At 49.0% G+C, this 144,179-nt stretch overlaps 2 protein-coding genes across 3 annotated transcripts in view; one reads left to right on the top strand and one right to left on the bottom strand.

The window, feature by feature from the left end:
* USP14 (ubiquitin specific peptidase 14) overlaps window positions 1–2,189 on the top strand; it is a 95,949-nt gene extending 93,760 nt beyond the window's left edge. Inside the window, exons 15-16 of the mRNA XM_075314474.1 lie at window positions 259–366; window positions 1,479–2,189. Of these exons, the coding sequence (XP_075170589.1) occupies window positions 259–366; window positions 1,479–1,630 (260 nt within the window). The 3' untranslated portion in view covers window positions 1,631–2,189. The remainder of the gene's footprint in view (window positions 1–258; window positions 367–1,478) is intronic.
* A 20,786-nt stretch (window positions 2,190–22,975) lies between these two features.
* On the bottom strand, window positions 22,976–106,834 carry THOC1 (THO complex subunit 1). 2 transcript variants are annotated; one of them, XM_075314475.1, is made up of 21 exons: window positions 106,715–106,834; window positions 106,522–106,595; window positions 105,743–105,803; window positions 102,512–102,578; window positions 97,764–97,882; window positions 88,347–88,395; window positions 88,115–88,210; window positions 78,787–78,869; window positions 78,625–78,698; window positions 70,988–71,096; window positions 70,718–70,849; window positions 70,091–70,191; window positions 69,284–69,350; window positions 69,152–69,202; window positions 69,002–69,072; window positions 68,777–68,872; window positions 62,362–62,427; window positions 52,746–52,829; window positions 50,251–50,398; window positions 37,453–37,534; window positions 22,976–23,458 (listed from the first exon to the last, which is right to left on the bottom strand). In XM_075314475.1, the coding sequence occupies exons 1-21, from the start codon at window positions 106,760–106,762 to the stop codon at window positions 23,163–23,165; spliced, it is 1,974 nt and encodes a 657-aa protein (XP_075170590.1). In that variant the 5' UTR covers window positions 106,763–106,834; the 3' UTR covers window positions 22,976–23,162. The 2 variants fall into 2 exon arrangements, with proteins under 2 accessions (XP_075170590.1, XP_075170591.1); XM_075314476.1 differs by having other exon boundaries at window positions 70,988–71,099; window positions 106,715–106,833.
* Window positions 106,835–144,179: the final 37,345 nt, after the last annotated feature.

Genomic DNA, 144,179 nt, shown 5'->3' on the forward strand with positions numbered 1-144,179 from the left:
TGGCTTTCCTCCTTCTTGCTTTTGCACTAAAACTGAGGGACCCGTGCTCCCACGGGGGGGTGTATAGCCAGAAGGGGAGGGGCCTTACACTTTTAAGTGTAGTACTTTGTGCGGCCTCCGGAGGCAGTAGCTATACACCCAATTGTCTGGGTCTCCCAATTGGAGCTAGAAGAAAAGGAATTTACGGTAAGTAAACAAAATTCCCTTCTTTATTTTGCTCTCTTCACACTCCCATTTCTTACTGTCTCTGTTTTCCAGATGTTGGTTCCAACAATTGTGGTTATTATGAGCTGCAGGCAGTTCTTACTCATCAGGGAAGATCAAGTTCTTCAGGACACTACGTCTCGTGGGTCAGGAGGAAACATGGTAAAAAAAAATTCACTTTTGATATTATACCGTATTTTTCGGACTATAAGACGCACCGGCCGGCTGTTTACTATGCGCGCGTCCCCGCCCATCACCCTGCCCACCTGTCAGTGCCTGCTTTAGCGCTGAGAGATGATGGGCGGGAGGATGGGCGTGCATATTAAATGAGCGGATCCACGTGGTCCCGGCAGGCTGCTGCAGCCTGCTTGTGCCCCTGATGACCCGCTCCACCGGAGCACCCGCATTCCCCGCAGCCCTATATTCAGACCATAAGACGCACCCCCCACTTTCCCCCAACATTTGGGGGGAAAAAAGTGCGTCTTATGGTCCGAAAAATACGGTACATGTTTTTTAAATTGAATCGCTGATTCATTTAATAATATTTCTTTATAAGGTTTGCTTTTTCTCTTTTTTAGGCTGGGGCCACACAGGGATTACTGCGATCCCCTCGCATGACACTTGGCTCACGCTGGCAGTACAGCAGAGCCGAGTGTCCCTGCGACTGAGGTCCGATCGTTCGAACGGATCTCGGCTGCTGGGGGCGGGACAGCACTGAGGAGGGGAGGGATTTATCTCCTTCTCTCATCCGTAGCCAGCTATTGCCATTCTCGCCCTGCACTCGCATTACACCAGTGTACTGCGAGTGCAGTGCGATCTTTTTCTCTCCTTATACACTTGAATGGGTGCGAAAGAAGGATCGCATTAGAATCACAGCATGCTGCAATTGTTTTCTCGGTCTGATTAGGGCTGAAAAAATAATCGCTCATGTGTGCTGGCACATTATCGCACTCCACTCGCACCGATTTTCATGCCGTGTGGCTTAGGCCTTACTCCCCAAGTTGTGTAACCAGTTTATAATTAAGCCACTTTCCCCGCATCCTTACCAGGCATTTTTTGGGTTTTATTGCAAATGTGCTTTTAACTGCTCTAAAAAGAGAAATTCCATGTTCATATATTCATATAATTTTTGCCTCTGCATGATGTTATCCAAGGATTTTTCCTTTATATGTTCTACCTATACAGGATTATCCTGGTAGATGCCCTCTGTAATGCCATTGTATACTGTTGCCTGACATTTTTTACCTATGCTCTTATGCTTTCTCCCTTTTTAGATGAGTGGATTAAGTTTGATGATGATAAAGTCAGCATTGTATCTCCAGAAGACATACTGAGGTTGTCAGGCGGAGGAGACTGGCATATAGCATACGTTCTTCTATATGGACCCAGGAGAATTGAAGCTATTGAAGAAGAAGCCGAACAATAATGACACTTGTCATTTTAGTCATTTTTTTTTCCTTAGGTGTGAAATAAATGTTCTACAATTTAGAATTACATGACCCAGAATTTTTTTTTTCATTTTTTTTTTTTTTTTTATCTTAGAGGAAGACGTGAATTGTATAGTTCAATTCACTTTGATGCACAAACTGTGATAATCCTCCTCAGAGAGCTGTAAAAAGCTTCAGCGACCTTTTTCCTATTGTCTTAACGTAATTTTAAAATTGGAATGGTAAAATGACTAAATGTCCAGCCACTGCCTGGTGGTGCTAAAACCTATTTTTTTACGCGTTAATGAAAAGACAATATTTATTGCACACCTACATCATTCATTGTTACTATTGCATGGTTTATACCACAGTACTTGCCATCGCCTTATCTGACAGTTCTGCCAGGAAGGAGGAAGGATATGTGTTGCCTCATTGTAACCTTGCTGCTTCCCATGACTTAAAACCTGGCCACAATCATGTGTCCAGCTTCATCTGACTATCTGGCCCAGGCCAATGTTGGCATCTTGGTGACTTCAGAATAAAATTGTGATCAGTTTCTGTCTCCAGATTTTTAATTCTCCTTCTCAAGTAATGATTCACTACATCGTATAATTATAGACTTAACCCCTTCCCAACATGTGCCCTATGACGCAGCGTGAACTGCATTCCTACAAATTCCCATACATGAACAGCACTGTTGACCATGCTGGCTCACAAGCATAACTGGCAAAATCATCAGCGGGTCAACTATATATCATAGCTGACACCCTGTGGTAACTCCCACCATTGCTGGTAGCGCCATTCGTGGGCATTTAACTCCTCAGATGCCACTGGTAATAGTGACAGCGGCATGTATCTACTTAACAGAGGGAAAGGACTCCCTCTGTACTCCAATAGGCACAATACAATTGTGGCGTCATGATGGTCACAGTGTCGACCCCAGGCCAAGTGATGGTCACGGGGTGACTTGGCTACGGTGGCCTGTAAGATCCTGGCATGAGCAGGATCTGACACAACTCCTACCTGTGTGAGATTAGCAGATCTAATGCCTTTCAATGCAAAAGCAATGCAGAGTATTAGACCAGCAATCAGAGCACGGAAAGTTGATGCCCCATATTGGGAGGAAGTATAAAAATAAAAAGTCTGAAGTATGTAAAAATGTGAAAAAATAGAGGTGAAGCACAAAAGAAATGGAAAGGTTTTTCTAAAAAAACAGAGATAAATATGGTACATTGGTTAAGATTGGATGCGGCAAAACCAAATCTATAAAACTCATTAATTAACCTGTTTGGTGACCACTGTAAAGAAAAAAAAAAACACCAAAAAATATAGCTTTTTTTTTTTTTTTTTTGTCATACACACAAAATAAAAAGTGATAACATGCACACACGTCTTGTCCTGTGAAAAACAAGTCCTTATAGCTTTGACGACAAAAAAAAAAATAAAGTTACGGTTATCAGAATAAGACTATGAACAAACAAATTTTTTAAAAAAAAATAAAATTTTAGTGTGCAAAAGAACCATGACCTAGAACTGTGGTATCACTGTAATGGGTTTTTCACAGTGAGTAGTGTGAATTTTTTTTTTTGTGAATTTCTGTGTTTTGCTCACTCTGCCACCCAAAAGTGAAAATGTTATGTAGTCCAAAATGGTATGAATAAAAACTTCAATTTATCTGGCAGAAAAGCCCCAACACTGCTCATTCAGCAGAAAAATATATAGCGCTGAGTATGGTGATGGAATAACAAATATTTTTTTTTTTTATTATTAATCCGTGTTTCTTTGTCGCTCCATTGGGAGACCCAGACAATTGGGTGTATAGCTTCTGCCTCTGGAGGCCACATAAAGTATTACACTTTAAAAAGTGTAACCCCTCCCCTCTGCCTATACACCCTCCCGTGGATCACGGGCTCCTCAGTTTTATGCTTTGTGTGGAAGGAGGCACACATCCACTCATGCATTCTCAACTTAGTTATGTCGGTTGGAAGAAAAGAGGATCCCCACGGGGTCCCCGGCATGTTCCCTTCTCACCCCACTATGTCGGCGGTGTTGTTAAGGCTGAGGTACCCATTGCGGGTACGGAGGCTGGAGCCAAATGCCGTCTCCTTCACCATCCCTCATGCGGCTCTGGGAGAAGTGGGATCCTGAGCGGTCATCCATTTGCTGGGACCGTGCTCCATCCGCAGCCCCTGGTGGAACCTGCCGGACCGAAGCCTCTTCAACCTCAGGGACCGGGCCCTGCAACTTGAGGTACTCTGTGTCCCCATAGGGGACTGTGCAGGGAGCGCACCTTCTTCCGGGAAACCGCGGTAGTTGTGAAATTGAGGAGGCCGGTGGACTTCCGCGCCGACCGTGCCTGCTTCTCGGGCGCGGCCTCAAATTTAGTCCCCGGCTTCACCGCGGCCTAGTCGCGAAAATCCCGCCCCCGGGCCTGCCTGTCAGGGGTAAGGGCAGGATTACCGACATGACGTCGGATGTGAGGGCTGGAGCATCCTGCATGTCTTCCTCCCCCCTCACTGACCACTGTGGGGACCCCAGATTCCCGCTCTTTGCTGGCGCCGCCCTCGGCCCCACTCCTCCCCTGAGAGCTCCGTCGGCCATTTTCTGGCTTTCTGCCGGTGGATGCTTCAGTGAACAGCTCTGCAGCTCCGGGGGATCCACGGCAGGGAATCTGGAGGACACACTCCGCTCGTTAGCGGTCGGTAAGCCACACCGGTCACCCGGTGCTGGTCCCCCTAGGGTGCCGGAATATATATATATATATATGTATGTATGTATGTATGTATGTGTGTATGTATGTATATATATATGTATGTGTGTGTATATGTGTGTATGTATATATATGTATATATGTATATGTTCGGTCAGGCTGTATACCCTTTTCCCATATACCCTCAGTGGTCACTCTCCTAGGAGACAACAGCATGTCGTCCACAAGGAGCAAAGCTACTAAGGCACAGGTTTTTTTCGCGGCCTGTACCTCTTGTGGGGCTATGTTACCTGCGGGTTCCACCTACCCTCACTGTGAGCAATGCTCGACTCCTGCCTCGCTTGCTCAGCCGGAGCCTCGGGCACTGGTGGGCCCCTTGGCTCATGTAGACCCCCCTGCTCCCCCTGAGCAGGCTGCAGGGACAGAGTCACCGGTGTTGGCCTCTTTTGCTGAGAAACTCTCTGTCACTTTCTCAATCCATTGCACGGTCTATGGACAAATGGTCTTCTAAACTCCTTGAGGCATTGCAGTCCAGACCGGACCTTCCACAGGCCCCGGCCCCTGTTAGCTCGTCTCCTCCAGGCCCCTCTCGGTCCGCGCCGCAGCGCGCTCCCAGGTTGGTCCCTAGGTCTCAGGCGGAGGACTCCTGCCCGGACCGCAGTCCCAGACCGGCTAAGGGTCTCGCTGGGACTCTTCCCCGACTTCCTCACGCTGCTCGGGATCCCAGCTTGAGGACTCTCTGGAAGACGAGGCGGACGTGGGAGCTCAGGGCTCTGACCCTGACTTCCCCCTTAACCTTGATACACCTGAGGGGGACGCCTTAGTAAATGATCTTATCTCGTCCATCAACCAGGTGTTGGATCTCTCTCCCCCGCCTCCTCCTGTAGAGGAGTCGGCGTCTCAGCAGGAGAAACACCAGTTTCGGTTCCCCAAACGTACGCGCAATACGTTTTTTGATCACTCTAACTTCAGGGATGCTGTCCAGAAGCCCAGAGCGGTCCCGGACAAGCGCTTTGCTAAACGTCACACTGACACGCGTTACCCCTTTCCATCTGAAGTCGTTAAGGGTTGGGCTCACTGTCCCAAGGTGGATCCTCCAGTCTCCAGATTGGCTGCTAGGTCCGTGGTGTTTGTTGCAGATGGCTCATCCCTGAAGGATGCCACTGACAGACAGATAGAGCTCTTGATGAAGTCCATCTATGAGGCCACAGGCGCGTCTTTTGCCCCGGCCTTTGCAGCTGTGTGGGCTCTCCAAGCAATCTCGGCTTGTCTGACTGAGATTAATGCTGTCACACGGAATTCTGCTCCGCATGTTTCGTCTTTGACCTCTCAGGCGTCAGCCTTTTCGTCCTACGCCATGAACGCCGTCCTGGACTCCACTAGCCGTACGGCTGTAGTCTCTGCTAACTCTGTGGCAGTCCGCAGGGCCATGTGGCTGCGCGAATGGAAAGCAGAGAGCGCATCGCCAGATGGAGGGACTGCTGTTTGACTAAGGGCAGCTTCACAAGTGCCGGCAGAGTCTCGAATTGCATCCCTAGGTACATGAGCCTCTGGGTCGGAGTCAGAGTGGATTTGGGCAGATTGACAAGCCACCCGAATTGGACTAGAGTGGCGAGTGAGCGAGACACTCCGCTGACAGTCTGCGCTGGCTGAAGCCTTGACTAGAAGGTCGTCCAGGTAAGGAATCACTGCCAACCCCTGGAGGTGCAGAACCGCAACCACTGCTGCCATGACCTTGGTGAATACTCGAGGGGCCGTGGCTAACCCGAAGGGGAGAGCCACGAATTGGAAATGTTCCTCTCCGATTGCAAAACGTAGCCAACGCTGGTGTGAAACTGCAATTGGCACATGCAGATAGGCATCTCTGATGTCGATGGATGCCAGGAAATCTCCTTGGGTCATTGAGGCAATGACTGATCGCAGAGACTCCATGCGAAAATGCCGCACCTGAACATGCTTGTTGAGAAGCTTGAGATCCAGGATGGGCCGGAAGGAACCGTCCTTTTCTTCGGCGCTCTATTGGGAGACCCAGACGATTGGGTGTATAGCACTGCCTCCGGAGGCCACACAAAGCAATTACACTAAAAAGTGTAAGGCCCCTCCCCTTCTGGCTATACACCCCCAGTGGGATCACTGGCTCACCAGTTTTCGGCTTTGTGCGAAGGAGGTCTTACATCCACGCATAGCTCCACTGTTTAGTCAGCAGTAGCTGCTGACTATATCGGATGGAAGAAAAGAGGGCCCATACTAGGGCCCCCAGCATGCTCCCTTCTCACCCCACTGGTGGTTTGTAAGGTTGAGGTACCTATTGCTGGTACGGCGGCTGGAGCCCACATGCTGTTTTCCTTCCCCATCCCCCTGAGGGGCTCTGAGGAAGTGGGATCTTACCGGCCCCAAAGCCCTGAGGCCGGGCTCCATCCACAGACCCATTGAACCTGCTGGATGTGGAGCGGGAGTGCCGTTCAGGGACATGGCCCTGCACCATTCAGGTACTCTGTGTCCCCGTACACACAGGCACAGCACACTCCAGACTTGCTGGGTGTGCTAGTGCGCCGGGGACAGTAAAGGGTTACAGTCACTGCAGCCTAGCTGAGTGACTTTATTTATTGGGAACTACCGCGCCGGACGCTCCGGGAGCGGCGACGCGGCTGGGACTTGTAGTGCGCCGGGGACTTAGCGCCGACCGCGCTTTTACGGCGGCGGCGCTTATAAATCCAGTCCCCGGCTTTTGCGGCCTAGCTCAGCTTCGTTCCCGCCCCCACCCTGTCAATCAGGGTAGGGGAGAGACGCTGTACTATCAGCAGAGCCGAGGGCTGGAGCCTTATTTACATGCTCCAGCCCTCTCACTAGACACTGTGGGACGCCGGTTTCCCGCTCTGACTTGGGGCACGCCCACGGCCCGCCCCTACTCACACGAGCTGGAGAAGGACGCCGGCAGCCATTCCTGCAGCCCGAGCGGACTCTGGGCAACCAGTCACAGGACTAGGGCGACCACACACCCGCTTATAGGCGGGCGGTAAGCGGCACCTGGGGTGCTGACACTAAATACCGCAGTTTGTCTATTTGTATTTAGGTCGCTATTTTGGGCTATATGCCCTCTTAGATGGCGACACATCAGCAGCAGGAAAGCATGGGTGCTAAGACACAGGCTTTCTATGCTGCTTGTATTGCACGTACTGAAGTGTTCATGTGTATTTATGCTTGTATGCTATACACTGCACTGTACGGTCGCTAGTCTTGGCTATATTCGCCATGGAATGGCTAGACTACAGCAGCAGAAAAGCAGGAGTGCTGAGGCACAGGTTTTTTTCTATGCTGCTTGTATTGCAGGGGTTGCAGTGTTCATTTGTACTTATGCTTGTATGCTATACATTGCACTGTATGGTCGCTATTCTGGGCTATATTCCCCTAGATGGCTAGTCTACAGCAGCAGAAAAGCAGGCTTTCTATGCTGCTTGTACTGCATGGGCTGCAGTGTTCATTTGTACTTTATGCTTGTATGATATACATTGCACTGTACGGTCGCCATTCTGGCTCTATAAGTCGGCAGCAGCATATAAGCAACACAGGCTTTCGATGCTGTTTTTGCTGCATGTGATACTGTTCCACGGCACTGCTCCCCATTGGGTGCAATGCTCCCCTGGAGCACTTGGTCAGCCGGGGTCTCTACTTGACGTGGCCAAAAGAACCACCTCTCAACCCTGTCCAAGGACAGGGACGGAGTTGCAATGTGATAGAGACTTGCAGTCCGGACAGGCCATGGGCAATCTGGATCATTGCTCCCTGGCCACCCTCACTTGGAATAAAATCGGTGCTCCGGGGGGGTCCCAGGAGGCTCTCTGTATGATGAGGCAGACGTAGCTCATCAGGACTTTGATCCTGACACCGCTCTCACTCCGGATACACCGGATGGTGACGCCATAAGGAATGATCCTATAGCGTCCATCAATGGAATGTTGGATCTTTTCTCCCTCAGCTCCCCCAGCGGAGGAGTCAACTTCACAGCAGGAGAAGTCCCATTTCAGTAGCTCAAACGTATATTGAGTATTGTTCTGGCCACGCTGACTTCACAGAAGCAGTCCAGGAACACCACGCTTCCCAGATAAGCGTTTTCTCCAAACGTATTAAGGATACACGTTATCACTTTCCCCCTGACGTGGTCAGGCGTTGGACCCAGGGTCCAAAGGTGGATTCTCCAATCTCCAGGCTTGCGGCTAGAGCCATAGTTGCAGTGGAGATGGGACTTCACTTACAGATACCATTGACAGACAGATGGACTCTGGTTGAAATCTGTCTATGAGGCTATCGGCGTGTCGGTTGCTCCGGCATTCACAGCCGTATGGGCACCCTAAGCTTTTCAGCTGTTCTTGCGCAGCTGGTCTTGAGCACAGGTACATCTGTGCCGCAGGGGCGTCCGTAACCTCGCAATGTCTGCATTGCGACTTACCCTATTAATGCTGTCCTGGAAGGACAGTCGAGGTTTCGGTCCTTCCCAGGCTCGGGCAGGTCCCAATTGTCCTCGTCCAAAAGGGCTGAAAAGCCTCAGAGGCTCAGCTGCCGGCCAGGCTCAATCACGCCCAAGGAAGGCAGCCGGAGGAACCGCTACCAAGGCGGTCTCCTCATGACTCTCAGCTCTCTCATCTTTCCGCATCCGCGGTTGATGGCAGACTCGCTCGCCTTTGGCGACATTTAGCCGCCACAGGTCACAGACCGGTGGGTGAGGGACATTGTGCCCACGTGCACAGGACAGAGTTCTGTTCTCGTCCTCCGACTCGATTCTTCAGAACGTCCCCACCTCCCCACCGAGCCGATGCTCTTCTGCAGGCAGAAGGAGTGGTAATCCCGGTTCCTCTTCAGGAACAAGACACGGTTTTCCTCCAATCTGGTTGTGGTGCCAAACGAGGATGGCTCTTTCCGTTCCGTTCTGGACCTAAAACTGCTCAACAAGCACGTGGAGGCCAGGCGGTTCCGGATGAAACCCTCCGCTCCGTCATTGCCTCAATGTCTCAAGGAAATTTCCTAGCATCAATAGACATCAAAGATGCTTATCTCCACGTGCCGATTGCTACAGAGCACCAATGTTTTTCTACATTTCGTGATACGAAACGACTATCTTCAGTTCGTAGCTCTGCCATTCGGGCTGGCGACAGCCCCACGGGTGTTCGCCAAGGTCATGACGGCAGTGGTAGCAGTCTTGCACTCACAGGGACACTCTGTGATCCCTTACTTGGACGATCTACTTGTCAAGGCACCCTCTCAAGAGGCATGCCAACTCAGCCTGAATGTTGCGCTGGAGACTCTCCAGACGTTCGGGTGGATCATCAACTTCTCAAAGTCAAACCTGTCACGACCCAATCACTAACGTATCTTGGCATGGAGTTTCATACCCTCTCAGCGGTAGTGAAGCTTGACAAGCTTGACAAGCTGGACAAGCAGCGGTCACTACAGACTGGGGTGCAGACTCTCCTTCAAGGTCAGTCGCACTTCTTAAGACGCCTCATGCACTTCCTCGGGAAGAGAGTGGCGACAATGGAGGCGGTTCCGTTTGCGCAGTTTCATCTGCGTCCACTTCAATGGGACATTCTCCGCCAATGAGACGGGAAGTCGACATCCCTGGACAGGAAAGTCTCCCTTTCCCAGACGGCCAAGGACTCTCTGCAGTGGTGGCTCCTTTCCACCTCATTATCACAGGGAAGATCCTTCCTACCACCGTCCTGGGCGGTGGTCACGACAGACGCGAGTCTGTCAGGGTGGGGAGCAGTGTTTCTCCACCACAGGGCTCAGGGTACGTGGACTCAGCAGGAGTCCATCCTTCAGATCAATGTTCTGGAAATCAGAGCAGTGTTTCTTGCCCTACTAGCCTTCCAGCAGTGGCTGGAAGGGAAGCAGATCCGAATTCAATCGGACAACTCCACAGCGGTGGCATACATCAATCACCAAGGGGGGACTCGCAGTCGGCAAGCCTTCCAGGAAGTCCGGCGCATTATGATGTGGGTGGAAGCCACGGCCTCCACCATATCCGCAGTTCACATCCCCGGCGTAGAAAACTGGGAAGCAGACTTCCTCAGTCGCCAGGGCATGGACGCAGGGGAATGGTCCCTTCACCCGGACGTGTTTCAGGAAATCTGTCGCCGATGGGGAAGGCCGGACGTCGACCTAATGGCGTCCCGGCACAACAACAAGGTCCCATCCTTCATGGCACGGTCTCGCGATCAAAGAGCTCTAGCAGCAGAATCAGATCCGACTGCAGCCGCGTCATACTCGTCGCCCCAGACTGGCCGAGGAGGGCGTGGTATCCGGATCTGTGGCATCTCACGGTCGGCCAACCGTGGGCACTACCAGACCGACCAGACTTACTGTCCCAAGGGCCGTTTTTCCATCGGAATTCTGCGGCCCTCAACCTGACTGCGTGGCCATTGAGTCCTGGATCCTAGCGTCTTCAGGCTTATCCCAAGGGGTCGTTGCCACCATGAGACAGGCTAGGAAGCCCACGTCTGCTAAGATCTACCACAGAACGTGGAGGATATTCTTATCCTGGTGCTCTGCTCAGGGAGTGTCTCCCTGGCCATTTGCATTACCTACCCTTCTTTCTTTCCTGCAATCTGGGTTAGAAAAAGGTTTGTCGCTCGGCTCCCTTAAAGGACAAGTCTCGGCGCTATCCGTCTTTTTTCAGAAGCGTCTAGCACGACTTTCTAAGGTGCGCACGTTCCTACAGGGGGTTTGCCATATCGTTCCCCCGTACAAGCGGCCGTTAGATCCATGGGATCTGAACAGGGTACTAGTTGCCCTCCAGAAGCCGCCCTTCGAGCCTCTGAGGGAGGTTTCACTTTCTAGACTATCACAGAAAGTGGCTTTTCTGGTAGCGATCACATCTCTTCGGAGAGTGTCTGAGCTAGCAGCGCTGTCTTCCAAGGCTCCCTTCTTGGTCTTCCACCAGGACAAGGTAGTGCTGCGCCCCATTCAGGAGTTTCTCCCAAAGGTGGTATCCTCTTTTCATCTTAATCAGGATATCTCTTTGCCTTCGTTTTGTCCTCATGCAGTTCATCGGTATGAGAAGGATTTACATTTGTTAGATCTGGTGAGAGCACTCAGAATCTACATTTCCCGCACGGCGCCCCTGCGCCGTTCGGATGCACTCTTTGTCCTTGTCGCTGGTAAGCGCAAAGGGTCGCAGGCTTCTAAGGCCACCCTGGCTCGATGGATCAAAGAACCAATTCTTGAAGCCTACCGTTCTGCGGGGCTTCCGGTTCCATCAGGGCTGAAGGCCCATTCTACCAGAGCCGTGGGTGCGTCCTGGGCATTGCGACACCAGGCTACGGCTCAACAGGTGTGCCAGGCAGCTACCTGGTCGAGTCTGCACACTTTCACCAAACATTATCAGGTGCATACCTATGCTTCGGCGGACGCCAGCCTAGGTAGAAGAGTCCTGCAGGCGGCAGTTGCCTCCCCGTAGGGGAGGGCTGTCTTTGCAGCTCTAACATGAGGTATTTCTTTACCCACCCAGGGACAGCTTTTGGACGTCCCAATCGTCTGGGTCTCCCAATAGAGCGCCGAAGAAGAAGGGAATTTTGTTACTTACCGTAAATTCCTTTTCTTCTAGCTCTTATTGGGAGACCCAGCACCCGCCCTGTTGTCCTTCGGGATTTTTGGTTTGTTTGCGGGTACACATGTTGTTCATGTTGAACGGTTTTCAGTTCTCCGATGTTACTCGGAGTGAATTTGTTTAAAACAGTTATTGGCTTTCCTCCTTCTTGCTTTTGCACTAAAACTGGTGAGCCAGTGATCCCACTGGGGGTGTATAGCCAGAAGGGGAGGGGCCTTACACTTTTTAGTGTAATTGCTTTGTGTGGCCTCCGGAGGCAGTGCTATACACCCAATCGTCTGGGTCTCCCAATAAGAGCTAGAAGAAAAGGAATTTACGGTAAGTAACAAAATTCCCTTCTTTGGGGACTAGGAAGAGATTTGAGTAGAAACCTCTGAACAGTTCCCGGGCGGGAACCGGTACAATTACTCTGTTGGCCTGCAAGGATGCCACGGCCTGAGAGAAGGCGGCGGCCTTGGAGCAGGGGGGAGTTGACAGAAAAAATCTGTTTGGCGGGCTGGAAGAGAATTCTATCCTGTAGCCGTGGGAGATGATATCTCTCACCCACTGATCGGAGACGTGTTGAAACCAAGCGTCGCCAAAGTGGGAGAGCCTGCCACCGACTAAGGACGTTGCTGGGGCGGGCAGATAGTCACGAGGAGGCTGCCTTAGTGGCAGCACCTCCTGTGGTCTTCTGTGGACGCGCTTTTGGGCGCCAGTTGGATTTCTTGTCCTTGGCTGAGTTAGTGGACGAGGCCGAGGGCTTAGAGGACGACCAGTTGGAGGAACGAAAGGAGCGAAACCTTGACTGATTCCTACCCTGGGCAGCTTTCCTGGCTTTGGTTTGTGGCATGGAAGTACTCTTCCCGCCAGTAGCTTCCTTAATAATTTCATCCAGCTGTTCTCCGAACAGCCAGGACCCAGCAAAAGGGAGCCCAGCAAGGTACTTCTTTGAAGAAGCATCTGCCTTCCACTCTCGAAGCCACAAGATCCTGCGGATAGCGAGGGAATTGGCCGAAGCCCCCGCAGTGCGGTGAGAAGCCTCCAGCATGGCAGACATGGCATAGGATGAAAAAGCTGAAGCTTGGGAAGTCAAGGCAACCATTTCGGGCATAGATTCCCTGGTGAGGGAATGCATCTCCTCCAGAGAAGCAGAGATGGCTTTGAGAGCCCACACTGCTGAAAAAGGAGGCCCCCGCCGCTTCATACACGGATTTGGCCAGAAGGTCAATCTCGCGGTCAGTGGAATCCTTAAGGGAAGTGCCATCAGCCACCGACACAACGGTCCGGGCTGAGAGCCTAGACACCGGGGGGGGTCTACCTTTGGGGACTGAGCCCACTCCTTGACCACCTCAGGTGGAAAGGGAAAACGGTCATCAGAACCACGCTTTGGGAAGCGTTTGTCAGGACAGGCCCTGGGCTTGGACACAGCGGCCTGAAAACTGGAGTGGTTAAAGAACACACTCTTTGCCCTCTTAGGCGAGGTAAACTGGTGCTTTTCTGCCAGAGAGGGTTGCTCCTCTGATACTGGCGGATTGAGATCCAGTACAGAGTTAATGGAAGCAATCAAGTCACTAAAATCTGAGTCACTTTCGGACAGATCAATGGGGTACATGGAGTTAGCCTCCGAGCCCCCTGTAAAGGCATCCTCCTCATCCTGCGAGTCCGCTCTTGAATCAGAGCCGCGGGAGGAGGAGGGAGAGGGAACCCTACGTCTCTTCTCAGGAGGACGGGGTCTGGGACCTGATGATGAATCCTCTGTGAGCTCCGGTCCTGAGAGAGTCCTAGCAGCAGAGGCACCCTGTGAGGGGGGGCTGATGCATATTCAGCAAAGTCCTGGACAGAAGTCCCATGGACTCAGCAAAAGACTGGGAGATAGACCTAGAAAAGGATTCTACCCAAGCCGGGGGTTCAGCCACAGGAGCAGGAGCAGCCTGAGAGACCACTGGGGGTGAGACTCCAGGCTGTGGCACCGCCAAGGTAGAGCAGGCATCACAATGTGGATAGGTGCTTGGTTCAGGCAGCAGGAGCTTACATGCAGCGCATACAGAGTAAAGCTTTGGAGCCTTGCTCCTCGTGTGAGACATGCTGCTGGAGTGGGGGCTCTGCCAGAATGAACCCCAGAGAGTATATACAGAGGTCCACAACCAGAGCCGGTTGTGGCTTACCAGACCGCTGTGCTGTGCAGAGCGGTGTTGTGTGCCCTCCAGATCCCGAAGCCCAGACCTCCAAACACAGCACCTCAGCAGGGATGCAGAACGCAGACCAGCGCTGAGTGAACTCTGAGAAAATGGCCGCCGGATCGAGGAGAGGGGGCGGGACTTGAATGAAGAGTGGGATCTGGAGGGCCATAGAGACCTACAGGGGAGGAGACACGCACAGCAGTGGGGAGTGTCCCTCCCTTGTGCAGAACGGCCACCGGGAGGAGCCGCGCTGTCCCTCTGCATGAGTGACATGCGAGGGCAGTGAAACGAAACTAGGCCTCCGGCGAAGCCGGGGCCTAAATTTGAGCGGCGAGGCCGACGCGCAGGCACCATCGGCGCGGTTCTCGGGCGATAGCTAGAGAACCCGCCGGAAATGTCAGTAAATACAGCATGCACACTCTCCCCAAACAATAAAGCACAGGGACCCCCAAATATAAACGCCTCAGGTACTTAGCTGCTGAGACGCAGGGCCAGGTCCCTGGGGATGAGTGCTCCGGTCCAGCAGGGTCCTGAAGGGCTGCGGATGGAGACCGGTCTCCTGCCAGGCATGGAGACCGGTCTCCTGCCAGGCATGGAGACCGTGCTGGCTCCCACTTCAAGCCAGAGCCCAGGAGGGATGGTGAAGGAGCACGGCATGTAAGGCTCCAGCCTAGGAAATCAACCTTACAACACCGCCGACACAGTGGGGTGAGAAGGGACATGCCGGGGGTCCAGACGTGGACCCGCAGTTCTTCAAACTCATTCCAAAAGGAAAAAATCATATGAGAATGCATGTGTGGATGTATGCCTCCTGAACACAAAGCGATAAACTGGCTGGGTCTGCTCACCAGGGGGTGTATAAGCTCAGAGGGAGGAGCTACACTTTTAAGTGTAGTACTTTGTGTGTCCTCCGGAGGCAGAAGCTAAACACCCATGGTCTGGGTCTCCCAAAGGAACGATAAAGAAAATCAAGATATTTAGATAGAACATAAAATATATTTATTGGAATACAACTTTAGAACACAAACTGTAATAAATTGTAAATATGTAATACACTATGTAATATACAGTAGATTACATATATATCTTGTGTGTATATATATATATATATATATATATATATATATATATATATATATATAATATACACACAAGATATATATGTAATTACTGTATTTACATAGTGTATTACATATTTACAATTTATTACAGTTTGTGTTCTAAAGTTGTATTCCAATAAATATATTTTATGTTCTATCTAAATATCTTGATTATCATGATCATAAAAATAATTAAATGTAGTACAATGTGAACATTAGACAATACATTTTTCACTTAAATATAAGCATACTAATTATTATTTAGTAAAATATTCAGCACATTCTGGATTGCACTACTGTCCCCAATTTATTATATATTTTAGGAGTCGGAGCATTTTATACCGACTCCGACTCCACCAAAATGAGCTCCGACTCCACAGCTCTGATTGGGTGGGGAATTGTGATTACACAGGACTGATAAGAGCTCCATCAGGAGCAGAAATAGGTAAGCCACCAACTGCGCAAATCAATGAGCTAAAGGCAGCTCAGATAGGCATTCACTCCTCTCCTAACGTGTAACTGCTGTGCAAATTCGGTCAAAGAAAACCAGTCATTGCAGGAGAATGGCAGCAGATAGAAAAAAGCAAGCCAAATGCTAACTTTGGCTACTCCTTTTTGTGAAAACACTTATTTTGGAATCCCATGTTATGGAGGACATTGCATATGTTAAAAATCGAAAATGCCATATAAACAAATTATGTAAACATCATTAAAAAAGTGGCCGCATGGCACGCTCCACCATTCCTAGATACTGGAAAACTTCCACAATTCCTCCTATTTCCGAGTGGTACATGGAGATGGCAAATATTTGTAGGATGGAGGAGCTTGCAGCCGAGGGCGTGGACACCAGAGATAAATTTTACAGGACCTGGAACGATTGGATAATGTTTAGGGATTCACCTGACTTCCATAAATTGTTTTGAAGAAGTAGACCTCAGAGGAACCCCCTCCCCCTCTCCATCTCCTCTCTTTCTCCCCATCTCTTCCCCACTTTCCTCTTCTCTTCTTCTGCTTTCTCCTCCATATCCTTTTCCTTTCTTATTCTTTCAAACTCTTTATGCCTATGGTATTTTCTGCTGATCTTATATTGGAATAATGAGAGATATGTATATATTATTTTATATATATTTTTGTTGTTTTATTCACAATTTTAGTGGCTCCGGTCAGCAAGTTTTTTCCATTGAGCGAAGGAATGAAGGGAATTTTGTTACTTACCGTAAATTCCTTTTCTTCTAGCTCTTATTGGGAGACCCAGACGATTGGGGTATAGCTACTGCCCTCCGGAGGCCACACAAAGCACTACACTAAAAAGTGCAAGGCCCCTCCCCCTCTGGCTATACCCCCCGTGGTATCACGGGTTCTCCAGTTTTAGTGCCAAAGCAAGAAGGAGGAAGCCAATAACTGGTTTAAACAAATTAACTCCGAATAACGTCGGAGAACTGAAAAACCGTTCAACATGAACAACATGTGTACCCGCAAACAACCAAGAAATCCCGAAGGACAACAGGGCGGGTGCTGGGTCTCCCAATAAGAGCTAGAAGAAAAGGAATTTACGGTAAGTAACAAAATTCCCTTCTTCTTCAGCGCTCTATTGGGAGACCCAGACGATTGGGACGTCCAAAAGCTGTCCCTGGGTGGGTAAAGAGATACCTCATGTTAGAGCTGCAAAACAGCCCTCCCCTACGGGGATGTCACTGCCGCCTGCAGGACTCTTCTACCTAAGCTGGCATCCGCCGAAGCATAGGTATGCACCTGATAATGTTTGGTGAAAATGTGCAGACTCGACCAGGTAGCTGCCTGGCACACCTGTTGAGCCGAAGCCTGGTGTCGTAGCGCCCAGGACGCACTCACGGCTCTGGTTGAATGGGCTTTCAGCCCTGAAAGAACCGGAAGCCCTGCAAAACGGTAGGCTTCCAGAATTGGTTCTTTGATCCATCGAGCCAGGGTGGCTTTAGAAGCCTGCAACCTCTTGCGCGTACCAGCGACAAGGGCATCGGAACGGCGTACGGGCGCCGTGCGGGAAATGTAGATTCTGAGTGCTCTCACCAGATCTAGCAAACGTAAATCATTCTCATACCGGTGAACCGGATGAGTGCAAAAGGACGGTAAGGAGATATCCTGATTAAGATGAAACGAGGATACTACCTTAGGGAGAAACTCCGGAATGATGCGCAGCACTACCTTGTCCTGGTGAAACACCAGGAAGGGAGCCTTGGATGACAGAGCTGCCAGCTCAGACACTCGCCGAAGCGATGTGATCGCAACGAGAAACGCCACCTCCTGTGACAGGCGAGAAAAGGAAACTTCCTTCAGAGGCTCGAAAGGCGGCTTCTGGAGAGCAACTAGAACCCTGTTCAGATCCCATGGATCCAACGGCCGCTTGTACGGGAGTACGATATGACAAACCCCCTGCGGGAACGTGCGCACCTTAGAAAGACGTGCTAGACGCTTCTGAAAAAAACACGGATAGTGCTGAGACTTGCCCTTTGAGGGAGTCTAGCGACAAGCCCTTTTCTAACTCCTATTGTAGGAAGGAAAGAAAGATAGGCAATGCAAATGGCCAGGGAGACACTCCCTGAGTAGAGCACCAGATTAAGAAAATCTTCCACGTTCTGTGGTAGATCTTAGCAGACGTGGGCTTCCTAGCCTGTCTCATGGTGGCAACGACCCCTTGGGATAATCCTGAAGACGCTAGGATCCAGGACACACAAGCCACACAGTCAGGTTCAGGGCCGCAGAATTCCGATGGAGAAAACGGCCATTGAGACAGTAAGTCTGGTCGGTCTGGTAGTGACCCCGGTCGGCCGACCGTGAGATGCCACAGATCCGGGTACCACGATCTCCTCGGCCAGTCTGGTGCGACGAGTATGACGCGGCTGCAATCGGATCTGATTTTTGCGCAGTACTCTGGGCAAGAGTGCCAGAGGTGGAAACACATATGTGAGCCGGAACTGCGACCAATCTTGCACTAAGGCGTCTGCCGCCAGAGCTCTGTGATCGCGCGATCGTGCCATAAATGCCGGGACCTTGTTGGTGTGCCGAGACGCCATTAGGTCGACGTCCAGCCCCCCCCCAGCGGCAACAGATTTCCTGAAACACGTCCGGGTGAAGGGACCATTCCCCCGCGTCCATGCCCTGGCGACTGAGGAAGTCTGCTTCCCAGTTTTCTACGCCCGGGATGTGAACTGCGGATATGGTGGATGCTGTGTCCTCCACCCACATGAGGATTCGCCGGACTTCCTGGAAGGCTGCTGACTGCGTGTCCCTCCTTGGTGGTTGATGTATGCCACCGCTGTGGAGATGTCCGACTGGATTCGGATCTGCTCCCTTCTAGCCACTTTTGGAAAGCTAATAGGGTAAGATACCCTGCCCCGATTTCCAGCACATCGAACTGAAGGGTGGACTCCTGCTGAGTCCACGTCCCCTGAGCCATGTGGCGGAGACAAACTGCTCCCCACCCTGACAGACTCGTATCTGTCGTGACCACTGCCCAGGATGGGGACTATGGCAATGAGGTGGGAATAAGCCACTATTGCAGAGAGTCCTCGGCCGTCAGGGAAAGGGAGACTTCCCGTCCAGGGAGGTTGACTGCCCATCCCATTGGCGGAGAATGTCCCATTGCCGTTGGCGCAGATGAAACTGCGCAAAGAGAACTGCCTCGATGGCTGCCACCATCTTCCTTAGGAAGTGCATGAGGCGCCTTAAGGGGTGCGACTGGCCTTGAAGGAGAGACTGCACCTCTGTCCGCAGTGAACGCTGCTGGTTCAGCGGAAGCTTCACTATGGCTGATAGAGTATGAAACTCCATGCCGAGATACGTTAGTGATTGAGTCGGAGACAGATTTGACCTTGCCAAATTGATGATCCACTCGAAAGTCTGGAGAGTCTCCAGCGTAACATTCAGGCTGCGTTGGCATGCCTCGAGGGATTGCTTTGACGAGTAGATCGTCCAAGTACGGAATCACCGGGTGTCCGTGAGAGTGCAAGACTGCTACCACTGCTGCCATGACCTTGGTGCCCACCCGTGGGGCTGTCGCCAGACTGAATGGCAGAGCTACGAACAGAAGATGTTCGTCTCCTATCACAAAACGTAGAAAACGTTGGTGCTCCGTAGCAATTGGCACGTGGAGATAGGCATCTTTGATGTCTGTTGAGGCAAGGAAGTCTCCTCGAGACATTGAGGCAATGACGGATCGGAGGGATCCCATCCGGAACCGCCTGGCGTTCGCATGCTCGTTGAGCAGTTTCAGAACCAGAACAGGACGGAAGGAACCGTCCATTTTTGGAGCCACAAAGAGATTGGAGTACAAACCCTCGCCCTCGTTCCTGAGGGGGGACAGGGATCACCACTCCTTCTGCTCTTAGAGCGTCCACCGCCTGCAGCAGGGCATCTGCTCGGTGGAGAGGTGGGGCCGTTCTGAAGAATGGAGTCGGAGGACGAGAACAGAACACTGTCCTGTGCACGTGAGCACAATGTCCGTCACCCACCGGTCAGTGACCTGTGGCAGCTAAATGTCGCCAAAGGCGGGGGAGTCTGCCATCAACCGCGGATGCGGAGAGAGAGAGAGAGAGCTGAGAGTCCTGAGGAGACCGCCTTGGTAGCGGTTCCTCCGACTGCCTTCCTTGGGCGAGATTGAGCCCGGCCGGAATCTGAGCCCGTCCGAGGTTTTGTAGCCCTTTTGCACGAGGACAATTGGGACCTGCCGGAGCTTGGGAAGGACCGAAACCTCGACTGTACTTTTAGGACAGTATTAACAGGGTAAGTCGCAGTGCAGACATTGCGGGGTTACGGACGCCTCTGCGGTACAGATGTCCCTGCTCAAGGTCAGCTGCGCAAGAACAGCAGAAAAGGTTAGGTTGCCAATACGGCTGTGGATGCCGGAGCAACCGACACGCCGATAGCCTCCTAGACAGATTTCAACCAGAGTCCATCTGTCTGTGAATGGCACCTTGAAGTGAAGCCCCATCTCCAGTGCAACTATGGCTCTATATGCAAGCCTGGAGATTGGAGAATCCACCTTTGGACCCTGGATCCAGCGCTGACCACGTCAGGGGAAAAAAGGGATAACGTGTATCCTAAAAACGTTTGGAGAAGACGCTTATCTGGTAAGCGTGGTGTTCCTGGACTGCTTCTCTGAAGTCAGCGTGGCCAGAAAAATACTCAATATCTGCGTGAGACACTGAAAAGGAACTTCTCCTGTTCGTCTCCTATCTCCACTGGGGGAGCTGAGGGAGAAAGATCCAACCTTCCATTGATGGACGGTATAGGATCATTCCGTATGGCGTTACCACCCGGTGTATCCGGATTGAGAGCGATGTCAGTATCAAAGCCCTGAAGAGCTGCCTTTTGGTCAAGTAGATTGCCCATGGGTGCAAGTCTCTATATTATGACTACTCCGTCCCTGTCCATGGACAGGGTTGACAGGAGGTTTCTTTGGCCACAACTAGTAGAGCCCCGGCAGACGAAGTGCTAGAGACCCCGGCAGACGACGTGCTACAGGGGAGCATGCACACAATGGGACGGTGTCATGAACAGCATCCCATGTAGTAAAAACAGCACTGAAATCTGTGTTGCTTTTTTGCCGCTGCCGACTAGCTATCTAGAAGTATATAGCCAAGATTGGTGACCGTACATTGCAATGTATAGCATACAGGCATAAAGTACAAATGACCACTGCAGCACAAGCAATACAAGCAGCATAGAAGCCTGTGCCCTGGCACCCCTGCTCTTCTGCTGCTGTATACTAGTCATCTAGGGGAATATAGCCCAGAAGAGTGACCCTACAGTGCAATGTATAGCATACAAGCACAAGTACAAATGAACACTGCAGCACATGCAATCCAAGCAGCATAGAAGCCTGTGCCCTGGCACCTCTGCTCTTCTGCTGCTGTAGACTGGTCATCTAGGGGAATATAGCCCAGAAGAGTGACCATACAGTGCAATGTATAGCATACAAGCACAAGTACAAATGCACACTGCAGCCCATGCAATACAAGCAGCATAGAAAAAAACCTGTGCCCAGCACCCTTGGTTTTCTGCTGCTGTAGTCTAGCCATTCCAGAAGAATATAGCTAAGACTAGCGACTGTACAGTGCAATGTATAGCATATCAGCATAAACACAAATGAACACCTCAGTCGTGCAAAACAAGCAGCCTAGAAAGCCTGTGCTTAAGCACACCTGCTTTCCTGCTGCTGATGTGTCGCTCCCCAAGCGGGCATATAGCGACCTATGTAGTTAAAAACAACACATGTATACACTGCAGTTATATCGTGGTCAGCACTATGTGTGCCTCTTACCGCCCGCCTATAAGCGGGTGTATGATCGCCACCGTCCTGCCTTGGAGCCGAAAGTCCGAGCTCTGCAGTAATGGCTGCCGGCTTCTTCCCCAGCTCGTGTGAGTAGGGGCGGGCCGTGGGCGTGCCCCCAAGGCAGAGCGGGAATCCGGCGTCCGACAGAGTGCAGTGAGAGGGCTGGAGCATGTAAAAAGGCTCCAGCCCTCGGCGCTGCTGATTGCTCAGCGCCTGTCCCCTTCCCTGAGTGACAGGGAGGGGGCGGGAACGAAGCGGCACTAGGCCGCAGAAGCCGGGGACTGGAGTTATAAGCGCCGCCGCCGTAAAAGCGCGGTCGGCGCCCAGTCCCCGGCGAACTACAAGTCCCAGCCGCGCCGCCGCTCCCGGAGCGTCCGGCGCGGTAGTTCCCAAAACACAAAGTCACTCAGCAAAGCTGCAGTGACTGTAACCCTTTACTGTCCCCGGCGCACTAGCACACCCAGCAAGTCTGGAGTGTGCTGTGCCTGTGTGTACGGGGACACAGAGTACCTGTAATGGTGCAGGGCCATGTCCCTGAACGGTACTCCAGCTCCGTATCCAGCAGGTTCAAATGGGTCTGTGGATGGAGCCCGGCGTCAGAGCTTTGAGGCCGGCAGGATCCCACTTCCTCAGAGCCCCTCAGGGGGATGTGGAAGGAAAGCAGCATGTGGGCTCCAGCCTCCGTACCAGCAATAGGTACCTCAACCTTACAACACCATCCAGGGGTGAGAAGGGAGCATGCTGGGGACACTATATGTGTCCTCTTTTCTTCCATCCGAAATAGTCAGCAGCTACTGCTGACTAAAATCTGTGGAGCTATGCGTGGATGTCTGACCTCCTTCGCACACAAAGCTAAAACTGGAGAACCCGTGATACCACGGGGGGGTATAGCCAGAGGGGGAGGGGCCTTGCACTTTTTAGTGTAGTGCTTTGTGTGGCCTCCGGAGGGCAGTAGCTATACCCCAATCGTCTGGGTCTCCCAATAGAGCGCTGAAGAAACTAAAGTATTAACTTACTAGGCTTGCTTGATCCCCGCTTCTAAATTTGAAATGTGACATTTCTACTCCTGAGCTTGCTTCTCTTAATACTAGCAGTCTGAACATCGGCATAATCTTTAAATTTTTGAAGTTTTGAATAAGAATACGTTCTTTGCATATATTCTCTGAATTTCAATTTTGGTACTGCAAATCCACGAACTTGTTGTGTTCATCATTACACACGTTTCAAAGGTTTTGAAAATGCCTAAGAATCGATATGCTGCTTGTACGGGACACCGGCAGGCTGCTCTCTGCAGGCTGCTTTCTTTGCATAACTTGTTATATGACTCTATTTTGGTCTTTTTTTTTGTAATTCTGATAACTTCCAATAAAAATAGATTGAACATAAAAAAGTGGCCGCATGTTCTAGTTGTGGACCAGAAAATAGTAAATATCAAAAATAAACTGTACGTAAACAAATATTACAACAGTCCAGGGACGTATCTTTTATTATGGGTCCTCCAGGAATGGCAGTTTCATTAAAAAAAAGAAAAAAAAAAAATCTTCCTAACAAAAATCACAAAATAATGCATTATAAAGCTTTACTCTCAATATCAGTGTGATATGAGACAGTGGTAACCTAAAAGGAATGATGCATCACCAGCAGAGCTAGGTTCCATTCTCGGGGTCATTGCTCAGGTTTTCCGCCAGGTCACACAACTGAGCTTGATTCAAAGCCGCGATCAGATTTTCCACGGTCGCATTGTTTCCCTCCCGATCCTGCCAAGCCACTAGCAGGAGTTTGGCCCTCATCTTTACATCCTCACTGTCAGATTCAATGTCCCGAATGTCTGAATCTTTCATTTCTAAGTGCGGTGCCAACGTCTTCCACTGCTGTCTTAGCTTATTAGCTAGTGACTCGATCAGCTCGCCAGTCACCACCTTCTGCTGCTGGACTTCTGGACCTGGAACAGCATTAAAAGGATTCAGGATCATTTTACTGAAAAAAATGTTAATGAAATCCAAGACACCCTTGGCAATACTGTTAAGTAATTCTCCTGTTTAGTTAATTATACAAATGCAAGCACTGATTTTTTTCTTTTAAGAATTGACACAAGTGCTTGCTTTTTGTATTCATTACATTGTCCCATTCCGCCTGATTTATTTTTTTTCCCATTTTAGAAACCGGACCTACATCTGAGGAGATATTGTGCTTTTTATTTATGGGACGCTAAAAAAGGGAATTTTGTTTACTTACCGTAAATTCCTTTTCTTCTAGCTCCTATTGGGAGACCCAGACAATTGGGTGTATAGCTTCTGCCTCTGGAGGCCACACAAAGTATTACACTTTAAAAAGTGTAACCCCTCCCCTCTGCCTATACACCCTCCCGTGGATCACGGGCTCCTCAGTTTTGGTGCAAAAGCAGGAAGGAGAAAACTTATAAAGTGGTCTAGGGTAAATTCAATCCGAAGGATGTTCGGAGAACTGAAGACCATGAACCAAAAGAACAATTCAACATGAACAACATGTGTACACAAAAGAACAACCAGCCCGAAGGGCACAGGGCGGGTGCTGGGTCTCCCAATAGGAGCTAGAAGAAAAGGAATTTACGGTAAGTAAACAAAGAAGGGAATTTTGTTACTTACCGTAAATTCCTTTTCTTCTAGCTCTTATTGGGAGACCCAGACGATTGGGGTATAGCTACTGCCCTCCGGAGGCCACACAAAGCACTACACTAAAAAGTGCAAGGCCCCTCCCCTTCTGGCTATACCCCCCCGTGGTATCACGGGTTCTCCAGTTTTAGTGCCAAAGCAAGAAGGAGGAAGCCAATATCTGGTTTAAACAAATTAACTCCGAATAACGTCGGAGAACTGAAAAACCGTTCAACATGAACAACATGTGTACCCGCAAACAACAAAACAATCCCGAAGGACAACAGGGCGGGTGCTGGGTCTCCCAATAAGAGCTAGAAGAAAAGGAATTTACGGTAAGTAACAAAATTCCCTTCTTCTTCAGCGCTCTATTGGGAGACCCAGACGATTGGGACGTCCAAAAGCTGTCCCTGGGTGGGTAAAGAGATACCTCATGTTAGAGCTGCAAAACAGCCCTCCCCTACGGGGGTGTCACTGCCGCCTGCAGGACTCTTCTACCTAAGCTGGCATCCGCCGAAGCATAGGTATGCACCTGATAATGCTTGGTGAAAGTGTGCAGACTCGACCAGGTAGCTGCCTGGCACACTTGTTGAGCCGAAGCCTGGTGTCGTAATGCCCAGGACGCACCCACGGCTCTGGTTGAGTGGGCTTTTAACCCTGAAGGAACCGGAAGCCCCGCAGAACGGTAGGCCTCTAGAATTGGTTCTTTGATCCATCGAGCCAGGGTGGCTTTAGAAGCCTGCAACCCCTTGCGCGGACCAGCGACAAGGACAAAAAGTGCATCGGAACGGCGCATGGGCGCCGTGCGGGAAATGTAGATTCTGAGTGCTCTCACCAGATCTAGCAAACGTAAGTCCCTTTCATACCGGTGAACCGGATGAGGACAAAAGGAAGGCAAGGATATATCCTGATTAAGATGAAACGAGGATACGACCTTAGGGAGAAACTCCGGAATGGGGCGCAGCACTACCTTGTCCTGGTGGAACACCAGGAAGGGAGCCTTGGATGACAGAGCTGCCAGCTCCGACACTCGCCGAAGCGATGTGATCGCAACAAGAAACGCCACTTTCTGTGACAGGCGAGAAAAGGAAACTTCCTTCAGAGGCTCGAAAGGCGGCTTCTGGAGAGCAACTAGTACCCTGTTCAGATCCCATGGATCTAACGGCCGCCTGTACGGGGGCACAATATGACAGACCCCCTGCAGGAACGTGCGCACCTTAGGAAGACGTGCTAGACGCTTCTGAAAAAACACGGATAGTGCCGAGACTTGCCCTTTAAGGGAGCTGAGCGACAAGCCCTTTTCCAACCCCGATTGCAGGAAGGAAAGAAAGGTGGGCAATGCAAATGGCCAAGGGGATACTCTCTGTGCAGAGCACCAGGATAAGAAAATCTTCCACGTTCTGTGGTAGATCTTAGCAGACGTTGACTTCCTAGCTTGTCTCATTGTGGCTACGACTCCTTGAGATAATCCTGCGGACGCTAGGATCCAGGACTCAATGGCCACACAGTCAGGTTCAGGGCCGCAGAATTCTGATGGAAAAACGGCCCTTGGGACAGTAAGTCTGGTCGGTCTGGCAGTGACCACGGTCGACCGACCGTGAGATGCCACAGATCCGGATACCACGATCTCCTCGGCCAGTCTGGGGCGACGAGTATGACGCGGCTGCAATCGGATCTGATCTTGCGTAACACTCTGGGCAAGAGTGCCAGAGGTGGGAAGACGTATGGGAGCCGGAACTGCGACCAATCTTGAACTAATGCGTCTGCCGCCAGAGCTCTTTGATCGCGCGACCTCGCCATGAATGCCGGGACCTTGTTGTTGTGCCGGGACGCCATTAGGTCGACGTCCGGCACTCCCCATCGGCGACAGATTTCCTGAAACACGTCCGGGTGAAGGGACCACTCCCCTGCGTCCATGCCCTGGCGACTGAGGAAGTCTGCTTCCCAATTTTCTACGCCTGGGATGTGAACCGCGGATATGGTGGAGGCTGTGTCCTCCACCCACATTAGAATGCGCCGGACTTCTTGGAATGCTTGCCGACTGCGCGTCCCTCCTTGGTGGTTGATGTATGCCACCGCTGTGGAGTTGTCCGACTGGATTCGGATCTGCTTTCCTTCCAGCCACTGTTGGAAGGCCAGTAGGGCAAGATACACTGCCCTGATTTCCAGAACATTGATCTGAAGGGTGGACTCCTGCGGAGTCCACGTCCCCTGGGCCCTGTGGTGGAGAAACACTGCTCCCCACCCTGACAGACTCGCATCTGTCGTGACCACTGCCCAGGATGGGGGCAGGAAGGATCTTCCCTGAGACAATGAGGTGGGAAGGAGCCACCATTGTAGAGAGTCCTTGGCCGTCTGGGAAAGAGAGACTTTCCTGTCCAGGGACGTTGACTTCCCGTTCCATTGACGGAGAATGTCCCATTGAAGTGGGCGCAGATGAAACTGCGCAAAGGGAACTGCTTCCATGGCTGCCACCATCTTCCCGAGGAAGTGCATGAGGCGCCGTAAGGGGTGCGACTGGCCTTGAAGGAGGGATTGCACCCCTGTCTGTAGGGACCGCTGCTTGTTCAGCGGAAGCTTCACTCTCGCTGCTCGAGTATGAAACTCCATGCCAAGATACGTTAGCGACTGTGACGGTGACAGATTCGACTTTGGAAAGTTGATGATCCATCCGAACGTCTGTAGAGTCTCCAGCGTAGCATGTAGACTGAGTTGGCATGCCTCTTGAGAGGGTGCCTTGACAAGTAGATCGTCTAGGTAAGGGATCACCGAGTGTCCCTGAGAGTGCAAGACTGCTACCACTGCTGCCATGACCTTGGTGAACACCCGGGGGGCTGTCGCCAGACCAAATGGCAGAGCTACGAACTGAAGATGGTCGTTTCCTATCACAAAACGTAGAAAACGTTGATGTTCTGTAGCAATTGGCACGTGGAGATAAGCATCTTTGATGTCTATTGAGGCAAGGAAGTCTCCTTGAGACATTGAGGCAACGACAGAGCGGAGGGTTTCCATCCGGAACCGTCTGGCGTGCACATGTTTGTTGAGCAGCTTTAGATCCAGAACAGGACGGAACGAGCCGTCCTTTTTTGGAACCACAAAGAGATTGGAGTAAAACCCTCGTCCTTGTTCCTGAGGCGGTACAGGAACCACTACTCCTTCCGCTCTTAGGGAGTCCACCGCCTGCAGCAGGGCATCTGCTCGGTCTGGATGTGGGGAGGTTCTGAAGAACCGAGCTGGAGGACGAGAACTGAACTCGATTCTGTACCCGCGAGACAAAATGTTTGTCACCCACCGGTCTTTGACCTGTGACATCCAAATGTCGGAAAAGCGGGAAAGCCTGCCCCCAACCGGAGATGCGGAGGGGGGGGGCTGGAAGTCATGAGGTAGCCGCTTTGGAAGCGGTTCCTCCATTTGCTTTCTTGGGGCGTGCGTGAGCCCGCCAGGAATCTGAGACTCTTTGCGTCCTCTGAGTCCCTTTGGACGAGGAGAATTGTGTCTTGCCCGAACCTCGAAAGGACTGAAACCTCTGCTGCCATTTTTTCTGCTGAGGTTTGCTTGATCTGGGCTGGGGTAAGGAAGAGTCTTTACCCTTGGACTGTTTAATGATGTCAGCCAATGGCTCGCCAAACAGTCTATCTCTAGATAAAGGCAAGCTGGTTAAACATTTTTTGGAACCAGCATCTGCTTTCCAGTCCTTTAACCACAAGGCTCTGCGCAAAACTACCGAATTGGCGGACGCCATTGAGGTGCGGCTGGTAGATTCTAGGACTGCATTGATAGCGTAAGACGCAAACGCAGACATCTGCGAGGTAAGGGACGCCACTTGCGGCGCCGCTGGATGTATGATAGCATCCACTTTTGCTAAACCAGCTGAAATAGCTTGGAGTGCCCATACGGCTGCGAATGCTGGAGCAAACGACGCGCCGATAGCTTCATAGACAGATTTTAACCAAAGGTCCATCTGTCTGTCATTGGCATCCTTAAGTGAAGCGCCATCCTCCACTGCAACTATGGATCTAGCTGCAAGTTTGGAAATCGGGGGGTCTACTTTTGGACACTGGGTCCAGCGCTTGACCACATCAGGGGGGAAAGGGAAACGTGTATCCTTAGAACGTTTAGAGAAACGCCTTTCTGGATGAGCGTCGTGTTTCTGGATTGATTCTCTGAAGTCAGAGTGATCCAAGAAAGCACTCAATTTACGCTTGGGATAGAGGAAACGAAACTTCTCCTGCCCTGCAGCTGCCTCCTCTGCAGAAGGAGCTGGGGGAGAAATATCCAACAGTCTATTGATGGCTGAGATAAGATCGTTTACCATGGCGTCCCCATCCGGGGTATCCAGATTGAGAGGGGTTCCAGGATAAGACTCCTGATCACTCTCTTCAGACGCATCACAGGGCGACTGATTGCGCTGAGACCCTGAGCAGTGTGATGACGTTGAGGGTCTTTCCCAGCGAGCTCGCTTAGGGTGGCTGGGGCTATCATCTGAGTCACAATACTCAGCCTGGGAAGCCGGGGACCCCCTTGCAGTCTGGACTAATTCCAACTGAGGGGGATTAGAGGACAGAGACCTCGCCGTGTCCATAGACTGAGCCCCAGTCATGGATTGCAAAGTTTCAAGGATTTTTGCCATAGTCACAGACATTCCATCAGCAAAAACTGCAAAGTCTGTCCCTGACACCGGGGCAGGACTTACAAGCGTCTCAGCCTGGGTCACTACCCCTCCGGACTCCGGCTGGCGAAGCAGCACCGGATCTGAGCATTGCACACAATGGGGGTCTTTGGAACCTGCTGGTAGAGTGGCCCCACATGCAGCACACGCAGTGTACACAGCCCTAGCCTTGGCAGCCTTGCGTTTTGTGGATGACATGTTGCTGCCTCCTCAGAGCGATCTGGGGTATCCAGCCAGGAAGCGACCTCATAGTGCAAAAAATAACTAAATATATATATCTGGTGACACAGTACACCAATACACACTGAGGCACTAGAGGGGCCAGCTGAAATGCCGCTTACCGCCCGCTTAAGAGCGGGTGTGTGGTCGCCAAAAGCCCCCTAGTCCAGGTCTCCCAGAGCCTTGCGTCCTTCCTCCAGCCAGACTGCATGTAATGGCTGCCGGCGTCCTGAGAGAGGAGGGGGGGCGGGCCCTGGGCGTTCCTGACTAAGAGCGGGAAGCCTGCTTCCCTCTGTGCCTAGTGAGAGGGCTGGAGCATGTAAATCAGGCTCCAGCCCTCGTCGCTGCTGCGAAACAGCGTCTCTCTCCTACCCTGATTGACAGGGTGGGGGCGGGAACGAAGCGGAGCTAGGCCGCAAAAGCCGGGGACTGGATTTATAAACGCCGCCGCCGTAAAAGCGCGGTCGGCGTGTCCCCGGCGCACCACAAGTCACAGCAGCGCCGCCCGGTCCAGTGGGGGTCGGCGCTGCGTTCCCACAACACAAAGTCCCCCAGTAAACTGTAGGAACACTAACTCCCACGTTACGGTCCCCGGCGCACTACAACACCCAGCCAGCCCGGAGTGTGTCTGTGCCTGCCGGGGACACAGAGTACCTGTATGATGCAGGGCCTTGTCCCTGATTGTACTCCTGCTCCGCATCCATCAGGTTCAACTGGGTCTGTGGATGGAGCCCGGCGTCAGAGCTTAGAGGCCGGCAGGATCCCACTTCCACAGAGCCCTACAAGGGGATGTGGAAGGAAAACAGCATGTGGGGCTCCAGCCCCTGTACCAGCAATAGGTACCTCAACCTTACAACACCATCCACGGGTGAGAAGGGAGCATGCTGGGGGCCCTATATGGGCCCTCTTTTCTTCCATCCGAAATAGTCAGCAGCTACTGCTGACTAAAATCTGTGGAGCTATGCGTGGATGTCTGACCTCCTTCGCACAAAGCTTGAAAACTGGAGAACCCGTGATACCACGGGGGGGGTATAGCCAGAAGGGGAGGGGCCTTGCACTTTTTAGTGTAGTGCTTTGTGTGGCCTCCGGAGGGCAGTAGCTATACCCCAATCGTCTGGGTCTCCCAATAGAGCGCTGAAGAAAGGAAACGTCCTTTAGAGGCTCGAAGGGCGGCTTTTGCAGAGCAACTAGTACTCTGTTCAGATCCCATGGATCTAACGGCCGCTTGTACGGGGGCACAATATGACAGACCCCCTGTAGGAACGTGCGCACCTTAGGAAGACGTGCTAGACGCTTCTGAAAAAACACAGATAGTGCCGAGACTTGCCCTTTAAGGGAGCTGAGCGACAAGCCCTTTTCCAACCCCGATTGCAGGAAGGAAAGAAAGGTGGGCAATGCAAATGGCCAAGGGGATACTCTCTGTGCAGAGCACCAGGATAAGAAAATCTTCCACGTTCTGTGGTAGATCTTAGCAGACGTTGACTTCCTAGCTTGTCTCATTGTGGCTACGACTCCTTGAGATAATCCTGCGGACGCTAGGATCCAGGACTCAATGGCCACACAGTCAGGTTCAGGGCCGCAGAATTCTGATGGAAAAACGGCCCTTGGGACAGTAAGTCTGGTCGGTCTGGCAGTGACCACGGTCGACCGACCGTGAGATGCCACAGATCCGGATACCACGATCTCCTCGGCCAGTCTGGGGCGACGAGTATGACGCGGCTGCAATCGGATCTGATCTTGCGTAACACTCTGGGCAAGAGTGCCAGAGGTGGGAAGACGTATGGGAGCCGGAACTGCGACCAATCTTGCACTAATGCGTCTGCCGCCAGAGCTCTTTGATCGCGCGACCTCGCCATGAATGCCGGGACCTTGTTGTTGTGCCGGGACGCCATTAGGTCGACGTCCGGCACTCCCCATCGGCGACAGATTTCCTGAAACACGTCCGGGTGAAGGGACCACTCCCCTGCGTCCATGCCCTGGCGACTGAGGAAGTCTGCTTCCCAATTTTCTACGCCTGGGATGTGAACCGCGGATATGGTGGATGCTGTGTCCTCCACCCACATTAGAATGCGCCGGACTTCTTGGAATGCTTGCCGACTGCGCGTCCCTCCTTGGTGGTTGATGTATGCCACCGCTGTGGAGTTGTCCGACTGGATTCGGATCTGCTTTCCTTCCAGCCACTGTTGGAAGGCCAGTAGGGCAAGATACACTGCCCTGATTTCCAGAACATTGATCTGAAGTGTGGACTCTTGTTGAGTCCACGTACCTTGAGCCCTGTGGTGGAGAAAAACTGCTCCCCACCCTGACAGACTCGCATCTGTCGTGACCACTGCCCAGGATGGGGTCAGGAAGGATCTTCCCTGAGACAATGAGGTGGGAAGGAGCCACCATTGTAGAGAGTCCTTGGCCGTCTGGGAAAGAGAGACTTTCCTGTCCAGGGACGTTGACTTCCCGTCCCATTGGCGGAGAATGTCCCATTGAAGTGGGCGCAGATGAAACTGCGCAAAGGGAACTGCTTCCATGGCTGCCACCATCTTCCCGAGGAAGTGCATGAGGCGCCGTAAGGGGTGCGACTGGCCTTGAAGGAGGGATTGCACCCCTGTCTGTAGGGACCGCTGCTTGTTCAGCGGAAGCTTCACTCTCGCTGCTCGAGTATGAAACTCCATGCCAAGATACGTTAGCGACTGTGACGGTGACAGATTCGACTTTGGAAAGTTGATGATCCATCCGAACGTCTGTAGAGTCTCCAGCGTAGCATGTAGACTGAGTTGGCATGCCTCTTGAGAGGGTGCCTTGACAAGTAGATCGTCTAGGTAAGGGATCACCGAGTGTCCCTGAGAGTGCAAGACTGCTACCACCGCCGCCATGACCTTGGTGAAGACCCGGGGGGCTGTCGCCAGACCGAATGGCAGAGCTACGAACTGAAGATGGTCGTTTCCTATCACAAAACGTAGAAAACGTTGATGTTCTGTAGCAATTGGCACGTGGAGATAAGCATCTTTGATGTCTATTGAGGCAAGGAAGTCTCCTTGAGACATTGAGGCAACGACAGAGCGGAGGGTTTCCATCCGGAACCGTCTGGCGTGCACATGTTTGTTGAGCAGCTTTAGATCCAGAACAGGACGGAACGAGCCGTCCTTTTTTGGAACCACAAAGAGATTGGAGTAAAACCCTCGCCCTTGTTCCTGAGGCGGTACAGGAACCACTACTCCTTCCGCTCTTAGGGAGTCCACCGCCTGCAGCAGGGCATCTGCTCGGTCTGGATGTGGGGAGGTTCTGAAGAACCGAGCTGGAGGACGAGAACTGAACTCGATTCTGTACCCGCGAGACAAAATGTTTGTCACCCACCGGTCTTTGACCTGTGACATCCAAATGTCGGAAAAGCGGGAGAGCCTGCCCCCGACCGGAGATGCGGAGGGGGGGGGCTGGAAGTCATGAGGTAGCCGCTTTGGAAGCGGTTCCTCCATTTGCTTTCTTGGGGCGTGCGTGAGCCCGCCAGGAATCTGAGACTCTTTGCGTCCTCTGAGTCCCTTTGGACGAGGAGAATTGTGTCTTGCCCGAACCTCGAAAGGACTGAAACCTCTGCTGCCATTTTTTCTGCTGAGGTTTGCTTGATCTGGGCTGGGGTAAGGAAGAGTCTTTACCCTTGGACTGTTTAATGATGTCAGCCAATGGCTCGCCAAACAGTCTATCTCTAGATAAAGGCAAGCTGGTTAAACATTTTTTGGAACCAGCATCTGCTTTCCAGTCCTTTAACCACAAGGCTCTGCGCAAAACTACCGAATTGGCGGACGCCATTGAGGTGCGGCTGGTAGATTCTAGGACCGCATTGATAGCGTAAGACGCAAACGCAGACATCTGCGAGGTAAGGGACGCCACTTGCGGCACCGCTGGATGTATGATAGCATCCACTTTTGCTAAACCAGCTGAAATAGCTTGGAGTGCCCATACGGCTGCGAATGCTGGAGCAAACGACGCGCCGACAGCTTCATAGACAGATTTTAACCAAAGGTCCATCTGTCTGTCATTGGCATCCTTAAGTGAAGCGCCATCCTCCACTGCAACTATGGATCTAGCTGCAAGTTTGGAAATCGGGCGGTCTACTTTTGGACACTGGGTCCAGCGCTTGACCACATCAGGAACGTGTATCCTTAGAACGTTTAGCGAAACGCCTTTCTGGATGAGCGTCGTGTTTCTGGATTGACTCCCTGAAGTCAGAGTGATCCAAGAAAGCACTCAATTTACGCTTGGGATAGAGGAAACGAAACTTCTCCTGCTCTGCAGCTGCCTCCTCTGCAGAAGGGGCTGGGGGAGAAATATCCAACAGTCTATTGATGGCTGAGATAAGCTCGTTTACCATGGCGTCCCCATCCGGGGTATCCAGATTGAGAGGGGTTCCAGGACAAGACTCCTGATCACTCTCTTCAGACGCATCACAGGGCGACTGATTGCGCTGAGACCCTGAGCAGTGTGATGACGTTGAGGGTCTTTCCCAGCGAGCTCGCTTAGGGTGGCTGGGGCTATCATCTGAGTCATAATACTCAGCCTGGGAAGCCGGGGACCCCCTTGCAGCCTGGATTAATTCCAACTGAGGGGGATTAGAGGACAGAGACCTCGCCGTGTCCATAGACTGAGCCCCAGTCATGGATTGCAAAGTTTCAAGGATTTTTGCCATAGTCACAGACATTCCATCAGCAAAAACTGCAAAGTCTGTCCCTGACACCGGGGCAGGACTTACAAGCGTCTCAGCCTGGGTCACTACCCCTCCGGACTCCGGCTGGCGAAGCAGCACCGGATCTGAGCATTGCACACAATGGGGGTCTTTGGAACCTGCTGGTAGAGCAGCCCCACATGCAGCACACGCAGTGTACACAGCCCTAGCCTTGGCAGCCTTGCGTTTTGTGGATGACATGTTGCTGCCTCCTCAGAGCGATCTGGGGTATCCAGCCAGGAAGCGACCTCACAGTGCAAGAAATAAATAAATATATATATCTGGTGACACAGTACACCAATACACACTGAGGCACTAGAGGGGCCAGCTGAAATGCCGCTTACCGCCCGCTTAAGAGCGGGTGTGTGGTCGCCAAAAGCCCCCAAGTCCAGGTCTCCCAGAGCCTTGCGTCCTTCCTCCAGCCAGACTGCATGTAATGGCTGCCGGCGTCCTGGGAGAGGAGGGGGGGCGGGCCCTGGGCGTTCCTGGCTAAGAGCGGGAAGCCTGCTTCCCTCTGTGCCTAGTGAGAGGGCTGGAGCATGTAAATCAGGCTCCAGCCCTCGTCGCTGCTGCGAAACAGCGTCTCTCCCCTACCCTGATTGACAGGGTGGGGGCGGGAACGAAGCGGAGCTAGGCCGCAAAAGCCGGGGACTGGATTTATAAACGCCGCCGCCGTAAAAGCGCGGTCGGCGTGTCCCCGGCGCACTACAAGTCACAGCAGCGCCGCCGGTCCAGTGGGGGTCGGCGCTGCGTTCCCACAACACAAAAGTCCCCCAGTAAACTGCAGGAACACCAACTCAATCGTTACGGTCCCCGGCGCACTACAACACCCAGCCAGCCCGGAGTGTGTCTGTGCCTGCCGGGGACACAGAGTACCTGTATGATGCAGGGCCATGTCCCTGATTGTACTCCTGCTCCATATCCATCAGGTTCAACTGGGTCTGTGGATGGAGCCCGGCGTCAGAGCTTAGAGGCCGGCAGGATCCCACTTCCACAGAGCCCTACAAGGGGATGTGGAAGGAAAACAGCATGTGGGGCTCCAGCCCCTGTACCAGCAATAGGTACCTCAACCTTACAACACCATCCACGGGTGAGAAGGGAGCATGCTGGGAGCCCTATATGGGCCCTCTTTTCTTCCATCCGAAATAGTCAGCAGCTACTGCTGACTAAAATCTGTGGAGCTATGCGTGGATGTCTGACCTCCTTCTCACAAAGCTTGAAAACTGGAGAACCCGTGATACCACGGGGGGGTATAGCCAGAAGGGGAGGGGCCTTGCACTTTTTAGTGTAGTGCTTTGTGTGGCCTCCGGAGGGCAGTAGCTATACCCCAATCGTCTGGGTCTCCCAATAGAGCGCTGAAGAAATTCCCTTTTTCTTTGTCGCTCCATTGGGAGATGCAGACAATTGGGACGTCCAAGAGCAGTCCCTGGGTGGGTAAAAGAATACCTCGATAAAAAGAGCCGAAAACGGCCCCCTCTTACAGGTGGGCAACCGCCGCCTGAAGGACTCGCTAAGTATGAGAATGCATGAGTGGATGTGTGCCTCCTTCCACACAAAGCATAAAACTGAGGAGCCCGTGATCCACGGGAGGGTGTATAGGCAGAGGGGAGGGGTTACACTTTTTAAAGTGTAATACTTTGTGTGGCCTCCAGAGGCAGAAGCTATACACCCAATTGTCTGGGTCTCCCAATGGAGCGACAAAGAAAGCCAATTTTGTCTTCTCTACCAGCGGGGAGGTTCCCACAGCTGTCTCTGCAGGTGTCTCTTCAGACTGCATAATTATTCAACTCACAAGACCGAGCAGCCCGTCAGAGCGCGGTCTAGAGAGAACAGACTTGTGCCCAGAAGATCACACGGTGCTGAGGGAAGTCTCGGATCACTCACACTTCGCTGGAGCAGGAGAGAAGGCTGGACAGCGGCAAAAGAGAAAAGGAACACAGGAGCTGCATCGCTATGCGAGTAGGTCTAATCCCATTACATGGGCAGGATCTATGTATCTTGTAAGCACACATCCCCTGGCAACTGGCGTGTGCATCTGTGCTACATCTGCATGTGCACCAGTCAAGAACCCAACTCTGCCACATGTACGTGTTGGTGACCGGGTTGTTGACTAGTGCACATACAGATGTAGCAGATTTGAGATGATTACTGATGGACACACACAGTTCAGGGTGGGCAGTAGATTTCACAGCACCTGATAAATATCTATATACTAGCTGTAGTACCCGGCGTTGTCCGGGATAGTGTCTGTGTCTCTGTGTGTCTGCCTCTTTCCCCGTCTGCCTCTGTCTCTTTGATTGTGTCTCTCTCGCTCTGTCTGTCTGTCTCTGTCTCTTTCCCTGTCTGCCTCTTACACTATCTGTGCCTATGTCTGTCTCATACTGTCTCGCTCTATCCGTCTCTCCACCGATATCATATTACATCACACATAAGCTGTCTTGTACTATTAATGTCTTTCGTTCCTATAGCAACCAATCACAGCTGCTAATAACCTTTAGCTCACAGCTCCATAGACTTTAATGTAAGCCACAGTTAGCAAGCCATTGCTGGGCACCACAGTTGTTCAATGGATTTAGACATTTTGTTTAATCTGCACAGGACCTATATACAGTGTGCCCACCCATATCCTGTCCACCGCCATTAACATGAGAACGGCAGCAGCTATAGGCATAGAAGTGGTGTCTAGGTATAGTAAAGTAGCCATGCGCTACGCAATGAAACCACCTATAGCGCCACCTGGTGGAAAACAACGGAGTTAGCAATTTTATCTTGAAAACGGAACGAGATAGAGAATAAAAGTGAATTACAAAATTGTAGGGCATCATCAATTCAATACGAATCGACACCTTGCATACAGAAATTCTATGATTAGAACATGTAAAACTCACAAGGCTGCGGACGTGAAGCGATACCTCATGGAGACCTTCCTACAAGTCATTGGGTATGGTGGCTGCGTGGAGTGGCCTCCACGCTCACCTGATCTGACCCCAATGGACTTCTTTCTGTGAGGTCACATCAAACAGAAGGTGTATGCGACCCCTCCTCCAACAATGCAGGACCTACGACGATGCATCACAGATGCTTGTGCAAACGTATCACCTACCATATTGCACAACGTGCAGCAAGATACAGTATGCTGTCCAGAGTCCAGATGTGCATTGCAGCTGACGGTGGCCACTTTGAGCATCAAAGTTAAATGAGCGCCATAAGCGTGACCAGCATTCAATGTTTTGGGAGAGGAGGGGGGGGGGATTATGGGTTTCATATCATAGCATTTGTGTATGGAAGGTGTCGATTAGTATTGAATTGATTATGCCCTACAATTTTTTAATTCACTATTTTTCTCTATCTCGTTCCGTTTTCAAGATAAAAATGCTATCTCCGTTTTCCACCAGGTGGCACTATAGGTGGTTTCATTGCATAGCGCATGGCTACTTTACTATACCTAGACACCACTTCTATGCCTATAGCTGCCGCCGTTCTCAAGTTAAAGACGGTGGACAGGATATGGGTGGACACACTGTATATAGGTCCTGTGCAGATTAAACAAAATGTCTAAATCCATTGAACAACTGTGGTGCCCAACAATGGCTTGCTAACTGTGGCTTATCGAGCCCAGCACAAACCCTTCATTATCTTATTAGGTTTCTGACTACTTGGATATTCCTATAGTATAATAATATATAGCCAGGTCTATGAATACTTACTTTCATTGTTTTCCTTCAATAAGGATTCATTATCTTCATCATCCTCCTCATCTTCTCCAGTTTTTATTTCCTCTGAAGGGGGCTAAGAACAGTATGGATTATTAGTATTAGAATCTGTCAGCTGTTGACATGTATAAGTGTACAATCAATACCTGTGAGTTAGGAAATTAAAAGACAGGATCTAGTAGGAGAGTTTCAGTCCATTTGTGCTACTTTTTTTAGCTAAAATTTATGACCCCGTCCTGTCGCCATTGTTCAACAGTGGATCAAAGGGTGGGTAGTGCTCAGAAGGAAGGAATGGGGTGGACAACAAAGCCCAAACCCAGAAAAAGCCTTAGGCGTTCTGGCTTGACAACTAACTACAGCGTTTTGACAACTGTAAAACTGCGTTTGACAAAAAAAAAAAAAAAACGCATCTAAAACGCATGCATTTTGGATGCGTTTTAAACTGTGCGTTTTGAGATTGGGAAGTCAATGGGTGGAAAATGCAACCAAAACGCAAAGAAGAAGTGACATGCTGATTTTCTTTGACAAATATTTGTCAAAATCGTTGCCTAACAAAACTCTGCCTAAAAAAAAAAAAAAAAAAAAAAAGCAACGTGCGCATGGAATTTCTGATTTCTCATAGACTTTGCTGGGGAAGCAAAACACATGCATTTTGTCATTGACACCGCGCAGTTTAAAACGCAGCCAAAAAGCAAGTAAAAAGAAGGGAATTTTGTTACTTACCGTAAATTCCTTTTCTTCTAGCTCTTATTGGGAGACCCAGACGATTGACGATTGGGGTATAGCTACTGCCCTCCGGAGGCCACACAAAGCACTACACTAAAAAGTGCAAGGCCCCTCCCCTTCTGGCTATACCCCCCCGTGACATCACGGGTTCTCCAGTTTTAGTGCCAAAGCAAGAAGGGGGAAAGCCAATAACTGGTTTAAACAAATTAACTCCGATTAACATCGGAGAACTGAAAAACCGTTCAACATGAACAACATGTGTACCCGCAAACAACAAAAAAATCCCGAAGGACAACAGGGCGGGTGCTGGGTCTCCCAATAAGAGCTAGAAGAAAAGGAATTTACGGTAAGTAACAAAATTCCCTTCTTCTTCAGCGCTCTATTGGGAGACCCAGACGATTGGGACGTCCAAAAGCTGTCCCTGGGTGGGTAAAGAAATACCTCATGTTAGAGCTGCAAGACAGCCCTCCCCTATGGGGAAGCCACTGCCGCCTGCAGGGCTCTTCTACCTAGGCTGGCGTCCGCCGAAGCATAGGTATGCACCTGATAATGTTTGGTGAAAAAATGTGCAGGCTCGACCAGGTAGCTGCCTGGCACACCTGTTGAGCCGTAGCCTGGTGTCGTAATGCCCAGGACGCACCTACGGCTCTGGTAGAATGGGCCTTCAGCCCTGAAGGAACCGGAAGCCCCGCAGAACGGTAGTCTTCAAGAATTGGTTCTTTGATCCATCGAGCCATGGTGGCTTTAGAAACCTGCAACCCCTTGCGCGTACCAGCGACAAGGACAAAAAATGCATCAGAGCGGCGCATGGGCGCCGTGCGGGAAATGTAGATTCTGAGTGCTCTCCCCAGAACTAACAACTGTAAATCCTTTTCATACCGGAGAACCGGATGAGAACAAAAGGAAGGTAAGGATATATCCTGATTAAGAAGAAACGCGGATACAACCTTAGGGAGAAACTCCTGAATAGGGCGCAGCACCACCTTGTCCTGGTGGAATACTAGGAAGGGAGCCTTGAATGACAGAGCCGCCAGCTCAGACACTCGCCGAAGCGACGTGATCGCAACCAGAAAGGCCACTTTCTGTGACAGGCGCGAAAGGGAAACTTCCCTCAGAGGCTCGAAAGGCGGCTTCTGGAGAGCAACTAGTACCCTGTTCAGATCCCATGGATCTAACGGCCGCTTGTACGGGGGCACAATATGACAAACCCCCTGTAGTAACGTGCGCACCTTAGGAAGACGTGCTAGACGCTTCTGAAAAAGAACACGGATAGTGCCGAGACTTGCCCTTAAAGGGAGCCGAACGACCAACCTCTTTCCCAACCAGATTGCAGGAGGGAAGGCAAAGTAGGCAATGCCGATGGCCAGGGAGACACTCCCTGAGCAGAACACTAAGATAAGAATATCTTCCACGAGTTGTGGTAGATCTTGGCAGACCGCGGCTGGCTAGCCCGTCTCATGGTGGCAATGACATCGTGCTCACGGTCGACCGACGGTGAGGTGCCACAGATCTCGGTACCACGACCTCCCCGGCCAGTTTGGGGCGACGAGGATGGTGTGGCAGCAATCGGTAGCTGGAACTGTGACCAATCCTGAGCCAAGGCGCCTGTCGCCAGAGCTCTTTGATCGTAAGACCGCGTCATGAAAATCGGGACCTTGTTGTTGCCGAGAAGCCATGACGTCGACGTCCGTCTTCATCCTGCGGCTACAGATTTCTTGAAAACAAACGGGTGCAGAGCCCATTCCCCTGCGTCCACGCCCTGGCGACTGAGGAAGTCTGCTTCCTAGTGTTGTACGCCCGGGATATGAACAGCTGATATGGTGTATGCTCTGTCTTCTACCCATAGCAGAATCCGCCGGACCTCTTGGGAGGCTTGTCGACTGCGTAGTCCGCCTTGGTGGTTGGTGTATGCCACCGCTGTGGATAGTCCGACTGAATTCGGATCTATTTGCATTCCAGCCACTGCAGGAAGGCTTGCAGTGCAAGATACACTGCCCAGAGCTCCAGACCACTGAGTTGAAGAGTGGACTCCTCTGAAGACGGTCTTTGACCGTCTGGAAAAGTGACACGTTCCTGTGTAGGGACATCGACTTCCCTCCCATAAGCGAAGAATGTGCTATTGAGGCGGACGCAGATGAAACTGCGTGAAAAAAGCTCGCCTCTGGATGAGGCGCCTCCTTGAAGGAGAGACTGCCCCCTCGTCTGTAGTGAACGCTGTTTGTCCAGCGGAAGCTTCACTATCGCTGAGAGAGTGTGAAAACTCTCCAGGAGATGCCAGCGATTGGGTTCAACCTTGAAAAGTTGAAGACCCACCCGAAACTCTGGGAAGGGTCCAGCGCCATGTTCAGGTTGTGTTGGCATGCTTCTAAAGGAGAGTGCCTTGACCAGTAGATTGCCCAAGTAAAGGATCACAGAGTGACCGTGAGAGCGCGGGACTGCTCCCTCTGCTGCCACGAACTTGGTGAACACCCGTGGGGCTGTCGCCAGCCAAAGGGTATGGCTACGAAACGAAATATTCTCGTCTTTAATAACGAATCGTAGCCAACGCCGGTGCCTCGGAGCAATCGGCACGTGTAGATAAGCATCCTGATGTCTATTGATGTTAGGAAAACTCCTTGAGACAGAGAGGCAATGACGGAGCGGAGTTATGCCATCCGGAACCGCCTGGTTTTCACGTGCTTGTTAAGCAGTATAAATGCCAGAACGGGACGGAAGGAGCCGTCCTATTTTGGCACCACGACCAGGTCGGAGCAAAATGCGTATCTGGTTCCTGAAGAGGAACAGGGATTACCGCTCTTTCCGCCTGCAGAAGAGCCTCGGCTCGGTCGGTGCGGTAGTTTGAAAACAAACTGACTCTCACTCACAGGCCCTTGACCTGCGGTAGGTAAATGCCGCTAAAGCGGGGGAGTCTGCCCCCCCGCGGTTGCGGAGTGAGAGGGCTGAAAATTATGAGGAAAAACACTTTGGTAGCGGGTCCTCCGGCTGCCTTCCCCGGGCGTGATTGAGCCCGCTAGGAATCTATGCCCTTCTGGGCTTTTTGAGTCGTCTTGGATAGTTGAATGATTTCATTCAACCCTTACCAACAGACTATCACTAGATAAAGGCAACCTGGTTAAGCACTTCGTTGGAAGCAGCCTCTGTTCCAATCTCTCAACTACTAGCCTCTGCGTAAAAACACGGAGTTGGCGGGTGCCACTGACGTCCGGCTCGTAGAGTCTCGGACAGCAATAACAGCATGATTCGCCATGCCGACATTGCGAGTTAAAGACGCTGCTGGGACCGAGAGTACCTGTGACAGCGACCCCCTGCGCAATACTAGCTGAAATAGCTTGGAGTGCCTTCACGGCTGCGACTGCCGGAGCAACCGACTTGCCGATAGCTTCATAGACAGATTGCAACCAGAGGCCAATCTGCCTGTCAATGGCATTTTGAAGTGAAGTCCTATCCACCACTACAACTATAGATCTAGCTGCAAGCATGGAGATTGGGGGATCCACATTTGGATACTGGGTCTAGCGCTTGACCACGTCAGGGGGGAGCGACACGTGTCTCATTAATACGGTCGGAGAAACGCTTATCGTGATAAGCGTGTCGTTTCTGGACTGCTTCTCTGGAGTCAGAGTGCTAAACAAGTACTCAATATACGCTTGAGATACTGAAATAGAGATTTCTCTTGCTGTGAAGCTGACCCCTCCACTGGAGGAGTTGAGGGAGAAATACCCAACCTTTCGTTGATGGACGCAATAAGATTATTCACTATAGCGTCACCATCCGGTGTATCCGGATTGAGAGCGGTCTCAGGATCAGAGTCCTGAACAGCTACGTCTGCCTCATCGTACAGAGAGTACTCCAGCTGGGACCTTGACCAGTGATGGAGTCGAGGGCTAATCCCAGCGAGCCCGCTTAGGCCATCTGGGACTGTCGACCGTGTCGGATGCCTGCTCTCTGGGATGCCTGGAATCACTCTGGCGCCTTGAGATGCTCCAAATCAGGGCGGCCAGGGTCATTGCAACCATATTGCCCACGGTCTGCTTGGGGTGCAAAGTCTGTAAGATGTCAGTCATAGTCACAGACAATATATCAGCGGAAAAACTGCAACTTCGTCCCTGTCTCTGGACAGAGATCACAGGTGGTTCTTTTGGCCACATATAGCAGAGACCCCGGTTGAGCAATTGCACGCACTGGGGGTCCTGGAACCGTATGACATGCAGTACAAGCAGCATAGAAAGCCCGTGCATTGGCAACTTGTCTTTTTCTGCTGTTGTTGTCTAGCTATCTAAGAGCCTAGCCGAGGATAGCGACCGTACAGTGAATAGTCATACAAGCATGAAGTACAAATAAACACTTCAGTACATGTAGTACACGCAGCATTGAAAACTTGTGGCTTGGCACATTTGCTCTTCTGCTGCTGTTGTCTATTTATCTAGGAGCATGAGACAAGGATAGCGACATACAGTGAATGTATAGCATACAAGCCTGACAGTAAACACTGCAGCCCCTGCAATCCAAGCAGCATTGAAAGCTTGCGCGTTAGCACCCTAGCCTTTCTGCTGCTGTTGTCTATTTATCCAGGAACATTAGCCAAGGATAGCGACATACAGTGAATGTATAGCATACAAGCATGACAGTAAACACTGCAGCCCATGCAAGTCAAGCAGCATTGAAAACTTGTGCCGTAGCACCATTGCTCTACTGCTGCTTTTGTCTGTTTATCTGGGCGCATTAGCCAAGAATAGCGACATACAGTGAATGTATAGCATAACAATAAACCGTGCAGCACATGCAAGCGAAGCAGCATTGAAAGCTTGTGCCTTAGCACAAATTGCTCTACTGCTGCTGTTGCCCAATCTGACAGTAAACACTGCAGCACATGCAAACGAAGAAGCATTGAAAGCTTGTGCCTCAGCAGCATTGCTTATTTGCTGCTGTTGCCCAGAATAGCGACAGTACAGTACAGTGCATAGCATATCAGCACACAGCCCAAAAGCCCACTTCAGCATTAGTGGTGTCAGTACTGCTTACCGCCCGCACAAGAGCGGGTGTGAGGTCGCCCAAAAACCTGTGACTGGTTCCGTTCTCCCAGAGTGGAAACCATAATGGCTGCCGGCTTCTCTTCCCCGTCCTGTGCAGAGGGGCGGGCCGTGGGCGAGCCCCAGCCAAGAGCGGGAACCCGGCGTCTCACTGTGTTCAGTGAGAGGGGGCTGGAGAATGCAAAGCAGACTCCAGCTCCCTGCGCTGAGCTTCTGTACAGCGTCCCGCCCCTCCTCTGACTGGCAGGGCTGGGGTGGGAACGAAACGAAAGCTAGGCCGCAAAGCCGGGGACTCGAGTAATAAGCGCGGCCGTCCTATGTGCACGGCCGACGCCGAAGTCCCCCGGCGCACCACAAGTCCCAGCCGCGCCACAATGTAAAAAACAATCAGCAGCGGCCGGCGCGGCCGTTTTCAATACATAAATTCACTCAGCAAAGCTGCAGTGAATAATAGCACCAGCGCTCCGCGCTGTTGTCCCCGGCGCACTAACACTCCCAGCAATGCTGGTGTGTGTGTGCGCGCTTGCCCGGGGACACAGAGTACCTTGATGTAGCAGGGCCCTGTCCCTGACGATACTCAGCTCCATATCCAGCAGGTTCTTTTGGGTCTGTGGATGGAGCTCGGTCTCTGTGCCTGGAGACCGGTAAGATCCCACTTCACCCAGAGCCCCTCATGGGGATGGGGAAGGAAAACAGCATGTGGGCTCCGGCCTCTGTACTAGCAATAAGTACCTCAACCTTACAACACCATCCACGGGTGAGAAGGGAGCATGCTGGGGGCCCTATATGGGCCCTCTTTTCTTCCATCCGACATAGTCAGCAGCTACTGCTGACTAAAATCTGTGGAGCTATGCATGGAATGTCTGACCTCCTTCGCACACAAAGCTAAAACTGGAGAACCCGTGATGTCACGGGGGGGTATAGCCAGAAGGGGAGGGGCCTTGCACTTTTTAGTGTAGTGCTTTGTGTGGCCTCCGGAGGGCAGTAGCTATACCCCAATCGTCAATCGTCTGGGTCTCCCAATAGAGCGCTGAAGAAAATAGAATTTTGTTTACTTACCGTAAATTCTTTTTCTTATAGTTCCGACATGGGAGACCCAAACCATGGGTGTATGGCTTCTGCCTCCGGAGGACACACAAAGTACTACACTAAAAGTGTAGCTCCTCCCTCCGGGCTATATACACCCCCTGGATGACAATCTACCCAGTTCAGTGCAAAAGCTGAAGGAGGACATCCACCCATAAGTAGAGATAGAGTAAAACTCGGAATAACCGTAACTCTGACTACTAACAACAGCCGGTGAAACACACGGAACAAAAAAACTGCCAACAGGCAACAGGGAGGGTGCTGGGTCTCCCATGTCGGAACTATAAGAAAAAGAATTTACGGTAAGTAAACAAAATTCTCTTTTTCTTTATCGTTCCTTATGGGAGACCCAAACCATGGGACGTTCCAAAGCAGTCCATGGGTGGAAATAAACCAACTGAGAAGTAGGCAAAACCTAACTTCACAAATGGGCGACAGCCGCCTGAAGAATGCGTCTGCCCAAGCTCGCATCTGCCGAAGCATGAGCATGCACTTGGTAGTGCTTCGAAAAAGTGTGCAGACTGGACCACGTGGCAGCCTGACAAACCTGCTGAGCCGTAGCCTGGTGCCTGAAAGCCCAGGAGGCACCGACAGCTCTGGTCGAATGCGCCTTAATCCCTGGCGGGGGAGGCACCTGAGAACACTGGCAGGCATCGGTGATAGCCGACCTGATACAACGAGCTAGGGTCGGTTTAGAAGCAGCGAGACCCTTGCGCTGACCAGTGGTTAGCACAAAAAGTGAGGTGCACCGCCTAAAAACGGCGGTGCGTGACACATAGATTCGGAGCGCTCGCACCAAATCCAAGGTATGCAACGCCTTTTCAAAGCGATGCACAGGGGCCGGACAAAGAGAAGGCAACGAAATGTCCTGGTTAAGGTGGAAAGGAGACACCACCTTAGGGAGAAAGTCCGGAGACGGACGAAGAACCACCTTGTCTTGGTGAAACACCAAAAAGGGGGATTCCGAAGAGAGCGCAGCCAAATCAGAAACTCTCCTGAGAGACGTTATGGCTACTAGAAAAACAACCTTCTGTGAAAGTCGAAACAAGGGAACCTCCCTGAGAGGCTCAAAGGGGGGTTTCTGTAAGGCCGTGAGGACCAGATTAAGGTCCCAGGGATCCAAGGGCCGCCGGTAAGGAGGAATGATGTGAGATGCGCCCTGCATGAAAGTGCGCACCTGAGCCAGTCGGGCGATACGCCGCTGGAACAATACCGACAGAGCCGACACCTGTCCCTTGAGGGAATTGAGGGACAGCCCTAGCTGTAGACCGGACTGTAGAAAAGACAGGATGGTCGGCAAGGAGAACGGCCAAGGAGCATGGCCGGAAGAACAACACCAGGACAGGAAAATCCTCCAAGTCCTGTGGTAAATTTTGGCCGAGGAAGACTTCCGAGCCTGAGTAATGGTGGAGATGACCTCAGAGGGAATGCCTGAAGCCGTTAGGATCCAGGACTCAAGAGCCACGCCGTCAATCTGAGAGCCGCAGAATTCTGGCGGAAGAACGGACCTTGAGAGAGAAGGTCTGGGCGGTCCGGGAGATGCCACGGCACCTCTACGGACAGACGGAGCAGGTCTGGGTACCAAGCTCGCCTGGGCCAGTCCGGAGCAATGAGAATGACTCGACGGCCCTCCATTCTGATCTTGCGCAGAACCCTGGGCAAGAGCACTAGAGGGGGAAACACATAGGCCAGACGGAACTGAGACCAATCTTGAACCAGTGCGTCTGCTGCGAAGGCTTGAGGATCGTGGGAGCGAGCCACGTAAACCGGAACCTTGTTGTTGTGCCGGGATGCCATTAGGTCCACTTCCGGAGTGCCCCACTTGCGGCAGATTGATCTGAACACTGACGGGTGCAGGGCCCACTCGCCGCTGTCCACGGTTTGACGGCTGAGGTAGTCGGCCTCCCAGTTTTCCACGCCTGAGATGTGGACTGCAGACATGGTGGACTTGGAGTCCTCCGTCCACTGGAGGATTCGTTGAACCTCCAACAATCGCCAGACGGCTGTGAGTCCCGCCCTGGTGATTGATGTAGGCAACCGCTGTCGCGTTGTCCGACTGAACTCGAATGTGCTTGCCCGCCAACAGGTGGTGAAAAGCTAGGAGAGCTAGAAACACAGCTCTGATCTCCAGCACATTGATCGAGAGGGCTGATTCGGACGGAGTCCAAGTGCCCTGTGCTCGGTGATGGAGAAATACTGCTCCCCAACCGGAGAGGCTGGCATCCGTGGTGAGGATCACCCAGGACGGCGTCAGGAAAGAGCGTCCCTGAGACAGAGAGAGGGGCCGAAGCCACCACTGAAGGGAGCTCCTGGTCTGTGACGACAGAGCCACCTGCCTGTGCAAGGAAGAGATCCGCTTGTCCCAACAGCGGAGAATGTCCAGCTGCAGGGGACGCAGATGGAACTGAGCAAAGGGGACCGCTTCCATGGACGCCACCATCTGACCCAGCACCTGCATGAGGTGTCTGATGGAATGACGGCGGTGCCTCAGCAGAGAGCGCACCGCCAGACGAAGGGACTGCTGTTTGACTAACGGCAACTTGACAAGTGCCGGCAGAGTCTCGAATTGCATCCCTAGGTACAAAAGCACCTGGGTCGGGGTCAGAGTGGACTTGGGCAGGTTGACAAGCCACCCGAACTGAACTAGCGTGGCGAGAGTGAGAGAGACACTCCGCTGGCAGTCTGCACTGGATGAGGCCTTGACTAGAAGGTCGTCCAGGTAAGGAATCACTGCCAACCCCTGGAGGTGCAGGACCGCAACCACTGCTGCCATGACCTTGGTGAATACTCGAGGGGCCGTGGCTAAGCCGAAGGGGAGAGCCACGAATTGGAAATGTTCCTCTCCGATCGCAAAGCGTAGCCAACGCTGGTGTGAAACCGCAATAGGCACATGCAGATAGGCATCTCTGATGTCGATGGATGCGAGAAAATCTCCTTGGGTCATTGAGGCAATGACCGATCTCAGAGATTCCATGCGAAAATGCCGCACCTGAACATGCTTGTTGAGAAGCTTGAGATCCAGGATGGGTCGGAAGGAACCGTCCTTTTTGGGGACTAGAAAGAGGTTTGAGTAGAAACCGCTGAACCGTTCCCGGGCAGGAACCGGAACAATTACACCGTTGGCCTGCAGGGATGCCACATCCTGAGAAAAGGCGGCGGCTTTGGAGCAGGGGGGGGTGGACAGAAAAAATCTGTTTGGCGGGCTGGAAGCAAATTCTATCCTGTAGCCGTGGGAGATGATATCCCGCACCCACTGATCGGAGACGTGTTGCAACCACACGTCGCCAAAGTGGGAGAGCCTGCCACCGACCAAGGACGTTGCTGGCGCGGCCGGATAGTCACGAGGAGGCCACCTTAGTGGCAGCGGCTCCTCCGGTCTTTTGAGGACGCGGCTTCGCGCGCCAGTTGGATTTACGATCCTTGGCTGCGGTAGTGGACGAGGCCGAGGGCTTAGAGGATGACCAGTTAGAGGAACGAAAGGAACGAAACCTCGATTGGTTCCTGCCCTGGATAGGTTTCTTGGCTTTAGCTTGTGGCAAGGAAGTACTCTTCCCGCCAGTAGCTACCTTAATTATGTCATCCAGCTGTTCCCCAAACAGCCGGGACCCAGTAAAAGGGAGACTCGCAAGATACTTCTTAGAGGAAGCGTCTGCTTTCCACTCTCGAAGCCACAAGATCCTTCTGATCGCGAGGGAGTTAGCGGAGGCCACCGCCGTGCGGTGAGAAGCCTCCAGGATGGCAGACATGGCGTAGGATGCAAAAGCCGAAGCTTGAGAAGTTAAGGCATCCGTCTCAGGAATAGAGTCCCTGGAGAGGGAATGAATCTCCGCCAGAGAGGCAGAGATTGCCTTAAGAGCCCACACTGCCGCAAAAGACGGAGAGAACGAGGCTCCTGCCGCCTCATATACAGACTTGGCCAGAAGGTCAACCTGGCGGTCAGTGGGATCCTTAAGAGAAGTGCCATCAGCCACAGCTACGACTGTGCGGGCTGAGATCCTGGACACCGGAGGGTCTACCTTTGGGGACTGGGCCCAGTCCTTAACCACCTCCGGTGGAAAAGGAAAACGGTCATCTGAACTACGCTTCGGAAAACGTTTGTCAGGACAGGCTCTGGGCTTGTTAACAGTGGTGTGAAAGCTGGAGTGGTTAAAAAACATACTCCTAGGTTTCTTAGGAGAGGTAAACTGGTGTACCTCTATCAGAGAGGGTTGTTCCTCTGACTCTTGTGGGTTGAGGTTCAGTACGGAGTTAATGGACGCAATCAAGTCACTAACATCCGCATCACCCTCAGACAAGTCAATGGGGTACATAGAGGCAGCATCTGAGCCCACAGTAAACGAATCCTCCTCGCCCTGCACCTCGGCTTGTGAATCAGAGCCGTGGGACGAGGAAGGAGAAGGTTCCCTGCGTCTCCGTTTAGGGGGACGGGGTCCTAGGACATGCTCTGAGGGCTCTGCAGAGCTCGGAGCCGCAGAGACACCCTGAGAGGGGGGCTGATGCATAGACAGCAGTGTCCGGGACAGCTGCCCCATGGAGTCGGCAAAAGACTTGGAAATAGCTTGTGAAAAGGAAGCTACCCAAGCCGGGGGTTCAGCCACCTGGGCCGGAGCAGCCAGAGGGACCCCTGAGGAGGCTCCAGGCTGAGACACAAACATGTTAGCACAGGCATCACAACGTGGGTATGTGCTTGGCTCTGGCAGAATGAGCTTACACGCAGTGCATATAGCGTACATGTTTGCAGCCTTGCTCCTAGTGACAGACATGCTGCTGAGGTGGAAGCTCTGCAGCCAGAATACACTCCTGTAGAATGCCTGAGAGTGTAATAAAAGTCCACAACCGAAGGTTGTGGCTTACCAGCCCGCTCTCTCTGTGTGCCCTCCGGATTCCACCGCTCAAAGACCCTGTGAAGTGTCAGCCTTCCTGACAGTATGCAGCTGCAGCATCCAGCGCCTTCCAGTGCAAGAACGCTGAGAAAATGGCGCTGGGAGAAGGAGGGGGGGGCGTGTATAAGCCCAAGAGCGGGAAAAACGGAGGGCAGAGAGATACAGGGAGAGAAACAGGGGAGGGAACATCTCCCCAGAGAGGAGTGCCCTCCCCTCTGCTGGTCGGGCAGTGGGCGGCGCTGTATGCAAAACATGCAGAGAAGCCGAAACCGAAACTAGGCCCAAACTGAAGCCGGGGCCTAGATTTTAAAATGCGGCCGACGAGCAGGCACCTTCGGCGCGGTTCTCAGGGAAAACCCCCAGAACCGGCCGGAATTAACAGTAACGCTAAAGCACATACTGTCCCCCCAATAAAAGTACCCGGGACCCCTGAAAAAACGTCTCAATACTTAGCTTTTGAGACGCAGGGCCATGTCCCTGAGTGGGGGTTAACGCTCCTTCCAGCAGGGACCAGACAGGGCTGCGGATGGAGACCGGCCTTCTGCAAGCAGAGAGGACCGTGGAGGCTCCCACTTCAAACAGAGCCTCGACAGAGGATGTGAAGGAGCGCGGCATGTGAAGGCTCCAGCCTTATAAAGTCAACCTTAACAGCACCCGACAGAGTGGGGTGTGAAGGGACATGCCGGGAGTCCAGACTGGACCGGCTTTTCTTCCAAATCTTTAAAAATTAAAATAAAAATGAAAAAAATATCAGAGAATGCAAGTGTGTGATCCTCCTGAAACACAAAGCATTGAACTGGGTAGATTGTCATCCAGGGGGTGTATATAGCCCGGAGGGAGGAGCTACACGTTTGAGTGTAGTACTTTGTGTGTCCTCCGGAGGCAGAAGCCATACACCCATGGTTTGGGTCTCCCATAAGGAACGATAAAGAAAGCACACGCGCGCATATGGCCTAAAGGACGAGGCGACCCTACACCTGGCCTAATGTGCCATGTTTATTTCAATTAGTCTTAAATCCATTTGGCACTGTTATAACATATAAATCTCACCAATGTGCTGAACTTACCGGCAATTCTTTTGCGATCTTGATCACCATGTTCTCCAGGTATTCTGGCAAACTCTTAAATTGTTGGTTAGTAGGTTGGAAAAAGTGGGGGCTTCTACGGGCCAGTAATCTCAGGGCTCTCCAGCCATAATTAGAGTTGTTTACTACCCTGTGTAAAAGACAATATACATATGGAGACCATGGTAATAGAAGTGCAGCAACAATTGGTACTTCTTAAGAGGAATTGTTTAACCCCTTCACGACCGGCCGATTTTTCGCTTTCCGGTTTTTTTTTCGCCATTTTTTTTCTGAGAGACGTAACTTTTTTATTTTTCAGTCAATATGGTCATGTGAGGGCTTTTTTTTGCGGAACGAGCTGTACTTTTAAATGAAACCATCAGTTTTACCATATAGTGTACTAGAAAACAGCAAATAAATTCCAAATGCAGAAAAATTGCAAAAAAAGTGCGATAGCACTATGGTTTTTGAGATATTTTATTCACTGTGTTCACTATATGGTAAAACTGATGTGTGGGTGTGATGCCTCAGGTCAGTGCGAGTTCGTAGACACCAAACATGTATAGGTTTACTTTTATATAAGGGGTTAAAAAAAAAATCGGAAGTTTGTCCGAAAAAAGTGGCGCACGTTTTACGCCATATTCCGTGACCCGTAGCGTTCTCATTTTTCGGGATCTATGGCTCAGTGACGGCTTATTTTTTGCGTCTCGAGCTGACGTTTTTAACGGTAGCATTTTTGCACAGATGCTACGTTTTGATCGCCTCTTATTGCATTTTGCGCAAACGTTGTGGTGACAAAAAAACATCGTTTTGGCGTTTGGAATTTTTTTGCCGCTAAGCCGTATACTGATCAGATTAATTGATTTTATATTTTGATAGATCGGGGGTTTCTGAACGCGGCGATACCAAATGTGTGTATAGTTTTTATTTTTTTAACCCTTTAATTTTCAACGGGGCGAATGGGGGGTGATTTGAACTTTTAGGTTTTTTGTTTTTTTTTAAATTTTTTAAAACTTTTTTTTTAACTTTTTTTTTATTTTACTAGTCCCCCTAGGGGGCTATTGCGATCAGCATTCCAATCGCTCTGCAGTATCTGCTGATCACAGCTACAAGGCTGTAAACAGCAGATACGCTCTCTTTCTCTTTTGCTGTGCCGCTGGGACAGCGAAAGTGAAAGCAAGTCAGGTGTAGTACAGGAGTCATCACATGACCCTGTGCTACCATGACAACTATCGGGAGTCACGTGATCGCGTCACGTGACTTCCGGTATCGGGCGGTAAGTAAATATTTACCGCGATCGCGCTTATAATGGCGCTGTCACGTATTGACAGCGCCATATAAAGGGTTAAACGGCACGAGCAGATAACTATTCTGCTCGTGCCTAGCAGGCACACATCTCAGCTGTGAAAATCAGCTGAGATGTGCGCCGATCGCAGCATGATGCTGCCGGCAGACCGCGGGCAGTAACATTATGACCGCAAGGATGTAATTTTACGGCCCGCAGTCGTTAAGGGGTTAAAAAGAAAAACAAAATCAAAGATTTGACTATTTCAATATTTTCCCACCTCAAATCTCCATGACTTCTTTTCTGCCCAGTAACACCTTCCCGAAATATGAAGTACCATTACATCAGAAGTCTGGTCCCTGTCTTTGATGTAAACTCATCTCGTCTGGCAGATAATGGCTGTGCAACACAGCTAACATCTGCCTCTAAACAGCTAAGCTCCACTCGCTGCTGTCAACCACTTAAATGCCACTCTGACAGCGGCATTTACAGCATACCTTTTCATGTAACCATCGGCCCCCCCCTTGTGATGCGATCATGGGATATTGATGGGTTTCTATGGTAATTAGGGATGTGCTGAAGACCCCTCATCTGCCATGTCTATGCTCTAATTAAAGGGAATCTGTCAACAGGATTTTGCTTTATAATCTCAGAGCAGCATAAGATAGGGCAAGAATGAATGATTCCATGGTGTAGTGCCTTCAGCATTAAAGGGTATATCCTGGACTATAACAAAACAAAATGTGCCTAAGCAGTAACCGGCAGGTACATGCTAGCTACCTGCCTGTTGTGCCCAGTTCTTGGCACAGTTGTTGCCGGCACACAGCAGTTTAATTCAACTCCTGCCGGCGATACAATGTCTTAACACAGCGGCGGCTTCTCATCCACGCTGCTCTGTAGACGGGACAAATGATGATACGCTGATTTTATAGCTGAACCGGCTGTCAATCAACATGACGTTGGCTATCCCGCCCCATCTACAGAACAGTAGATAGCTATAGCAGATTAGCACTATAGCAGATTAGCACTATGTATCGCTGTAGTATCAGCTACAGCAGTATAGCACTATGTATTAGCATAATATCAGCTATAGCAGTATAGCACTATGTATCGGTATAATATTAACTATAGTAGTATAGCACTCTTTGGGGGGCCTGTAATACCTATACGTCCTATTAAGATATCATGGCCATGGTTTGGGCTATCAACATACTTGTATTCCTCTTCAACCATGTTTTCAGGATCTGCTTGTTCCATTGCCTCTTCAAAGAACTGTTCCAGAGATGGCATAAACTCTCTGAGATTCAAAAGACAATTACAAAGTCTTGTTAGCAGCAGCTTAAAGGGGTTGTTCACAACTTGAACAAGCCCTTCTCATTCCCCATGTGCACACTATAGAAATTAAAAAAAACAACAAACCTTACTCACCTCCTGTGCTGGCGCGTTTCCAGCAATGTCGGAACTTGGTTCTTAGGGACCACATGACATTGTTATGATATGCGTGCCTCGCGACCAATCAGTACCGGCTTCCTTTTTCCCGCCTTTGAACAGTTAAGTAATTAACTAGAAGTGAGTGCTATCCTCAGAGCTCACTTCCTGTGAATTACTTAACTGTTCAACTTTAAAAGGAGGGCAGAAGGAAGCCGCCACTGATTGGTCACGAGGCTTGCATGTCATAATGTCACGGGGGCCCCAGGAACTCGAGTTCAACATTGCTGGAACCATGCGGGAACCAGAGAGGAGTATAGGCTTTTTTATTTTTATGGGGCGAACAAGGGGTTATCCAAGTAGTGAACAACCCCTTTAATGATTAAAAAAGACATCTTTCATTCTAAGAATTGGACATTATATTTTTAAAGGTGTATTCTCATGTTATTAAAATTGATTTAGTTAGACAGCATGAAAATAAGAAAGTTTGTAACGGACTTGTTTTTTAAATCTGCTTTCATTCTCCCGTTGTGAGAGCTTTTATCTTACTGCTTCCAGGCAAGGAGATCAATGGCCAGCAGTGTGCCCAGCAGCTGAATTCCAGGCTCAGGGGGTTAACTCCCGAGATACTAATCAGCTCACCTCCCCTCCCTGACCTAGAGCTGATGTCACCAGTGCTGCAGGCAGATTCCAGAGCAGTTTCTATTCATTACTCACTTGTTCAAAAGCGGTTATCTCTATATGCAAATATAATGAGAACAGTATAGGGTTCAGAACCAGCACTGACAGATCACTAAAAGGCTGGTCTGATTTGTCTGTAGTGTTTGACGCTGTAAGCCACGTAGGCGTGCATATGAGTCGCCTTTTCCACACTCCTCTGCTCCAATTGGTGGCCAATACTGTGTTCTGATTAGGCGACCGGCCTAGAAGGCAACTTTGTATCGCTTCATCCTTTGTCCCTTTTTGAGCCTTGCTTTGAGGATAGAACCAGCGACTTCCGCTTTGATCCGAAAAGCAAGCAAGCAATCGGGAACAAAGTACGAATTAATCCGGGTGTAGTCGCAGGTTCTATCCTCAAAGCAAGGCTCAAAAAGGAACAAAGCATGAAGCGATACCCAATCAGAACGCAGTACTGATCTCAGCGCCAACCAATCGGTGCAGAGGGGGGCACGGAAAAGGTGACGCAACTACCACGCCTACGTGTCACACTTTAAGTTCTCATCTAGGTCATTAACGAGATCGTTGGTAGGTGTCAAACGAAGGGAATTTTGTTTACTTACCGTAAATTCCTTTTCTTCTAGCTCTAATTGGGAGACCCAGACAATTGGGTGTATAGCTACTGCCTCCGGAGGCCACACAAAGTATTACACTTAAAAGTGTAAGGCCCCTCCCCTACTGCCTATACACCCCCTGTGGGATCACGGGCTCCTCAGTTTTAGTGCAAAAGCAAGAAGGAGGAAAGCCAATAAACTGGTTTAAGCAAATTCAATCCGAAGGAATATCGGAGAACTGAAACCATTCAACATGAACAACATGTGTATACAAAAAAACAGGGGCGGGTGCTGGGTCTCCCAATTAGAGCTAGAAGAAAAGGAATTTACGGTAAGTAAACAAAATTCCCTTCTTCTTTGTCGCTCTATTGGGAGACCCAGACAATTGGGATGTCCAAAAGCAATCCCTGGGTGGGTAAAATAATACCTCGTGATAGGGCCATAAAAACGGCCCTTTTCTACAGGTGAGCAATCGCCGCCTGAAGGACTTGTCTACCTAGGCTGGCGTCCGCCGAAGCATAGGTATGCACCTGATAATGCTTGGTAAAAGTGTGCAGACTCGACCAGGTAGCCGCCTGGCACACTTGCTGAGCCGTAGCCTGGTGCCGTAATGCCCAGGACGCACCCACGGCTCTGGTAGAATGGGCCTTCAGCCCTGATGGAACCGGAAGCCGCGCAGAACGGTAGCCTTCAAGAATTGGTTCCTTGATCCACCGAACCAGGGTGGATTTGGAAGCCTGCAACCCTTTACGCTGGCCGGCGACAAGGACAAAGAGTGCATCCGAGCGGCGCAGAGGTGCCGTGCGGGAAATGTAGATTCTGAGTGCTCTCACCAGATCCAACAAATGCAAATCCTTTTCACATTGATGAACTGGACGAGGACACAAAGAAGGTAAGGAGATATCCTGATTGAGATGAAAGGGGGATACCACCTTAGGGAGAAACTCCGGAATCGGGCGCAGAACCACCTTGTCCTGGTGAAACACCAGGAAGGGAGATTTGCATGACAGCGCTGCTAGCTCGGACACTCTCCGAAGAGACGTGACCGCTACTAGAAAGGCCACTTTCTGTGAAAGGCGAGACAGGGAAACATCCCTCAAAGGCTCGAAAGGCGGCTTCTGGAGAGCAATTAGAACCCTGTTCAGATCCCAGGGCTCTAACGGCCGCTTGTAAGGAGGGACGATATGACAAACCCCTTGCAGGAACGTGCGTACCTGAGGAAGTCGTGCTAGGCGCTTCTGAAAAAATACAGATAGCACAGAGACTTGTCCCTTAAGGGAGCCGAGCGACAGACCTTTTTCCAACCCGGATTGCAGGAAGGAAAGAAAGGTAGGCAAAGCAAATGGCCAGGGAGAAACTTCCTGAGCAGAGCACCAAGTTAAGAATATCTTCCACGTCCTGTGGTAGATCTTGGCAGAGGATAGTTTCCTGGCCTGTCTCATGGTGGCAATGACCTCTTGAGATAGTCCTGAAGACGCTAGGATCCAGGACTCAATGGCCACACAGTCAGGCTCAGGGCCGCAGAATTCTGATGGAAAAACGGCCCTTGAGACAGCAAGTCTGGCCGGTCTGGTATTGCCCACGGTTGTCCTACCGTGAGATGCCACAGATCCGGGTACCACGACCTCCTTGGCCAGTCTGGAGCGACGAGGAGGGCGCGGCGGCAGTCGGACCTGATCTTGCGTAGCACTCTGGGCAACAGCGCCAGAGGTGGGAACACATAAGGCAGCCGGAACTGCGACCAATCTTGAACTAAGGCGTCCGCCGCCAGAGCTCGGTGATCGTGAGACCGTGCCATAAAAGCTGGGACCTTGTTGTTGTGCCGAGACGCCATTAGGTCGACGTCCGGCCTCCCCCAGCGGCGACAGATCTTTTGAAACACGTCCGGGTGAAGAGACCATTCCCCTGCGTCCATACCCTGGCGACTGAGGAAGTCTGCTTCCCAGTTTTCTACGCCCGGGATGTGAACTGCGGATATGGTGGATGCCGTGTCTTCCACCCACGTCAGAATCCGCCGGACTTCCTGGAAGGCTTGCCGACTGCGTGTCCCTCCTTGGTGGTTGATGTATGCCACCGCTGTGGAGTTGTCCGACTGAATTCGGATCTGCTTGCCTTCTAGCCACTGCTGGAAGGCTTGTAGGGCAAGATACACTGCTCTGATTTCCAGAACATTGATCTGAAGTGTGGACTCTTGTTGAGTCCACGTACCTTGAGCCCTGTGGTGGAGAAAAACTGCTCCCCACCCTGATAGACTCGCGTCCGTTGTGACCACCGCCCAGGATGGGGGTAGGAAAGACTTTCCTATTGACAATGAGGTGGGAAGAAGCCACCACTGAAGAGAATCCTTGGCCGCCTGAGAAAGGGAGACGTTCCTGTCCAGGGACTTCGACTTCCCGTCCCATTGGCGGAGAATGTCCCATTGTAATGGACGCAGATGAAACTGCGCGAAAGGGACTGCCTCCATTGCTGCTACCATCTTCCCCAGGAAGTGCATGAGGCGTCTCAAGGGATGCGACTGGCCCTGAAGGAGAGATTGCACCCCTGTCTGTAGTGAACGCTGTTTGTCCAGCGGAAGCATCACTATCGCTGATAGAGTATGAAACTCCATGCCAAGGTATGTTATCGATTGGGTTGGGGTCAAATTTGACTTTGAAAAGTTGATGATCCACCCGAAACTCTGGAGAGTCTCCAGCGCAACGTTCAGGCTGTGTTGGCATGCCTCTTGAGAGGGTGCCTTGACAAGTTGATCGTCCAAGTAAGGGATCACAGAGTGACCCTGAGAGTGCAGGACTGCTACTACTGCTGCCATGACCTTGGTGAAGACCCTTGGGGCTGTCGCCAGACCGAAAGGCAGGGCTACGAACTGAAGGTGTTCGTCTCCTAAAACGAAGCGTAGAAAACGCTGGTGTTCTGGAGCAATCGGCACGTGGAGATAAGCATCTTTGATGTCTATTGATGCTAGGAAATCTCCTTGAGACATTGAGGCGATGACGGAGCGGAGGGATTCCATCCGGAACCGCCTGGTTTTCACATGCTTGTTGAGCAGTTTTAGGTCCAGAACAGGACGGAAAGACCCGTCCTTTTTTGGCACCACAAACAAATTGGAGTAAAAACCGTGACCTTGCTCCTGAAGAGGAACAGGGATCACCACTCCTTCTGCCTTTAAAGAGCACACCGCCTGCAGAAGAGCATTGGCTCGGCCGGGAGGCGGAGAAGTTCTGAAGAATCGAGTTGGAGGACGAGAACTGAACTCTATCCTGTACCCGTGAGACAGAATGTCTCTCACCCAACGGTCCTTGACATGTGGCAGCCAAATGTCGCCAAAGCGGGAGAGCCTGCCACCGACCGAGGATGCGGAGAGAGGAGGCCGAAAGTCATGAGGAAGCCGCTTTGGTAGCGGTTCCTCCGGCTGCTTTCTTTGGGCGTGACTGGGCCCGCCAAGAATCTGAGCTCCTCTGATCCTTTTGAGTCCTTTTGGACGAGGAGAATTGGGACCTGCCCGAGCCTCGAAAGGACCGAAACCTCGACTGTCCCTTCCTCTGTTGGGGTTTATTTGGTCTGGGCTGAGGTAAGGATGAATCCTTACCCTTGGACTGTTTAATGATTTCATCCAATCTCTCACCAAACAGTCTGTCACCAGAAAATGGCAAACTGGTTAAGCACTTCTTGGAAGCAGAATCTGCCTTCCATTCCCTTAACCACAATGCTCTGCGTAAAACCACGGAGTTGGCGGACGCCACTGCCGTACGGCTTGTAGAGTCCAGGACAGCATTAATAGCGTAAGACGCAAATGCAGACATTTGAGAGGTTAAGGACGTGTGACAGTGTCAATCTGCGCCAAACCAGCTGAAATAGCTTGGAGTGCCCATACGGCTGCGAATGCTGGAGCAAACGACGCGCCGATAGCTTCATAGATGGATTTCAACCAGAGCTCCATCTGTCTGTCAGTGGCATCTTTAAGTGAAGCCCCATCTTCCACTGCAACTATGGATCTAGCCGCAAGCCTGGAGATTGGGGGATCCACCTTTGGACACTGGGTCCAGCCTTTGACCACGTCAGGGGGAAAGGGATAACGTGTATCCTTAAGACGTTTGGAGAAACGCTTATCTGGATAAGCGTGGTGTTTCTGGACTGACTCTCTGAAGTCAGAGTGGTCCAGAAAAGTACTCAATTTACGCTTAGGATACCTGAAATGGAATTTCTCCTGCTCTGAAGCTGACTCCTCCACTGGAGGAGCTGTGGGAGAAATATCCAACATTTTATTGATGGACGATATGAGATCATTCACCATTGCGTCCCCATCAGGTGTATCCAGATTGAGAGCGGTCTCAGGATCAGAATCCTGATCAGCAACCTCTGTCTCATCAAACAGAGAGCCTTCCTGCTGGGACCCTGACCAGTGTGATGAAGTCGAGGGTCGCTCCTAGCGAGCTCGCTTAGGCTGTCTGGGACTGTCGTCCGTGTCAGAGCCATCACCCCGGGATGCATGGGACCCCCCCCCGGAGCACGGATGTGTTCCAAAAGAGGGGAACCAGGGAGCATTGAATCAACAGTGCCCATGGTCTGAGTTACCGGTCTGGACTGCAAAGTCTCAAGGATTTTAGACATAGTCACCGACAGTTTATCAGCAAAAACTGCAAACTCCGTCCCTGCCACCTGGACAGTGCTCACAGGTGGTTCTCCTTGGGCCACCTCTAGCAGAGGCCCCGGCTGAGCAAGTGCTACAGGGGCCGAACATTGCACACAATGGGGGTCAGTGGCACCTGCCGGTAGAACAGCCTTACATGCGGTACAAGTAGCATAGAAAGCCTGTGTCTTGGCCCCTTTGCTTTTTGCGGACGACATGCTGTTGTCTAGCAATCTAGGAGGGTATATAGCCAAGAATAGCGACCGTACAATGCAATGTATAGCATACAAGCATAAAGTACAAATGAACACTGCGGCACTAGTGGGGTGAGCCCTCGAGGGCTGCTTACCGCCCGCTGAAAAGCGGGTGTGTGACCGCCAGAATCCCGTGCCTGGGTCTCCCAGAGCTCGTGTCCCCTCTCCACTCAGACTGCAAACAGGAATGGCTGCCGGCGTCCTGTGAAGAGGGGCGGGCCGTGGGCGTGCCCCAGACAAAGTGCGGGAAACTAGCGTCCCACTGTGCCTAGTGAGGGGGGTTGGAGTATGCTAAGCAGACTCCAGCCCTCGGCGCTGACGTTCTGACCAGCGTCCCGCCCTTCCCCTGACTGGCAGGCCTGGGGGCGGGAACGAAACGGAACTAGGCCGCAAAAGCCGGGGACTCGATTTATAAGCGCGGCCGTCGTATAAGCACGGCCAGCGCGGAAGTCCCCGGCGCACCACAAGTCCCAGCCGCACCGCAGTGTAAAAAACCGCCAGCAGCGGCCGGCGCGGCAGTTCCTAATACAGAAACTCACTCAGCAAAGCTGCAGTGAGTAAAGCACCAGCGCGCCGCGCTGCTGTCCCCGGCGCACTAACACACCCAGCAATGCTGGTGTGTGTGCGCGATCTGTACGGGGACCCAGAGTACCTTAATGTAGCAGGGCCCTGTCCCTGACGATACTCATCTCCACGTCCAGCAGATTCCCAGGGGCTGTGGACGGAGCACGGTCTCCTGTGCTTGGAGACCGATAGGATCCCACTTCACCCAGAGCCCTAAGGGGATGGGGAAGGAAAGCAGCATGTGGGCTCCAGCCTCCGTACCCGCAATGGGTACCTCAACCTTAACAAACACCGCCAACAAAAGTCGGGTGAGAAGGGAGCATGCTGGGGGCCCTAGTATGGGCCCTCTTTTCTTCCATCCGACAAAGTCAGCAGCTGCTGCTGACTAAACAGTGGAGCTATGCGTGGATGTCTGACCTCCTTCGCACAAAGCATGAAAACTGAGGAGCCCGTGATCCCACGGGGGGTGTATAGGCAGTAGGGGAGGGGCCTTACACTTTTAAGTGTAATACTTTGTGTGGCCTCCGGAGGCAGTAGCTATACACCCAATTGTCTGGGTCTCCCAATAGAGCGACAAAGAAATACAGATCCATCCTCCCCAGCAGGACTCCAATGAGCCAAAAATGGCCCAGGACATTCAGCAAAGACCAACGATCTCACAGCAGGGGGTGGATCGTTGGTACGTGTCAAACATAACGATATCGCTGGTGAAGTCGTTGTTTCGTTACAGAAACTGTGACGTAGCAACGATGTCGTTAGCAATCTCGTTATGTGTGAAGTGGCCCTAAGACTCACTTTTCCTCCCAATAATTTGGGAAGAAAATGAGGGCTGCGTCTTATAAGCCAAATCTAACTTATAAATCTTACCCGGGGGTGGTGGAGAATGACGATAAGAAGCAGGGACAATGCTTCAGACTGTGCGCTGCTGAAGGTGAGGCAGGTGTCATCCTGAAAATTTCGGCAGTGCGGGCTTTAAATAATAGTGCCCATAGTCAGTGCTTGCGCAGATTGAGCTCTTGGCTCATGATCACATCTGAGCATGCGCCGCCTCCGGCCCATTGATGTCCCTAGCAGCGGACTTAAGTAAATGGTGCCCGGAGGTGGCACATGTGCAGATGAGATTTTGGCTCATCATTGAGTTGAGCCAATTGCTCAATCTGCACAAGCGCTGACTATGGGCGCCATATCTTTAAAACCCATACCGCTGACAGTTTTTGGATATTCCTGCCAGGCCCGCAGCAATCATCTGGTACGCCGCTGCACCACCTGCAGCATAGCCCTGCTCCACCCACTCCCGTTATACAGTGAAGCCACAATAAGTGAACCGCGATATAGCGGGGAATGACTGTATATTTAATGTAATAAGTTAATAACTTCAAATAAAAAATTCTCGACAGTTCCTTCTCTAATGGCTTTAGTTTATTTTTTTACTTTCATTTTGATTACATTTTGTTTGAGAATCCTACTCAAATAGGATCATCATCGGGGGTCAGAGGGTGCGGTCACTGCTGAAGCGGTGTTGCCCACCCTGAAGGGAAGCTTCAGTGACATTCATTTCAGAGGCTGGGCTAGACCCAGCTCTAATAAGCATGCACCAGTTGTGCATTCTGACGTATGGTCACTGTGCGATATTCCTTTTCAATGCACAGTGACAGTGCGCTCACTAATCATTTGTAATAAGAAATGACAAGCTGGCACAAGAGCGTAATGTTAGTGCGTTTTGTAAAGGAGGAAACAGTGCGCAGGAGAGCAGGAACCAACCCCACCACCGAAACAGACATCACAGTGACATGCGTTGGAATTGAAAGCAGACGTATTTACTGCGTGACAATTTTTGCTGCATTTCTCACTCATTCAAGTGAATGGGGGAAGAAAAAACAGTTTGCAAAAGCACACTTATTTATCGCATTTATCTTGCCAACACTCCAGTTTTTGCAGAACGCTTTGCTTATGTGCAATATTAGCGGTAGATTTGCTAAAAAAAAAAAAAACAGCGTATGTGCGCAAGAAAACCACTGTGTAAAATACGTGTTTTTGATGCATTTTTTCCCCATTCATTTGCATGGGTGAAAAATGCTGAAAGAATGCTTTGAACGTTCAAATCTGCAAGATAAAATATGCAGCATGTGTGTGAAATTTCAGTACTTTGCTGATGCTGTAAAACTTTGTATATTTTCCACAGCAAAAAAAAATTGCCTAAAACGCAACGTGTGAACACTGACAAATATTTACAAATGAGTGCTCCTAGGAATGATCACTTTACGATTATCGTTTTGTCTAAACAAGCTGGTGATCTCCATACAAATAGTAAAACGCTCATTTGTTGGGGGCAGTTTTTAAGCTGGTTTAAAAATCTCCATTCTTTGCAGTACATCACCCGGTGTATAAACAGTGATTGGCCTGTAAATGGATTTTTTTCTTGGTTTGAACTGGGAAAGAATCCTTAGATGAAGCCAACACTTGTTGCTACACCCTTCCCACTACCAATTATCTTAAGTTTATTCTTCGCTTTAAAGACTGCAGAATATTATACACTGTGGCCCCAATTCATCAAAGCGATTCCACCAGAATTCTGGCATAAATTGCTTTTTAAATGTCGCATTAGGACCAATATGTATGTAACTATCTAACAGCCACCATGCAATTCTCTATGGCTACGACAGACCGGGAAATGCGCTTCCCTACCTGGTCTCTAACTTGCAAGCTTCGATGTTGTCAGGACACAGATTCCAAAGCCTGGTTAACTCTTCACTGAAAAGACAGATTTTAGTTAGAATTGCAAAATATCCATTCTTCCCCATCACATCACAGTTTTCTAGCTAAAAAAAAAACAGATTTTTGTGTACTCACCGTAAAATCGTTTTCTCTTAGCCATCATTGGGGGACACAGGACTATGGGTGTTATGCTGCCTATCCACAGGAGGACACTAAGTAGATGCAAAAGCATAGCTCCTCCTCTGCAGTATACACCCCCTGGCCGGGCCAGGCAGTCTCAGTTTTAGTACACAAGCAGTAGGAGAAAAAAGCAGTAAAAAACTTCTCAACAGAGGAACATGAAAAAAGAAGAGTCAAAACCAAATAAGGTACTGAGAGAACCAAGGCCCCACAGGGCAACAGGGTGGGTGCGGTGTCCCCCAATGATGGCTAAGAGAAAACAATTTTACGGTGAGTACACAAAAATCCGTTTTTCTCTGACGCCTCACTGGGGGACATAGGACCATGGGACGTCCTAAAGCAGTCCATGGGTGGGAAACATAAAAGAAGACAACACAACCCAAGGACTAGAAACCATTCCCAGACAGCAGGGGGCGCCTACTGAGAGAGGTGCTCTACTGCCGTTTGCAGAATTTTCCTACCCAGATTTGCCTCAGTTGAAACCTGGGTATGGACTCTGTAATGCTTTGAAAAAGTATGTAGGCTAGACCAGGTCGCAGCCTTACACACCTGTTCCACTGAAGCCTGATGCCGAATGGCCCATGAAGCGCCAACTGCTCGCGTGGAATGAGCCCGCAGCCCACTAGGAATGGGCTTGAGTTGCAGGCGGTAGACTTCCTGGATCGCAGAGTGAATCCAGCGAGCCAGAGTCGCCTTTGAAGCTGCCTGTCCCTCCTTAGGCCCCTCAGGAATGACAAAGAGTCAGTTTTCCTAAAGGGGGCTGTCCTGGATATGTAATATCTGAGAGCTCTAACGAGGTCTAACGAATGCAGAGACCTTTCCACCCTAAGAACTGGGTGTGGACAAAATGAAGGCAGAACAATGTCCTCGTTCAAATGAAACGGGGTAGGAACCTTTGGAAGGAAATCCGAAAGGGGGCGCAGAACCACCTTGTCCTGGTGAAAGATCAGAAAAGGCTCGCGGCAAGAGAGTGCTGCTAGCTCCGAAACCCGTCTGATGGACGTAATTGCCACCAGGAATGTTACCTTCCAGGACAGAAGAGCAAGGGAGGATTCCTTGAGGGGTTCAAAGGGAGACCTCTGGAGACCGTCCAGAACGAGGTTGAGGTCCCAAGGGTCCAGCGGCCGTTTGTACGGGGGAACTAGATGGGAAACGCCCTGGAGGAAGGTCTTGACTTGCGATTTTTGAGCCAGGCGGCATTGGTAGAAGATTGAGAGCGCTGAGACCTGCCCTTTAAGGGAACTGAGAGCCAACACCGCTTGCAAGCCAGACTGTAGAAAGTCGAGAATTCTGGGGATGGCCAGAGGCATAGGCTGGACATTAGTTTCTCTGCACCATGAAAGGAAGATTTTCCATGTACAGTGGTAAATGTGGGATGAAGCAGGCTTTCGGGCGTTGATCATGATGGAAATAAGCGCGGGGGAGAATCTCGCTCTTGTTAATTACCAGGTCTCAATGGCCATGCCGTCAGCTTCAGGGCTCTGGAGTTCTGATGGGAAATGGGCCCTTGGGTCAGCATTTGTACTAATTCGGCATACCAGGCGCGCCTGGGCTAGTCCGGTGCTATCAGTATCACCGGGACTCCCTCTGCCTTGATCTTCCTGATCACCTGCGGCAGCAGGGGTAGAGGTGAAAATGTGTAAGGCAGCGGAAGTGGTGCCAGGAACAGACTAGAGCATCCGCGCCGATGGACTGTGGGTCGCGTGACCTGGCTATGAACGCAGGTACCTTTGCATTCAACCTTGAGGCCATTAGGTCCACGTCTGGTGTGCCCCAGCGAGTGCAGATGTGTAGAAACACATCTGGGTGGAGAGACCATTCTCCGGCGGCCAGGCCTTGGCGACTTAGAAAGTCTGCTGCCCAGTTCTCTACCCCCGGTATGTGTATCGCTGATATCACTGATCCCGTCGATTCGGCCCAGCTGAGGATCTTGTGGGCCTCGAGATAAGCCGCTTTGCTGCGGGTGCCCCCCTGCCGATTGATATAGGCTATAGCTGTCGCATTGTCCGATTGGACTCGAATCTGACGACCCGCTAGCAGAGGGCAGAACGCTCTGAGCGCGAGGAAGATCGCGCGGAGTTCCAGGGTGTTTATGGGTAGGGAAGACTCCTGGGGCGTCCAACGTCCTTGAGCAGTGTGGTGGCGGTACACTGCTCCCCAGCCTAGGAGGCTAGCGTCCGTGGTCAGGACCAGCCAGTTCACTGGGAGCAAAGATCTCCCCTTCGATAGGGATGAGGACCGAAGCCACCAGCGGATTGCGTACCTGACTGAAGGCGTCAGGTGAAGATGTCTGTCCAGGGAGAAGGGGCTCTTGTCCCAGGCCGCTAGAAGGGCTAGCTGCAGTGGGCGGAGGTGCAGTTGAGCAAAGGGTAGTGCTTCCATAGCCGCCACCATCCTGCCGAGCACTTTCATGCTGAATCGAATGGAGCGAGACGGAGGACATAAAAGGCAGCGTACCGCTCGTTGAAGAGCGATCGCCTTGTCCTGAGGGAGAAGGATCAAGCCCCGACGGGTGTCAAGGGACATGCCCAGGAAGGTGATGGATCGTGATGGGACCAGGGATGATTTGTCCAGATTCACTAGCCACCCTAAGCGGGATAGGGTGTCCACAGTGATCTGTACGCTGGTTGAGCAGTCGCGGAAGGAGGGGGCCTTGATGAGGAGGTCGTCCAAGTAAGGGAGAACGACTACTCCCCTGGCGTGAAGGATGCTCATGGCGGCCGCCATGACTTTGGTGAAGACCCTTGGTGCGGTGGCAAGGCCGAAGGGAAGAGCTACGAATTGAAAGTGGGAGTCCTGAATTGCAAAGCGGAGGAACTTTTGGTGATCTGGGGCGATGGGTATGTGCAGGTACGCGTCCTTGATGTCTACGGATGCGAGGAATTCCCCTTTGACCATGGATGCAATAATGGACCTTAGGGACTCCATTCTGAATCTCCGTACGTGCACATGATTGTTCGGGTGTTTGAGGTCCAGGATGGGTCGAACTGACCCATCCTTTTTGTGGACCACAAAGAGGTTGGAATAAAAACCCCCGAACTTCTCGTCGTCTGGGACAGGTATTATCACTCCTGCTGTTAGAACCGACTCGGGGGTCGGGTCCGAAATTCTATGTGGTAACCGGAAGACACAAGGTCTCGCACCCATTTGTCGTCTGAGGCAGCAGCCCAGATATGTTGAAAGAGCCGCAGTCGACCTCCTACAATGAGTGTGTCTTCCGGGGCACCGAAGGAGTCATGAGGGGGGAAAACGTCGTGGCCGAGTCTCCCTAGTCCTGGACTGTTTCGGTCTAGGCTGCCATGACGAAGTAGGTTTCGGGGAAAGCTGAGAAGGTCGGTCCCTGCGTAGTCCGCGGCCGGTGGCGTGGACAGCACGGGGTGTCGACCAACCAAATGAGTTCCGAAAGGAGCGGAACGAGGACTGTGGACGTCTGGTGAAGGACGTCCTGGACTTCAGCTGGGGGAGGGAGGTACTCTTTCCTCCCGTGGCGTCAGAAATGAGCTTGTCCAGACGTTCGCCAAACAATCGGTCTGGAAAAAAGGGGAGGCCCGTGAGAGACTTCTCGGAGGCAGAGTCTGCTCGCCATTGTCGGAGCCAGAGAGCTCTACGGATGGCTATGGTATTTGAGGTGGCAAACGCTGCGCAGGTAGCAGCGTCCATGGAGGCCTGCATGAGGTACTCCGCCGCAGCGGCAATTTGAGCTGTTACCTCTGTGAAGGTATGAGTGAACTGGGATTCCTCAAGCGAAGTGTTAAGGGATTCTGCCCAGACCGAGATCGCCTTTGCGACCCACACAGAGGCAAAGGAGGGCGAGAGGGAGGAACCCGCAGCCTCAAAAGCAGAGCGGGTGAGGTGCTCCACCTGTCTGTCTGTCGGGTCCTTGATGAACCATCGGGTAAAGACAGGAGCGTCCTTGTGACAAGGCGGGAGACCGGGGGGGGTCGACCGAGGGCGGATCGGCCCAGCCCTTAGGGGCAGGTGAGGCAAAAGGGTACCGGGACTCCATGAGTTTTCGGTTACCGAAGCACCTATCATTCTTCTCCCTTTGCTTTGTGAGTATATCCTGAAACTCAGGGTGATCAGCGAAAACCTTTTGGGATTTCCTTGCCCTCTTAAAGGAGACCACATGGTCAGTGGTAGTGGATAGGGGATCCTCCACATGCAGAGTTTGGTTGATTGCTGCTATAAGGGTATGTGCGCACGTTGCTTTTTACCTGCTTTTTTGCTGCTTTTTCTTCTGCGCTGTTTAATGCCAAAATGGATGTGTTCTTCTATTCAAGCAAAGTCTATGGGAATTTGGGTTTCTTGTTCACACTATGTTGTTCAAAATGCTGCCTTTTTGAGGCAGAACTTTGGTCAAAAACTCAGCTTTGCAGTGCAAAACCCAAATGGCAAAAACAATTGACATGTTGCTTCTTTGAAAAGCTGAGTTTTTGACCAAAGTTCTGCCTCAAAAAGGCAGCATTTTGAACAACATAGTGTGAACAAGAAACCCAAATTCCCATAGACTTTGCTTGAATAGAAGAACACATCCATGTTGGCATTAAACAGCGCAGAAGAAAAAGCAGCAAAAAAGCAGGTAAAAAGCAACGTGTGCACATACCCTAAGGGAGTCTATTGCAGTTTGATCATCTGGGGAGGCTGAAACCAAGGAATCCTCCTAGTACAAACAGCATTCTCCCTCCTCCAGCTCTTCAGAAGCCGTGGAGCGTGTGGGAGAGCCTGCCCTGTGTGCTCCCGAGGGAGAGCCCGCTGAAGACACCCGGCCGTGTGCTCTTTTCCTGATCCCTGCAATCGGTGAAGCATGTGCCCGGATTACCTCAGAAGGATCCTCCATAGGGGTATCCTCAGGCTGCGTTCCGTCCAGGGACCCAGAAGGGTGTGGAGGACGACATTACATAGCCAGCACCAGGTTCTGTGACAGTTTTTCCATGGATTGGGACAGAAACTGCCCATTCCGGTGGGCTGGGAGCCCTAGGCTCTGGGCTGACGGTTGCAGCGGTGGTGGCAGGGAGGTCTTGGAGGGCTATAGGGGCACAGGACTCACAGAGAGAAGAGGTGTGTTTACATGGTAGCTCAACGTGGCAGGCAGTGCAGGTTGAATAATAGACTATGTGCGCCTTAGCCCTCTTAGTGCCTTTTGAATTCTGCATGTTCCTGATAGGAGTATGCTAGGAGGGGGAGCAATGCTCAGCAGAGCTACAGTGAGCAGCACCTTACCAGAATCAGCCGATGGCTGGAGTTCTTCCCACGCTTTCCGGGGGGGGGGGGTTGCTTATTGCGGTTGCGGGGCTTAGCGCTAAAAGAGCGTGAAGAACACAGCTTGCCACTGGTGGTTATCAGCCGGCTTTTCTGCTAGATCAAATAAACAGAGCAGATAATAAAAAGCGTGAGTCCCTGAGCTCTGTGATTCTCTAGTCACCCAGGAAATTATCTGTGCAGGAGTTTGCAAACAGGAGGGACTTCCCCCCTCCTCCAGCCAGCAAGCTAGGGAAAAGTTAACACTGTGTGTTCAGGATTCCTGGGGCTCTCTTCCTTGCATTAGCCAGGGAATTTCTCATAATAAATACTGTATATTCAGCCCTGTGAGCCTTTCCTGCACAGCCTTTTCTCCCTTTGTCTGGGAAACCAGTCAGGGGGGATCTCACCTTAAACACTGCTTCAATCCAGGCAGTGACAATAGCAGAGTCAGCTTGCTGTATCCAGTCACAACGGTGCCATATTCAACTCAGAGCCTGCAAAGAGGGGCTGAGGAATTGTGCCTCTGCCCTGGGCTTTGGAAAAATCGGTGTCTATGGAACCCGTCGTCCAGCCCAGGATCCAGCGTCGCGGGAGGGGGTACGTGTAGGCAACACTTCACGTTCCCGCCCGTTGATGATAGTGGGAGATCGGTCCCAAAAGGAAACAGTCGCCCTCAAAAAATAACAAACCTTGAAAGGAAGTGCCTCCTACAGACACTAAGCTAAAACTGAGACTGCCTGGCCCGGCCAGGGGGTGTATACTGCAGAGGAGGAGCTATGCTTTTGCATCTACTTAGTGTCCTTCTATGGATAGGCAGCATAACACCCATGGTCCTGTGTCCCCCAATGAGGCGTCAGAGAAAATATTATTATGAGAAAGGATAGATGTAAAAGTCAATGAATGGATGAAAAGTAAGGAGTCTAGAAACAGACGTCTTAAGAAGCAGAAAGATCTAAAGTCTTACTTTCCCATCAGGATTTTTTTGTTTGATCCTTTGCCTACAAAGTCCTCAGTGGCCGTCCTTTTCCTTGCCATTTTCAATGGTTTACTGTCTGGCGGTCTGATTTGAAAGTGAACAAACACAAAACAAATGAAAATTGTTGACTTAAATGTTAGAGAATTTAGGACATTGCCTTACCCAAATAGAAGGAAAAATTGCCATTTGATCTGGCTATACAGATTGCCGTACCTTTCTTTCACAAAACTGGGACAACCCTCATTCTTCCAGGAGTTCCAGTTTTCTTCTGTGCTGAGTATGTGCTAAAAACGAGATTATAGACATTAAGTCCCACAATATGCTCTGCTAATTTCCACGGCAATCGCATCGGGTACAGCTTACCTCCACCATCTTAGAAAACTTGTCTCCAGCAGGAGGGGTTTCACAGAGTAACTAGAATAAAGTAGGGAAAAGACATTGGCTATAGTTTCAGAGTTTAGTCTAGATTACTAGAACATTAAAAACACCACAAACCTGGTGAACAAGTTTGGTAGTTTCCTCAATCCAGATCGACTGCTCCTCCAGCAAAACGTAATTAGAGCTGGAAAATGGAAATTATTTTGTATTAGGCTTACAGACATTAGTAATTGGCTATTTCTTGCAGAGAATTTGCAGTGTTCTGCACTAGCAGCATTGTGGAGTAGGTTCTACCCCCCAAATCTCATCCACGTGGATAATCCCTGCAGCGAGAGCACCCTCAAGTTGTCTGATGATTTGCACATAGGCCCCGATTCATCAGAACCGGCGATTCCTTGGCCAGTCTTGATGACGGGGGTTGTAGAAGTTAGATGCTCTTGATTCATTAAGAACTCAATGAATCTGGAGCATCTGAAGTGGCGTGCCCCGCACCAGACATTTCACTGGAGCAAGATTTCTGCCATAGGGAACGCTGTAGCCGCAAGTGTTCAGATCCATGTACAAGACAAGAAGTTTCCTAAGCATCTACAACTGGTGAACGGACACACGACGTGACCTGTGCAATGCACCAATATGAGATTTTGTGCAGTTTTAAATGATTGTTAATGTCCCCATAAATTATGCAGGTAAACCACAAATTTACTTTATAAAAGTACACAAAATAGGACCCATAATTAAAAACCAATGTATCGTTCTCCACTAAACCGCATGTTGACATGTGCCCATCCTTTGGCCTTGATCGTTATCAAGCAGGGTTGGATAAATCACAGATAATATAATACAGATCCATTGACAAACCATCAGCATAAGATTTAAGAGTAAAAATTCACATGAAAAACACTCTACATACTGTATCTGGATTACCTTTTAAACTTCACTTGGCCCTTCAAGTACTGGAACAATATGAGATACTGAAGCAAAATGTGTCGCCGAAAGTTGCCATCACTCAACTGCAAGTCCATTAACTAAAAAGGAAAATCGAAACGTTAGGTATAAAACATACACGCCATATTCTCTTTTAAAAAGTATGTCGACCTGCAACTTCTCTGGTTCTGCTCTAAAAGTCAACCTCTGGTTTCTTGGCTTCTTTTCTCTGGTTGATACTGCACATAACCACTCGAGCCAATCGGGGCATTCAGCGATCACATATCTGTACGACCAAAACACGTACACAGTCACAGTTACGCTCGTTAGGATTTGTTGTGATTTTTCGGACATGGGACTGGCTGCAGTGGTGAGCACAGAACCGATGATTAGCTGCAATTCTGGGGTGCCATATGAGCAGGAAAAGGACGCTAGGAGACCAGCGGGAAACCCATGGAGCAGAACATGACAGCTATGCTGGGCACATTTAAAGCAAATATTTGCATACAACTCTTTAAGTGAATAATTAAATGTAAGTTATATCAGAAGTAAATGTAGAAATAACATATTGAAGGAGCTTAGGACACAGACTCCGTGTAAAGCACCAGGACAGTAGTTTGACTTTACCTTCTCGCTTGTCAGGAACTTGGCAAAATAAACGTGATCACCTCCAGATTTCAGCTCTTCAATTTTTTTCCGTGATGCTTGTGTATCATCCAGCTTGTAACTCTTAAACACTTGTAGAACCTCTTCTGAGAACTAAGAAAAGGAGGAGATGTGAGGTCACTGGTTCAACCTGAGCCACGGCACTATACATAAGTCGCGCTGAAGTATATACACAGAGGATCACTAATGCCAGCACTTTCCATTATACACAAAAAAAAAAAACACTGTTACCTTGAGAAACGTTTTCCAAGAAGCTTTGTCGTAGCACTGAATGGGGTTCCTGAAGAAGTCCTGTAGTGACCAGAATTTTCTATACAGATTGTAATCTATGGGAATAGAACTGCTGGAAAAAAAAGAAAAGGTTGAGTTCATACTTCACTTTAGATTTTTTTTATAATAAATAATAAAGAAATGAAATAAAGAATCATGCATTTTCATATCAATGACTATGGGCTTGCTGTAGGAGACAGTAATAAATTCCGCTTTTTAGTTAAGAGTGGGGAGGTGGGGGGGGGGGGCACAGGACCGTGGCCTATGCCCTGCCACCAAGAGGCTTGGCACTAGGTGAAAAAAGAGAATTTTGTTTACTTACCGTAAATTCTTTTTCTTATAGTTCCGTATTGGGAGACCCAGACATTGGGTGTATAGCTTCTGCCTCCGGAGGACACACAAAGTACTACACTAAAAAGTGTAGCTCCTCCCTCTGAGCATATACACCCCCTGGATAACCAGATCTAGCCAGTTTAGTGCAAAAGCTGAAGGAGAATAGCCACCCACAAGTAAAGACAGAGCAAGAACCGGAACCGGAGCCTCTGTCTACAACAACAGCCGGTGATAACACGCGGAACAAGAAACTGCCAACAGGGAGGGTGCTGGGTCTCCCAATACGGAACTATAAGAAAAAGAATTTACGGTAAGTAAACAAAATTCTCTTTTTCTTTATCGTTCCTATGGGAGACCCAGACATTGGGACGTCTCAAAGCAGTCCATGGGTGGGAATAAACAGAAAACTGAGAAGTAGGTGGAGCCTAACTTCACAAATGGGCGACAGCCGCCTGAAGGATGCGTCTGCCCAAGCTCGCATCTGCCGAAGCATGAGCATGCACTTGGTAGTGCTTTGAAAAGGTATGCAGGCTAGTCCAAGTGGCAGCCTGACAGACCTGCTGAGCCGTAGCCTGGTGCCTGAAAGCCCAAGAGGCACCGACAGCTCTGGTCGAGTGTGCCTTGATCCCCGGCGGGGGAGGCACCTGAGTACACTGGTAGGCATCGGATATGGCCGACCTAATCCAACGAGCTAAGGTCGGCTTAGAAGCCGAGAGGCCCTTACGCCGACCTGTGGTTAGCACAAAAAGAGAGGTGCACCGCCTAAGAACAGCGGTGCGAGACACATAGATCCGGAGCGCCCGCACCAGATCCAGAGTATGCAACGCTTTTTCAAAGCGATGAACAGGAGCCGGACAAAAGGAAGGCAGGGAAATGTCCTGGTTAAGGTGGAAAGGAGAAACCACCTTAGGGAGAAAATCCGGAGTCGGACGGAGAACCACCTTGTCTTGATGAAAAACCAAAAAAGGTGACTCCGAAGAGAGCGCAGCCAAATCAGAGACTCTCCTGAGGGAAGTTATGGCCACTAGAAAGACCACTTTCTGTGAAAGACGAGACAAAGAAACCTCCCTAAGAGGCTCAAAGGGGGGTTTCTGCAAGGCCGTGAGGACCAGATTGAGGTCCCAGGGATCCAAGGGCCGCCGGTAAGGCGGAATGATGTGAGACGCGCCCTGCATGAAGGTGCGCACCTGAGCCAGCCGGCTGATACGCCGCTGGAACAGCACTGACAGAGCCGAGACTTGTCCCTTGAGGGAATTGAGGGATAGTCCTAGCTGCAGACTGGACTGTAGAAAGGACAGAAGGGTCGGCAAGGAAAAAGGCCAAGGAGCATGGCCGGAAGAGCGACACCAGGACAGGAAAATTCTCCAGGTCCTGTGATAGATTTTGGCCGAGGAAGACTTCCGAGCCCGAGTCATAGTGGAGATGACTTCAGGAGGAATACCAGAAGCCGTCAAGATCCAGGACTCAAGAGCCACGCCGTCAATCTGAGAGCCGCAGAATTCTGGCGGAAAAACGGACCTTGTGAGAGAAGGTCTGGACGGTCCGGAAGATGCCACGGCACCTCTACGGACAGATGGAGCAGGTCTGTGTACCAAGCTCGCCTGGGCCAGTCCGGTGCAATGAGGATGACCCGACGGCCCTCCATTCTGATCTTGCGCAGAACTCTGGGCAAGAGAGCTAGAGGGGGAAACACGTAGGACAGACGAAACTGGGACCAATCTTGAACCAGAGCGTCCGCTGCAAGGGCCTGAGGATCGTGGGAGCGAGCCACGTAAACCGGAACCTTGTTGTTGTGCCGGGATGCCATTAGATCCACTTCCGGAGTGCCCCACTTGCGGCAGATTGACTGAAATACTGCCGGATGCAGGGACCACTCGCCACTGTCCATGGTTTGACGGCTGAGATAATCTGCTTCCCAGTTTTCCACGCCTGGGATGTGGACTGCGGATATGGTGGACTTGGAGTCCTCCGTCCATTGAAGGATGCGTTGAACCTCCAACATTGCCAGGCGGCTGCCTGTCCCGCCTTGGTGATTGATGTAGGCAACCGCTGTTGCGTTGTCTGACTGGACTCGGATGTGCTTGCCCGCCAAAAGGTGGTGAAAGGCTAGGAGAGCCAGAAGCACAGCTCTGGTTTCCAGCACATTGATCGAGAGGGCTGACTCGGACGGAGTCCAAGTGCCCTGTGCTCGGTGGTGGAGACATACCGCTCCCCAGCCGGATAGACTGGCATCCGTGGCGAGGATCACCCAGGACGGGGCCAGGAAGGAGCGTCCCTGAGACAGAGAGAGGGGCCGAAGCCACCAATGAAGGGAGCCCCTGGTCTGTGGCGACAGAGCCACTAGCCTGTGCAAGGAGGAAGTCCGCTTGTCCCAACAGCGGAGAATGTCAAGCTGCAGAGGACGCAGATGGAACTGGGCAAAGGGAACAGCCTCCATTGACGCCACCATCTGACCCAGCACCTGCATCAGGTGCCTGATGGAATGACAGCGGGGCCTCAGCAGAGAGCGCACCGCCAGATGGAGGGACTGCTGTTTGACTAAGGGCAGCTTCACAAGTGCCGGCAGAGTCTCGAACTGCATCCCTAGGTACGTGAGCCTCTTGTTCGGAGTCAGAGTGGATTTGGGCAGATTGACAAGCCACCCGAATTGGGTTAGAGTGGCGAGAGTGAGCGAGACACTCCGCTGACAGTCTGCGCTGGATGAAGCCTTGACTAGAAGGTCGTCCAGGTAAGGAATCACTGCCAACCCCTGGAGGTGCAGAACCGCAACCACTGCTGCCATGACCTTGGTGAATACTCGAGGGGCCGTGGCTAACCCGAAGGGGAGAGCCACGAATTGGAAATGTTCCTCTCCGATTGCAAAACGTAGCCAATGCTGGTGTGAAACTGCAATTGGCACATGCAGATAGGCATCTCTGATGTCGATGGATGCCAGGAAATCTCCTTGGGTCATTGAGGCAATGACTGATCGCAGAGACTCCATGCGAAAATGCCGCACCTGAACATGCTTGCTGAGAAGCTTGAGATCCAGGATGGGCCGGAAGGAACCGTCCTTTTTGGGGACTAGGAAGGGATTTGAGTAGAAACCTCTGAACCGTCCCGGGCGGGAACCGGTACAATTACTCCGTTGGCCTGCAAGGATGCCACGGCCTGAGAGAAGGCGGCGGCCTTGGAGCAGGGGGGAGTTGACAGAAAAAATCTGTTTGGCGGGCTGGAAGAGAATTCTATCCTGTAGCCGTGGGAGATGATATCCCGCACCCACTGATCGGAGACGTGTTGAAACCACACGTCGCCAAAGTGGGAGAGCCTGCCACCGACTAAGGACGTTGCTGGCGCGGCCAGATTTGGGTTTTTGGTCCTTGGCTGAGTTAGTGGACGAGGCCGAGGGCTTAGAGGATGACCAGTTGGAGGAACGAAAGGAACGAAACCTCGACTGGTTCCTACCCTGGGCAGGTTTCCTGGTTTTAGTTTGTGGCATGGAAGTACTCTTCCCACCAGTAGCCTCCTTAATAATTTCATCCATTTGTTGCACCGAATAGCCTGGATCCAGCAAAAGGGAGCCCAGCAAGGTACTTCTTTGAAGAAGCATCTGCCTTCCACTCACGAAGCCACAAGATCCTGCGGATAGCGAGGGAATTAGCCGAAGCCACCGCAGTGCGGTGAGAAGCCTCCAGCATGGCAGACATGGCATAGGATGAAAAAGCTGAAGCTTGGGAAGTTAAGGCAACCATTTCGGGCATAGATTCCCTGGTGAGGGAATGCATCTCCTCTAGAGAAGCAGAGATGGCCTTGAGAGCCTACACTGCTGCAAAAGATGGGGAGAACGAGGCCCCAGCCGCCTCATATACAGATTTGGCCAGAAGGTCAACCTGGCGGTCAGTGGAATCCTTAAGAGAGGTGCCATCAGCCACTGATACAACGGTCCGAGCTGAGAGTCTAGACACCGGAGGGTCTACCTTTGGTGAATGAGCCCACTCCTTGACCACCTCAGGTGGAAAGGGAAAACGGTCATCAGAACCACGCTTTGGGAAGCGTTTGTCAGGACAGGCCCTAGGCTTGGTCACAGTGGCCTGAAAACTGGAGTGGTTAAAGAACACACTCCTTGTCCTCTTAGGCAAGGTAAACTGGTGCTTTTCTGCCAGAGAGGATTGCTCCTCTGATACTGGCGGATTGAGGTCCAGTACAGAATTAATGGACGCAATCAAATCACTAACATCTGCGTCACTTTCGGACAGATCAATGGGGCACATGGAGGTAGCGTCCGAGCCCCCAGTAAAGGCATCCTCCTCGTCCTTCGAGTCAGCTCGTGAATCAGAGCCGCGGGACGAGGAAGGAGAGGGGACCCTGAGTCTCCTTTTAGGAGGACGGGGTCTGGGACCAGATGAAGAATCCTCTGTGAGCTCTGCTGAGAGAGCCCTAGCAGCAGAGGCGCCCTGAGAAGGGGGCTGATGCATGTTCAGCAAAGTCCGGGACAGCTGTCCCATGGAGTCGGCAAAAGACTGGGAGATTGACCTAGAGAAGGATTCTACCCAAGCCGGGGGTTCAGCCACCGGAGCCGGAGCAGCCGGAGGGACCACTGTGGGTGCGATTCCAGGCTGAGGCATTGTCAGGTTAGAGCAGGCATCACGATGTGAATATGTGCTCGGTTCAGGCAGCACGAGCTTACATGCAGTGCATATTGAGTACAGCCTTGCAGCCTTGCTCCTCGTGTGAGACATGCTGCTGAAGTGGGGGCTCTGAGCCAGAATGACCCCCAGAGAGTATATAAGAAGGTCCACAACCGGAGGTTGTGGCTTACCAGACCGTTTGTGTGCCCTCCAGATCCCACAGCCCGGACCCCCAAGCAGCTTAGCAGGGATGCTGCAGCCAGCGCTGATCCAGAGAAAAAACGCTGAGAAAATGGAGCCGGAGCGAGGAGAGGGGGCGGGACCTGCTTTGAGAGCGGGATCTGGAGGGCCAAGGAGATTTACAGGGGAGGGGACATGTACTCAGAAAGGAGTGTCCCTCCCCTGTGCCGAACGGCCGCTGGGCGGAGCCGCACTGTCCCTCTGCATGATTGACATGCGAGGGCAGTGAAATCGAAAGTAGGCCTCCGGCGAAGCCGGGGCCTAAATTTAAGCGATGCGGCCGGCGCGCAGGCACCATCGGCGCGGTTCTCAGGCGACAGCCAGAGAACCGGCCGGAAATGTCACAAAAGTTACACAGCACACTCTCCCACCATAATAAAGTACCGGGACCCCCCGAATATAAACGTCTCAGGTACTTAGCTTGCTGAGACGCAGGGTTCCAAGTCCCTGGGGATGAGTGCTCCGTCCAGCAGGATCCTGAAGGGCTGCGGATGGAGACCGGTCTCCTGCAAAGCAAGGAGAACTGTGCTGGCTCCCACTTCAAGCCAGAGCCCGAGGGATGGTGAAGGAGCGCGGCATGTAAGGCTCCAGCCTTGTAAATCAACCTTAACAGCACCGCCGACACAGTGGGGTGAGAAGGGACATGCCGGGAGTCCAGGCTTGGACCCGCTTTTCTTCAAAAACTTTCCAAAAATGAAAAATCAGATGAGAATGCATGTGTGGATGTATGCCTCCTGAACACAAAGCAATGAACTGGCTAGATCTGGTTATCCAGGGGGTGTATATGCTCAGAGGGAGGAGCTACACTTTTTAGTGAAGTACTTTGTGTGTCCTCCGGAGGCAGAAGCTATACACCTAATGTCTGGGTCTCCCATAGGAACGATAAAGAAAGAGGTGATGGCTCCAATTGGTGGGCAATGCCCTCCCCTCAGACACGAGACAGCCCAGTATCAGCCTAGCGTCTGTAGAAGGCAGATATGACCAGCATCAGGGCTTCCGCCTGTTTTCTCCAAGTGGTGCAGATGTTCCTTGGTCACCATCTGAGGGAGGACAAACCATGCACTCTATACTAGTATAGTCCTCTGGGAACGCCATTCACTCGTCTCCCAATGGTGCTGTCCCTGCAGACTGCCGGTGTCCCCACAATAGTGATAAGCCATCAAAGGGTTGACCCTGCAGTACATGAAGACGTAGGATAGGCGAATGCGATGTGTGATGGGCAAGTATAAATCTCTGCCATTTCCCTTTCCACACCCTCCTCCTCCAATCCCCCATGGATTCTAGTTGGGTTTTAGCTTTTGGGAAGGTCTCCCTCCTCTATCACTTCTGGAATATCTCGCTCGCTTGATTACAGCCCCCTTTGGAAGTCCTTTTCCACTTTCTTTCAGATTCTCTGCTGGTATTTCTTTTTACTTTCTGGAGCCTTTTTTCGCCATTCCACGGTAGTCCTCAACACCCCATTCACCTCCCGACTACTGTGCCGCGGGTGCATGGTAGCTAGGGAGCCTCACTTATGTCGCCCGTCGCCCAAGGTGACCTAGTGGCTCCCCCCCCCAACCACACCACCTGACTCAGTGTTGGGGCAAAAGAATAGGAGTTTTCTCCTCTTAAGCGGTTTTAGAGTGACCTTTTATTGTGTCCAGCCTAAGGCACACCTGTGCAATAATCATGCTGTCTAATCAGTATCTTGATATGTCACATGGATGGATGGATGGATGGATGGATGGATGAATGGAAAGAAGACCTCACTAACACAGATTTAGTCAAATGTGTTAATATTTGAGAGAAAAAGGCCTATGTGCACATAGAAAAAGTCTCAGATCTTGAGTTCAGCTCATGAAAAATTGAAGCAAAAAACAAAAAAGCGTTGCATTTATATTTTTGTTCAGTATGCAACTCACTGACTGTGCCCTTAGTCGTACCATGTATTGTGAATGACAAAAAAAAAAAAAGAAAAGAAAAAAGTGCTATCTATTATTTACTCAACAAATAAAAGCAGATGATATAATATAGTAAGTAAAAATACAAATCAATGGTGACCAAGCCCAGAGATACCAAATGTAACTCTTATGATGAGTTACACGACATGGCTGATATCAAATGGCAATAGCAGATGCAAAATATGAGAAAAGGATAAACAAGTGATTAAATAAACCTGCACCATAATAATTTAAAACAGTGTAAAGACAAATCCTGCGTTCTCGTACAGTCATGTAGAATGTGTGCATATACCTGAAAGATCCTAAATGTGTCGCGAATAAAAATTAAGTACAAGTTGTATTTTGTAGACTGCACATGTAGAGCTATACAAAAAAGAAGGGTAAATGCATATAAATAAATAAAAGGTAATTTTCAATATTGTACCCACTCCTTATAGCCTAGGTCTATATCCTACATCTCTCGTGGCTAAATACTTACGAACTGTTCGGTGCCTCATCGTCCCCCATTTCACCCTCCTCAATCTCCATTCCATCTTCTCTTTCTTCCACTTGCTGCAAATAATAAAGAAGATGTTCTTCTACATTAAACACAAATGGTAGCAAAGCTTATGATAAACCTGTCACAGGCGTTTTTGCTTACTTTTTGCCCCAGAGTGCTCTCCTGTTCGTTGACATTAAACACGGTGACATTCTCCAAGTTGAATTGACTTTGCAAATTCAAGCCTTAGAAGAAAATATGAAAAAAAGAGAATTTTGTTTACTTACCGTAAATTCTTTTTCTTATAGTTCCGACATGGGAGACCCAAACCATGGGTGTATAGCTTCTGCCTCCGGAGGACACACAAAGTACTACACTAAAAGTGTAGCTCCTCCCTCCGAGCATATACACTCCCCGGATGACAAATCCAACCAGTTTAGTGCCAAAGCTGAAGGAGGACATCCACCCATAAGTAGAGATAGAGTAAAACCCGGAATAACCGGAACTTCTGTCTACAACAACAGCCGGTGAAAACACACGGAACAAGAAAGCTGCCAACAGGCAACAGGGAGGGTGCTGGGTCTCCCATGTCGGAACTATAAGAAAAAGAATTTACGGTAAGTAAACAAAATTCTCTTTTTCTTTATCGTTCCTTATGGGAGACCCAAACCATGGGACGTCTCAAAGCAGTCCATGGGTGGGAAATAAACAGAAACTGAGAAGTAGGCGAAACCTAACTTCACAAATGGGCGACAGCCGTCCGAAGGATGCGTCTGCCCAAGCTCGCATCTGCCGAAGCATGAGCATGCACTTGGTAGTGCTTCGAAAGGGTGTGCAGACTAGACCAAGTGGCAGCCTGACAGACCTGCTGAGCCGTAGCCCAAGAGGCACCGACAGCTCTGGTCGAGTGCGCCTTAATCCCTGGCGGGGGAGGCATCTGAGAACATAGTTAGGCATCAGATATGGCCGACCTAATCCAATGAGCTAGGGTCGGTTTAGAAGCCGAGAGACCCTTGCGCTGACCTGTGGTCAGCACAAAAAGAGAGGTGCACCGCCTAAAAAACAGCGGTGCGTGACACATAGATCCGGAGCGTCCGCACCAGATCTAAAGCATGCAACGCTTTCTCAAAGCGATGCACAGGGGCCGAACAAAGGGAAGACAATGAAATGTCCTGGTTAAGGTGGAACGGAGACACCACCTTAGGGAGAAGGCCCGGAGTTGGATGGAGAACCACCTTGTCTTGGTGAAAAAAACCAAAAAGGGTGACTCCGAAGAGAGCACAGTCAAATAAGAGACTTTCCTGAGAGAAATTATGGCCACCAGAAAAACCACTTTCTGTGAAAGACTAAACAACGAAACCTCCCTAAGAGGCTCAAAGGGGGGTTTCTGTAAGGCCATGAGGACCAAAGAAAGGTCTCAGGGATCCAGAGACCGCCGGTAAGGCGGAATGATGTGAGATGCGCCCTGCATGAAGGTGCGCACCTGGGCCAGTCGGGCGATACGCCGCTGACAGAGCCGAGACCTGTCCCTTGAGGGAATGAGGGACAGACCTAGCTGCAGGCCGGACTGTAGAAAGGACAGGATGGTCGGCAAGGAAAAAACGGCCAAGGAGCATGGCCGGAAGAACGACACCAGGACAGGAAAATTCTCCAAGTCCTGAGGTAAAACCTGGCCGAGGAAGACTTCCGAGCCTGAGTCATAGTGAAGATGACCTCGGAAGGAATGCCTAAAGCCGTAAGGATTCAGGGCTCAAGAGCCACGCCGTCAATCTGAGAGCCGCAGAATTGTTGTGGAAAACGGACCCTCTGAGAGAACGTCTGGCCGGTCCGGGAGATGCCACAGCACCTCTACGAACAGACGGAGCAGGTCTGGGAACCAAGCTCGCCTGGGCCTGGGGCGATGAGTACGACCCGACGGCCCTCCATTTTGATCTTGCACAGGACTCTGGGCAAGAGAGCTAGAGGGGGAAACACATAGGCCAGACGGAACTGGGACCAATCTGGAACCAGCGCGTCCGCTGCCAAGGCCTGAGGATCGTGGGAGCGAGCCACGTAAACCGGGACCTTGTTGTTGTGCCGGGATGCCATTAGATCCACTCCCGGAGTGCCCTGCCTGCTAAATTGACCGGAACACTGCCGGATGCAGGGCTCACTCGCCGCTGTCCACGGTTTGACGGCTGAGATAATCTGGCTCCCAGTTCTCTGCGCCTGGGATGTGGACTGCGGATATGGTGGACTTGGAGTCCTCCGTCCACTGAAGGATATGTTGAACTTCCAACATTGTTAGGCGGCTGCGAGTCCTAGGACTACAGCCCTGATTTCCAGCACATTGATCGAGAGGGCTGATTCGGACGGAGTCCAAGTGCCCTGTGCTCGGTGGTGGAGAAACACTGCTCTCCAGTCGGATAGACTGGCATCCGTGGTGAGAATCACCCATGACGGGGCCAGAAAGGAGCGTCCCTGGTACAGAGAGAGGGGCCGAAGCCACCACTTAAAGAGAGCTCCTGGTCTGTGGCGACAGAGCCACCAGCCTGTGCAAGGAAGAAGTCCCTTGTCCCAACAGCGGAAAATGTCCAGCTGCAGGGGACGCAGATGGAACTGGCAAGGGGAACCGCTTCTATTGACGCCACCATCTGACCCAGCACCTGCATGAGGTGCCTGATGGAATGACGGCGGAGCCTCAGCAGAGAGCGAACCGCCAGATGAAGAGACTGCTGTTTGACTAAGGGCTGTTTCACAAGTGCCAGCAGAGTCTCGCATTGCATCCCTAGGTACGTAAGTTCCTGGGTCAGGGTCAGAGTGGACTTGCAAGCGTGGCGAGAGTGAGCGAGACACTCCGCTGACAGTCTGCACTGGATGAAGCCCTGACTAGAAGGGCGTCCAGGTAAGGAATCACTACCAACCCCTGGAGGAGCAGAACCGCAACTGGTGAATACACGAGGGGCCGTGGCTAACCCAAAGGGGAGAGCCACGAAATGGAAATGTTCCTCTCCGATTACAAAACGTAGCCAACGCTGGTGTGAAACTGCGAATGGCACATGCAGAGAGACATCTCTGATGTCGATGGATGCTAAGAAATCTCCTTGGGTCATTGACTGATCGCAGAGATTCCATGCAAAATTGCCGCACCTGAACATGCTTGTTGAGAAGCTTGAGATCCAGGTCGGAAAGCACCATCCTTTTCGGGGACTAGGAAGAGATTTGAGTAGAAATCTCAGAACCGTTCCCAGTCGGGAACTGGTACAATTACTCTATTGGCCTGCAAGAATGCCCCGGCCTGTGAGAAGGCGGCGGCCTTGGAGCAGGGGGGAGTTGTCAGAAAAAATCTGTTTAGCGGCTGAATAGAATTCTATTCTGTAGCCGTGGGAGATGGTAACCCACACCCACTGATCGAAGACGTGTTGAAACCACACGTCGCCCAAGAGGGAGAGCCTGCCACCGACCAAGGACGTTACTGGCGCGGCCAGATAATCAAGTGGTGGCAGCAGCTCCTGCCGACTTAGGACGCGGCTTCATGCGCCAGTTGGTTTACGGACCTTGGCTGAGTTAGTGGACGAGGCCGAGGGCTTAGAGGACGACCAGTTAGAGGAAACGAAAGGAACGAAACCTCGTCTGGTTCCTGCCCTGGAAGGTTTCCTGGGTTGTGGCATGGAAGTACTCTTCCTGCCAAAAGCTTCCTTAATAATTTCATCCAGTTGTTCACCGAATAGACTGGTCCCAGCAAAAGGGAGTCCAGCAAGGAACTTCTTAAGAAGCATCTGCCTTCCACTCTCGAAGCCACAGGAACCTGCGGATAGCGAGGGAAGTAGCCAAGGCCACCGCAGTGCGGTGACAGTCTCCAGCTATAGGATGAAAAGACTGAAGCCTGGAAGTTAAGGCAACCAATTCGGGCATAAAGGCCCTGGTGAGGGAATGCATCTCCTCCCGAGAAGCAGAGATGGCTTTGAGAGCCCGCACTGCTGCAAAAGATGGGGAGAACGAGGCCCCTGCCGCCTCATATATAGATTTGGCCAGAAGGACAACCTGGCGGACAGTGGGATCCTCAGAGAGGTGCCGTCAGCCACTGATACAACTGTCCGGGCTGAAAGTCTAGACACCGGAGGGTCCACCCTTGGTGAATGAGCCCACTCCTTGACCACCACTGGTGGAAGGGGGAAACAGTCATCAGAACCACGCTCTGGGAAGCGTCTGTTAGGACAGGCTCTGGGCTTGGTCACAGTGACCTGAATGCTGGAGTGGATAAGGAACACACTCCTTGTACTCTTAGGCAAGGTATACTGATGCTTTTCTGCCAAAGAGGGGTGCTCCCCTGATACAGGCGGATTGAGGTCCAGTACAAATATAATGGACGCAATCAAATCATTAGCATCTGCGTCACTTTCGGACAGATCAAAGGGGTACATGGAGAGCGTCCGAGCCCCCAGTAAGGCATCCTCCTTGTCCTGCGAGTCAGCTCGTGAACCAGAGCCGCGGGGCGAGGAGGGAAAGGGGACCCTGCGTCTCCATTTTAGGAGGACGGGCTCCCCATTTTAGGAGGACGGGCTCCCAGATGAAGAATCCTCTGTGAGCTTTGCTGAGCGAGCCGTAGCAGCAGAAGCGCCCTGAGAAGGGGGCTGATGCATGCTCAGCAGTGTCCGGGACAGCTGTCCCCTGGAGAGAGGGATTCTACCCCGGAGCCGGAGCAGCCGGAGGGACCACTGGGGATAAGCCTCCAGGCTGAGGCACCACTATGTCAGAGCAGGCATCACAATGTGGTTATGTGCTCGGTACAGACAGTACGAGTCAACATGCGGTGCATAATAATAAAAAAAAAAAGAAAAAAAAAAAACAGCCTTGCAGCCCCGTCACTGATATGAGACTGCAGAAGTGGGGGCTCTGTCCAGAAAGACCCCCAGCAGAGTATATAAACAGAGTATATAAGCAGCAGCACAACCAGAGGTTGTGGCTTGCCAGACCGTTTAACATAACATCTCTGCTCCAGATTCCCCAGAAGTGGGGGCTTTTCGGAAAAAAAAAACCCAGCAGAGTATATAAACAGAGTGTATAAGCAGCTGCACAACCGGAGGTTGTGGCTTGCCAGACTGTTTATCATAGGGGCATCTCTGTGCCCTCCAGATCCCCCAGAACTGGGGGCTCTGTCCCAGGCCCCCATTTGTCACAATGTGTTTGCAGACATTGATCTCTGTGCCCTAGAACGCTGAGAAAATGGCGTCCACAGCGAGGAGAGGGGGCGGGGCCTACTCTGAGAGCAGGACGGAGGGCAAATGAGGCATACAGGGGAGGGAATCTTTCCTCAGTGAGGAGTGTCCCTTCCCTGTGCTGAGCAGCCGGTGGGCGGAGCCACCCTGTCTCACTGCACTGACTGACATAGAATCGAAACTAGGCCTCAGGCGAAGCCGGGGCCTAGATTTAAACATGCGGCCAGCGTGCAGGCACCATCGGCGCGGTTCTCCAGTGAAAACTGGAGAACCGGCCGGAAATGTTAAAACATACATATAACACATTCTCCCCCACAAATAAAGTACAAGGGACCCCTAGAAAGACCACTTTCTGTGGTAACAACGTCTCAGTACTTAGCTTGAGACGCAGGTGCCAGGTCCCTGGGGGGTCATCGCTCCGTCCGGCAGGATCCTGAACAGGGCTGCGGATGGAGACCGGTCTCCTGCAAAGCAGTGAGAACCGTGATGGCTCCCACTTCAAACCAGAGCCCCAAGGGATGGCGAAGGAGCGCGGCATGTGAAGGCTCCAGCCCTGAAATCAACCTTAACAGCACCGCCGACACAGTGGGGTGAGAAGGGCCATGCCGGGAGTCCAGATTGGACCCGCTTTTCTTCCAAATCTTTGAAATCAAAAATCAGAGGATGCATGTGTGTGTGTGACCTCCTGAACACAAAGCATTGAACTGGTTGGATTTGTCATCCGGGGAGTGTATATGCTCGGAGGGAGGAGCTACACATTTAGTGTAGTACTTTGTGTGTCCTCCGGAGGCAGAAGCTATACACCCATGGTTTGGGTCTCCCATAAGGAACGATAAAGAAATTAACATTCACAGGGAAAAGTGATATTCATCTCCTGATAGTGATATAGACCATTAAAGAGGATCTGTCAGTAATAGTCAACGTTTTTGGGGGGAGGGGGAAAATGTGATTAAATATGTGTATTTACTTGTTTTAAATGGATACCAACTTTCAGACCAGTCCGAATCTATCTAAAAAACTATTTTTAATAACAGTGCACCACCATGTTGTGGATGGCACGGCTGCTCATTGAACTTCGCACTGCGCAGGCAGCATGCTGGTACTGGAGATAGTGTTCCCTGCCTCTCCTCGGTATCACCGTCCATGGCTGTCACACTGACTTTTGCTCTGACAAGGGTCATAACTGCAAATAAAATAACGGATCTAAATTTGAAAGATCTCATGGGCTCTCGCTTCTCAGTGCGGAGGGACTCGTATGGTCAGCGTGGTGGCTGGGACATTGCTTTGAAGAGCCATCGGAAGGAAGTATTTTCAAAACGTTCCCTGCCTCATGCTTCAAGTATCCTGGATTTCTAGGCTACGTTCCCAAAGATGAATATTTGGTGAGTTTTGGATGTGGCACATTTTTTGCAGCATTTGTGCCCCTAATGGGTAAATTAGGTTTTGTGGGATTGTTCTTAGTGTTTAAGTGTGTTTTTGATGCTGCGGTTTTAGTTTCTTTTTGATACGTCATGTTTTGAATAAAGTAGTTTTGGTTGAGAACTCTTGGTATTTGGGTTAGGCAAACCTTTATTGATATAGTCATGTGTGCATTACATACAGTTTTAGTGTGATTTGGCAGCTAAAAATTTTCTGCATCTAATGTAATTCTATGAGGAAAATCTGAACATAAAACTCAGCAAATTCACAAGCGAAATTGACCTATAGCGTATTTCAAACACATACTGCAGATCAGTTTATGTAAAGGAAGCATGAGACTTCTATAAATCCCGTTTACTCTACTGGAACTGTAAGATACTGCATTTTTTACTTATATGCAGTGATAAATACTCATCACACCACATTGTTGGTTATAAATGACAAAATGTAGAATTGGTGAAGGAAGTTTGAACTATATGGACCTAGGTCTTTTTTTCAACCTATGTAACTATGTAAAGGAGTATTTCTATCTCCAAGATTCTACCCCTATATGAAATAATAATAACAACAATAATAATAATAATAATAATAATAATTACTAATAATATCAAATACCTCCAATATAGTTCTCCTGATAAGCTATGTCTCTTACCTCATGTGTAGGGCATTACAGTACTTTAGGTATCCAAGGTTACGACCATGCGCAACTAAATGCCCAACTAAGGCTATGTGCCCACGGGAGTTTAATACCTGCGGATATATCCACAGGAACGGCCGCAGGTTTCCCGCAGCTGTTCGCCAGAATCCGCAGCTATTTTAGTTGCCGTAGTACAGCGAAATAGCTGCGGTAAACCTGCGGATATTCATGTGGATTACCTGCAGAAGTCCCAGCCCTATCTCCATAGTGGAGGATTTCCGCAGGTAATTATTATTATTATTGTTTATTTATAGAGCACCATTGATTCCATGGTGCTGTACATGAGGGGGTTACATACAGAATACATATACAAGTTACAATAGACAGACTAGCACAGAGGGAAGAGGGCCCTGCCCTTGCGGGCTTACATCCTAAAGGATTTTGGGGAGGAGACAGTAGGTGGGGTGTAGGTTGGGCGGCAGCTCCGCACGGTGGTGGGGCGGCAGCTCCGCACGGTGGTGGGGCGGCAGCTCCGCACGGTGGTGGGGCGGCAGCTCCGCACGGTGGTGGGGCGGCAGCTCCGCACGGTGGTGGGGCGGCAGCTCCGCACGGTGGTGGGGCGGCAGCTCCGCACGGTGGTGGGGCGGCAGCTCCGCACGGTGGTGGGGCGGCAGCTCCGCACGGTGGTGGGGCGGCAGCTCCGCACGGTGGTGGGGCGGCAGCTCCGCACGGTGGTGGGGCGGCAGCTCCGCACGGTGGTGGGGCGGCAGCTCCGCACGGTGGTGGGGCGGCAGCTCCGCACGGTGGTGGGGCGGCAGCTCCGCACGGTGGTGGGGCGGCAGCTCCGCACGGTGGTGGGGCGGCAGCTCCGCACGGTGGTGGGGCGGCAGCTCCGCACGGTGGTGGGGCGGCAGCTCCGCACGGTGGTGGGGCAGTGAGGTCATTGTAGATTATAGGCATTTCTGAACAGATGAGTTTTCAGGGTCCGTTTGAAGTTTGCAAGTGTAGTAGATAGTCTGACGTGTTGAGGCAGTGAGTTCCAGGAGACTGGAGATGCTCGGGAGAAGTCTTGGAGTCGGTTGCATGAGGAGCGAATGAGAGAAGGAGATCTTGGGAGGACCGGAGGTTACGTTTTGGAGTGTAGCGAGAGATTAGTTCAGAGATATTTGGAGGAGACAGATTATGGATAGCTTTGTAGGTCAGGGTTAGTAGTTTGAATTGGATACGATAGAAGATTGGGAGCCAGTGGAGGGACTTGCAGAGAGGAGAAGCGGGGTGGTATTGAGGAGAGAGGTGGATCATTCGGGCAGAAATAATTGACCTGCAATTACGTGCGGCTGTGGGACATCTACAGCATATTCCGCAGCATGGACACAACACTCCCCATGTCCCATAGGATAACATGGGGAGTGTCTGTACATGCTGAAAACTGCGGATTTATCTGGCAAATCCAGAAAATCTGCGGATTTTCCACAGATAAATCCGCAGGTTTAATATCCCGTGGGCACATAGCCTCAATGTCCCTATGAGTGGTTGTAATCATACATACATAAGCTACTGTAATGCCCTGCACATGAGGTAAGAGACATGGCTATATCAGGAGAACTATACTACATTTTCTAAATCAGAGTTTTTTGCTAAAATTAGTATCATTACACCTAGTATTTAGTAGGTGTGATGATAATAATAATAATAATAGCAAATGCCTCCAATCAGAAATGTAGTTTAGTACAAGTTTGAATGGGATATTGGAGATGGGACTACCCTCAGATTCCCCTCTGCTCTGATCAGTGAGAATACAGTGATCAAGAGACCAGAGTGACAGTCATGAAAAGTGAAGATACTGAAGAGAGACAAGGAGCGCTGTCCGTGGCAGCAGCTTCACACCACATCCCTGAACAGGGTCTCTCTGCTCAGGAAAGATACACACCTCCAGGTTGTGGGATGAGGCATTGTTGCTAGAAATGGTGGGAGCAACTTTCAGTAGTAACTCGGCTTGCACACCATGCGTGTGGACCCCTCTCATGGTAAGCAAATGTCTTTAGCTAGGAATATTTTTATTTTATTTAGAAGAGTTTTTATGTGTAATATAGTAAAATAATAAAACAGAGGGCTGATGCTTCGTGACAGGCACTCTTTAAGAAGTATATGACAACATATTTTCTGACTAAAATTCTAATGATGTACCTGTAGTTCTTTAATTATAAAAGAAAAATATCTATAATCTGAATCTCACCAGATTTTTCTGAAAGAGGGAACAGGCGTGCGAGGAACAACTGAATTCTTCCACAGAATACAGTATTTTGAGATTTAGAAAGTCTTCTTAAGAGATCTGAAAAAGACGATTCAAGAAATCCACAAAAGCTTATTTAGAAAACCTAAATGATCTTTCAGGCGTTGATCAGCGCGTATCACCAATCCTTCACTGAAATGTTGTTAGAGATGATGTTGATTAATTAGGATCTTACCATTACACATCCTGAGCAAGTAGTTCTTTCCAGCTGAATAAAACGTATTCTAAAACAAAAGACAGAGTAAGGTTCAATACAATAGAAGTGATGGAACAGAACAGCATTGAACTTACACAAAGGCGCCCAGAATCAGATATAAACAGAGGGATATTTCACTTCAATGTTATAAATAATGAAATCAATAATATACTAGAGTGCAATACTCTGGCACTGTCCAATCATGGATTTACCCTACGGACAATAAAAGGTATCACAAAGATGTCAATTTATTTCCAGGAGACGAAGCAGAGGAAGGCACAATACAGACTTCCAAAAAAACAAATGCTCGGGACAGTTGCAGAATAAACATTTTCTTGGACAGGCAGATCAGGAGACATGTGATGCTGATTTTTAAAGTTATATTTAATGAACTTCTATTTATAGTGTCAAAAGTGATCTCTTAGGCTGCTTTCACACTACGTTTTTTTTAACATGCGTCATGAACGTTTTTTTGCTGTAAAAGTGGATCCTGTTTTTAAAAAGAAAAACGGATGCAAACACAAGTGTTATTTTGCAGGATCCTGCCACTTGAAGTTTATGGGCAGGCATTGAAGTCATGTGATCGAGAGTGAGGGGAACTGAACGTGATAAGATTGAGAGCCGGCATCTGACAGCTGCAGACGCTGGTAACCAAGGTAAACATCGGGTAACTAAGCGAAGTGCTTTGCTTGGATACCCGATATTTTCCTTGGTTACGAGCGTCCGTAGCTGCTAGGAGCCGGGCTGCCTGCTCCCTGAACACGTAACCAAGGTAAACATTGGGTAACTAAGCGAAGCACACTGCTTGCTTACCCGATATTTACCTTGGTTATGAGCGTCCGCCGCTCTCAGGGAGGGGGAGAGCGAGAGGGACGGGGAGAGCGAGAGGGAGGGGGAGAGCGAGAGGGAGGGGGAGAGCGAGAGGGAGGGGGAGAGCGAGAGGGAGGGGGAGAGCGAGAGGGAGGGGGAGAGCGAGAGGGAGGGGGAGAGCGAGAGGGAGGGGGAGAGCGAGAGACTGATCACGCGAGGCTGGTTTCTGGGCATGCTTAGTAGAGTAAGCAGGATCCTGTCCATCAGCATGCCAGCGTTCACATGCGTTTGCGTGCAGTATAGTCAGGATCCAGTGAAAAACAGTATTTGGACGCAGCTCAAAACCGCTACAAGTAGCATTTTTGACAAAAGTTAAACTGCAAGTCGCTGGATCCTCACTATAACGCACGCAAACGCATGTGAATGCATGTTGACGCGAGTCCATTGCAAATGCACTGAAATGAAAACGCATTTGCACTGGATCCGTTTTTGCGTTAAAAAAACGTTCATGACGCATGTTAAAAAATGTAGTGTGAAAGCAGCCTAAGGCTAGTTTCACACTTGCGTTAGGCGAAATCCGCTGGGGTGTCAACGGATGCAACGTTTCCGTTTTTTCACAGGAATCCGTTAGCTGATCTTTCAGCTCTGTTGACTCTGTTTTTTTTCTTCATTTTTTTCATTCTGGGCATGCTCAGAAGAAATTAGTAGAATCCATCAGCGGATTCCGTTGTAAAACACTTTGCAACGGAATCCGCTACCATAGGGAGCCATTATAAATTTTAACGAAAGCAACGGAATCCGCTGCTCGGCGTTATTTTGACGCAAGAAATTAACGTTACACGCTGCGTTGCTTCCGCTCGGCGGAAGCAACGCAGCGTCGGCCAACGGAAGCAACGCAGGTACTTTTGGCACAATCCGTCATCCATACAAGTCTATGGGAAACAGGGGAATTCGTTAACGGATTCCGCTGTGTTCCAAAAGGGCGGATTGTGACGGAAGGAAAACAACGCAAGTGTGAAAGTACCCTTACTCACAGCAACAAGAGGACAGCAGCTTTAACCTGCCCAGGCCAAAGCAATCACCCCCTCCATGAATTGGCAATTTGTGAGTGGATGCTCCATTAGTGTTTTGCACCTGTGATGCGTCCATCTTTATTGGGGGCATTAGATCGCTTGGCCTGGGCAGGTTAAAGCTGCTGTCCTCTTGTTGCTTTGAGTAATTGCTGAATTTTTGGAGAAAATTATATTCCTCTTTTTGTTGTTTTTATTTTTGTCAAAGATGGTCTCTAACAACAGAAAAAAGAAAAAGAACTAAAAGCGATGTCAGTATAAACACATTCCGACATACCTATAATTAAAAGGCGTTTTGTCGTAATAGATGTTCAACAAAGAAATTAAGTGGCCGCCGCATTTTTACACTGACAGAAACCTGTACTAGAATGTTAAAAAGAGAGATGACTGCGAGTATGTGCAGAAGGAAGCTCTCTCCCCTACCTTGAGGTGTAGTGAATATTCTGAGGATACTGGAAATACCAGGGATATCGAGGTAAGAAGAGGTTACTCACACTGCTGTCCAACCTAATACTGGTGATACCAGGAGGCACTGAGGTAAGAAGAGGCTGCTCACACTTCTGTCCATCCTATCTCATCTAACATGGGCAATACTAGGGTGCTGAGGTAAGAAAAGGATGCTCACACTGATGTCCAGTCCACCTTATCTATCCAATCTAATAATGGTGATACCAGGGGTGCTGAAGGAACAACAGGCTGCTCACACTTCTGTCCACTCAATCTCATCTAATATGGACAATACCAAGGTGCGGAGGTAAGAAAAGGATTCTCACACTGATGTTCAAAGTCTTTCTGATCTAATACTGGAAAAAACAAGGTGATGAGATAAGACTAGGATGGTTACACTGGTGTCCAACCTATATTTCTGATCTAATACTTGAGACACAAAGAGGTACTGATGTAAGAAAAGGATGGTCACACAGATGTCTACCCTGTCTATTTGATCTAGTACCGGAGATACCAGTGGTGCTGAAGAAGGGAATTTTGTACTTACCGTAAATTCCTTTTCTTCTAGCTCTTATTGGGAGACCCAGACAATTGGGTGTATAGCTACTGCCTCCGGAGGTCACACAAAGTATTACACTAAAAAGTGTAAGGCCCCTCCCCTTCTGGCTATACACCCCCCGTGGGATCACGGGCTTACTCAGTTTTAGTGCCAAAGCAAGAAGGAGGAAAGCCAATAACTGGTTTAAACAAATTCACTCCGAATAACATCGGAGAACTGCAAACCGTTCAACATGAATAACATGTGTACCCGCAACAAACCAAGAATCCCGAAGGACAACAGGGCGGGTGCTGGGTCTCCCAATAAGAGCTAGAAGAAAAGGAATTTACGGTAAGTACAAAATTCCCTTCTTCTTCAGCGCTCTATTGGGAGACCCAGACAATTGGGACGTTCAAAAGCTGTCCCTGGGTGGGTAAATAAATACCTCTTGATAGGGCTGCAAGACAGCGCTCCCCTACGGGGAGGCCACTGCCGCCTGCAGTACTCTTCTACCTAGGCCGGCATCCGCCGAAGCATAGGTATGCACCTGATAATGTTTGGTGAAAATGTGCAGACTCGACCAGGTAGCTGCCTGGCACACCTGTTGAGCCGTAGCCTGGTGGCGTAATGCCCAGGACACACCCACGGCTCTGGTTGAATGGGCCTTCAGCCCTGATGGAACCGGAAGCTCAGCAGAACGGTAGGCTTCAAGAATTGGTTCTTTGAGCCATCGAGCCATGTTGGCTTTAGAAGCCTGCAATCCCTTGCGCGTACCAGCGACAAGGACAAACAGTGCATCAGATCGGCGCATAGGCGCCGTGCGGGAAAAGTAGATTCTGAGTCCTCTGACCAGATCTAACAAATGTAAACCCGTTTCAAACCGGTGAGTCGGATGAGGACAAAATGAAGGTAATGATATATCCTGATTAAGCTGAAACGCGGATACTACCTTAGGGAGAAACTCCTGAATGGAGCGCAACACTACCTAGTCCTGGTGAAACACCAGGAAGGGAGCCTGATATGACAGAGCTGCCAGCTCATACACTCGCCGAAGAAACGTGATCGCCCTAGAAAAGCCACTTTCTGTGACAGGCGAGAAAGGGGAAACTCCCATCAGAGGCTCGAAAGGCGGCTTCTGGAGAGCAACGAGTACCTCGTTCAGATCCCATGGATCTAACGGCCGCTCGTACGGGGGCACAATATGACACTCCCTGTAGCCACGTGCGCACCTTAGGAAGACGTGCTAGACGCTTCTGAAACAACACGGATAGTGCCGAGACTTGCCCTTAAAGGGAGCCGAGCGACCAACCGTTTTCCCGACCAGAGTGCAGGAGGGCAGGCAAAGTAGGCAAAGCCGATGGCCAGGGATACACTCCCTGAGCAAAACACCAAGATAAGAATATCTTCCACGAGTTGTGGAATATCTTGGCAAACCGCGGCTGGCGAGCCCGTCTCATTGTGACCCTGACGTAATGCTCACAGTCGACTGACGGTGAGATGCCACAGATCTCGGTACCACAACCTCCTCGGCCAGTCTGGGGCGACGAGAATAGTGCGGCAGCAATCGGAAGCTGGAACTGCGACCAATCTTGAGCCAAGGCGCCTGTCGCCAGAGCTCCCGCCATGAAAATCGAGACCTTGTAGTTGCCGAGACGCCATGATGTCGACGTCCGTCCTCATCCCGCGGCTACCGATTTCTTGAAGCCAAACGGGAGCAGGTCCCATTCCCCTGCGTCCACGTCCTCGCGACTGAGGAAGACTTGCTTCCTAGTGTTGTACGTCCGGAATGTGTACGCCACCGCTGTGGATAGTCCGACTGAATTCGGTTCTGATTGCATTCCAGCCACTGCAGGAAAGCTTGCAGTGCAAGATACACTGCCCAGAGCTCTAGACCACTGAGTTGAAGAGTGGACTCCTCTGAAGACGGTCTTTGACCGTCTGTGAAAGGGGGACGTTACTGTGTAGGAACATCGACTTCCTTCCCCTTAGCGAAGAATCTTCTAATGATGCGGACGCAGATGAAACTGCGTGAAAAGGCTCGCCTCTGGATGAGGCGCCTCCTTGAAGGAGAGACTGCACCCTCGTCTGTAGTGAACGCTGTTTGTCCAGCGGAATTCACTATCACTGAGAGAGTGTGAAAACTCTATGCCAAGATATGCCAGCGATTGGGTTCAACTTAGAAGAAGTCAAAGACCTCCCCGAAACTCTGGGAAGGGTCCAGCGCCATGTTCAGGTTGTGTTGGCATGCTTCTAAAAGAGAGTGCCTTGACAAGTAGATTGTCCAAGAAAGGGATCACAGAGTGACCGTAAGAGCGCGGGACTGCTCCCACTGCTGCCATGAACTTGGTGAAAAACCCGTGGGGCTGTCGCCAGCCGAAGGGTAGGGCTACAAAACGAAATATGCCCGTAGCCAACGCCGGTGCCTTGGAGCAATCGGCACGTGGAGATAAGCATCCTAATGTCTATGGATGTTAGGAAAAACTCTTTGAGACAGTGAGGCAATGACGGAGCGGAGTGATTCCCTCCGGAACCGCCTGGTTGTCACGTGCTTGTTAAGCAGTTTAAATTCCAGAACGGGACGGAAGGAGCCGTCCTATCTTGGCACCACGACCAGGTCGAAGCAAAAGGCGTAACTGGTTCCTGAAGAGGAACAGGGATTACCACTCGTCCTGCCTGCAGAAGAGCCTCGGCTCGGTCGGAGAGGTAGTTTGAGACAAACTGACTCTCTCTCACCGGCCTTTGACCTGTGGTAGGTAAATGTCGCTAAAGCGGGGGAGTCTGCTCCCCGCGGTTGCGGAGTGAGAAGGCTGAAAATTATGAGAAAAAAACGCTTTGGTAGCGATTCCTCCGGCTGCCTTCCCCGGGCGTACTTGAGCCTGCTAGGAATCTATGCCCTTCTGGGCCTTTTGAGTCGTTTTGGACAGTTGAATGAATTCATTCAACCCTTACCAACAGACTATCACTAGATAAAGGCAACCTGGTTAAGCACTTTGTTGGAAGAAGCATCTGATCCAATCTGTTAACCACTAGGCTCTGCGTAAAAAATACGGAGATGGCCGATGCCACCGCCGTCCGGCTCGTAGAGTCTCGGACAGCCTTAACAGCATGGTTCGCCATGCGGCGATTGCGAGATTACAGACGCTGCTGAGACCGAGATGTACCGGTGACAGCGTCCCTCTGCGCAACACTATCTGAAATAGCTTGGAGTGCCTTCACGGCTGCGACTGCCGGAGCAACCGACCTGCCGATAGCTTCATAGACAGATTGCGGCCAGAACCTATCTATCTGTCAATGGCATTTTGACGTGAAGCCCCATCCACCACTACAACTATAGATCCAGCTGCAAGCCTGGAGATCGGGAGATCCACATTTGGACCTGGGCTAGCGCTTGTCCAATCAGGGAGGAGAGTGTCTCATTAATACGGTCGGAGAACGCTTATCGTGAAAAGCGTTGCGTTTCTGGACTGCATCTCTAGGATCAGAGGGCCAGACGAGTACGCAATTGCTTGCGATATTAGAAAAGAGATCTCCCCTGCTGTGAAGCTGACTCTTTCACTGATGGAGTCGAGGGCTATTCCCAGCGAGCCTGCTTAGGCCCTCTTGAACTGACGTCCGTGTCGGAGCCTGCCCCCTGGGACGCGTGAAAACCACCCTGGAGCCTTGAGCTGCTCCTCAAATCATGGTGGCCAGGGGCATTGCAACTATATTGCCCAAGGTCTGCGTGGGCTGCCAGACTGTAAGATGTCAGCCATAGTCACAGCCAATATAACAGCGGAAAGAAACTGCAATTTCGTCCCTGTCTCTGGACAGGAAGCACAGGTGGTTCTTTTAACCACATATAGCCGAAAACCCCGGTCAAGCAATTGCCCGCACTGGGGTCCTAGACTCGTATTACATGCAGTACAAGCAACATATAAAGTCCTCATTGGCCTTTTCTTTTTCTGCTGTTGTTGTCTAGCTATCTAAGTGCATAGCCTAGGATAGCGACCGTACAGTAAATAATCATACAAGCATGAAGTACAAATAAACACTTCAGCTCATGTAGTACACGCAGCATTGAAAACTTGTGGCTTGGCACATTAGCTCTTCTGCTGCTGTTGTCTATTTATCCAGGAGCTTGAGACAAGGATAGCGACATACAGTGAATGTATAGCATTCAAGCACGAAGTACAAGTAAACACTTCAGCACCTGTAGTACCCGCAGCATTGAAAACTTGTGGCTTGGCACATTAGCTCTTCTGCTGCTATTGTCTATATATCTAGGAGTATGAGACAAGGATAGCGACATACAGTGAATGTATAGCATACAAGCCTGAAGTACAAGTAAACACTTCAGCACATGTAGTACACGCAGCATTGAAACTTGTGGCTTAGCACATTAGGCCTTCTGCTGCTATTGTCTATATATCTAGGAGTATGAGACAAGGATAGCGACATACAGTGAATGTATCGCATACAAACATGACAGTAAACACTGCCAGCACATGCAAATGCAGCAGCCTTGCAAGCTGGTGCCTTGGCACCACTGCTCTACTGCTGCTGTTGTCTAGTTAACTAGGAGCATGAGGCAAGGATAGCGACATACAGGAAATGTATAGCAGACAAGCATGACAGAAAAACACTGCAGTACAAGCAAATCAAGCAGCATTGAGAGCCCGTGCCTTGGCAGCCTTGCCTTACTGCTGCTATTGTCTGTTTAACTAGGTGCATTAGCCAAGAAAAACGACATATAGTGCATGTATAGCATGACAATAAACCCAATTGCAGCACCTGCAAACGAAGCGGCAATGAAAGCTTGTGCCTTGGCACTTTGCTGTTGCCAAATCTGCCAACAAACACTGCAGACTAATCATTGAACACTTGTCTAGCCATCTAGGAGAGTATGCCCAGAATAGCGACAGTACAGTGCTGCATCGCATATCCGCACACAGTTCAAAAGCCCACTTCAGTATTAGTGGGACCAGTACTGCCTATCGCCCGCCCAGCGCGAGTATGAGGTCGCTCAAAAACCTGTGCCTGGTTCCGTTCTCCCAGAGTGGAAACCATAATGGCTGCCGGCTTCTCTTCCACGTCCTGTGCAGAGGGGCGGGCCGTGGGCGAGCCCCAGCCAAGAGCGGGAACCCGGCATCTCACTGTGTTCAGTGAGAGGGGGCTGGAGAATGCAAAGCAGACTCCAGCTCCCTGCGCTGAGATCTGTACAGCGTCCCGCCCCTCCTCTGACTGGCAGGGCTGGGGGCGGGAACGAAGCGGTGCCAGGCCTCAGAAGCCGGGGACTAAAGTTACAGGCGCCCCCGCCGTAAAAGCGCGGTCGGCGCCAAGTCCCCGGCGCACTACAAGTCACATCAGCGCCGCCGCCGTATGAGCGGTCGGCGCAAGTTCCTAAACATGACCCGTCGCTCAGCCATGGCTGCAGCAACATAAGCCCATCACTAATGTCCCCGGCGCACTATAACGCCCAGCAAGCCCGGAGCGTGCTGTGCTTGCCGGAGACACCGAGTACCTGACCGATGCAGGGCCTTGTCCCTGATAGTACTCGTGCTCCACATCCATCAGGTTCTTCTGGGTCTGTGGATGGAGCCCGGCCTCAGGGCTTGGAGGCCGACAGATCCCACTTCCACAGGGCCCTCCAAGGGGATGTGGAAGGAAAACAGCATGTGGGGCTCCGGCCTCTGTACCAGCAATAGGTACCTCAACCTTGCAACACCATCTGGTGAGAAGGGAGCATGCTGGGGACACTATATGTGTCCTCTTTTCTTCCATCCGAGATAGTCAGCAGCTACTGCAGACTATACAATGTGGAGCTATGCGTGGATGTATGACCTCCTTCGCACACAAAGCTAAAACTGAGTAAGCCCGTGATCCCACGGGGGGTGTATAGCCAGAAGGGGAGGGGCCTTACACTTTTTAGTGTAATACTTTGTGTGACCTCCGGAGGCAGTAGCTATACACCCAATTGTCTGGGTCTCCCAATAGAGCGCTGAAGAAATAAGAGGCCGGTCATACTGATGTCCACCGTACCCTATCTATCTGATCTAATGTTGGAGATACCGAGGGGTGGAGATACCAGGCTGCTCACACTGATGTCCACCCTGGCTATCTGATCCATCATGCTGAGGTATGAATAAGATGATCACACTGATGTCTACAAAGTCTTTCTGATCTGACACCAGAGATACCAGGGTGTTGAGGTAAGAAAAGGCCGGTCACACTAATGTCCACTCCATGTTTCTGAATGCTTAGCAGCTGCTGTGAGCTGACAGTATGTGGTATGGATATTCTCCAGCTCATGGCAGAAGCAATTCAGACTACTCATGCTCTGCATTCTAGGCAAATCGAGAATGATGATCTTCTAATTAAAGGTATTAAGGCATTTATTTATAAGCGATATAGCCTTCATTTATTTTTTCTATTCCAGGAGAACCACCTTAAAAATTGGTGTAGAATTTGCGTTTGCATTAGTAAGTATTAACTCTCTAGGACGACAACTGTCAGATTTACTTATGCAATAAACTACCAAGGGAACAGACTTACAGATTTCCAGGTTCCAACATTTTTCTCCACAAATGTGAATATTCTATCACAAAGATCCAGAGGAAGGCAATCCAGGACATCTCCCAGTAGTACAAATGGTGTGGTAGCTGTGCAGATACCTAATGTACAGGAATAAATTATTAACATTTTTATATTCAAAAACTTACAAAACTCTACCACCCTCCATCAGTCTCCTCACTGGGTTGAGCCAGGAGGCATACATAGGATGTTAGACAGTAGGGAGCCGCTGACTGACCAATAGCCCTGACAGATGCAGAGTAAAGCCTGCTTTACACGTTGCAATTTCGCATACGATATCGTCTGCGATCGTAACCGCCCCCATCGTATGTGCGGCACGTTCAATTTGTTGAATGTGCCGCACATACGATTAACCCCCGTCACACGTACTTACTCGTCCATACGACCTCGATGTGGGCGGCGAACATCCAGTTCCTGGAGTGGGAGGGACGTTCGGCGTCACAGCGATGTCACGCGGCAGCCGGCCAATAGAAGCGGAGGGGCGGAGATGAGCGGGACGTAAACATCCCGCCCACCTCCTTCCTTTCGCATTGCCGGCGGGAGCCGCGGGACGCAGGTAAGATCTGTTCATCATTCCTGGGGTGTCACACGCTGCAATGTGTGCTACCCCGGGTACGATGAACAATCTGACGTTCAATTACTGAGGAATGAACGACGTGCATGCGTTGAACGTTTTACCGTTCAATCGCAATCGCACGTACCTGTCACACACTGCAATGTACCTTACGATGCCGGATGTGCGTCACAACGTGACCCCGCCGACACATTGTAAGGTACATTGCAGCGTGTAAAGCTGGCTTTAGTCAAAAAGGTGACAAAGTTCTCTGCTAGACCTGAAGTGCCGACATCACAACCACTAGTGACATGACTGCTTAGGCCACTGATTGGCAGCAGTGTCCGATGACTGGAAGCCAGAACGTCATCACAGTCCAGCAGATATCGATGGGACCGCACTGTGAAACGGAGGTTGGATTGCGGTTGCAAATTTGGCTTCCCCCTTCTCTTTAATGGGTTCCCACTGAACTCTTTGAAACTACAGCAGAAAGAATCTTAAATCGTGAAACACGTTGTGAGGTTAATGGCTTCATTCTTTCATGAATTACTTACATATAATAGAGACTAAGGGCCCTATACTTCTAGACACTTTCACCCATTTTCTGGCATAAAACACCATCAAATGTCACTAACATTAGACTCAACTCGGGGTTTTGGTGTTTTTACAGCAGTCCCACCAAAGTGGGCAGAGCTTGGGAGGGAAGCACACCTAGAAAATTAATCTAAGGGTGCTTTCACATCAGTGGTATTTCGCCACTCTACCGGATCCGTCACAACTCTAGTACAGTGCAATACAGTTCAATGGCATCGCAGCAAACGCCTGTCACATGCTCCGGTCACATGACAGCATGTGACTGCAGCTTGCCGCGATGCCATTGAACTGTATTGCACTGTACTGGAGTGTGACGGATCCGGCAGAGTGGCGAAATACCGCTGATGTGAAAGCACCCTAAATTAAGTCCACTTTCACATCAGAAATTTAGCCCAGTCCCTGACGGCAGTAACGCGTCCGTCAGGAGCCTGGCAGATATAAGATGGGCCTAGTCCATTAAGTGGCGCAAATCTCTTAATATATTGGGCACATCTCCTTCCAGCCCTGCCATCGTTAAGACTAGTGTGTGCAATACATCACTGCAATGGATTATACCACAAGAAGAAAAAAGGATTCTGTGTAAAAAACGCTACTGCCAAGAAAAATACATGTAATAACTATTTACAAAGATACAGACACATAATGGACTATGACAATATCAAACTGAACAGAACAGCAGTGTGATTGGTGTCTGACTATGATGGTCCTAGACATACCCCACACAGATACCCCACCAAGTAATGAAGGTCTGACACCTAGGACTATATAAAAGGAGTACAAAATACAACCAGCACAAGCAAAATACACAGAAGGCAATCAGGGTATAATGAAGACATTTTCTTGAATATAAATGTAAACACCTCCTCTTTATAATAGAAGCAAATACAACACTAATATAGCGTCTCAACACAAATTATACATATTTACTGTGTGTGTATTTAATATACAAACAAAAATATATATTTTAATTAATACACCTTGGAATAATTAATTTCCCAAATTGTATGCTGAGCTAACTTTTATATATCTGTCCGTGTAGGGCTGATCCAGTTTATGGTCGGCACGTAGCACAGATCCTGGCCAGCAAAATAAGCAGAAGGCACTTATTATGATAAGTGAATATACGGATTAAACAGCAGTGGCATACAGCTATTATTTTTGGAGGAAATGACACACCCGCCCCAGGGCCGGGGGCACTCGGAACCGGGCTGGACTAGTCCGGGAATGTCAGCGGTGGCGGGGGTCCGGCTCCGTGACCCTGGCAGTGTCTTTTTAATAATAAAAGGGGAGATGATGGGCGTTACATAGGTTGAAAAAAGACCTAGGTCCATCTAGTTCAACCTAGATGTATGTTTGCTATTAAGTAAAGTTCGTGACGCCACCTGTGGATTGTGGCTTTGGAGCCACGGCTGCTGGACGAGACTCCTGGGGCTGGTGTTGCAGCAGCTGAGGTGTTTCTGCTCCCCACAGGTGGAGCTAGGCCCCAGGAAGGATGATGAAAAGGGATGTGGATAAGGCGTAGGAAGAAGCAGACGACACGGGGCTTTGCAGTTAAGATGTTTTACTCACAGTCTATTCCAAAACTGCAGCTGACCAGTTTCCCCGTTGTGTGCCAGGATTCACTGTTAAGGGTCTCTGCCAATCCCGAACAGGTCAAGGGTCAGTACCGGTGTACCCCTCAATGTGCCTTTCCTGGCCGTCTCTTAGCGCTGACCTTAGCTGAACTGTCCTGCGCCTCCGCCACCAAGCCCAGACTAAAGGGTGGCTGACCGTGGTCCTTTTGAAGCTTCCCTGGCAGAGGATGGGTGGCAGGTTATGGCCTTGGGTGCCTACAGCAATCACCCGGGCCGTCGGATTGCTAAAAGAAATGTCTCTCTTCCTTTTGCCTGGGGACTGTCCCAGTTATTGCAGCCAGATTCCTCCAGATTCCTTTTTGGTGGAACAAGCCCACGTAGGCCTCTCGCACATCCGTGCCACTCTGGAACCCCCTTCTCTCGGTGTCACCTGGGTCTAGTAGGACCCCAGGGTCTTCACCATCAACCACAGCCTCCTACTCCTTCTGACTGGACTCCTGTCAACTCCTGACTGACTAACTGTCCACGGTCAACTGTCACTCACTCTGACTGAAAACTCCCTCTGACCAGACCTGGCTGGTTCTAACTGGTTCTCCATCTACCCCACTGACTCCTCCCACACTCTCTGCTAGGCTCCACCCCTTCCAGGACAGTGAATGGGACTTAAGGCTCCATAACCAGATATACTGGTCGCTGCTTCTCAGCATTAATGGAGTACCTGCCTTAAACCCTAACCCAGTGTGCGTCCTAACAATTGGCATGTGCAGGTTTTGTCTGTGAACCGGTAGATGACCCCCTTCTTACCCAGGATGGGATACCACACCTCTGGCTGAGGTGCAGTACTTCTGTAGCAACGGAAGCCTCAGGGGAGCCACAGTAACATTCCCTGGCCTGTTTTATCACAGGAGTGAGCATTTTTGCCATGTTTCCAGTCCTGTGAGTTTATCATGACTCAAGTCAGTGACATACAAGCTCAGCTGCTGAAGCTCCCATGTCACAGACTTGATTTATGATGAGTTCAGAGGGCCGCAGATTCATTCACTTCTGTGATAAAACAAGCAAGGAAATGCGCTACCTCAGAAAACGGCAGCTGCGAGCCCCGTGCACTCACATATCATAAGTGACTTAGGTTTCCTTCCTTGACACAGTCAGACAAGGCCATTACACAGTACATAGCAGGGGCACATTTCCAAAATTATCTAATACGGAAACATATTTTTTAAACATATCCAATTGTGGAAGCTATAATTCCAAGATCTTTTGAGTAAAATGTATTTTGTAAGTGAGACAATCCCTTTAAGGCAAACTAGAAAAGAGTAGAGATAAATAAGATCTTGTAAAGCAGTATAATAAATACAAAACCTGGGGAAACAAATAAGGGGTGTCACAATCTAGAAAACTGTCCCAAAGCACATCACAAGAACCTGGTGATAAAAATAACATCCAATTCAGTTATATTAGGATAACTAGGATGTTATGGTTTACCTAAATAAGAAAAGAATCATCTCAGCCAGATCCCCCCACCCCCTAAGGGTGTGGGTCCATGATCAGTATTTGCAGCGTTTTGGATGTAGCGGTGTTTTTACTGCGTCCAAAACGCTGCGTTGTACAGTACAAGCATAGTGGATGGGATTTCTTAAAATCCTGTGCCCACTGTGCTTGTTTTTTCCACAGCAAACACTGACCTGTGGTGTTTCTTTCTTTCCAGACCACAGCATGTCAATTGCTTGCTGTGGATTCACATGTGTCCTCCATAGGGAGAACACAAGAGAGAGACCGCAGCACACTGAACCCTGATCGTGGGTACAAGCAGCTGTGGAGGAGAATCACGGCCACGCAGGTCAGGACCCACTCCGTCCAGGACGTAGCGAGCCCTGATCGTGGGTACATACCCTAATGGAGAACTGTATCCCGTCCGAATATGTTGATATTACAGGTATACATCACTTGACACATTTCCTATAACGCTTAGTTGTTATTCATTTTACCTTCTGTAACTCCATTGATGGCAAGTGAAATAATGGCAAGACAGTTGTCACATGAAGCTTGATTTATCTGCATTTAAATAAAAGAAGGTGCCAGTTACATAAAAACACAATATAAACAGGGATACACAAAAGCAAACTTAAAAAAGGTGACATACTGGATCCTTATTATATCCCAAAGTTAGATTATGTCAAAACTACCAGACCAGGTCAAGCACCGGGGACATAGATTATTTAGCTCTGATGTGAGCTAGTCTGAGGTTTTATTTCCGCAGCCAAAATCTGCTCTCTTGGCAATAAACAAAACAAAGAAGCCGCGGAGACGCCATCACGTTTCTCAACGCTGGCACGAAACTAGCCAGGTCTTTCACCGGGAAGGAAAAACCACGGGAAGGGCAGTCTCCAGTCAAGGAAACCGCCTATGCCAAACATGGTAGCCATCCACAGACAGCTGTAACACGGCACAACACATGATGATGTCTCCGCGGTGCTGGATGTTGATCTCCCTAAGGTCAACCATCCTTACCTATATAGTCTTCTACTAGGAATTGCTCCCACTAGCCAGTTTCCTACTCCCCACTGCTGAGGGGCAAATACCCCGAAACAGCTGTCTGTGGATGGCGCGATAGCACCCGCCCACGTCGCTGTTTCGTCATGGGGTTGATCGCTGCCGTAGCGAACAATATCGCTACGGCAGAGTCACACGCACATACCTGCTTAGCGTCGTCGCTGGAGACACCGAACAATCTCTCCTTTAAGGGGGCGGTTTGTGCGGCGTCACAAAGAGGCCGCCCAATAGCAGAGGAGGGGCGGAGATGAGCGGCCGGAACATCCCGCCCACCTCCTTCCTACCTCATTGCCGGTGGACGCAGGTAAGGAAATGTTCGTCGTTCCTGCGGTGTCACACATAGCGATGTGTGATGCCGCAGGAACCACAAACAACCAGCGGCATGCACCACCAACGATATTATGAAAAGGACCGACGTACCAACGATTTTTCATGTTTTTGCGATCGTCGCTCCTTTTAGTCACACACAACGATATCGCTAATGGCGCCGGATGTGCATCACGAACACCGTGACCCCGATGATATATCGTTAGCGATATCGTTGTGTGTAAAGTACCCTTTACCCTAGTGCCGAGAGGTGGGTGTTGGGAGTAGTGAATATTCACTTTCTTTAATGGCGGACACACGAGATCGTCCCACTCCTGCCGTCGCTGTCTTTCTGTATCGTCAACCCTGCTTCCTATGACACCGGCTCAGTGAGTCAGGCACATTTAGGACTATAACATGCACCCCAACTTTCCTGCCAAATCTGGGGGCAAAAAGTAGATCTTATTTTCCGAAAAACACAATACTTTTATTCTCCAAAAATGTGCGGAAAAATGCTACTGTGTTCAACCCCTTTCTCATTGCCTTCTATAGTGAAGAAATCCACTGCAGAAATGCAGGTTTCCAAAACGCTGCAGTTTTGCAATACATTAAAAAAAAACACGAGTGCATGAAATTTCTGAAATCTCCTAGCTTTTGGTGGTAGTGTAAATAGCAACTTTAAATGTACACTTAAAAACCCTGCAAATACACAACGTGTGAACATAGCTCAAGTCTCAAGCTGCCGCACTCTGCCCCCACCATCTCCAGCCGTCAGATTGGCAGCAGCGTAGAAACACAAGTGGACCAGGATGTCTGTATATGAAGGTAGGAATTACATCACAACAAAGACAGAATGGAGCACACACATTTGCATAGCATTTTAATTCCAACATGAAAAAAAAAATCTTCTATTTCAGCACAAACCACACCACAAGTGCTCCAGAGGTAGTCCGTAATGCTGAAGTGCTCTCTGCAGGAAGCAATCCCAATCATTCCCCTTCTTAGTGACATCTGTAGCATCAAACCAGAGGCAGCTACATCAGAGGTAGCAGAGCACCTCCAGAGATCTCGCTGGAATAAAACCTCATCAGGTCTCCGAGTTATCACTGTCAGCAGATCTGCAGAGTCAAGTCAGACCTGGACGTTCACACATACGAGAATGATACAACTGGATCCAGTATAGAAAATTTTCTGAAAAGGAGACAGTCTCTGGGGTGATATTTTACCTTTAGGCTGAGGCCACACGAGGATTACTGCGTGTCCTCGCAGCACAGTGGGAGCAGAGTGTCATGCAATGGTCATGCGACTGTGGTCCGATCGTGCAATCAGACCACAGTTGCGGAGGGGAGGGAGGGATTTATCTCCCCATCTCCTCCGTTGCCATCTGATGCAAGAATCGCACTGCTCTCACGTTACACCGGTGTAACGCTAGAGCAGTGCGATGTTTCTCTCGCCCCATAGACCTGAATGGGTGCGAGTGGAACAGGATTGCATTACACCCGCAGGATGCTGCGACTGTGTTCTTGGTCCAATTAGGGCTGAGAAAACAATCGCTCATGGGCGGACCCATAGAGTAATATTACTTTGAGTGGAATGCGATTTTTTTATCGCATTCCACCCGCATAATTTTTCTTGCCATGTGTCCTAGCCCATAACAGCACAATACTAAATAGACTGGATATTACTGTAGCGATTCTCAACAGTGCAAACTATTAGCCTAGCCCTATATGCAAATAAGAATGATCCCATTCATCACCAGCAAGCAGAAATACTGTAAGAGAATCTGTCAGTAGGATGAATCCCCCCAAACCATCTCTTTGGGCATAGAAAGATTAAAAAAGATTAAGGCATAGAAAGATTAATAAAATTATACCCTGTTATCTGCAATCTGATGTCTTATTCTAGAGAAAGAGTTTTTTTTCTTTTAAGTAAAATAAGCTATTCCGCAATATGGACCGGACACTGTTCTGCCTGAGAATCTGTCTCCAGAGCTTTAAATAAAAGGAGGCATTACCAGTTTGAGACATGTAATGACTGACTGTATGCTCTACCAAGCCGACTGCAGAGCACTTTCATTTTCAATTATCTCAGGGGCCAGATTCTCCAGGAGATCTGTGTCCAGCCCATAGGTAACAGCTCATTTACATTTAATAAAAATATGGATTTCTCTGGAATATTAATAATCAGATCATAGATAAGGTATCATTTTAATCAGCTGTATGACCCACATGTCCATATACACAGCTTAAGAGGGTTGATCTGACTGATTGTTTAATTCCTTAAAGGGAATCAAAGTACGTTAGAAATGTGCAGAACTTATCACTGGCATTATTAATAACCTGCTTTATCAGATTACTTACAATTTCCTCCTCCAAGACAACTCTGAAGACTTGGTCCAGAGTCGGCTTCTTCTCATTTTCACTGTAAAACATCACATTGAACATTACATACATCTATATTCTATATATACACATAACATGTACACATTTAAATACATCCATTACACCCATCTATAAATACACTACATAGAAAAACACACATCCATCTCCTATACCTATCCGTCCATCCCCTGTATCCCTTCCCTGTGTACCCATATACTTCCTGTATCTATATATTCTCTGTATCCATCCATCCCCTGTATTCCTTCCCTGTACCTATATATTCCCTGTAGCCGTCTCTTCCCTGTACCTATATATTTCCTCTATCCATCCATCCCCTGTACCCATATAGTCCCTCTATCCATCCATCCCCTGTACCCATATATTCACTGTATCCATCCATCCCCTGTACCCATATAGTCCCTCTATCCATCCATCCCCTGTACCCATATATTCACTGTATCCATCCATCCCCTGAACCCATTTATTCCTTGTATCCATCGCCTGTATCCCGTCCCTGTACCCATCTATTCCCTGTAGCTGTCTCTTCTCTATACCCATATATTCCCTGTATCCGTCCATCCCCTGTATCCCTTCTCTGTACCCATATACTCCCTGTACCGATATATTCCCAGTAACCATTTATCCCCTGTACCTATATATTCCTTGTATCCATCCATCCCCTGTATCCCTTCCCTGTATCCTGTCCCCTATACATACACTACACACAGATACGAGGTCTCCTGTGGTTTGGCCGTTACCTTCCCGGGACCTGGCTGCACACATGGACTAAGTGCTTGATGTTCTTGCTGGACACGGCTTCTCTGGTCGCGCTCTGGTAACACAGAAGGACATGGCGGCTGTAACTCTCTAGTTACATTATGGACGACTGTGTCACTGGGGACGTCCGGACACAGCTGGACGGCGGTGAGCAATCACCGTGAGGTCACTTACCGTGAGTTTATTCCGCGCCTCTGGCAGGCTGAACAACGGCGGCGACATCTTGCCCGGATTACACTCCGAATCCACGGCGCCTCCTGATGACGTCAGACCCCATCGGTTCACAGAAACGAGTCCTGGAGTGACGCTTCCGGTGAGTGACGATCCCGCCGGATCACGTGCAGCTCCGCTCTTCTCTGCTGTAGGAGCCTGTGCTCGGTGACAGCTTCTCTTACTGCACGGACGTGTCAGCCAGTGAAGCCTGTATGATACATGGTGTCCTCATTACAATGTCCGCACATCTGATACTGGCAAGCTGTTGGCACAGGTGACCGGACGGGCTACAATCCCCCCTAACAATGTAGGTCAGGGGGCTTAGCCGACCTCATATACAAGTGCATCTCAATACATTAGAATATAATAAAAAATGTAATTTATTCCACTAATTCAATACAAAAAGGGCAACACATATATAGAGTCTTTACACACAGAGTGATCTATTTCACGTGTTTATTTCTGTTAATGTTGATGATTATGGCTTACAGCCAATGAAAACCCAAAAATCATTATCTCAGAAAATTAGAATAATTACCACAAAACACCTGCAAAGGCTTCCTAAGCGTTTAAAATGGTCCCTTATAAGGCTACTTTCACACATCCGGTTTGAGCACTGCGGCTCAATCCGGCTGTGAAACCTATGCAACGGATGCGGCGAAAACACCGCATCCTTTGCATAAGTTTTTACATGCGGCCGGTCCGTTTTTTTCCGGTTGCGGCACGCTACTGAGCATGCGCAGTGGAAGAAACTGCATGCGGCGGCCGGATGCGTTTTTTTCCGCATCGCGCAGCATCCGGCATCCATAGGCATGCATTGAAAATGCGCCGCAGTGGCCGGATGCGGCGCAATGCGGGTTTTTTTGCCGGAGCAAAAAACGTTGCAGGGAACGTTCTATCCGGCCGCCGCATCGGCTAAATCTGCCGCATGCGGCAAAAACCGGACCGAACGCAAGCCCATGCGGCACTAATGTAAGTCTATGCAAAAAAAAACCGCAACCGGCGTTACAAAAGCCGGTTGCGGTTTTTCTGCAGAACGCCGTATTGTGCCGCAGAGCAAAATCCGGATGTGTGAAAGTAGCCTTAGGCTACATTCACAATTTTTCAATCAGTCACAATCCGTCGTTTTGAGAAACAACTAATTCTTGCAGCGCTTTAGTTTTTTCCCCATAGACGTATTAACAAAGGATTGTGAGTGATGGCTTTGCTTTGCATCCAGTATGCGACTAATCAGTCGTGAAATGACTGACAATCGGGCGGAAGCAGCACAGAATGGAACGTTTTTTGTAGCGTTAAAAAAACCGCACTGCTCAGGATTCCGTCGGCATCTGTCATGTTTATAATGGATACAACAAGAAGTAAATGGCACTTCCTCTGTTCAGATGGTAATAGATGTAAGGGTGCGCTTCAGGTTCCAAGGCCTTTTGTCAATAGAAGAATACAAGGCACTCCCAAGATTGGCTGCAACATGTGATTTATTTAATGTGCATAACAACAACGGAACATTTTCGGTCTGTAGACCTTCCTCAGTAAGCACATTCGTGCAGAGGAGTTCAGCGTGGGCGATTAGCGCGGTGTCCAAACGTTCTGTTGTTATGCACATTAAATAAATCACACGTTGCAGCCAATCTTGGGAGTGCCTTGTATTCTTCTAATGGTTCTAATAGAAGCCTATGGGCGCTGGAATCCGTCGGAATCAGTTAAATGACTGATTCCGGCGACGGATCCGTTTTTAGCAACAGAGTAAGCTCAGAAGTGGAAATTCTTTTCTGGTTAGTACAAAATTCTCTCTGTCGATGTCTGTCGGACTCTCACTCTCACCCCCTCTCTCATACTCACCGATCACCGGTGCAGCACAGCTGTCACACTGTAACCAATCACAGCCGCCGGTGGGTCTATATCGTGTAGTAAAATAATAAATTTTAAAAAAAAAACGGCGTGCGCCCCCCCCTTCCCCCAATTTTCACACCAGCCAAGGTAAAGCTACACGGCTGAGGGCTGGTATTCTCAGGATAGGGAGCCCCACGTTATGGGGAGCCCCAGCCTAAAATAAAAATATCAGCCAGCAGCCGCCCGGAAATACCGCATCCATTAGATGCGACAGTCCCGGGACTCAACCCGGCTCATCCCGATTGCCCTTATGCGGTGGCAAACGGGGTAATAAGGAGTTAATGGCAGCCCATAGCTACCACTAAAGTTCTAGCTTAGTGATGGCAGGCATCTATGAGACCCCCCCCCCCCCCATCACTAAACTGTAGTGAAAGTAAATAAACACAAAAAATGAAAAATGCTTTATTTGAAATACAAGACATAAAACACCCTTTTTCACCACTTTATTAATCCCCAAATACCCCTCCAGGTCTGACGTAATCCACACGAGGTCCCACGACGCTTTCTGCTCTGCTACATCGGCAGCTGACAGGAGCGGCCGTAGAGCACCGCCGCTTGCTGTGAGCTCCACGGAGCAACTGAAGGGAGTCGCGCTGTGAGTGCCAATGTGTGTGCCAATGTGTGTGCGGTGATGATGGGGGCGGTAGTGCCTTTGTGTGTGCGGTGATGATGGGGGCGGTAGTGCCTGTGTGTGTGGTTATGATGACGGTGGTAGTGCTGGTGTGTGTGCGGTGATGATGGGGACGATTGTGTGTGTGTGTGTGTGTGTGCTGTCATGGGGGCGATAGTGCCGGTGTGTGTGCGGTGATGATGGGGGCTCTCTCTCCCCTTTGCCAGGTAACGGATCTGTTTTTTTAACGGATCCGTCCCATCTCTTGTACCACAATCTGCAATGCATCAGTCACATCAGCCACAAAGCTGATTGTGACTGATGCAAAACAACGGAAGGTATTTGAAGAAGCACTGGCCAGAGGAGACAACATAAACATTGAGATTAGTGTCATAAGTTCAACTAGGTCTGACCCAAAATAGCCATCCCCTTAATGTATACAAAGATACGATGAGGCCATGCTCATAGGTGTTGACCTGGAATCAAGGAACAGAATAAGTTGTCTTCTGAGCAGCAGCAGATATCAAGGCTGGGACTGTCGTTCCATTTCGATTTCTCAGGATCTTAGGCCCAGACTGTGCCAGGGGTAACCTCCAATTATTGCAAAGCATATTAGTGAATAATATGCCCTAGGTTTTGTTATATCTCTGAGCTTTGACTGTGGAATCTGTGTCCCAGGATAATGTAGTATACATTAGTTTGTGTTGTGCACCAAAGATTAGGGAATAGCCAGTGTGCGGAGATCTTTAGGTTATTATGGAAGTAAACTTGGTACTACAGAACAGGAGAAGGACTTGGGTATTCTTATTACAAATAAGCTGAGCAGCAGCACTCAATGTCAAGCAGCAGCTGCTAAAGCAAACAAGATTTTAGGGTGTATAAAAAGAGAGACTAGATCCCGTGATCCCAACGTATTGTTATCCCTCTATAAATCACTTGTAAGGCCACATCTGGAACATGGGATCCAGTTTTGGGCTCTACATTTTAACGCTATGTGCGCACGTAGCGTTTGTCCCTGCAGAAATTTCTGCAGCGATTTGAACAGCACACGTGCGCTCCAAATCGCTTCAGAAAGAGTCCATAATGAAAAAAAAAAGCCGATTTCATGCGCTCTGAGTGCAGCCCCTCCCATGGACAGAGCGGGCGCTGCATGCAGAGCGCACAAAAGAAGTGACATGTCACTTCTTAGAAGGCAATAAGCCACGTGCGCACGGCTCCTGCATAATCTTCATAGATTACGCTGGGGACGCAGGACGCATGCAGTTACGCTGCCGTGCAGATCGCAGCGTAACTGCATGCAAATACGCAACGTGCGCACATAGCCTAAAAAGGACATTCAGAAGTTAGTCAGTTCAAAGGCAGGCAACTAGACTACTACAAGGAATGGAAGGCCTCCCATATAATGACAGGTTGAAAAAGTTAGATATGTTTAGCTTAGAAAAAAGACGTCTCAGAGGAGATCTCATGTATATGTATAAATACATGTGTGGTCAATATAAAGGACTGGCACATGACTTATTTCTTCCAAAGACAATACTAAGGACCAGGGGACACTCACTGCGAGTGGAAGAAAAGCGATTCCGCCAGCTAAATAGGAAAGGGTTCTTTACAGTTAGAGCAGTCAGACTGTGGAATGCCCTACCACTAGAAGTAGTAATGGCAGATACTATAAAGCTATGTTCGCACGTTGCGTTTTTTTCCGCGTTTCTGCAGCGTTTTTAGCAGCAGCGTTTTTGCGCTAAAACGCATGCGTTTTTGATTGCCAGCAAAGTCTATGGGAAAAGCAGAAATCCTGTCTGCACTTTGCTTTTTTTTCTGCAGCGTTTAATTTGCATATTTGTGGTCAAAAACCATGCTGAAAAAGAAGCAGCATGTCAGTTGTTTTTGCCATTTCTGCAGCGTTTCCTTAACATTGGAGTCAATGAGAAATGGCAAAACGCAACCAAAATCACAATTCCTGCGTTTTTCATGCTTTTTACCTGCTTTTCCACTGCGTTTTTGGCTCCAAAAACGCATGCTTTTCTGGACAAAAATTAATGGGTTCTAATGTTCCTTTACACACACACAATAACCGAAAATTTAAATGTTAAAAAATTATAAACTTCACCTATTTATCTGATAAAATGTGCATAACCACTATTTTTTCATTAAAATTGATAATTTCCCATATAGTTGTATTAAAAGTTAATTTTATACTTTTTTTTCTCTTTTTTCATTCTTTTTGACTATTTCAACTTTATTTCTCAGTGTCTTGATCTACAAAACGCATCTGCAGAAACGCAGGTGAAAACGCAGGTAAAAAGCACTAAAAACGCATGCGTTTTTAGCGCTAAAAAATGGTCAAAAGCCATTTGGTGAAAAACCAAGGGAAGGAAAACGTGCAGAATAAACTGCAGGTACTCCGACGCAACGTGCGCACATAGCCTAACAGTTTTTAAAAAGGGCTGGGTGATTTCCTCAGTACACACAACATTGTTGGTTATAAATGACTTAGTGACAAAATGTAGAACTGGTGGAGGAAGGTTGACCTAGATGGACCTAGGTCTTTTTTCAACCTAAGTAACTATGTAACGATTATGCACTCTGCAAATTTGTAGCAGACCTTTTATGCGATTTTTGCATTAATCTGCTACAATATATAGAAAAAAGTATTGAAACATCTCTTATAATTGAATTCAGGCTTTTCATTTAGTCTTATTGCAACATGTGTATAATATGAATCTTCTCACCATCAGTGCCGTGTCTAGAACCAATGGCCCCTGGTGCGAGGTTTGGGCCCGGCTTTCCACCCAAATGTTGGTCAGATGTATGGGCCCTTGTTGCATTTTAAATCCTATAAAGACATATGAGTTTCCCCTTATCCCCCTTCATTATGTAGTAATGTCCCCCATCCTGAACCACTTCCTGGTAGATATTTCCCTGTCGTGGTAAATATGTCCCCTGTTGTGAACGTCGTCTGTGTGGGTGCTGTTTTGAAGCTCTCTCTGGTGGCCAGGAATGGTAGTGGAGCTAAATCTGATCCATTGACTCAGACAGGTATCGATGTTAATTGGGAATTGGGGAAGTCCTATTGCAGACAAGTCTGGTCTATATAGGAGAGTACTTTCTGCCCAGCTGACGCCTCTTATAATTGTATATTTCCTGTCTCTGGTCCTGGCCTGGAGATTTGTCCTTCCCTGTATCCCTGAGCAAGACTTCTGCAGATAAGTTTCAGTTTTTGCCTTGCTTTTTTGTTTACACCTTTAGGGTGTTGTTTTTCCTTGTTTTGCTGTGTATCTGTTTTCTTGCAGGTGAAATTTTGTTTTGATTGTGTTGTGAGCATGGGGGTTTCCCAAGTGCTGGCTTTCCTGCAGGAAAAGGGATTTTTATGCCTGTCTGATTTGATTATTTGCTTTTCTGTATTTCTTTGTCGCTCCATTGGGAGACCCAGACAATTGGGTGTATAGCTTCTGCCTCCGGAGGCACTTTAAAAAGTGTAACCCCTCCCCTCTGCCTATACACCCTCCCGTGCATCACGGGCTCCTCAGTTTTATGCTTTGTGTGGAAGGAGGCACACATCCACTCATGCTCCCATTTTAGTCAGCAGCAGCTGCTGATTTTATCGGTTGGAAGAAAAGAGGGCCCCCACAGGGCCCCCGGCATGCTCCCTTCTCACCCCACTAATGTCGGCGGTGCTGTTAAGGTTGAGGTACCCATTGCGGGTACAGAGGCTGGAGCCACATGCCGTTTTCCTTCACCATCCCTTAGAGGCTCTGGGAGAAGTGGGATCCTAACCGGTCATCCATTCACTGGGACCGGGCTCCCTCCGCAGCCCCTCTGGGAATCTGCCGGACAGGAGACTTTGTATCCTCAGGGACAGGGCCCTGCATCTAAAGGTACTCTGTGTCCCCATGGGGACGGTGCATGGAGCGCTTGTTTCACAGACGCTGCAGCAGCTGCTGGTTTTGTGACGACCGGGACTTCCGCGCCGACCGCGCCTGTTTGTCGGCCGCGGTATTAAATTTAGTCCCCGGCTTCATTGCGGCCTAGTACCATAACTCCCGCCCCCGGGCCTGCCAGTCAGGGGTAAGGGCGGGACGGTCGACCTGACGTCGGCAGTGAGGGCTGGAGCATACTTTAGGTTTCCTCCCCCCCTCACTGATCACTGTGGGGCATCAGATTCCCGCACTTTTCTAGTCGCCGCCCACGGCTCCCTCCTCCCCTGAGAGCTCCGGCAGCCATTTTTACACATATTCTGCCGGTGGAGGATTTCAGGAACGAGCTCTGCAGCTCTGGGAGACCTAAGGCAGGGAATCTGGTGGACACACACCGCTTTGGGCGGTCGGTAAGCCACACCGGTCACCCGGTACTGGTCCCCCTAGGGTGCCGGAGTATATATATATATTTGTATATATTTTCTCTGTTCGGCCGGGTTGTTTTGCTTTTGGCTATATACCCTCAGTGATCACTCTCCTAGGAGACAACAGCATGTCGTCCACAAGGAGCAAGGGCGCTAAGGCAAAGGGTTTTTTTGCAACCTGTACCTCTTGTGCGGCTATGTTACCTGCAGGTTCCACCTACCCTCACTGTGAGCAATGCTCGACCCCTGTTGCACTTGCTCAGCCGGAGCCGCGGGCACTAGTGGGCTCCTCGGCTCAGGCAGACCCTCCTGCTTCCCCTGTCCAGGCGGCAGGGACAGAGCTTGCAGTTTTTGCTGAGAAACTCTCTGAGTCGCTTTCACAATCCATGGCTCAGTCTATGGACAAATGGTCTGCCAAGCTACTAGAAGCCTTGCAGTCCAGACCGGTCCTTACACAGGCCCCGGGCACTGTTGGATCATCGCACTTCTCAGGCGTTGGCTTTTTCGTCCTACGCCATGAACGCCGTCCTGGACTCTGCTAGCCGTACAGCGGTAGCATCCGCTAATTCGGTGGCAGTCCGCAGGGCCATGTGGCTACGCGAATGGAAGGCAGACTCTGCTTCCAAGAAGTTCTTAACCGGTTTGCCGTTTTCTGGCGACCGATTGTTTGGCGAACCATTGGATGAAATTATTAAGGAATCCAAGGGAAAGGACTCGTCCTTACCCCAGTCCAAACCGAAGAGACCTCAGCAACGGAAAATACAACCGAGGTTTCGGTCCTTTCGGCCCTCAGCCAAGTCCCAATCCTCCTCGTCCAACAGGCCAGAGAAGGGCCAGAGGAACTCTTATGCGTGGCGGTCTAAGTCACGCCCCCAAAAAAACGCCGGAGGCACTGCCTCCAAGGCGGCCTCCTCATGACTTTCGGCCTCCCCGAACCGCATCCTCGGTCGGTGGCAGGCTCTCCCGCTTTTGCGACGCCTGGTGGCCACATGTCCAAGACCGATGGGTGAGAGACATTCTGTCTCACGGTTACAGGATAGAGTTCAGCTCTCGTCCTCCGACTCGTTTCTTCAGAACATCTCCGCCCCCATCTCGGGCCGACGCACTTTTTCAGGCTGTGGGCGTTCTGAAGTCAGAAGGAGTGGTGATTCCCGTTCCCCCTCAGGAACATGGTCACGGCTTCTACTCCAACTTGTTCGTGGTGCCAAAGAAGGACGGATCATTCCGTCCCGTTCTGGACCTCAAACTGCTCAACGGGCATGTGAGCACCAGAAGGTTTCGGATGGAATCTCTCCGCTCGGTCATCGCTTCGATGTCACAATGAGACTTCCTAGCATCAATCGACATCAAGGATGCTTATCTCCATATGCCGATCGCACCCGAGCATCAACGCTTCCTGCGTTTCGCCATCGGGGACGAACACCTTCAGTTCGTGGCACTGCCTTTCGGCCTGGCGACAGCCCCACGGGTCTTCACCAAGGTCATGGCATCCGTTGTGGCGGTCCTACACTCTCAGGGCCACTCGGTGATCCCTTACTTAGACGATCTCCTAGTCAGGGCACCCTCCCGGGTGGCGTGTCAACACAGCCTGACCGTCGCTCTGGAGACTCTCCAGCGGTTCGGGTGGATCATCAACTTCCCAAAGTCCAAGTTGACACCGACCCAATCACTGACTTACCTCGGGATGGAGTTTCATACTCACTCAGCGGTAGTCAAGCTACCGCTGGACAAACAGCTTTCGCTGCAGACAGGGCTGCAATCTCTTCTTCGGGGCCAGTCACACCCCTTGAGGCGCCTCATGCACTTCCTGGGGAAGATGGTGGCAGCAATGGAGGCAGTGCCCTTCGCGCAGTTTCATCTGCGCCCACTCCAATGGGACATTCTCCGCAAATGGGACAGGAGGTCGACGTCCCTCGACAGGAACGTCTCTCTTTCCCTTGCAGCCAAAACCTCTCTTCAGTGGTGGCTTCTTCCCACTTCTCTATCACAGGGAAAATCCTTCCTGCTCCCATCCTGGGCTGTGGTCACGACGGACGCGAGTCTGTCAGGGTGGGGAGCGTTTTTTCTCCACCACAGGGCTCAGGGAACCTGGACTCCGATAGAGTCTTCCCTTCAGATCAATGTTCTGGAGATAAGGGCAGTGTATCTAGCCCTAAAGGCGTTCCATCGGTGGCTGGAGGGCAGGCAGATCCGCATACAGTCGGACAACGCCACGGCGGTCGCGTACATCAACCACCAGGGCGGCACGCGCAGCCGCCAAGCCTTCCAGGAAGTCCGGCGGATTCTGCTGTGGGCGGAGGCCACAGCCTCCACCATCTCCGCAGTTCACATCCCGGGCGTAGAAAACTGGGAAGCAGACTTTCTCAGTCGTCAGGGCATGGATGCGGGGGAATGGTCTCTTCACCCAGACGTGTTTCGACGTCGATCTCATGGCGTCACGGCACAACAACAAGGTCCCGGCCTTCATGGCACGGTCTCAAGATCACAGAGCTTTGGCGGCGGACGCGTTAGTTCAGGATTGGTCGCAGTTTCGACTCCCTTATGTGTTTCCTCCTCTGGCGATGTTGCCCAGAGTGTTACGCAAGATCAGATCCGACTGTCGTCGCGCCATTCTCGTCGCTCCAGATTGGCCGAGGCGATCGTGGTACCCGGATCTGTGGCATCTCACGGTGGGTCAGCCGTGGGCATTTAAATGGTGACCTACATCGCTCCTTTTTGGTACTATTCATAGATTGATTCCCTTATTTCATAGTCTGATAAACTCTCTCGATAAAGGTCGAAGTGTGACCGAAACGTTGAGACAGAGATAGACTATTTTCACAATAAACAACATCAAAGATACCCAGACTTTGTTTTCCTTCTTTCATTGGAGTGCCGGAGATCTATTTGGATTACTGTATGGCCATTGAGTCCTGGCTCCTAGCGTCGTCGGGTTTATCGCAGGATGTCATTGCCACTATGAGACAGGCCAGGAAACCAACGTCCGCCAAGATCTATTACAGGTCGTGGCGGATCTTCTTGTCCTGGTGCTCTGATAAGGGTTTTACTCCCTGGCCTTTTGCCTTACCCATTTTTCTTTCATTCCTTCAATCCGGAATGGACAAGGGTTTGTCACTCGGCTCTCTCAAAGGACAAGTATCGGCGCTCTCAGTATTTTTTCAAAAGCGCCTGGCAAGGCTTCCGCAGGTCCGCACGTTCCTGCAGGGAGTTTGCCACATAGTTCCACCCTACAAGCGTCCGCTGGAACCCTGGGACCTTAACAGGGTGTTAATGGCTCTTCAAAAACCACCTTTCGAGCCGCTGAGGGATGTTTCTTTATCACGTCTTTCGCAGAAGGTGGCTTTTCTTGTGGCAATTACCTCACTCCGAAGAGTGTCGGAGCTTGCAGCGCTGTCATGCAAATCCCCTTTCCTGGTTTTTCACCAGGATAAGGTGGTTCTGCGTCCTATCCCGGAGTTTCTTCCTAAGGTGGTATCTCCTTTTCATCTCAATCAGGATATCTCCTTACCGTCATTTTGCCCTCATCCAGTTCACCAGTGTGAAAAGGATTTGCATTCATTAGATCTAGTAAGAGCACTCCGGCTCTACGTGTCTCGCACGGAGCCCCTGCGCCGTTCAGATGCGCTCTTTGTCCTGGTCGCTGGCCAGCGTAAGGGTTCGCAGGCTTCCAAGTCAACTTTGGCTCGGTGGATCAAGGAACCGATTCTTGAAGCCTACCGTTCTTCGGGGCTTCCTCTTCCTTCGGGGCTGAAAGCCCATTCTACCAGAGCCGTGGGTGCGTCCTGGGCATTGCGACACCGGGCTACGGCTCAGCAGGTGTGTCAGGCAGCTACCTGGTCTAGTCTGCACACCTTCACAAAACACTATCAGGTGCATACCTATGCTTCGGCAGATGCCAGTCTAGGTAGGCGAGTCCTTCAGGCGGCGGTTGCCCACCTGTAGGAAGGGGTCGTTTTTCGGCTCTCTGTTATTGAGGTATTCTTTTACCCACCCAGGGACTGCTTTTGGATGTCCCAATTGTCTGGGTCTCCCAATGGAGCGACAAAGAAGAAGGGAATTTTGTTTACTTACCGTAAATTCCTTTTCTTCTAGCTCCTATTGGGAGACCCAGCACCCGCCCCTGTTTCCTTCGGGCTGTTTGTTCTTTTGTGTACACATGTTGTTCATGTTGAATTGTTCCTTTGGTTCATGGTTTTCAGTTCTCCGAACATCCTTCGGATTGAATTTACCTTAGACCAATTTATAAGTTTCCTCCTTCCTGCTTTTGCACCAAAACTGAGGAGCCCGTGATGCACGGGAGGGTGTATAGGCAGAGGGGAGGGGTTACACTTTTTAAAGTGTAATACTTTGTGTGGCCTTCGGAGGCAGAAGCTATACACCCAATTGTCTGGGTCTCCCAATAGGAGCTAGAAGAAAAGGAATTTACGGTAAGTAAACAAAATTCCCTTCTTTGTGCTCTTTTGGCATTTTGTTCTCCCATTATTTACAGGAGTACCTGATATACTGGGGGTGAGGTCGTATGATCTCAAGGTTTTTTTTTTTTACTATCAGGAGTTTGGTATTTTTCTATAGGGATTTTGCACTGACCACAATCAGTTATTTTCCTTTGCTTTGTATCAAGTTAGCCTTTGCTAATTCTATTTTTCCTATCTGAGTATTGTGTTTTCCTATATCACCGTAATGTTTATTTGTGGGGGGGGGGGCTACCTACTCCTTTTGGGGACTGCTCTGAGGCAAGGTAGATTTCCTCATTTCAATCTGTGAGGCGTAGCTAGTTTCTCAGGCTATGACGTCTAGAATTTTAGGAACGCTCCACGGCTACTTCAAGTGTGGTCTGATAGTCAGGGGATTGCGGTCAGCCCAGGTTCTAACTACTCCTGTTTCTTGGTGTTTTTTCACCTATGGGAGTTTTTTGTAATCTTCCACGGATCATAAGTCCCCCATTCTGGTCTGTATGGCCCCCATCCTGGTATATATGTCCCCCTTCCTGATATAGATATGTATAGATTATATATATATATATATATATATATATATATATATATGTATATATATATATATGTCCCCCATCCTAGTCACCATCCTGGCAAATATGTCCCCATTTTGGTATATATGTTTCCTATCCTGGTATGTATGTCCCTCATCTTGATATAAAAGTCTATCCTGGTATATATATCTCCCATCCAGCTATACAGTATATGTTCCTCATCCTGGTATATATGTCCACCATCCTGATTTATACAGTAATCGCCAAAAGTGTTGGCACCGTTGAAATTGTTCCAGGAAATCAAGTATTTCTCCCCAAAAAATATTGCTATTACACATGTTTTGTCATACACATGTTGTAACAGAGAAAAAAAAGGCAATTTGAACATAATTTCACACAAAAGCCCAAAAATGGGCCAGACAAAATTGTTGGCATCTTTCCAAAATTATTTGTAAGCAACTTTGTTTCAAGCTTGTGATATTTGTTCAAACTCATCTGTGGCAAGTAACATGTGTGGCCAATATGAAAAGCACTCCTAAAATTAGATAAAGAGGAGAGCCACACTAAGCATGGAAAGCAGAAAGAGGAGAAGAGAATGATCTGAAGACTTTAAACCAAAATTGTTGAAAAAGATCAACAATCACAAGGTTACAAATCTATCTCCAGAGATCTTAATGTACCTTTGTCCACGGTGGGCAAAATAAGTAGTTTACAAGCCATGGTACTGAAGCTACTCTCCCTGGACGTGGACAGCAGAGAAAACTTAATAAAAGATTGCCATGCAGGCTAGTTCGGATGGGGGATAAGAAGCCCCAATCAAGTTCCAAAGAAATTCAAGCTGTTTTGCTGGTTCATTAGTGACAGCGCAAACTATTGACATTTGAAAGAAATTAAATGCTATAGCAGGAGACCTAGGGGGACCCCACTGTTGACACAGAGACATAAAAAAGTAAAGCTGTAGTCTGCCAAAATGTACATGAAGTAAGCCAAAATCCTTCTTGTAAAGCATTTTGTAAACAGATGAGACCAAGATAGAGCTTTTGGTAAAGCAAATCATTCTACTGTTTACCAAAAATGGAATTAGGCCAACAAAGAAAAGAACACCGGACCTACAGTCAAACACAGTGGAGGATAAAAGACGTTTTGAGTTTGCTTTGCTGCATCTGGCACTGGGTGCCTTGAATATGTACAAGGCATCATTAAACCTGAAGATTACTAAAGGATTTTAGGTCGCAAAGTAGTTCCAAGTGTCAGAAAGCTGCCTTTACGTCCTAGGTCATGGGTCTTCCAGCAGGGCAATGACCCTAAACTTCAAAAATCACCCAATAATGTCTGGAAACGAAGTTCTGGAGAGTTCCAAAGTGGCATCAATGAGCTGGATATAAGTCCCATTGAACACATGTGGAGAGATCTTAAAATTGCTGTTGGGAGAAGGCACCCTTTAATATGAGAGACTCGGAGCAGTTTGCAATAGAAGAGTGATCCAAATTTCCAGTTGAGAGGTGTAAGAAGCTTGTTGATGGTTATAGGAAGCAATTGATTGCAGTTATTTATTCCAAAGGTTGTGCAACTAAATATTAAGCTGTAGGTGCCAACAATTTTGTACAGCCCATGTTTTGAGGGGTTTTTTTTTTTTGTTAAATTCTGTCCCTTTTACCTTTTTTTTTTTTTTTTTTTTTTTTTTTTTCTGTTTTCTTTTCTGTTGTTCCAATACACACAAAGGCTATAAACATGTCTATAATAAAGTGTGTAATTGCAATAATATTTTGGGAGAAATACTTCATTTTCTGGAACAATTTCAAGGGTGGCAAAACTTTCGGCCATGTCTGTGTCTTCCCCATCCTGGTATATATAGTTCACATCCTGGGCCCATTCTGGTATATATATGTCCTCATCCTGTGCCCATCCAGCTACGTCTGTTTTTATCCTGGTATAAACTGTCCCTCATTGTGGTATAAATCTCCCCATCCTGGTATATATGCCCTCCATCCTGGTATATATGTCCCCCAGCCTGGTATATGTCCTTCATCATGGGCCCCTTTCTTGTGTGTGTGTATGTGTATATGCATGTGTGTATATATCTCAAACAATGTAGAAAACATATAGCCAGCTCACCATAAAGGAGTTCCTATTGATGCAGTGGTCGGTGTTCACCTTATATTCTGCAGGGATCCAGGCAGGGAGTGTGCCCAAACAAATAGAAATGTAGGAGAATTAGGATCCAGCAAAAAGATGAAATTTCACCAAAATTTTAAAAACTTCTTCTTTATTATTCCTTTGAGTCATATAAAAGTATGAGGAACTCCAATCAAATAATAGCACTCCAGCAAGGGACTACATGTTTCAGCACTATGTGCCTTCCTCACGGTCCTACTTGAACTGAGCTCCAACACTGACAATATATCCTCCTTTGTGGAACATATTCAAATAACCCTTAATTAAAAGCAGTGGAACAGGACAATTAAAAACATCTGAGTAGATGGTTGAGACTCAGTTCAAGAATATTACTAGAAAAATACATATATTGAACATGTTTTATACATAGACAAATAATATATACATTTGATAATAAACAATGATATAGGATAACCGCAACAAGATAGTTTATACATATATATATATAGGAAAAATACATCCTGCAGCAAGCAAGATCTGTATATCAATGACAAAAACAAAAAAAAAAACAACCTTTCCCCTCCTTTCCTTGTTAATATTGTGTAATTAGATCCATTCTGCTGTTGAGTCCGGCAGGAACTCTAGTCTCCAGTAAAAAAATCCACCTACCGTATTTTTCGCTTTATAAGACGCACTTTTTTCCCCCATAATTGTGGGGAAAAAAGGGGTGCGTCTTACAAAGTGAATGTAACTTACCGGGCAGTAATGCGGCGGTGGAGTGAGTCACAGGAGGCTGGTGCGGCCGCCATGGATCCCCCCGGCAATCGGCTGCGGAGGCGGCCGCCATGGATCCCGCGTCAATCGGCTGCGGTGGCGGCCGCCATGGATCCCCTGGCAATCGGCTGCGGTGGCAGCCGCCATGGATCCCCCGGCAATCGGCTGCGGTGGCGGCCGCCATGGATCCCCCGGCAATCGGCTGCGGTGGCGGCCGCCATGGATCCCCCGGCAATCGGCTGTGGTGGCGGTCACCATAGCCGAAATCTTTATCTGCGCCTGCGCTGCCTCCAACGTGACTTCCGGAAAATGGCTGCGGAGGTGACGCAGGCGCAGATGGAGATCTCAGAGAAGCGAGATCTCCATCTGCGCATGCGCTACCTTCCGTAGCCATTTTCCTGAAGTCCATCGCGTCGGAGGCTACGCAGGCGCAGATAGAGATCGCGGCTCTCGAAGATCGCGATCTGCGCATGCGCGGGCTCCATTTTAGATCTCTTCAGCAGACGGAGACTATCATAAGAAAGAGGAGAGAGAGAAGAACGATTCTCCCTCTCCTCGCTAGGGCTGGATGCTGATTGGTGGAGACAACTTCTGCAGAGCTGCCTCCACCAATCAGTGATCTGAGCCTGACAAATGTTATCAGTTGAACGAAGGGTCCTAATAGGTGAGCAAAAAACACTGAAGGGGAACACAACCCCCATCATCAGCTTTCAGAATATACTGTATCAATCGGTGTATTCTGAAGGATGATGGGGGCTGTAGTCCTTTAGTGTAAACACTCCAGGGAGGGACTAATGTAGTGGCCAAAGTGTAAATGTGACTACCACCCCCCTCATCTTTCAGAATACAGCCATGTATGGTATACAGTACATGGGTGTATTCCTAAGGATGAGGGGTGTGGTAGTCTCAGATCCCCGTAAAAGTGCATCATGCAGGTCCCCCATAGCTGTGTCATGCACGGATCCCACATAACAGTGCATCATCCACAGGTCCCCATAATAGTGCGTCATCCACATTTACCCCATAATAGTGCGTCATCCACAGGTCCCCCATAGCAGTGCGTCATCCACAAGTCCCCCATAGCAGTGCGTTATCCACAGATCCCCCCCACAGCAGTGTCATCCACAGGTCCCCCATAATAGTGCATCATCCTCAGGTCCCCCACAACAGTGCGCCATCCACAGGTTCCCCATAGCAGTGTCATCCACAGGTCCCCCATAGCAGTGTCATCCACAGGTCCCTCACAGCAGTGCATCATCCACAGATCCCCCCATAACAGACCCTCCTGTTGAGTCTAAATTGTTAAAATAATGGTTTTTTTTTTATTTTATTAAAATGTTTTAGCACACTATTTGGCTCAATATTTTTTTTTTTTTTTTTTTTTTAATTTTCCTCCTCTAAAACCTAGGTGCGTCTTATAATCAGGTGCGTCTTATAAAGCGAAAAATACGGTACTTTCTCTAGATAAGATTTTACTTTTATAATCGCCACCCCTGTGTGGTTTTGAAACCACCTCTATTCCCCTAAAGGAAAAACTTTTTAAATCTCCTTTATGCACAATTGCAAAGTGTTTAGAGACCGCAGGCTCCTGCAATGGGAGTCCGACAAATGTTTTTGCATACGCTGTTTCAATGAATTAGTGGTACAACCAACATATTGAAGTCTGCAAATATTGCAATCGATAAGATATATTACATTTTCTGTATTACAATTAATAAAAGAAAAAATCTCAAAGTTTTTTCCATTTTTTTATAGAAGAAAATGTTTTTGTTTTGACAATATACTTGCAACACTTACAGATTTTTGCACCACAACCATAACAGCCTGCAGTTTTCATCCAATTTTGTTTCAATTTTTTGTCTGGATCAGTGAATAAGCTTGCCGTCAACATGGATCCTATGGTAGGAGCCCTCCTAGCAACAAATTTAATTGAGTATTTTTTAAGTATTTCTTTTAATTCACCACTTTGTTCCAGAATGGGTAAATGTTTTTTAATAATGGAGACTACTTGTTGATACTGCGGACTAAATTTAGTACTGAAAACTATACCCAGATCGTTGTTTTTTTCTTTGATATTTTTATATTCCAACAAATCCTGTCTATTTAAGTTATCTACTATGCCTCTTGCTCTTTGTAGAGACCAGTTTGGGTAACCCCTAGATTTTAATCTTTTTAGCAACAGTTCAGATTCTTTCATATAGGTATTTTTTTCAGTACTATTGCTTTTAGTTCGAATCAATTCACCAGTGGGTATGTTCCTGATGACATGACTGGCGTGACATGAATTTGCCATCAGTATACTGTTAACAGCTGTGGGTTTACGATAGGGTTCTACCAACACCTTTTTTCGATTTGGATCTGTATTGAAGGTCAAATCTAAAAAATTAATTGATGGCTCGTTCATGTGACATGTAAATTTAAGATTGAAACTATTATTGTTTAAATATGAAAAAAAGGAAGATGCAAAATCCTTCTTCCCCCTCCAAACAAAAACCAAATCATCAATAAAGCGTCCCAGCCAAAAAATATTGTATCTGAATGGATTGTTAGAATGAAAATTATATCTCTCCTCCCATACTGACATACAGTTAGGTCCAGAAATATTTGGACAGTGACACAAGTTTTGTTATTTTAGCTGTTTACAAAAACATGTTCAGAAATACAATTATATATATAATATTGGCTGAAAGTGCACACTCCCAGCTGCAATATGAGAGTTTTCACATCCAAATCGGAGAAAGGGTTTAGGAATCATAGCTCTGTAATGCATAGCCTCCTCTTTTTCAAGGGACCAAAAGTAATTGGACAAGGGACTCTAAAGGCTGCAATTAACTCTGAAGGCGTCTCCCTTGTTAACCTGTAATCAATGAAGTAGTTAAAAGGTCTGGGGTTGATTACAGGTGTGTGGTTTTGCATTTGGAAGCTGTTGCTGTGACCAGACAACATGCGGTCTAAGGAACTCTCAATTGAGGTGAAACAGAACATCCTGAGGCTGAAAAAAAAGAAAAAATCCATCAGAGAGATATCAGACATGCTTGGAGTAGCAAAATCAACAGTCGGGTACATTCTGAGAAAAAAGGAATTGACTGGTGAGCTTGGGAACTCAAAAAGGCCTGGGCGTCCACGGATGACAACAGTGGTGGATGATCGCCGCATACTTTCTTTGGTGAAGAAGAACCCGTTCACAACATCAACTGAAGTCCAGAACACTCTCAGTGAAGTAGGTGTATCTGTCTCTAAGTCAACAGTAAAGAGAAGACTCCATGAAAGTAAATACAAAGGGTTCACATCTAGATGCAAACCATTCATCAATTCCAAAAATAGACAGGCCAGAGTTAAATTTGCTGAAAAACACCTCATGAAACCAGCTCAGTTCTGGAAAAGTATTCTATGGACAGATGAGACAAAGATCAACCTGTACCAGAATGATGGGAAGAAAAAAGTTTGGAGAAGAAAGGGGAACGGCACGTGATCCAAGGCACACCACATCCTCTGTAAAACATGGTGGAGGCAACGTGATGGCATGGGCATGCATGGCTTTCAATGGCACTGGGTCACTTGTGTTTATTGATGACATAACAGCAGACAAGAGTAGCCGGATGAATTCTGAAGTGTACCGGGATATACTTTCAGCCCAGATTCAGCCAAATGCCGCAAAGTTGATCGGACGGCGCTTCATAGTACAGATGGACAATGACCCCAAGCATACAGCCAAAGCTACCCAGGAGTTCATGAGTGCAAAAAAGTGGATCATTCTGCAATGGCCAAGTCAATCACCAGATCTTAACCCAATGCATTTCACTTGCTCAAATCCAGACTTAAGACGGAAAGACCCACAAACAAGCAAGACCTGAAGGCTGCGGCTGTAAAGGCCTGGCAAAGCATTAAGAAGGAGGAAACCCAGCGTTTTGTGATGTCCATGGGTTCCAGACTTAAGGCAGTGATTGCCTCCAAAGGATTCGCAACAAAATATTGAAAATAAAAATATTTTGTTTGGGTTTGGTTTATTTGTCCAATTACTTTTGACCTCCTAAAATGTGGAGTGTTTGTAAAGAAATGTGTACAATTCCTACAATTTCTATCAGATATTTTTGTTCAAACCTTCAAATTAAACGTTACAATCTGCACTTGAATTCTGTTGTAGAGGTTTCATTTCAAATCCAATGTGGTGGCATGCAGAGCCCAACTCGCGGAAATTGTGTCACTGTCCAAATATTTCTGGACCTAACTGTAGTTAGATTTGCTAAAGATGGTGAGAATTTGGCTCCCATGCTCACTCCCTGTATCTGCAAATACTTCTCATCAAAAACAAAATAATTATGGGTCAGCAAAAAATTAGTTGCAAGTAACAAAAAATGTTGGATTTCAAATGTATACTCACTGTATTTGGATAAATAATATCTTAGGCTCTCCAATGCAACAGAATGTGGAATTGATGGATATAATCCAATAACATCACATGAGAGCCACAAATAATCATTCCCCCATTCAATTTTTTCTACCATATTAATAGCTGCTTTGCTATCTCTCAGGTGACTAGGAGTTAGAGCCACAAGGGGTTGTAAATAATGATCCACCCACTCCCCAAGGCGTTCGCTGAAGGATCCTATCCCTGAAACAATAGGTCTCAGTGGGGGAGGAAAAATTTCTTTATGCACCTTGGGAAGTGAGTGGTAGATAGGTGTAATAGGATGGTCACAATACAAAGCTTCACTCAATTTTTCTGAAATAGCTCCTGTAAATACACCTTCCTGCAATAGTTTTTTCATTTCCACATTGAAAGGGAGGGTGGGATTTTCATTTAGTTCCCTGTACACACTGAAGTTTTCCAATGCAGTTAAATTGAGTTTTTTTATTCAAGCCAACATCCAGAATGGTAATTGATCCACCCTTATCTGACTGAACAATTTTTAGATCTTTGTTCTTGCTCAATTCCTGAAGAGCTTTATGCTCATGAAATTTCAGATTATGATGGGTCAATTCCACTCTGTTATTTAATTCCACCAAATCTCTTTCCACCGCTTCTTGAAAAACATCCAACATAGGAGGTCTGGATTTGAGTGGGTAAAATTTTGTATTTTTTACATGAAAGGAATTGTTTAAATTGACCTGGTATTCTTTGGAACTTTCAGATTCTAGTTGTCTCAAATTAAATAAACCCACCTGTTCCTTAAACGAAAGTAACTTTTCAACATCCCTGTTTTCTGTAGAACAAAAATTATCAGTACCAACATTATCCTCGAAATGACATTTTAGAGTTAAACAACGTGCTAGACGATTAACATCCAACACTGTGTCATACACATTGAATTTACATGCCGGGGAAAAACTGAGTCCTTTTGACAAAAGTGAAAGTTGCGGTGCTGAAAGTATATAACTGGAAAGGTTGTAGACTGGTACAGTTATTTTTTCCGTTTCCGTAGTTTGTCCTGGTAAGCCTGTCCTCTTATGCCGTCTTCCTCCTCTCCTTCTACTCCGTTTTTTGGCTTGGCTCCCTCTTTATTGAAATTTCTTTGGTAAGATTTTCTTCTTTTTGTACCATTATTGGATGCACAAGCCACAGATGAATCCGAATAATCATCTGAAGTATCGCCAAAATATATATAATATATATATATATATATTTATATATTAGTCCCCACGGTCATATCCTGGTTTATCTGTCATCCATCCAGGTATATATGGGCCCCATCCTGAGCCCATCCTACTACAGTGATACCTTGGTTTTCATCAATAAGCCGTCCGAAAAGAAACGATGAACCTGAAACCGACAAAAAACGAAGCAATTATTTCCATAGGAATCAATGTAAATCCAATTTGTTTTAGACACTCTAAAATACATGGCAAAAACACATTTTATAGAAAATATAGTGTTTGTAGAAATCTGCTGAGTTTTGGGGTGCCAGTTAATCATAATTAACAAGAGCTACTGGATCTTTAAAAGGGGATTTATTACAAATAGGGGATTTACAATTACATATATAAGGAAAACCTAACTAAGGGAAAGGGTACAGTGAAAAGGGAGAGGTAGTAGGAGAGGGTGGTGGAAGATGGGAAGTGGATAGACTGACTAGCTTGGTAGGCTACCTTTTATATCAGACACACAATCAAACATGGCCCATACAGTGCCCATCCCTGTAACACCTCCATATATTAGTAGCATCCAATCAGGTCACAGTCTTTCGAGTTGTCTAGGAACATGCATTTGGCTGTTGATGTTAATGCTCTACTGAAGGTGGCTCTCCGCGGTCAATATGCTAAAGGATTAAGACGAGTCTTGACAAACCTGTGGATCCTGTGTATAGTGTCCTGGTATTTAGCAAAGGTAGCAAAGGTCTTTCATATCACAAAGCCTGAGGACAGATTTACACTCCATTCAGGTTGGAGACTTGATGTCCATCTCCAGTACAATGGCTTGTATTCCACTTGAACAAGGGATTGTTTACCAATATACATTTTAATAGGCTATAAGCAGGACATTCAATTCATGAAGACCACAGGTGTTGTGTATCTTCCAAGAGGCTAAAGGCACCATGTTCAATTCATGTGAAGATGCAACCTTTTATCATGTTGATAGGACAAAGGTCAGTTCATCACAGAACACACAATGGCCTTCTTGCCTCACAGGTTATGAAACTCTTCACTGTACATGGCCGATTCCTTTGATATATACAGTCCTGGTAATATTGGTAGCTGATATATACAATATGGAGTCCAGTAATTCCTTATGATGCATACATTGTCCATGTTGGCTTCTAACAGTGTTTAATACTAAAAACAATAAGAAATTAACATAAAATTAATATTAAATGAATATAAAATACAGTGCTGGCCAAAAGTATTAGCACCCCTGCAATTCTGTCGGATAATACTCTGTTCCTGAAAATGATTGCGATCACACATTTTTTGGTATTATCTTCATTTATTTTGCTTGCAATGAAAAACCACAAAAAAAGAATGAATCAGAAATCAAATCATTGATCATTTCACATAAAACTCCAAAAATGGCCCGGACAAAAGTATTGGCACCCTCAGCCTAATACTTGGTTTCACAACCTTTAGCCAAAATAACTGCGAACAACCGCTTCCGGTAACCATCAATGAGTTTCTTACACTGCTCTGCTGGAATTTTAGACCATTCTTCTTTGGCAAACTGCTCCAGGTCCCTGAGATTTGAAGGGTGCCTTCTCCAAACTGCCATTTTGAGATCTCTCCACAGGTGTTCTATGGGATTCAGGTCTGGACTCATTGCTGGCCACTTTAGAAGTCTCCAGTGCTTTCTCTCAAACAATTTTCTTGTGCTTTTTGTCCTGCTGGAAGACGCATGACCTCTGAGGGAGACCCAGCTTTCTCATACTGGGCCCTACATTATGCTTCAAAATTTGTTGGTAGTCTTCAGACTTCATAATGCCATGCACATGGTCAAGCAGTCCAGTGCCAGAGGCAGCAAAGCAGCCCCAAAACATCAGGGAATCTCTGCCATGTTTGACTGTAGGGACCGTGTTCTTTTCTTTGAATGCCTCATTTTTTTTCCTGTAAACTCTATGTTGATGCCTTTTCCCAAAAAGCTCTACTTTTGTCTCATCTGACCAGAAAACATTCTTCCAAAACGTTTTAGGCTTTCTCACGTAAGTTTTGGCAAACTCCAGCCTGGCTTTTTTGGGAAAAGACATCAACATAGAGTTTACAGGAAAAAAAGAGGCATTCAAAGAAAAGAACACGGTCCCTAAAGTCAAACATGGCGGAGGTTCCCTGATGTTTTGGGGTTGCTTTGCTGCCTATGGCACTGGACTGCTTGACCGTGTGCATGTCATTATGAAGTCTGAAGACTACCAACAAATTTTGCAGCATAATGTAGGGCCCAGTATGATAGAGCTGGGTCTCCCTCAGAGGTCATGGGTCTTCCAGCAGGACAATGAACCAAAATACACTACAAAAAGCACTAGAAAATGGTTTGAGAGAAAGCACTGGAGACTTCTAAAGTGGCCAGCAATGAGTCCAGACCTGAATCCCATAGAACACCTGTGGAGAGATCTCAAAATGGCAGTTTGGAGAAGGCACCCTTCAAATCTCAGGGATCTGGAGCAGTTTGCCAAAGAAGAATGGTCTAAAATTCCAGCAGAGCATTGTAAAAACTCATTGATGGTTACCGGAAGCGGTTGTTCGCAGTTATTTTGGCTAAAGGTTGTGCAGCCAAGTATTAGGCTGAGGGTGCCAATACTTTTGTCCGGGCCTTTTTTGGAGTTTTATGTGAAATGATCAATGATTTGATGTTTGGTTCATTCTTTTGTGGTTTTTTTTTTTTCATTGCAAGCAAAATTTATGAAGATAATAATACCAAAAATGTGTGATTGCAATCATTTTCAGGAAGAAACAGAGTATTATCCGACAGAATTGCAGGGGTGCCAATACTTTTGGCCAGCACTGTACTAATGTAAAGAATAAATACATTTTATCTTACATTTCTTACATACATTTTGAATACTCACAGTGTCATACAGAGCAGGAGAATGCATGGATCACCCTTTGTTGTCGCAAAATTAGCAGCATAGTCACGTGGGCATGCAGACAAAAACAAACGAACACCAAGGCAATCAATGAAAACCGAAGCAAATTTTTAGTGGAAAAAATTAACGAAAACTGAAACCAGCGATAACCGAGATCAACGAAAACCGAGGTACCATTATATAGTTGTCACTCATACTGGGCCCCTTCTTGGTGTACACTGTCATGTAAAGATTTGGACACTCCTGGTCAAAATTATTGTTATTGTGAGCAGTTAAGCAAATTCTAGATGAAATGATCTTTAAAAGACATAAAGTTGACACATTTGCTTTGTATTGTAGACAAAAAAAATATATATTTTCATCTTTTATATTTTAAAAATTACAAAAAGGAAAATGAGCGTATGCAAAAGTTTGGGCACCTGTGGAGATTTGGGTGCTCAGATAACGTTGACCAAGGTTACAGGTCTTAATTAGCCTGTTGGGGTTATGGCTTGTTTACTATCATCATTGGGAATGGTCCGGTGATGCAAATTTCACAGCTTTACAAAAACTAGTATTTTGCAGAATCTTTGCTGAATGTAAAGATACTGGAAATATTTTTGCATTGGAGTCGACAGGAGGTAGAAAGGGCTTTATGCCTTCAACTTCAACTTGCTTAACTGTTCACAATAACAGTAATTTTGACCAGGGGTGCCCAAACCTTTGCATGCCATTTGTAGATGTCTTAAAAAAAATAACAGATTACGTTCTATTCATTAAACCCCTTCCAAACGTCTTATTTTAGGTTTTTATTTGCCCACTCCCTTTTTGTTAATCCAAATATTCGTGTTAACCAATCACTTTTTAGTAAGGCAAATTCCTAATTGTACGGTAACAGATTTGGTTTTAAAGCGAACAGCAGATGTCAGCATTGGAGCTGTAATAGTATTGTAAAATGCTCGCCTTAGTACTGCAGTCAGTTCTAGCAGACTTCGGGTTCGCTCACACCACCGTGTAAATCGGACGAGTGCAAACTGATAAAAAAAATGTATTGCACTCTGAACAAATGTTATTTATTGAGGCAGTGCTGATGAATGTTTTTTCTTTTTTCTTATACTCATTCGGCATGAGGACAAAATTCACAGCATGCGGCGATTCATCTCAACTCTAATGAGGCTCACCCAGCAAAGTGTATAGGTGAAAGAAAAAAACTTGATGCTATACGAAGCCACAGTATAGCATCCGATTTTTACGGATACCTGGCAATTGTGTAATATAGGACTCTATAAATGCTCTTCTAAATGATTAATAGCTGCTGTGTAAAAAAAGGTCTTGCATATGGACAGCACACAGAGGAAAAAAATCGTTCCACTTTTTTGAATGAGAATAGGATCGATGTTTTGTTTTTCTTTTTTTAATACTATCATGTGACTCCAGCCTTATGGTAAATCAGTAAGTAATGGGAGTAGACACAAAAAAATTGTGGGTTTTCCCCAGGGAAGAGCGGGAGGGTTGCAGCGGTGGGGTCTGTGCTGGCAGCGGTGGGGTCTGTGCTGGCAGCGGTGGGGTCTGTGCTGGCAGCGGTGGGGTCTGTGCTGGCAGCGGTGGGGTCTGTGCTGGCAGCGGTGGGGTCTGTGCTGGCAGTGTTGGGGTCTGCTGGCAGCGGTTAGGCTGTGCTGGCTGTGTGGAGCAGGGCGGTGCAGCAAGTGTCACAAGATGCTCTGCGGGCTTCAAAGAAATGGCGCCCAGATTGGGCGCGTGCACAGATTGAGCTCTCGGCTACATGACAAGCCGAGATCTCATCTGCGCATGTGCCACCTCTGGGAGCCATTTTCCTTAAATCCGCTGCTGGGCAATCAATGGGCCGGAGGCGGTGCGTGTGCAGATGAGATCTGGAACTGAGAGCTCCATCTGCGCATGCGCCGACTCAGGCGTTATTATTTGAAGCCATCTGGGACACCTGCCACACCCGCCAGACAGCCCCCTGCACAGCCAAACAACCCCCGTACAGCCACACTGCCCCCCCGCACAGCCAAACAACCACCCACATAGACAGCCGCCGGCACAGACAGCCCTCCACACAGACAGACACCGCCACAGATAGCTGCCTGCACAGACAGCCCGCACCGCAGCCAGCACAACCCGCACGCCAGACAGCACAGCATCTATTCCCCACCTCCTGGTGAGCTTCATTTGGATTTTAAGACGCACCCATCATTTTCCTCCCAAATGTTTGGAAGGAAAAAGTGTGGCTTATAATCCAAAAAATACAATACTTTGCCAATAAAAATGGACAAATTTACTTAAACCCAGTTACCACTTCAAGGTTTAAATCTCAACTAAGTCCTAATCTAATTTATGCCTCTCTCCAAACTGAACTCTTATATGGGCTAGAAAAGGAACTGCAAAAAAGTACATGTCAGCCAGGAGTATGGGAATTATTTCAAATAGAAAGAAAGAAAAACTAAAATGTTGCGTTAGACCCACATTTTTTTATTTTCCTAAGGGTAAAAGGAGAAAATAGACACCACAATTTGTTGTGCAATTTCTCCTGAGTACACCGATACTCCATATGTAGTCGGAAACTGCAGTTTGGGCACACATGAGAGCTCGGAAGTGATGGAACGCTATTTGATTTTTGAAGAGTACATTTGGCTGGAATAGATTGCAGACCCATGTTGCATTTATAGAGGCCCCTGAGGTGCTGAAACATCGGAACCCCCCCTTCCCCCCCCACAAGTGACACCATTTTGGAAACTACACATCTTAAGGAATTCATAGACGTGTGTGATGACTATCTTGAATCTACAGGTGCTTCACAAAATTTTATATTATTGGGTCATGACAGTTAAATATATTTTTCTCCATGAAAATGTTGCTTTAGCCATACATTTGTCATTTTCACAATTGTAACAAGAGAAATGGCACAATGATTTTTATGGTCCATTTTCTCTTGAGTACGCCGATACCCCATATATGGTCAGAGTCTACTGTTTGGGAATATGTCAGGGCTCGGAAGGGAAGGAGCTCTATTTCATTTTTGTAGGTCAAATTATATTGGAATAGTTTGCAGCCGCCATGTCTCAATGACAGAGTTCCTGAGGTGCCAAAACAGCACAAACCACCCAAAGTAACTCTATTTGGAAACCTCTCAAAAAATGAATCTACACGTATGAAGAGCATCTTGATTTCACAGTATTGGCTATGAAAATTAAATATTAAGGGTTTTTTTTCTGTTGCAATGTTGCTTTAGCTCCAAATTTTTCATTTTCACAAGGGTAACAAGAGAAAATGAACTACAGAATTTGTTGTGCAATTTATCCTGAGCACGCCAACAACCCATATGGGTCATAAACTATCACAAACAACTAGGTAAGCTGAATGGAAGGAGCACCAATTAACTTTTGGATCTCTAAAGGTCCAGTCACACTAAGCAACTTACCAGCGATCCCAACAACGATAGGGATCGCTGGTAAGTTGCTAGGAGGTTGCTGGTGAGCTGTCACACTGCGACGCTCCAGCGATCCCACCAGCAACCTGACCTGGCAGGGATCGCTGGAGCGTGGCTACACGAGTTGCTGGTGAGCTCACCAGCAACCAGTGTCCAGCCACACGTGCAGAGAGCAGGGAGCAGCGCACACTGAGCGCTGGCTCCTTGCTCTCCTAGCTACAGCACACATGGGGTTAATTACCCGATGTGTGCTGCAGCTAATGTGCACAGAGCAGGGAGCAGCGCACACTGCTTAGCGCTGGCTCCTTGCTCTCCTAGCTACAGCACACATCGGGTTAATTAACCCGATGTGTCCTGCAGCTACATGTTTACAGAGCAGGAGCCGGCACTGACAGTGAGAGCGGCGGAGGCTGGTATCAAAGGTAAATATCGGGTAACCAAGGACAGGGCTTCTTGGTTACCCGATGTTTACATTGGTTACCAGCCTCTGCAGAAGCCGGCTCCTGCTGCCTGCACATTTAGTTGTTGCTGTCTCGCTGTCACACACAGCGATCTGTGCTTCACAGCAGGACAGCAACAACTAAAAAATGGCCCAGGACATTCAGCAACAACCAACGACCTCACAGCAGGGGCCAGGTTGTTGCTGGATGTCACACACAGCAACATCGCTAGCAACGTCACAAAAGTTGTTCGTTAGCAGCGATGTTGCTAGCGATGTTGCTTAGTGTGACGGGGCCTTAACTTTCTACAATAGATATTGATACAATGTCACAGTAGGCGAGATCCTGAGGTGCCAAAACAGCAGAAACCTTCAAAAATGACCTTATTTTGTAATGCATATATACAAGTTAACTGTCCATTCTTAAGTGTATGTGATGAAGACTAGGCCTCAGTGAAACGCGTAGTACACATTGTTTTACTGCATCAAATTAAAGGGAACCTGTCACCAGTTTTTTCAATATTGAACCAAAACTATCACCTTCTGCAGCAATGGGGCAGAGCGAAGTGCGCCTGCGTAAGCCGGGAATAACTGCGCGATATTCAGCCCAGCTACCTGGATGATGACTGAGGCGTCAGACATGTCAATCATCAAAGGAGAATGGCAAACAGCGGCAGGAGGGGGGGGACAGGAGCCGAAAAAGAGCACACCCATTCAAACAGAACAGGTCATTTGCATATGTGGTGGTCAGATTTTAGAAAGTTATTTCTGGGGTCTGCAAGGGGAGTCAGGGCACAAGGTACACATTCATAGAATGCAGCCCAGGAGCTGCAGAAAGTCATACTTTTGCTTCAATATTGAAAAAACTGGTGACAGGTTCTCTTTAACTATCTATTTATCAATTGGATTTAGCCATTGTCTCAATCTAACAGCACCACTACTCGTCCAGCCATTGTGGATGTTCCCACTTTATATTCAAGTATTATTTTGGATTGTTATAATTAAAACTTTTTCAGCATTACAATTTGGAGGTCCAAGTTATTTTTACATGAGTTTTAAGGCCCCGTCACACTAAGCAACATCGCTAGCAACATCGCTGCTAACGAACAACTTTTGTGACGTAGCAGCGATGTTGCTAGTGATGTCGCTGTGTGTGACATCCAGCAACAACCCGGCCCCTGCTGTGAGGTCGTTGGTTGTTGCTGAATGTCCTGGGCCATTTTTTAGTTGTTGCTGTCCCGCTATGAAGCACAGATCGCTGTGTGTGACAGCGACAGAGCAACAACTAAATGTGCAGGCAGCAGGAGCCGGCTTCTGCGGAGGCTGGTAACCACAGTAAACATCAGGTAACCAAGAAGACCTGTCCTTGGTTACCCGGTATTTACCTTTGTTACCAGCCTACGCCGCTCTCACTGTCAGTGCCGGCTCCTGCTCTGTGTACATGTAGCTGCAGGACACATTGGGTTAATTAACCCGATGTGTGCTGTAGCTAGGAGAGCAGGGAGCCAGCGCTAAGCATTGTGCGCTGCTCCCTGCTCTGTGCACATTTAGCTGCAGTACACATCGGGTAATTAACCCGATGTGTGCTGTAACTAGGAGAGCAGGGAGCCAGCGCTCAGTGTGCGCTGCTCCCTGCTCTCTGCACGTGTAGCTGCGTGCGCTGGTAACCAAGGTAAATATCGGGTTGGTTACCCGATATTTACCTTAGTTACCAAGCGCAGCATCTTCCACGCGGCGCCTGGGGCTGGTCACTGGTTGCTGGTGAGCTCACCAGCAACTCGTGTAGCGACGCTCCAGCGATCCCTGCCAGGTCAGGTTGCTGGTGGGATCGCTGGAGCGTCGCAGTGTGACATCTCACCAGCAACCTCCTAGCAACTTACCAGCGATCCCTATCGTTGTTGGGATCGCTGGTAAGTTGTTTAGTGTGACTGGACCTTTAGTCAGAACAGCTGCAATGCCATCACAACTAGTTTTAGGGACGCTACTGACATGTTATAAGAATATTTAAGGGAAGGATAACATTGGTGGGTAAGGGGATAGATTTATTAAACTGTGGGCATACCAGGGCTGCACTAGCACCCATGCATACTCTAGACACAACTCTGAGCTTCAGCTTTTTCTGGACACCCGGCTGCACTACACAAGCCCTGGCATATAAGCTGTCTCGAGAAAATGCAGGTTGGTGGTCAATCATACTACAAGTTGTGATATTGATGACCTATCCTGTGCTTTTCCTGCACTTTTCAGTTTTTAAATTCAGCAACTGGAACTGAAATCGGTTAATGGGTGAGGGGTATCTGGCATTGAACACCTGCCGATCTGATATCGATGACATCCTAAGGTCATTCTAAACCCAGATAACCCTTAGAAATCATATTTGGTTTCCTAGAAAGCATGGCTGCTTCGGTTGCATGATAGAGAAGTAATTATAAGTAGGGCTGAGCAGATCCGGACTGTAAAAGTCTGGATCCGCACGGTTTCAATGACATCTAGGTGCTGGACCCGGGCACGGGATTCCGGGTGCACGATCCGGATTCGGCAAATAAAGTAAAAATAAACAAAACAACAAATAAGCGTCAGTTTCATACTTACCAAGACTCGGTGTCATGGCGGCACACTGCTTCCGGGTCGCGCATTCACTTCCTGTGTTGTGCATGCAATCACACAGCTTTCTGTGTTTTCCCCGCCCACCGGCCGTCCTCTCATCTGTGATTGATTACAGGCTGACGCGCCCCCAGCCTGTTACAGTCTCTGCTGCAGTCATCGCTTATCGCGGCTCAGGCTACACTCAGAGCTGGCAGTCTTCTCTATGGCTGCTCACTCTGAGATGTAGCAGTACTAGATGTGTCATCGTGGGGCCTTGTGTGGATTACGCCGGACCTGGAGGGCTGTGTTGGGGGTTAATAAAGAGATTAAGGAGGGCACATTTTGTACTTTATTTCAAATAAAGGATTTTTCTCTGTGTCTGTGTTTATTTACATTCACTTACAGGTTTGTGATGCAGGTATCTGATAGATGCCTGTGACATCAGAAACCTAGGGTTTAGTAGCAGCTGTGCGCTGTTATTAACCCCAGCTATTACCCCAATTGTCACCGCATCAGGCCACCGGGAAGAGCCGGTATGGCATCGGGATTGTCACATCTAATAGATGCGGCAATACCGAGTGGCTGCGGGCTGAGAATATACCAGCCCCCAGCCGGCGTTATCATGGCTGGGGATGAAAATTGGGAGGACCGCATGTCGGTTTTATTTTTTTTAATTATTTAACACAAGAAAAGCTTAATGCGGTTCCTCTTTTGATACACAGCCAAGATAAGCACAGGGCTGGGGCACAAAAACAGCATCTAAACGTTTTTTGTTTCTTTTTAATTTTTCGACCAAGGGATGTAAATTTGGTGATTATTACATTTTTACACCCTATTCCGGCTCCCAATCTACACCTCCTAGTAAAAAAAAAATTGCAAATTTGGTGCTGAACTCTGGTGCAGACGATTTCAGCACCATATGTGCACCTCCGCGTTTTTTTGCCAGGAGGTGTAGATTGGATGCAGGAATATGGTGTAAAAATTTCAGCACAAAATTTGCATCCCTTGGCTCAAAAAATGGAAAAAAAAAAAAATCTGCCAGTAGGTGAAAATTTGGTGCTGAAATCTGGTGCAGACGGTTTCAGCACCAAATGTGCACCTGCTAACAAAAAAACACGGCAAAAATCGCGAAAAAAAAAAACGTGACAAAAAAATGCATCAAAACACTGCAGTTTTTTTGCCAGGAGGTGCAGGAATATGGTGTAAAAATGTCAGCACAAAATCTCAATTTCTTGTCCAAAAAACAGCGATTTTTCTGCTAGGAGATGCAGGTCTGTGAACTCAGTGACCTGCGATTACAGGTGAAGGACCGTGGGAACCTCCAGCTGTGACCGCAAATAACCTGAGTGACGTCACCGCTCAATGCGCAGCTCATTCATTCTCTGGAGCTCACAGAGAGCGGTTGTGCTCTATGGCCTCTCTTTGTGATATTCAGATGTAGCAGAGCTAAAGCAGCATGAGACCTCCTGTGGATTACGTCGGACCTGGAGGGCTGTGTTGGGGGTTAATAAAGTGATGAAGGAGGGGGTGTTTGTATTTTATTCCAAATAAAGATTTTTCTGTGTGTCTGTGTTTATTTACATTCATTTACAGGTTTGTGATGTAGGTATCTGATAGACGCCTGTGCCATCACAAACCTAGGGTTTAGTAGCAGCTGTGCGCTGCTATTAACTTCTAATTACCCCGATTGGCACTGCATCACGCCACCGGGAAGAGCCGGTATCGCATCGGGATTGTCACATCTAATAGATGCAGCAATACCGGGCGGCTGCAGGCTGAGAATACCAGCCCCCAGTCGGCATGATCTTGGCTGGGGATGAAAGTTGGGGAACCGCACGTTGTTGTTGTTTTTTTTTTTTTTTCCCATTATTTATTTAAATAAAATTAAAAAAAGCCGCATGCGCTTTCTCTTAGACCGGCATCACACTTGCGAGGCACTTGCACAAGTCTGCCATGGCATCACCCGGCAAAGCCTCGCACGTGTGACTGGATACACAGCACAGATACAGTCCGACAGCTGGGGCTGCAGCCGCGTGCTAGATCTGTGCTGCCGATTGTTTATTTGTTATCATGATACCCGCAGACACTTGCACTGCTTTCCCTGCCCACTGGCCATCCTGTAGCCTGTGATTGGTTGCAGTCAGCTGACACTCAGGGTGGGGGCGCGTCTAGCTGCAACCAATTACACGCGCCGATGGGTGGGCAAAACAATGAATATTGAATTGTCAGCTCCAGAAGGGAAAAGCGTGACCCGGAAGGAGTGTGCCGCCATGACAGTGCCTCGGGGAGTATACCGCGCTCACTCCTACCCCCATATCCCCTCCACAAATGTTTTTAATCTCCGGATTCCGGTCCCCATTGACTTATATGGGCACTGGATTCTGGAGCGGATCGGACTTTTTTTAAAATCTGGCAGTGATCTGCTGGTCCCGGATTTTTGGGCGTTCGATCAGCTCTAATTATAAGCACTGGAAAATGCTACATCCTCAAAGTGCAGCACACAGAAAAAAAATAATTTTTAATTTTAGATTTCTTTTTAAATGTTCACAAATGGATTAAAGGCACTTTCTAAACATGCAGAATGATATAAGAATTAAGCTGGATACACTGATAAACAAATGGGTAACGATGTTTTGAACTCTTCACTATCGGGCTCCATATTTCATTACAGCTTTAAGTGTGAGACTACCTTCATTTTATAGACAATCAGTTTGGCAATCTTATACATAAATTTTACTTGAAACTATTTAGCATATGATTAATTATGCAGATTCTTGTCATGTCTCTGCATTGTTACTGTTTTGCTCTTGATGGTGGAAAAATATTGTTCTTCCTGTATACTACAAATTACAACCTGTTCTCACATTCCCTAATAGCTCAGTGTGTTATTAGGTTGATTTCCAAGCAAAAGTTCACTGGTTTGAATCAAGGACCAGTCATGAAGAAGATTTCCCAAGAAAAGAGACACAGCATCATCTTTAGGCCAAGGAAATTGCCAAACTACACCATGTGGGTGCCATGACAGTTGGAAGAATCCAAAATAAAGTCTGTCCCATCTATTCAAAAGCCAAGAGGTGGACATCCAAGCAAAATAGAGTCAACAATGTTGGCTCATCACAAGGTCTATCTTTTCTAGCATGACAAACATGGCAATGGTGGTGGCTAGTATACTTTGTAATAGTGATATCACAGGCATCCATGCAAGTCTGGAATGGTGGCCGGAAAAAGGTGAAGAAGCCACAACTTCCAAATCGTCATAACAAGCATCAGCTCAAGTTTGCAAAAAAGTATGACAAGTGGACAATAGAATATTGGAAATGGGTAATATGGGAGCTATGACATGAAAGTAAAAAACTATGCTTTGATGGATGTAAATGTGTATGGAAGAATCAAGGGAAAAAGCGGCTAACAGATCAAGACATTGAAGTAACTGTCTAATTCAGTGGGGGAAGCCTGATAATGAGAGTGTTTCTTGGTTCTCAGCCAAAGGCATTGTATACTTGACCAGGATTGATGTGGTCTCAATTCTGAGCAATATGTGAGCATCCTACAAGATGAGTTACTTTGTACACTCGAGTACTATGGGTATGAAAAGGTCAACATAGTGTTTAAGCAGGACAATGACCCAAAGCATACATCAAAATTGCCAAAGAAATGATTCAATGACAATGAAGTAGAGGTGCTGGATTGGCCCCCACAGTCACCAGACCTCAAGCCATTCGAACACTTGTGGGTAGAATTGAAGAAAAAGCGGTATACATACCCAAGTGAGTGGACTAGTACGCATCAAAATTGGGAACCTGTGTAAGAGGTCTGGGATCAGATTTTGGTTGAGACATGATTTAATCTGATAGAGAGCATGCCAGAAGGATCTAGGCAGTGTTGAAAGGCAAAGGTGGATTTACAAAATACTAACAAAATAATAAAAATTAAAATTTGAATTTTAGGAGCATATCAGTAACAGTGCAGTGACATGAGATAGTCAAGATGATTGTCTATAACATGAATATCGTGTCAAAGCTGTAGTGGATCGTGAGACATGGAGCCTGAAAGTCAAAAGTTCAAAACATTGTTACCCTTTGTACACAGGATAACTGTCAGTTAAAGGATCCTATGGTGAGTACAAGTATTGAACCCAACTCCTCATTAATGTCATTACTTCATTACTTATGCCATTATAGCCCTGTAGACGAGACATCCTAAAGGCATTTGGCAACTGTCAAGTACATTAGTTTGTCAGCAGTCCAGCTCTGGATCTAATGTGTATGGATGACCACATTGTTTATTTATGACATTGATTTCTCCATTCCTTTTCACCTTATTAGGTATTTTTTTGCACATTGTACGAGTCTTTATTTAATACTCTGAATGCATAAACAATATTTTTATTTGGCTATTGAAAACAGAAATGTGAGTAGAATTGATCAGTGGAATTGGCTTTCCAAACTTGTCTGAATAAGAAATGATACAGGAAAATAAAATATAAGGATAACATACAATCTATACTGAACTTGCAGTTTACATCGTCTTAATAGTTTGCAATGGTAATAATCTTGAATGTGTGTCATTAAAGAGTCTGTCCACCCAAACTGACAGTTTAATTAAGCACAAAGCCTTGTAGGGATATAACCACTACAGAAATCGGAGCCTAAAAGGTACTTTACACGCTGCGATATCTGTACCGATATCGCTAGCGAGCGTACCCGCCCCCGTCGGTTGTGCAACACGGGCGAATCGCTGCCCGTGGCGCAGAACCTCGCTAACACCCGTCACACGGACTTGCCTTCCCTGCGGCGTCGCTCTGGCCGGCGATCCGCCTCCTTTCTAAGGGGGCAGTTTGTGCAGCGTCACAGCAACGTCACACGGCAGCCGTCCAATAGCAGAGGAGGGGCAGAGATGAGCGGCCGGAACATGCCGCCCACCTACTTCCTTCCTCATTGCCAGTGGACGCAGGTAAGGAGATGGTCGTCATTCCTGCGGTGTCACACATAGCGATGTGTGATGCCACGAACGACGAACAACATCGTACCTGCAGCAGCAACGAGCATCCTAATGCGAAGGATTAAACTGCAAAACAGAGGTAGCGATTGGATCACTATGGGCTTCCTCACACAAGCCTATAAGATAGACGAGCACTATCTGATGTTTTATCAAACAGCCTTTGGACCAAAGTTATAATATGGGGCAGGGCCAAGCGGAGCTTATTTTTCTCATGCCAATTCAGGAAAGAATCGCAGCATGCTGTGACTGGTAGCATATATATCGGATGGCACACACCCATTCAAGCCTATGGGTGCATGTAAAACATTGGACTGCACTTGAATGTCATCCGAGTGCAGTCCATTTTACGCAGACACAGACAATGGAGAAGATGGAAAAATTAAGTTCTTCATATTTTCCGCACCTGTGATAGAATTCTCTCATGCGAGAGAATTGGATCACAGTAAACTAACACTCGTTTGAGCCAAGTGTCATTAGCATAATTAGCTTTATTCTCTCGTTTGACCCTGGCCGAAGGGTAAAGGGTGCTTTACACGCTGCGACATCGCTAACGATATATCGTCGGGGTCACGTTGTTAGTGACGCACATCTGGCACCATTAGCGACATCGCAGCGTGTGACACCAAGGAGCGACGATCAATGAGCGCAAAAACGTGAAAAATTGTCGCTCCTTTTCATAGACTGGAATGACCATGTCAAAGGCCAGACCTGAATCCAATGAAGAATCTGTGGAAAGAGCTGAAAACTGCTGTTCATAAACGCTCTCCATCCAACCTTACTCAGCTCGAGCTATCTGTAAAGGAAGAATGGGCAAGAATTTCAGTCTCTCGATGTGCAAAACTAATAGACAAATACCCCAAGTGACTTGCAGCTGTAATCGCAGCAAAAGGTGGCGCTACAAAGTATTAACTTAAAGGGGCCGAATAATATTGCACGCCCCATTTTTCAGTTTATTATTTTTTTATATAAGTTTAAAATAAGCAATAAATATCGTTCAACTTCACAATTGTGTCCCACTTGTTGATTCTTCACCATAAATTTAAATTTTTTATCTTTATGTTTGAAGCCTGAAATATGGGAAAAGGTTGAAAAATTCAAAGGGGCCGAATACTTTCGCAAGGCTCTATATACACATATAGATATATAGATAGACAGATAGATATTAATAAGTGCACAGCAGTTATTCATGGCAGTTGTACAGGGCAGGAGACAGGTATGGCATGTAAGACAAACAAACAAACTTGCTCCAAATTTTTGTGTATTGCAAAATGTTTCTGACTCGCCCACCCCAGGGCTATGGGACACCCGGTGCCGGGCCGGACTAGTCCGGGGGTAGTCAGTGGTGGCTGGGCCCGGCTCCGTGGCCCTGGTGGGTGTCAGTAGAATATGTGGCTTGATGCATAAAGTTTGTGTTCGTGACGCCACTTGTGGTTAGCGGGTATTAAGCCGCCGCTGCTGTGTGAGGCCTCCGGGGTGATGATATAGCAGCGATGGTGGTACTGCTCCCCACAGGTGGAGCGGAGCCCCGGGGACACTGTTAGTGCTCGTGAAAGTCTATGGTGTTGTGTGGCTAACACGGTGCAGGGCCGACAGGCAATGAAAGAACCAGGCACAAACAACAGTCTCTTTACCTTTTCCTCTTTTACTTTGGGAACAGTCCAGTCCTGGGAGACCGTTACAGGTGGTGATGGGGACCCGGTCGGCCTGGAAGTACTTGGGGGGATCTTTCTGGCCAGCTGAGTATGAGGCCTACTCCTGTGCTTTTCTTTGTTATGATAGGACCCTGCTTCTCTGAATCCATCAATGGCCCTCTTTGCTGTGGGGACCGACGGTACGTCCCTTTCCCTCTGTAGCAGGCTGCGCAGGCCCTCTCTGGTGCTTCTCTGCTGGAGTCCACACCGGACCCTGATGCTGCAGCTGTGTGTTCGGGATGTATATGGGCCAGGTGCTTGCAGCTCTCCTGCCCTTCGGATTCGGCTACCAGGGAGTATTTTAAGCCCTGATGGCCACAGACTCCGATGTTCGAGTCTCTTCGCTGCCTCTCTGCTACTCCTGCTTCCCTGGGCCAAGCTACTCTAGCTCTAGGCCCCAGATCCACAGGACAGCTCACTCTGCGTCTGCTCACTGTCACTTCTCTCTACAGACTGACCACTACTTCCTCCCTCAGGTCAGACTTGAGGAAGGCTCCCTGGAATTCCAGGTTCAGAGCTCCCCCTGCTGGCCGGAGGGAGAACTGCGTTGGATGTTAAACTTGCTGGCCAATGGACCTCCCAATTACCTCCAGGCTCAGCATTAACCCTTTGGAAGGGCAATGCTGTTGTGGCGACCAGGTCCTGGGGCGCCACACTCCCCCTTAGTTAAATTCAGTACTCCCGGACTGTAGAGACAAAACAAAACAGGTTACAACATTTCATCCCATTATGGGAGGCGTATTACTTAAACGTTACCAACTTAAACACTACTATAAGAGTCCAGTGTGGCTCCCTGCCGGGTGTCCATTACACTGCTCCATGGGGGACCCGCCGCGATCAAACCCCCAACGTAGGCTCTGGGCGTGCGTCAGAGCATTGATGACCCCACTCTATGCACGCCGGACGGGTTTTTCTTCAGGGGTGTTGAGCACACAGGTGCTAACTATGAACAATTTAGGTGTTGGCCACCCATAGTCCAGTGGCCCAATTGTCCATTTACTTAATCACCTAAGACAAAAAGCATTTTATACACAACATTACAGACATTTCACATAAC

The sequence above is a fragment of the Anomaloglossus baeobatrachus genome, chromosome 6 (genome assembly GCF_048569485.1).
Source record: "Anomaloglossus baeobatrachus isolate aAnoBae1 chromosome 6, aAnoBae1.hap1, whole genome shotgun sequence".
Classification (NCBI taxonomy): domain Eukaryota; kingdom Metazoa; phylum Chordata; class Amphibia; order Anura; family Aromobatidae; genus Anomaloglossus; species Anomaloglossus baeobatrachus.

Bases quoted from the DNA above. Each gene is read 5' to 3' on its own strand.
- THOC1 (XM_075314476.1), bottom strand. From the start codon at position 106,762: ATGTCGCCGCCGTTGTTCAGCCTGCCAGAGGCGCGGAATAAACTCACG. The intron at 70,192-70,717 runs GTAAAGTCAAAC...TTTCCTTTTTAG, and splicing joins AGTTCCTGACAAGCGAGAAG to TTAATGGACTTGCAGTTGAG. The intron at 69,203-69,283 runs GTTTGTGGTGTT...ACTTTATTCTAG, and splicing joins CTACCAAACTTGTTCACCAG to TTACTCTGTGAAACCCCTCC.